At 35.4% G+C, this 144,179-nt stretch overlaps 1 protein-coding gene across 1 annotated transcript; it reads left to right on the forward strand.

The window, feature by feature from the left end:
* The first annotated feature begins 22,150 nt into the window (after nt 1-22,150).
* LOC114053961 (40S ribosomal protein S26-like) lies at nt 22,151-111,633 on the forward strand. The gene is made up of 2 exons (XM_027877087.1): nt 22,151-22,201; nt 111,253-111,633. Exons 1-2 carry the CDS (start codon nt 22,151-22,153, stop codon nt 111,598-111,600), a joined length of 399 nt encoding a protein of 132 aa, XP_027732888.1. The 3' UTR covers nt 111,601-111,633.
* Nucleotides 111,634-144,179: the final 32,546 nt, after the last annotated feature.

Genomic DNA, 144,179 nt, shown 5'->3' on the forward strand with positions numbered 1-144,179 from the left:
ATGCAAAATAAATAATGGGAGACAGTGTTGTATGGTGAACAGAGAAGTGGCCTTAGAATCAATAAGACCTAGGTCCAAACTTTGCCTCTGTCACATGTTGACTACAAGAGGCAATTGTGTGAGGTTAAGTTGTAGAACAAGTGCTGGTCTACATCATGTAAGAGAGTTCCTTATACCAATTAACCCAAATATATCTTAAAATGGCTTTAAGAAGAAAATTTTAGTAACAGTGGGGATCAGGAAAGGCTTCCTGTAGGAAGTGCCCTAAAGAAAGTCAAGAATTCTACATGGCATAAGTTAGAAGGGAGTGCATCCTAGATATTGGGGAAGACAGAAGGGGAACTAGTATCTATTAAGCCACTATATGGCAGGGACTGTGCTAAGTGCTTTAAAAAAATCTCATTTGATTCTCACAACAATGTGGAGGCAGGTGGTATTATAATTACCATTTTACAGTTGAAGAAACTGAGGCAGGGAGAGAGGTTGATGGTACCTAAGCCAAGATTTGAAGGAAACTAGGGAATCAATGAGGTATAGGAGAGGAGAGAATTCATTCTATTCCATCTCTTGCCTCTGCGCATCTGCTTGAGCTCTTCCCTATGTCCATTGCCTTTACAATTCTACCTTGAATAAACTTTGTAGCCCCTCTTATCTTCAATTTACCTTGTACAATATTAATTTGAGTATACACTATATTCTCACAATAGAAACTTCTTGAGTAGTGAGGCTGCTCCAATTTTTTCTTTGTTTCCCCATCATCTAGCTCAGTGGCTGGTAAGTAATTGGTGCTTAATAAATGTTTAATTGAATTTTCACAAATGATGTTGATTGGTTTCTATAGATGAGGAACTTCAGGGACAGAGACCTGGAGTGACTTGTACAAGGTAACACAGTTAATAAGTTACTAAGATCAGTCTCAAACCCAGCTCTTGTGACTTTAATTACAATCCTCTATTCTTTTTAACTACCCACACTGACAATGTCAGAGCCATATGTAATAAGAGAAGCTTCATTCATTCTAAATTAGTTGGAGGATGAGTAACTCAAGTTTTATTGCATATAAATTGAAATTCTAGATGAGTGTCCTGGAAGTTTTCCCTTATAGGCAACATATAAGTAATAACTAAAAAAGGTGAAGGGGAAATTTGAATTTTCTCAGTTGCATTAGCATGGCCAAGTTTATTAAATACTTTCCCAAGGAATAGAGAGTGGAATGACTGTAGTAATATAATATTATGTTGATTCAGGGGGCTCAAGTATGAACAAATTAGGAAAATTCAAAGCTGCTTATCAGGATGCAAAACAAGAATTTAAATTGGATGTGAACTGTTTTAAATCTGGTCACATGTTAAATAAACAAGACCAAGTAAATATGTATATCATCTGCAAACATGAGGACTATTTTTAAATATTCTTATCTTAAGCTAAATATTTGTACACTTTAATAGCTTCATATTTATTTAACATATTAAATAATTGTTCAACTCTTTCTAGCTCTGAAAAAAAAACTAGACAAAAGTTTTGTAAACAAACATGTGGTACCACCTAGGTTGTATATAATTCATTTAAAAATAATCACATGTATGTTTTTGCCTTGGTACAATGTTTGGCCTGTAACTCTTAGTTTAGAGTCAGAAGTTCTTAGATGACTTTATTTTAATGTTATTAGAGCCTTTTCTGAAAATTGGCTTACTCAAAATGCCTAGAGCAACAATAACAAAGCACACCTAAATTCTACTCTTTTATTATTCAAATCTTTTCTTCCTTTAATTAGGCCACCTATATTTGGTTTTATTTTGTAAAAATATGAAATTAGAGTCACTGGGGCAGGGTATGCTGAATTATGGAAAGAAAACATTCTTTGGATGACACTGATGGGGTAAAGAAGGCTCTGCCAGCTAATGCATCTGGCTCCCAGCTCCATCTCTGAAGTGCTACATTATCTTATTGCTTTGAAAATTATAACAAACCACATAAGTCACCAGTATCCTTAGTTTGGGGAGCTCAGGTGTGTTTTGGGGAGGAAACTGATATAATTGGCTCCATTTTTCCCTGTTTCTGAGTCACTCCCAGATATTGAAGCTGTGTCAATGCATTCCCAAAACACCTGCCTAGTTCAGTCTATTCAGTACCCAAATCAGTCATTTTTAGTTAAAAAAAAAACAGCCACTTTTGGACATTCATCCAAAAGTAAAATATATTAAAGTAAGACACACTCCCAATATAGGGTGATCTCTGAAAATGAAAACTTATTGACACACATACGTATATACGTATGTATGTGTATATATGAATATATGCATTATGAATGCATATACACATGCATGGGTATATGTGTATGTGTGTGAATTTATTGTATATGTGTCTAATCCTTCGGTGGTGCTCTTGGTTTCAGTTCTCTAACCATGTAGCCTATTATGCAGGGCATGAGTGACCACTCTCTCTGGGATGACTTGCTCACACTGATCTATGCTCACATGGACAGGTCTGAATTCTCAGAGAAGGAGCATCATCACAGTTACAATTCAGACTCTTTTAGGTGTGATTTTGAGGTGTGTTTGTGTGTGTGTGTGTGTGTGCGTGTGTGTGTGTGTGTATGTATGTTGAGATGGGAAGCAAGGAAAGTTTGTTCCTTTTACTTGATCGTATAGCTCATGAGCCCTGCTATGTAATTCTCATTTACATGATGTCAGTCATTCACTGTGATTCACAGTAATTCTTGGACATAAAATATTTAAAACAAAAACAAGAATAATGAGTACATCACAGACTATATATGAACATGAGTCCCACTCACCCTTAAAGTCATTCTGTATCTATGAGGGAGAGTGAGCAACAAGTATAGAAACCTATCAAAGAAACAGACAAGTGAAGGAAAATCATGTACATGAGACAACTCACAATTGTGGAGTGAAGATCTTGATGGTCTTGATATCTTCAGTAACATCTGAACCACCCAAAATCACTTCTCTGTTAACTAGAAGGATCCTTTTGGTCCTCATTGCTCTCCTGCTGGAAAAAATCTGCTCCTCTTTAACTCTAGAACTGGTGAAGTAATAACATATCTTTTAACTTTTACCATAATACATTGAAAAGGGAGCTGACAGAATGTTATGTTGTATTAATAACAAGCAGTTATTTCTAGCAAAAGGTAGAGAATTGCCAAACTCCTCATTGGTTTTCTGGACAATGCAAACAAAACCAGCCAGTTTTTCACTCATAGGATGTTGATTGTTCAAACAACTACAAACTGTATTTAAAATAAATAGTTCAAAACCCCTCTTTCTCCTCTCAAAAACGGGGAAGAAGAGAATGTCAGAGAGTAAACATGCACATCTGAAACATTTTACCTTTCTCAAACTTTAGATAGTATTAAAGGACAATAGGCAGAATTTGACTATTTTCAATGAGCTTCAGTCTTTCTTACACTAATCAGCAGCACCTGGACATACAGCATCTAGAGCCTTGGTGTCAACTGACTGCTCCGGCTAGCATTTTCTCATTCAGTTCCTGCTGTCTTCTCAACTTTTCTATCACCTGACTTACTAGTTTCATCAACTCACTCATTGGCTTAAATTAGACTTTCCTGTTTTAGTGATTTATCTTTCCTTTATGACTATCTTCCAATCCCAGCTAAATTTTCATATTATACAAAAAGCCTTTTTTGATCCCCCTTAATGTCTTTTCTCTGTTGATTATCTCCCATTTATCCTATATGTATATTTTGTCCATAGTAGTTTTCATTTGATTGTGAATTCCTTAAGATCAGGGACTGTCTTTTACCCTTCTTTATATTCTAAGTGCTTAGCACAGTGACTGACACATTGTAGACACTTATTAAATGCTTTTTGACTGACTGAATGATGTAAAATTCATAAAATTGACCGTAATCTACAAAAATTTGTTTAATTTATCATTTTGAGTTGTAACCTCTCTCAAACAAATAGTTATAAGCTAATGAACTGAAGGACCACAATGCACTGAAACCTCAGTCATTTTTTCTCCATCCCCAAATAAGTCTTTTTAGTTCTCTACTCAATCCTTCTAGCAATTTGTCCTTACATTTTATTAGAAAAAATTTGTACTTTTTGTTATTTTTGTTCACAAAAGTTCTTTTTTGGTTCCTTTTCACAATTGCACTCTTCAGTCAGAGAAAATGCCCAGAGCTAAGAGATGGAATATCTTACTTATGGAAGAGCAAGGAGGCTGATGTCACTAGACTGAAAAATACATGGTGGGGTGGGTAAAGTGTAAGAAGACTAGAAAGGTGGGAGTGTAGGTAGGTTATGGAGGGCTTTGAATGATAGAGGATTTTGAATTTTATTCTGTAAGTGATAGGGAGCTACTAGAGTTTATTGAGTTGGGTATACCATTGGACATGTGCTTTTGAAAATCACTTTTGTAGATGAATGGAAGATGAACTAGAGTGGGGAGGAAACTTGTGGCATGGTGGTTGGCCCAGGCATAAAGTAATAAGTATTCATACCAGGGTGGTGGCAGTATCAGAGGAGTGAAAGGGTCATATATGAGACATATTGCAAAGGCAAAAATACCAGGCCTTAATATCAGGTTGGATATGGAGAGTGAAAGTGAGGAGTTGAAAATGAAGCCTTGGTTGTGATCCTAAGGGAATGGAAACATTTTGGTGCCATTGATAGTTACAGGGAACTTTTGTAAGGGGGAACATGTAGGGGAAAAATAATTAGTTCAGTTTTGGACACATTGAGTTAGATATGTTTATAGGACATCCAGTTTAAGATGTCTGAAAGATAATTGAAGATGCCACATGGAAGATCAACAGAGAAGTTAGGGCTGAATGAGTAAATATGAGAATAATCAGTATAGAGAGGATAATTAAATCCAAGGGAGCTGATAAGATCATCCAGTGAGAAAAGATGGGGATTCTGGAAAAAGCCCTGTGGAATACTTATGATTAGTGGGTGTCACATACATCATGTTCTAAGATAGATAGGAAGGCAACTAGGAGACAGTGTTGTCCCAGAGACCTAAAAAGAAGAAAGTATCAGGGAGGAGGGGCTGATCGACAGTGTCAAAAACTGCAGAGAGATCAAGAAAAATGAAAATTGAGAAAATGCCACTGAACTTGGCAGATAAGAGATCAATATTAACTTTGAAGAGGTCAATTTTAGTGGAATGAGGAGCTCAAAAGCCAGATTGAGAGAAGTTTTGAAGAGAAAAAGAGAGGAGAGAGGGAGAGGAAAGGAAGTGAAGACACTTATTATAGATAGTCTTCTCAAGGAGTTTTGCCACAAAAGGATGAAGAGATATAGGATGATAGTAGGAATGGAAGAATCAAGTGAGAGTTTTTTGAGGATGGGGAGACATGAGCGTGTTTGTAGGCAATAGAGAAAGAGCCAACATGTAGGGAGAGATTGAAGATAAATGAGAAAGTGGTCATGACAGAGGAGACAATCTATTAGAGGAGAGAGGAGGGAATGTGAGCATTTATGCAGGTAGAGCTGTTTTCCTTGGAAAGGAGTAGGGCTGCCTCCTTTTGTGAGATAGGGGTGAAGGAGGAGATACTGGCAGAAAGAGTCTGAATGATATGAGATGAGAAAGAGAAGAGAGCAGGGAGCTCTTGGCAAATGTCCTCAATTTTTATTTTTTATTTTTTGGTAAAATATGAAGTTTGATTCTCAGATGAGAAGGTAGGGGAGAGGTAGTCATGGTAGATTTGAGGAAAGATGAAAAGATTTGGAAGATCTGCTGTGGAAAATGGCAGAGTGAGAGATAAGAGAAATGTAGAAGGATTGCTTAGCTACAGTGAGGGCCCAGTTGAGGTCGAACAACATTAATTTATATTGGATCTAGTCAGAATCATTGCATGATTTTCTCTTTCTTTGTTCAGCCACATACAAATAAGAGTGAACGTAGCAGATGGTGTGAGTGATTCAGGGCTAAAGCTTGTCAGAGTGCAATCAGTGATATGATAAGGTGACCAGAAACTCAAGAGAAAGTGTGGAGTTGAAATGGTTCACCAGAGGGTCAAAATGAGAGAAGAAAAAGGAAAGAGTTACTAGCATAAGGGTGGTAATCTATAAGAAAACTGAAGGGTGAAGGGATTGAAGATCCCAGTGTGGATGAAGAGTAGGGAGTAAGAGAAGGTAGAGGCAGAAGTAGAAAGTTAATATGTTTGATAATCTTGGATAAGGGGATTTCAGAATTCTTGAAGACAGAGGTGGTGAATTTGTTGGTGGTGACAAGGTCAAAGGTATGACCATTTTTGTGAGGGAAGCAGAAGATGGGACTCTAGTAGAGAAGGGGAGATTGAAGTTGTTCCTTGGCCATTAGGAAGGAGTGGAGACATAGTCTGAAATGAAAGATTATGCAAGTTTGCTAACTCTAAATAATCAGTTGTAGGCTAGTGTCCAGATGCTCCTTGCCTTCTAGGAGCTTAAGGGGGAAAAAGAAGTATCCATTTTGCAGACCAGATGCCTTCATGAATTAGGTTGAGTGAAATGAAATGATGAAAAGAAAATGGGGATATAAGAGGGAAGGTTTTGAAAATTCTACATGAGGGCCTGAAATTTTCACTTCTACCAGTGAATAGTAGCCAAATGAAAGCTGCATAAATGAAAATATTTTATGTCCCATTACCAAGAAGTGACTAATTGAAAGAGAACATGAGAACTCAATTTTTCTTCAGCATTTTCTAAAATAAACAGAGGAAAGTGTGCTGTCAACTACAGAGCATTTTATAAATATAAGGGAGAGAAGGCAGACAAATTATATTTTGTAGATAGAGAAGCCCAGGTTTCTCTAAATCATTTTTTGCTGTTTTCTTTTTGTACCTACATTATGCAAGAACATTGGTTGGGTTATTGATTGGCATTTTATTTGGGGGTAAGTAGAACACCACTTTTTAACATTACAATGTTGATGATAATCATGATAACGATGATCATGCTGCTGTTGATATTGGTAATGGTGATAGTAAGAATGATGATGATGAGGATGATGACTCATATTTGTATATACATCAACATGGGCTCCACCCAAATTTTTATGTCAGAGAGACCTAGTTAGTTGTCCTAGATGTAAACTGATCCTTCTTTCTTCATAGTGTATAGAATAACATCCAATCTATATTAAATTGGTATGATCAGATGAATGGATTAAATTCACATTCAGCATTCTGATTTGAATCATATAATAACTCTCTGTGGTAAGTAGTGTTAATGGTATTTTTATTTTAGATTTGAGATAACTGAAGTCAGAGACATTAGGTGACCTATCTTCAATATTGTAACCAATGATAGAGCTGGGATTTAGATCTAACTCAGTTTGATTAGTCAAATATTTATGAATTGTCACCTGTATTAATGTATTATGTTAGGTGTTGGGAATACAAACATAAAATTAGGTAGAGTTCCTTCCTCTAAGGAACCCATATGCTGGTAATAAGTTAAAACACATGTACAAATAATTTTATTACAAATTATAACATTTAAGAGAAGAGTGGTATAATGGACATATGGACAATCATGGAGATTGGATAACCTGCGATCAAGTACTGCCTCTGATGCATATTACCTATGCAATTATGGGTAAGTCACTGAGACTTTCTACATTCAGTATCTCTAGTCAACTTTCTAGAGCTATAAGTTACAAGTAAGTTGTACATCTGCATCAATGAAGAGAACTTTCACACTGAGTGCTTTCTACACAGATGACATAGTAAGCCCAGATCATTCTCTCTCTCTCTCTCTCTCTTTCTCCCCCCTCCATCTATCTCAAAACCTGTGGGCATAATGGAGAGCCAGACAAAGTACCATGAGAAATTTATGGAACTTTGAGTGAAGTGAGCGGAACCAGGAGGATGTTGTACACAGTAACAGCCATGTTGTGCAAAGACTGACTTTGATAGACTTAGCTCTTCTCAGCAATGCTAGGATCTAAGACATCTCCAAAAGTTTCATGCTGGAAAATGTTACCCACATCCAGAGAAAAAACTATGGAGTTTGAGTGCAGATCAAAGCATACTATTTGCTCTTTTTTTTCCTTCTGTTTTGTTTTGTTTCTTCTTTCTTGTGGTTCCTTCTATTGGTTCTAATTCTCTACAACATGACTAATGTGAAAATATGTTTAATAGGAATATATATATATATGTATATATATATACACACATATATATAAATATATATGTAGAGCCTATATTAGATTGCATGCTGTCTTGGTGAGTGAATGGGGAGAAAATTTAAAATTCAAGCTTATGGAAGTGAATGTTGAAAATTAAAAATAAATTAACAAAATTAAAAAAAATAAGAAAGACTATTTTGGAAGCAAAAAGAAAAAAAGAGAAATAAGAGCTAAGTCCACTCTAAGCTTCGAGAGGACGTAAGCAAACTCATAGAGTCAAGAGAGAACAGAATGTGATTGAGGATAATGAGAAATTTGTATTGATTTGAAATTTTTTAGTTGTTGTTTAGTTGTTTTTCAGTTGTGTCTGACTCTTTATGGTTCTGTTTGGGGTTTTCTTGGCAAAGATACTGGAGTGGTTTGCCATTTTCTTCTCCAGCCCATTTTACAGATGAGGAAAGTGAGGTAAACAGGGTTAAGTAACTTGCCCAGGGTCACACAGCTAGTAAGTAACAATAAATTTAATTTTATTTGAATATAGTTTGATCAAAGGACAAGCCTTCAAGCTATGGAGTCTATACTTAGGAACCTGACGAGGGGCATTTTGCTTTGCTTTTCAGATTTTGGAAGGATTTATTCTATCCTGTTATTCATAAAAGTCTCCACACCAAACTTTTAGGAAGACAGTTGCACAATATTGATGGTGTTCTGCATTGTTGGAAGGAACTCCTGAATCAATGAGACTGCAGATTCATTTCTATAGTCATAAGAGGGTTTAAACTTTTCCACCCAAACTTTCATGCCAGAGAGACCTAGTTAGTTGTTCTAGATGTAAGCTGATTCTTCCTTCTTAGTGCATAGAGGTAGCAATTTGTACTAGGGTGTTAATCTAAGTAGGGAAAATGGTATGGATCTGACAGACTTTGCAAAGACAATGCAAAAAAAATACTAGAAGTACAGAGTGGAGGAAGAGGGAAAAATAGATTTCACCAAGATACTGAGCTTGGATAACAAGGAAAATGGTAGAATAGTGGTGGGAAAATCAGGAATTCTGAATCTAAATCCAATAATATCTTTTCTATTATATCACATTTACTCTAAGTACATCTGTTTCCTCATTGCCAATGTAGATATCAATCTGCAGCTTTTCTTGTGTAGATGTTACAAACTTGAATGAGCTCATATAAGCTGATAGGCACTTTTATCCTCTTAGCCTTATGTGTAACATGGGTATGTAACCTCCTTGAGGGCAGGAACAGTTTCATTTTTTGTACTTGTATCCCTAGAGCCTCGCAAAGTTCTTGGCACATAATAGGCACCTAAGAATGCTTGTTAATTGATTGATTGATTCATTGTAATACTGATAATCATTTCCATTATGACTACTACTAGAGCAATATATTTTGATGATTTTCTGCCACCCAGAATGACATTTAACTTGACAAACATTTTATACTTCAATAAAAGTGAGGACATCTTTTTAGAGGTTTCTTTCTCTGTGGAGAAGGTTATTTTTAGCATGCTTTACTTCATGCAATTAAAGAATGCTCAAGAAGAAGTACTCCAAGCAATGAATGCTAACTGTTGTATTATAAAGAACTATCCATCAATCTTTGCATTCTTTACCCACCATTGAATTTTAAAGTCCAGTACCCTGTTAGTTCACTGCATAACAGTCTCAAGAAACCTATAAATGGAAGACTTGTCTGAATGATCATTTCAAAAGACTCACACTGGCCCAGGTGCAGCTGAGTAAAATGCTCCCTCTCAGCAGGCACATGTGAAAACCTGAATGCAAAGCTGCAAGAAGTGGTGAGAAGAAAGGCCTAGAAACATGAAGGATAAGGAATGTTAAGCTCCTGAACTTTTCTTTGAATATATTTTAATGTTCTCATTTAACCCAGTAAGGGGGTCTAGGTGAATCTCTTGAGCCAAGCTTTGTTCCCTGGATTTGTTGTCAGTGACATTATAAGACATTATATACTAGTTGTAGGTTTGTAAATCTGATATCCCATTAATTAGAGTTTCTTCTTTTATTTTGTCTATTCTTTCATCTTTCCTCCCTCCCTCCCTCCCTCCCTCCCTCCCTTCCTTCCTTCCTTCCTTCCTTTCTTTTAAAAATAGTATTGAAAGGGGCTATTGTTCATGACAAAAATTATCCTACTCTGGTAGCCTTTGTGAAATAAGTTACTTGTATCAATCAGTTCCTGAAGCCCTATTTCCTAGTTTTTCCTTGGGCACTCCCACTAGTATCTCTCAGCACAATGTAGAAAGTACCACTTGGAAAGTGAGGTTGTCCTTTGGTTTTGATGAGGTCAATCACATGTCACAATTTGAAAAGAACTCATATCATCTAGTCCAGAGATGTCAAACACATGGCCCACAACACTCCTCACAGTTGCCTAAACCAGATTAAAATGTAATTGGGTAATACTCAATAAAATAACTAAAAATACAATAAAACATAAATAACCCTACATTTATATCTAAAGCAATATGCAGCCCTTTGGCATCCTTACATATAGATTAGTAGCCCTTCTTTCTATTTGACTTTGACACCACTGGTCTAGTCCAACCTAAACCTAAACAGGGGCCACTTCTATGGTACCCTGAGCTTCTGCTTGGAGATTGTAGGTATGAAGAACCTGGTCATTTTGAGAAACTCATTTTACATTTGAAAAGGGCTTTAAGTTTTAGAAAAAAAAATCTCACCTCTGAGAGCCCAAATATGTTTCCCTGCAACTTCTACTTAATTGCTCCTAGTACAAGCTTCTTTTGTACCCGAGGAATGAAGTGGGAGTATATCTATATCTATACATACATATTTATACAATCTTTGAGAAACATATAATCTTAATATTCTATCTTATACATTACATATATTATTATGCACACATAAAGTATATGCAATAAGCATGTGATATATGTTATACTATATAAGATTATATATTTAAAAGTTTATATTTTGTATATAAATTGTGTATGTTATGTACATACATGTATACATACATATATACTCCATATCTGTATATATAAACATATATAAGTATAACACATTGTGTGCTTGTGCACACATATGTCTGCATAATACAGATTTATGTGTACTTATATGTACATATATGCACACATGTATGTGCATGTGTGTAGGTATATATGCACAATATACACGCATATATACATGTGTGTGTATGTTATATGAAATACCACCTCATAGTCCCCTCAATTCCAATGGCATGATTTGCTTGGGTTAGCATATTCAAACCTTATATTTTTCTCTTTGCCCCTCAACTTTGGATCCTGGAGTAAATTTCTCATTTGCCTCACCTTTGGGTCTCTGGGGCCCACCAGAATGAATGCAATCTCTCTGTATGTCACACTTGAAAGGGAGTTTTCCATGCATTCCTTTTTATCTCTCATCTTTCCTTCTCTAGTTTAACAACCCCAATCAACTTTGAATAAAAGTTCATTTGGCATGGCTTGTCTTCTAACCATCCTGATGACCCTCACAAAATCTAAGAGTTGAATAAGAGCTATGATAACATCTAGTCTCTACTATACCTGAATAAGAATACCTATTAGGTATTAGGCACTGTGCCAAGCACTGGGGATAAAAAGAAAAGCAAAAAGAAGATAGTCTCTATTCCCAAGAAGCTCAGAGTCTAATGGAGAAGACAGCACACAAAGAATTACATATGTATAAGACTTACGGATGATAAGTTGGGGATAATCAACATAGAAAGAGAAGAAATGTTAAGAGGGATGGGAAAATACTTCTTGTAGAAATTGAATTTTAACTGAAATGTAAAGGAAGCCAGGGATGATATGAAATGAAGATGAGAAAGGAGAGAATTGTAGGCAAGGGGGACAGTCAGTGAAAATGAAAAATTTGGAGATGGGGCAGCAAGAAGTCTAGTGTCGCAGAGTATGTGGAGGAGATTTAGGTCTAAAAAGACTGGAAAGGAGGATTCTGGGAAGATGGAGGAGTAGGTCAGAAAATTCCAAGCTTTCAAGATTTTCCACCACAAAAGAGATGAAATGGCACCCCAGGGAAAATATTGAGCAGTAAAAATAAATAAGAATAAGGGCAGAACAGAGGTCCTCCTGGGACAATCTAAGAAAATCAGAAGAAAAATCCCAGGATGAGATTTGGTCTGTGTGAAGAGTGAACACCTCCAGGCTGTGTCCTAGGTCCACTTAAACAACAAGTGGCAAGTCTTGGCGCCAGCTAGGTTGGGAGGCTGCCTCAGCCCCAGCTATACAAACTTTTACCCCTAGGACAGTGAGGGGTGTTGGGTGTCTGAGCCAGGGAAGATCAAGGGAACCTCTGCTGACAAGGAATGCCAGACCCAGCTGTGCTGCAGAGATGCAACAGAGGTGAGAAGGAACCAGCACACAACCAGAAAGTGCAAAAACAGTGGGGCATGAGATGCTGCTGATTGTGGGTACTTACAGGGGACTAGAAGTCTTGCTTCCAGTTCCAGGCCAGAGGGGAGAACTGAAGGAGGATCTGAGGCCAGAAGCACATCCCCCATGCTCCAGTACTAGAGGTGACTATAAAAACTAAGCTACTACAATTTTTTGTTTAAATGCACAAGCAAAGAAGAAAGAATCCAACCATAGAGAGTTTCTATCAGAATAGAGAAGACCAGGGTTCGTCTTCAGAGGAGGATACTGAAGGAAAAAAAAACCCTCTTCTATTCCAAACAATAACATTAAATGGTTACTTGTTCAAAAAGAATTCATAGAAGAACTTAAAAAAACTTTAAAAATCAAATGAGAGAGATTGAAGAAAAACTAAAATAAAAAAAAATAAGAACAATCCAAGAAAAAAAGATTATGAAAAGAAAACCAATTAGAAAAGGAGATCCAGAATCTTAAGGAAGAAAAGGACTCTTTGAAAATCAGAACTGGGCAAGGGGAAGGCAGCAAAGTTATGAGATAAAGAAATAATAAAACAAAATATTAAGAATGAAAAAATAGAAGAGAATGTAAAGCATCTCATAAGAAAAACAACTGATCTGGAGACCGGGTCAAGAAGAGAAAATATAAGAATAATTGGATTATGTAAAAGCTATGATAAAAAAAAAGAATCTTGATACAATAATACAAGAAATAATTAAAGAAAATATAGAAAAATATAGAAAAAAAGGGGAAAGTAGTAATAGGAAAAATTCACTGATCACCACCTGAAAGAGATCCAATGAGAAAAACTCATAGAAATGTTATAGTCAAATTCTGAAATGCCCAGCTCAAGAATAAAATATTACAAGCAACAACAACAAAAAATAAAATAACAAAAAAATTTAAATATGCAGTGACAATAAAAGACCTCGGGTTTTGGAACACTATTTATTAAAGAGTAAGAATACTGGGGTTCCAGACAAAAATATCATATCCAGTAGAGGTATATGTAAACCTGAATGAAAAAAATGGATATTTAATGAACTGTCAGACTTTCAGGACTTTGTTTAAAAAAATAACCTGAACTTAATAGAAGATTTGACATATAAGAGCTAAGAGTAATATAAGGTACATACCAAAGACTAACTACATGGGACTCAATAAGGACAGACTGTTTACCTTTTATGTATGTAAAATGTAAAATGTGTCTAAAATTATTATTAGTAATTGGATAGTTTGTAAGAAAGATTGGGGTAGACCTGAATATGATATGATTTTAAAAAGTAAAACCATTTAGGAACAGCTAAAAAGAGTAATTATTTTATACAAATGAAGTGCCAAGGGAAGATCAAGTACAAAGGAATGTGGGGGAGGAGAGCTATTAGTTCTGGAAACCTACTTTCATTGGGAATGAGTTCAAGAGGGAACAATACATATATATCTAGAAGAGTATAAAAGTACAAATGTATAAAAATTCAGAAAGAAATAAAACACTAAGGGAATAGGGAAGGGGGAGAGGATAAGAGAGTGATCTCTAGAGGGGAGGGTGAGGGAATAGGGTAAAGGGTGCTATAGAAGGGTGTTTAGATTTATGGGAATGGGAGGATAAGGAAGGGATCTTTGAGGGGGTAGGTTAAGTAAGAGGAGGGAAAGTTAGAGGGTAGAAGTAAAGTAAAGGAGTTAGGAGGGATAGGAAATAAAATATACATACAAACATAAAAACAAAGACCGGAAGTAGGATTTGTTAGGGAAAGTATATGTCCATATGTGTATGTATGTATGTATGTATGTATGTATATGTATATATGTACATGTGTATCTATATATCTGTATATAAATATATCCCTGCTTAATTGTAGTCTTTTTGGGGAGGGGTGAGGAAGGGGTAAAAAGAACTAAGTAAAAAGTGCATAGCAGAGAACAAAAGAAAACTAACAAGGACGCAAAGAAAAGATGGACAGCTCTCAACAAATTGGGTAGTATTTATTACATAGACTTTCTTGAAATGGAAATTTATTGCTATATTTTTCAGTCCTCTCTCTAATGTTCTGCTGTGTACATAACGTGCTTTTTTCATTTTCTTGTTTTGTATATAAGTTTAAATATTTAAGTTTATAATGTTTCTTTTTCTTTTTCTTTTCTTATTGTGTATTAAAATTTCAGTAATAAAAAATCAAAAAGTGAAGGAGAAAAAAAAAGAAGACTGGCAAGATAGGGAGAGTCCAAATTATGGAGGGGTTTTAAAATCAGAGAATTTTATATTTTATCCTAAGGTCGTAGGGAACCACTAAAGTTTATTATATGGAGAAGGATGTATCATGGTCGGATCTTTGCTTTAAGATCAGTCTGATAGCCGAATGGAAGATGAACTGAAATGGGTGAGAAAGATGATGCAGACAAACCAAACAGTAGGCTATTACAAGAGTCTGAGAATGAGGTAATAACTGCCACTATTGGTGGCAGTCTCAGAAGACAGACGAGTGTGTATATAAAAGATGTTATGAAGGTAGGATCTTTTTGTTTTTGCTAAAATGATTAGTGAAAAAGAGATGCTGTTGAGGATACAGACCCAGTATATGCTTGGAGAGGGTGTTTATATGTGTGAGTATGGGTTAATATAGACATTTTTTCCCTATTTAGCCTTTTAACACCTCAGATCATTTATCTTCAGTATGAAGTACTGTATGATCATTTGCTTCAACTTTTTTTTTGCTCATTTTTAGTCTAACAACATTCTGCTTTAATGTTCAGATTGCTATCAAAATGAAACTACATTTCTTTTCTTTTTTTGAAAACATTTTGATGTATTTGTTTTTACATTATTCTTTTTTTCTAAATTTTATTCTTTTTTTTTAAAATTTTGAACTTAAACATCAAATCAAGAGCTTTTTCATATATGTAGCAGAACACAAAATGAAGATTTGGTGGGAAACTATGAATCACTTTTTTAATATTTCTAGTTGTTCAAAAAGTACACAATGAATTCCACACATTACTTTCAAAATAGTCCTACTTGCCTATGCTTCCTTCTGGTCTTTTAAAATTTATTCTAAATATATTTTAAGGTTAATTTTAATAAAAATTACCTTCTCTCCCTTTTATCTTTCCCAACTCCAATTAGAAAAGAAAAATGAAACCTTTTTTAACAAAAAAATTGTAGTAAAGCAAAACAATTTCCACATTGGTCATATCCAAAAAATAGTTCTTAATCTGAAATCTCAGTGTGTCAGCTTTATTTATTAAGGGTCCTCTGGAATTGTGGTTGGTCATCATCTTGATTTTTTCCTAAATCTTTCAAATTTATTTCTTTGATTGCTTAGTTATTTTTTCCTGCCTACTTCCTGAACTTAGACTTTATGTTAGGGCTAGACTCTGCATCCTTCTGCAAGAAATATCTGTGCCAGTCCTGGAGGTACTTTTTGTTGGGTATTGAGTGTTGTGTTATTCCAATATCTCAAGTACAGCTCAGGCTAAGGAGTCTACAAATTTTTGGTGATCTATCCAGAGCAAAGTCTGATTTCTGCCTTCCTGTTCTAAATTCTGAAAGTTCCTGACCTGGTTTTAGGTCTGAACATCATACCTGTGGACTTGTCCCTGGTTAAAGTCTCAATAGACTGTTACTGGATTCAGATACTAACAGGCATTTGGAAAGCTCTGCCACTTCACTGTAATTGAACCGCAAGTTCCCCTGCTCCAGTTATTTTTCTATAGGCTTCATCTTGAACTAGAAGCTAGAACTAAAATATTTTAAATAATTTATTTATTTTTAGTTTTTAACATTCACTTCCATAAGATTTTTAATTTTCTCCCTTCCTCTTCTCCCTCCTCCCCAAGACAGCATTCAATCTAATACAGGTCCTACTTACACATTCACACTAAATATATTTTCACATTAGTCATGATGTAAAGAATAATTAGAACTAATAGGAGGAACCATGAGAAAGAAGAAACAAAACAAAACAACAAAAGAAAAGGAGAGCAAATAGTATGCTTCCATCTCCATTCAGACTCTAAAATTCTTTCTCTAGATGTGGATAGCATTTTCCTTTGTGAGTCTTTTGGAGTTATCTAAGATCCTTGAATTGCTGAGAAGAGCTAAGTGTATCAAAGTTAGTCATCACACAATGTGGCTGTTACTGTGTACAATGTTGTCCTGGTTCTGCTCATTTCACTCAGCATCAGTTCACATAAATCTTTCCAGGTTTTTAAACAACATATTGTAGGATTATGGTTCTTAATCCACTCTGCTTTCTGCTTCCATTTTATGGGAGAGTTCATCCCATTCACATTCACTGTTATGATTACTATTTGTGTCTTTTTCTCCATCCTGTTTCCCCTTCCCCCATTTACACTTTTCTCTCTCTTTTCTTCCTTTCCCTCCTCACTAGAGTAGAACTAAAATCTTTCGCTGCTTCTGGGATCATAACCCAACAAGTTACTGCTTGCTTCTGAATCTGATCATTGTTCAGGCCCTATGACTTCCTTATTCTGGAACACCAAAAAGGGACAGCTTCCTCAGTCTGCCCTGGATCTGTGACTTGGAACTAAATAGTGAGAGATAGAACAGTTGGCACCTGTTTCTGATCCCTACACAAATTTGGGTGACTCTGGTGCATTTGGGACCTCTTCTTGCCCTTGTTCATAGCTTCTTCCTATACTAGAGTACTCTGAGAGGACATATCTCATTAAATCTTGTTCTCAATCCTGTAGACCTCTCTTTCTATCTTCATATGCTGTCCTGGGCTGGAAAAAATGACTCACTATACTTTTTTGTTCTGTTTACTAGTCAGGTATGGTATGGTATGGTACATTTCTAAGATAATTTGTGGAGGAATGACAGTGGTGAGAGTAGCTGTCCTTTTTTTCTGCTACCCTGGCATTTGGAATCTCTCTCTAAAACTGGATTTTAGAAGGTTAAGAGGACTGTTATCTTTAACAAGTTCTAACAAACTGGAAAGATTTTCAGTATATGCCTAGCAACAAATGTATATCTTTTTTCTGAGGATGAGCTTGGTAACCTGTGAAGAGATTCATCACCAGGTTCTCTGTAGAATGAAGAAACTTTTTGATCACAACAACTTTCAAAGATCATGGAGTTAAATACAGAGAGTTTGCCACCTACATCAGTGAAAGGAACATCTATGCCAATGAAATAGAAAATCCTTAAGGTACTAAGGGACTGAAGCTAAGTCACCTGTGTTCTGTCCTTGAAAATGGAAGTAGGGATATGAAACCTTGTACATTCAAACACATGGGCTGACAGCAGTGATTTAAAATAGGAGAAGGGAAACCAGTCATGGAAACTTAAAGAAAGTAGATGAAAGTCAAGGCCTCTGGGACAGCAAAAACCAGGTAGCCCAGCCAATATCATGGAAGAAATGGACTGATGAAGAGTTCCACAGGGGTAGCTAGGTGGCACAATGGATAGAGCATTGGCCCTGAAGTCAGGAGGGGGACCTGAGTTCAAATCTGGCCTCAGACCAAACACTTGACACTTACTAGCTGTGTGATCCTGGGTAAGTCACTTAACCCCAATTGCCTAAACAACAAAAACAAAAACAAAAACAAAAAAGAGTTCCACAGCCTAAGCAGTTCCACAGTCTGAATTGTCTAAGGAAAGCTAAACAAATAGGACAAAGAATAAGAGAATCAAGCTTGTGGACTATGGTAGTGAATTTTCAACCAGGTAATCAGTCAATAAACATTTATTAGGTGCCTACTATGTGCCAGGTGCTGTGCTATGCAATAGGGATACAAAGAAAGGCACAAATTCCTGCTCTCAAGGAACTCAGTATAATGAGGAAGACAACAGGCAAAGAGCTATATACAAACATGCTACAAACAAGACAAATTGAAAGGGAAGGCACTAAATTTAAAAGGGAACAGGAAAGGCTTCATATAAAAAAGGTCAGATTTGAGATGGCACCTAAAGGAAGTGAGAAAGCAGAAATGAAGGAGAGAATTCCAGAAAAGGAAAAGAATGGAGAAAATTCCCAGAATCAGGAGATAGAGTATGTTATTGGAGGAACAACATGGAGGCCAGTGTCACTGGACTGAAGAGTACATGAAGGGGAGAGGGGAATGTGTAAGGTGCAAAAAGTTTGAAATGAATAACTACCTTTTCCCTAGAAGTTTATTTATTGCTAGAAAAAGTGTGTCATTCATAATCCTGACCCTATATTATTTGCTAACCATAATTATATCTCCAGTAATTTTTCTTTTTGGCTAGGCTATAGGGTTAAGTGACTTGCTCAAGGTTACACAGCTAGTAAGTGTCAAGTGTCTGAGGCTAGATTTGAACTCAAATCCTCCTGATTTTAGGGCTGGTGTGCTATCCCCTGTGCCATCTAGCTGCCTCTCTAGTAACTTTCAAAATTTGAATAGACAAGTTTGGTTTTCTGATATCTGAGACTGTCAGGCTCCTGAGGTCCAGTGTATTTGGCTTTTGGCAATTTAATTTTTTTTTAGGGCATAAATAAATCCACTAGAGGTAGAAGTAATTAGAGATCAAAATATGGAGGAGTACAGAAGCTAGGAGAAGGGACTCAAGAGTTGGCAAATATTCTTACTACTAATGGAAACTGAGCAGAAGACACAAGGTTCAGTGAGGGGCCTAACTATAGTAGTTATCTCACTCTGTCCTCCACAATCTGACTCAATATATCTTATCTCATACTACTCTCCTTTGCTCTGTATTGCTCTTTGTGAGTATATTATTCCATCCATTAGATTGTAAAGTCTCCGAGGTCAGGAGTCATACCGTAGAGAAAACTGTATTGACCACAAAGAGATTGCAGCATTTGTTAATGGTGTCAGAAATGGTATACTTTTTTTTAATCCAATAAATGTATGATTAAAAATAGAAGCTGGTCTGTCACTTAGAAAGTGTGAGGGGCAACAAATGGAGGTATAAAATGCTATGCTAGTACCTTTATTATGTTAAAAGACCTAGAATGTATGAGTGGATTCTTATGGCTGATATGTGATAGGAGATGGACAGGAGTTTCACAGGGTGAGCAGTGGTGGATATATTGCAATCTGTGTACATTGGAAAGAGCACTGAATCATAAGTCATAAGTCATATTCCACTCCCACTTTTGACATTGATCACCTGAGTAATTTTGAGCAAGTCTTTTCACTTCTCTGGGCTTCTGTCTCCTCAACAATGAAATGGGGGGAGTGTGGAAATTTGAGGTCTTTTACTGCTCTCAATCTGTAATTCCAGTGATCTTCAGAAATCATGGATCCATTCAAGCATCTCCCTGGTACCTAGGATGACTGAAAAGTGTACTAAATTCTTATTGAATAGAATTCATTTCAGCTGGGGAGTGAGGCAGGCTTTCTTTCTTTTTCTTTTTTTCTTTTTTCCTATTCTCAGTGTCTTTTATAGATGTGAAGAAATGCCAGCATAGATTCTTCCCATCCACATCAGCAGTGACGAGTTTGACACCCAACATTTGGGCATCAGAAGGTTAATTTTAAAATGAACAGAAAACAAAAGAACAGACCAATGAAAACAACAAAAACTAGCATTAATATCTGAGAAAGGCTTGGAAGAGTAAACAGCAAGTTGGGGATGCTCCATTTATCTTAGCTCTGACAGGGAACATAAAGTCTTTAGGAATTCCCTAGTGCCCATGATGACCACTGTACTCTGTTCCAAGCTTCCTGTAATTATAGGCTGCATTAGGTCTGGACGGCAGTGGCAAACATTTCTGCTCAAGCAGAGCAGTCCTATGCAATGCCTTAATTGAATGAAAAAAAATGCAGAGATCAATAAAAGGTAAGATTTGTTAGGATTAAGATGTTAAATGAGAGAATATCCAGGAACAGGTTGAAGGCCTCTTCAGCTCTGAGCTGGTGAGAAGTCAGGAGCTTTTGAAACCATATGCTAGATCTGATATTAGAAGTAGGTTGGGGAAAGAAAGCTCACTTTGAGTCCATGGAAAGCCTGTACAACTTTCCACCAGCTTGGTTGAACAGATGCTTTTAAAAGCTCTTCCCAGCTCAGCCTTCACTATGAGTAATTTCCAGCCAGGCAGGAGGTAGAAGCATTAATGCTGTTTTTCTCCCTTTGTCTGGGCACCCCTCAATGAGCCACTGCTAGAGAATGACCTGGAACATCCGCGAGAGGCCCCCGTGGAGTCTGCCTGGCAACGGCAGTTTTTAAACTAGGAGCTTGTTTCAGACTTGAGCTAAATTCTACTTGTTTCTTTCTCTTCTTTGCTTCTTGTTCACTACATTAAATAGAGCAACGACTTTGCATCCTGCAACAAAAGGCATGTTTTCTTTACTATCTAATCATGAGTCAGATATTTCCCACCTAGGTGAGAATCTGTATGTTTTGCTGACATTAGGCATAATTCAAAATAACATTAATAGTGATTGTACCATTTTTTCATCTAATCCTATTTCCTGAATGTTAGTTAACTCATTTTTAGTGTGTATTAGATAGTAGCTGCATATATGAGAAGCTTTTTTTTTCCCTTCCTAGCTTCTTGCTATGAATAACACATTAAAAGTTGTTCATGTATTGAGGGAAAAGGGAAATCCATAATGCTAGAACAGGGGAAATTTGAGATCATAAAGTATGTAAGCTAACTAGCTTACTGAAGGTTATGAATAGACAAAAAAGTTGAGACAATTAGAAAGCAGAGAAATGTGCCAGTCACTGTGCTCAATTTTTTATAAATATTATCTCATTTGTTCCTCACAACAACCCTGAGAGGTAGGTGCTGGTATTATGCTCATTTTACAGTTGAGGAAACTAAGGTAAACAGAGTTAAGTAGCTTGCCCAGGGTCACATAGCTAGCAAGGTCTGAAGATGGATATGAACTTAGATCTTCCTGACTTCAGACCTCTTGCTTTATTTGCTACACCACTCAGCTGAACCACAAGCTGATTTGTCTTTATAATTCACTGGACACCTAAAAGAACAGACAAAGTGTCAATTCACTTAATTCTATGCTTTGCAGTATATCCAAAAGCACCTATGGAGGCATATATTTAAGTTCCTATAACTCCTACCATAGACCATGGGCTGAGACTCTGGTTACCATTTCCAGATGTTTTTTTTTTTGTTTGTTTCATGTAACTTTGGACAGCTCTTTGTTCCCCTAGTTTTCGGAGTTTTATACCATGTTTACATCATTCCACTGATGCTAGACTCTTGCAAATGCACAGGTTTCCTTGATCTATGCTTTTACTCTTTTTTTCTTGGCATCCCCTCCGTCACAGCATGGGAGAGTATATTGCTGAAGTAGTAACATATTTTGATGACAGCTCCATATGATCAATGAAGATCTACCATGCTACAGCTCTCCTTTGTTCCACTAGATTAGAAATATTCAGGGGATAGATGGAACAACTAAATATTTGTTGTACGGTGGGCTGTATGATACATGTAAGCAGAGTGGGTAGGAAAAAACATAAGGCTTATCTAATTAATACGTTATAGCTATTGATTTCTGAGAATCATCTACACAGACAGGCATTAAAAGATAAATAGATAAAGAGATAGATGATAGAGCATTATTAAGTCCTTATATGTTAGGTACTGTATTAAGTACTGAGGGATAGAAATACAACAAGCAAGGCAGTTCCTATTCATATGGAGTTTACATTCTAACAGGGAAAGACAATACGTGAATGGCAGCTAGAAAATGTGGTGGACATACCTGCATGGAGACAAGGTGGCAGGTAAGGAGGAAGAGCAGCCTGGAGAGCTGGTATGAGTGAAAGGAAGCATTACCAGAGCCCCTCCTGAAATACTAGTCTGGGCAGCCTATCACCAATCATGAGAATAAGTCCTCAGGGTGGCATTACCTTCAGGGTATGAAAGAAGATTACAAGATAGAGGAGGAGGAGAAGTCATGACAGTCAGAATTTGAGTGAAGTGAAGCATGGCTGGAGTTATGACAAGCAGAAGTAGGAAAATGGTCCTCAAAGCAGAAAAATCTATGGTTATGGGATTAGCCAAGACTGAGCACAACTATTGACCATCAGTGGGGCTACATTTTGTAGTGAGAGTAAAATGATCTCTAGAATGCATCTCTGTTGCTTGCTTCCCCCTCCCCCCCTTACATGCTTGTATATCAAAGTAAGTGGCAACCAAACCAGAACTGTCACCTTCCTGCAGAGACTAACATTAAAATTCATTATTAATATTAGTGTACGGACAAGCAACTTAAAACACCCCAAATTTAAGCTCCAATCACTATAGGCAGTCACTGGTGGAGTGATGCTTCCATTAATCATTAAGTCAGCTTATGTAGGTATTTCAATTCATCCTAAGGCATGACACAGCACTGTGTACTGCCATATCTGCTAGCTGCACTTTTCATTGCCAATGTATTATCTTTAGCTCCACAAAGTTTGTGATTGTGGTGACACACAAATGGAATATGAGCAATGGAAAATAAGGTAATGTGTATGCCAGAGTTCCTTCTCCATACATATGTTGATTAAGCTATTCAGAACCTCTAATTTCAACCAAGGATTTAGTCACAAAATGGAAATGTTTGTTAGCATTTTAGTCAATGTAATCTCTGCTAGAGGTATGAGTAGGAAGCCTGTTCTAAACAGAAAAGCAAGGCAAAGTCAATCAGGAACATTTATCAAGCTTTTGCTGTGGGTAGCGAAGATAATACTAAGTGCTGAGACAGAAATGACCACAAATGCAGAAGGGCCCTATTTTATGAAAAAAAAAATCAAGCCACAATTGCTAGAAACTGGTACAACAATATTTGTGAAATAAATTTTGTTGGAAAAAGTTGAATTGTTTTTATCTCCAAAGAAAGTATAGAAGGCATACAAAAATACAAATATTTCACTTTTGTCAAATGTGAAGTTTTCTTTCTTTGTAGAAATATCTTCAGTATCCCTGGTTGTGGATACTAAGTCAACTAAAACAAAACAAAACAAAAACAAAAAGAAACCTAGTTTACTCATTTTTTTTTCAAAATACTGCTTTATTCTGTTATTTTCTAAAAAAAATGACACTTGTCATTTGATCTTAAGAAAAATGAAAAATTCTATTTCTCACAAGTCCCATTATATATATACACACATATCTTTATATATATATATATATATATATATATATATTTATATATATATCTTCATATAGGCTCTCTCTGAAGTTTAGGAGCACAAAACTTTAATCTAATTTCAGTTGAAAATGGGTATATTTAAGTAAAAAGAAAGAAGTATGTGATGTTGCTATGCAAATTATATTTTTATTGAATAAAATAGATATATTTATTCAAATTATAAGTCCAGGATTTAAAATGAATTTTTAATGTTTAAAGTAAAAATAAATTGCTAAAGTGAAAATTAAAACCAAAAGAATCAGAACTGACCACCAGTATACAATTTTCTAATGTTTCTCTGATTTTGGGGAAAGGATGAACTTTGTTGATAGCAACAAAGGCTATCAAATGTATCAAAGATACAATTTAAACTGCTTTAGGCTCAAGATCTTAGAGCTGTTTCCTTTAACGAAAAAAATATTTTGAATTATAGGAAAAGAACTATGGAGTCTGAATGCAGATTAAAGGATACTATTTGCTCTCTCTCTATCTCTTTTGGTTTTGTTTCTTCTTTCTCATGGTTCCTCCCCTTGGTTCTAATCCTTCTTTACAACATGATTAATATGAAAATATGTTTAATATGAATATATATGTAAAGCCTATATAAGATTGCATGCCATCGTGAAGAGAAGGGAGGGGAGGTAAGGGGAGAAAATTTAAAACTTAAAATTTTATAGAAGTGAATGTAGAAAACTAAAAATTAATTAATTAGAAACATAAACAAAAAACATCACCTTTACATTGGTGATTTGTTCCTCTTGTCTTTCACTGAATCTCTCTAGTGAGGTAAATCCAACCATCTTCCAAAGCAAATCATTTCACTTTTGCATACCTCTAATGTTTAGGAATTTTTTTTTCAATTAAACAAAACTTGTCTTCTCTGTACTTTCTGATTACTGATCTTACTTTGGCCTCTTGGGACAAGCTAATAAATTTAATCCCTCTTTCATATGATGATCCTTCAAATGCTTAGCTATTTATCATGTTTATGTATCATTATATCTTCTCTGCTATAGGCTGAATATCCTTGAACATTCCTTCTACCAGTCCCTATATAGCAGAATTTCTAATCCTCTTGCCATCAAAGATAACCTCCTCTAAACATTCTCCAGCTTATAAATGTCCAATACAATGCAATACAATAGATATTTATTGTAGTATCTGCTTTGTGCCAGATACTGCACTAAGTGCTGGAGATATAAATAATAATAAGAAAGATAATTCCTGAGGGAGTCATACCATCTTTTGTCTCTATCTTCTACCGAATGACCAAATTAATTTCTTTCTAAAACTATTTCAAGTTTTGGAATTCGTAGCATGGGAAACCACGTTGGTCTCCTCCAATAAAACTGAAGGCTTTCTGAGTTGGAATTGGAGTAAATCTGTTTGATTTTAAGATTGAATACAGGTGGGATTCAGCCAAAATGGGATCAAATCAGACACAAAGAGAACCTGGTGAGTTGACTAAGGCTCAGGATGAACACAGTCAAGGCCAACGATTAGGAGGGTTAGGACTGAGGACTCTGGGTGTCCAGAAAATTAAGGGGCAGTGTCTGGCACTTGTCCAGGGAAAGACTCCAGTGGAGTCAGAATGAAGCTTAGGCCTCTCTTGATCTACAAAATAAGCAATCCTCTTGACTTGATCACCAAAGGGCTTGGTAAGTAGCTGATGAAAAACTGATTAAAATTGGACTGATGATCATTTGGGAGAGTTTTTCCTCTCTCTTTTTCTTTTTCTTCCTATACTTTCCCTCAACCCTCTCATGATAAATGGTCTGTGACTGTCTAGTAGTTCTTCCAATATCTTGATGGATGTGGAGTTGTGATACAGTACTTGAAAGCAAGGGTCACCAGTTCAACCTCATTACCTACAGGGAAGGGATCAGACTATTTTATCAGATAACTGTCTTGTCCTGGTTAGATGATTGAGAAGACCATGGATTAGTGAGGGAAACTTGTGTTTGGCAGGCAGTGAAGTAGGCCTTGACTGACGCTTCCACTTCAGAAGTTCTATAGAGTTCATGAGGTCTGTACTCACTTTTGATTTTTGAAGGAGAATACACAAGCAGAAAGGGAGTTTAGAAGAGTGGGAAAGATTAATGAAGTCTTAATTAATGAAAGATTAATGAATTAAAATACCTCTCCTAGCTAAATTGAGCAGGGACTTACTCTCATTGACCTTTTGATTAGACTTTCAGTGAAAGATAAGGAGGAAAACTGGGAGATACTTTCTTTCTCTGCCTTCAAAACCCTGGCCAGATTGTAGATTGCAGAAATAAAAACAAGAAAGAAAGGAAATCTTCATGGTCTGTAGAAATTTATAGCATTATAAACTAGAGATGTATTTGAGGCTGGATTTGGACTCAGGTTCTCCTGACTCCAGTGCCTGCACTCTATCCCATCTCCTCATTGACAGAAAAAAAATTACCAATCAGGCTTATCTTACCCCTATATGGAAATTGTTTTACTCCTGTCTATAAAAGCAGCACAAAGTGGCAGGCCATATTCCAACTGCTTGTTGCTTTGCTGTGCTAATAAACTCCTTTTGTCTTATTTCCTGAGCTTGCCTTAAGTTGACCAGGAAAAGGCCCAAACCAAGATTTCCTTTAACACTTAGAAACTGAATGAATTGGGAAAACCTCAGTTAAAATTTGGTCTTAGAAGCTTACTAGTTATGTGACCCTAAGCAAAACATTTCATTTCTGTCTACTTCAGTTTCCTTGTCTGTACAATGGGATAATGATAGCAGCTACCTTGTTGAGTTGTTGTGACAATGAAATAAAAAAAATAGTTGTAAAGAACTTAGCACAGTGTCTGGCACATAGTAAGTGCTATTTAAGTTTTAGCTATTATGATTATTAAGTGTAATTACTCTATACTGGTTTTTGAGTCTGTTTTCTTTTTATTTTTGTTGGGTAATGGGTGTTAAGTGACTTGCCCAGGGTCACACAGATAGTAAGTGTTATGTGTCTGAGGACAGATTGGAACTCAGGTCCTCCTGAATCCAGGGCTGGTGCTCTATCCACCTAGTTGTCCCTAATACTGGTTTTTGAATGCAATTTGTATAGAATGCTAAATTGATAGTTGGATAAAGTTATTTTCTTTGTAATAAGACTCAGAAATACATTCAAATGAACTGATTTTTTTGACTGGCAAAATGCTTATGTTACATTTTGAAAACCACAATATTGTTTATATTATAGTAAGACTTCAAATTTTTCTCATATTGTGATTTTTGAAAATCATTCTAAATGCTGTTATTTTGAAAACTGATACCCAGTGGGTGATACAGTTGTATTATTAGAAAAGTAATTTCTCTTAATTTTGATGCCATTAGATTATGAATTGGTTATGAATAAAGAATGTGGTCACAAAAATAGTACTTCATTGGAACCTTGTGGATCCAGTGAGAATGAGGAAACTTTCTTAATGGACCATTTGGTTTACTAAGGGAAAAAATTATAGGAATAACTGGACCATCTGTATGTTCTTAGCAAAGCACATAGGGAGAAATTGTTACTAGTCAGGCCAAAATTAATCAGCCTCTGAAATATCCTACTCCTGATTTACTGAGGGAAAATGGTGATAGCCTTGTTGTACATGTGTGAAAGGCCTAGTCTATTTTTAGTGTCACTTGGAATTATAAGGTGGTGGGGCCAGGAGAGCTCACATAATATCATGGCATTGCCATTTGTGAATTCATAAAAGAACCATAAACCATATCATAAACCATAACCATAAACCAAGAACCATAAACCATATCACAAGAGTGACACTCTCATCCTCTCTCTCTCCTTGCCTATTCTTTAATCAATGATCATGTACCTTATTATGATACTCTGATTGGTTGGGACAATATTGCTATAAATTGTAATGGCTGACCAATGCAGTAAATGCATTTTGATAAATTATGAGTGGCTACATTTTGCCAGTGGTAGAAAATATTTGAAGTATCAGCTGAAGACAAGGCATGAAGATTCTCTGCAAAGCTGTGACAGCTGAAAGTTTAAAATGCAAGCAAATTTAAATTAAATTAAAATGTAATAACTATCCACTGCACTACCTAGCTGCATCTCTATTATCTAGCAAGGATGATGTATAGAAATTCAAGCTTCTAGGTTTTGCTGGGGGGGGCGAGTAGTGGAGGAGAGAGACATATAAAACCCTCTCAAACCTACCATAATAAAATTTGTAAGAGGTCTAAAAATGTCTTGCCTTGGAATAAAAAAAATCATGAATGGTATTCAATTCTGTTTTTAAATGAGATAATAGGCACAGTAGAAAAGCAAACACCAAAATAACCATGTAGTTATTACATTTTAATTTGATTTTTGATCCAGTAATATGACTATTGGGTCTGTATCTCAAAGAAAGAGGAAAAAGTCATATATGAATATGTGTGTGTGTGTACACAAAAATGTTTATAGCAGCTTTTTTGTGGTGATAAAGAATTAGACATGGAGGGTACCTGCATCAATTGGAGAATGTCTAAATAAATTATGGTATATGATTGTGATGGACTATTATTGTGCATAAAGTGAGATGAACTAGGAGAATCTTTCACAAAGTAACAGCAATATTTCAATAAAGATCAATTGTGAAAGACTTAGCCACTCTGATCAATATAATGATCCAAGTAAATTCTGAAGGACTCATGATGAAAAATGCTATCAATCTCCAGAGAGAGAAAACAGATGAACTCTGAGTGCAGATTGAAGCATATTGTTTTTCAGTCTTTTTGTGTGATATACCTAGTAAAGAAATATATTTTCTGTGAGTTAATGTATAAAATGAGTTATTGCTTACCTTTTCAATAGATGTGGAAGGTACTGGAGGGAGAAAGAAAATTTGGAATTCAAAATAAAAAAATAATGTTAAAATAAGAGCAAAAAAAAGAATTAAAGATAATCAAGCAAAGTAACTGTTAAAAAAAAGGAAAATTTGAGCAAAAAAAAAGAAAGAATCAACATAATGGGAAAAAAATACTTAGATAGCAAAGAAATCCTGGAGGAAAGGAAAAATAATAGAACTAATATTATGGGACCCCAGAAACTACAGCACAACAGCAAAACCTACAAAATGGTACAGAATCTAAAAGAAATAGGAGAAAAAAATTAAGACAACAATTTAAACTCTAAATATCAAAACAAGATAAGGTAAAGAATTTAGAACAATAATGGAAATCTTCAAAAATAGGAGATTGTTTAGAAAAGGAAGATGGCAGCTTAGAAAGATAAAAATGCAGAGGTAGAAGAAAAATTAACTAAATGATAATCAAAATGACAAGGCCTCTAATTTCTGTAAGCCAAAGTAATAGAGCTTGAAAAAAGTCTATGAAGAATTAATCTAGAAAAAAGAAAGGTTTGGGGGCAGAGCCAAGATGGTGAAGGGAAAGCAGTGACTTGCTTGAGCTCTCTCCCCAAACCCCTCCAAATACCTATAAAAAATGGCTCTAAACAAATTTTAAAGCAGCAGAATCCACAAAAAGCCTGGATGGTTAATCAGAAAGGTGTATCGCACCCGGCGGGGAGAGGAGTGCAGTTCGGCATGGGTGTGCAGGCCACAGCGACCCTGGAGCAGGCCTCAAAGGACTGAATCACAGGCAGCTGTGGTGGTTTCCACACTTCTCAATGCCAAAGACAACTTAGAAGGTCAGTGGGAAAAGTCTGTGACTGCGGTGAGAGAAGGAGCTAGGTCTCAGCCACAAGTCTCGAGTGCAGGCCAGGCCACGGCTGTTTCCTGAGCTTCTGGCCCACAGATTGAGGGGGAATCAAGTGGCTGATCAGAGGGGGATTGCAGGGATCTCTTCGCCAATGTTGAGGCAGGAATCTCTTGCTTTACCAGTGCTTGGATCTGGGTCACAGTTCTGAGGGGTGGTCCTGGGGTGAGGAGGAGCACTGGTGTGGTGGAGCTTGTTGTGGCAGTGGAGAGAAAACACCTCGCCACTTATCATAGCACCTTGGAAGAACTGAAAGTTTTCAAATCCCTAGAAGTATCTCTGAAAACAGCTGTACAAACCCCTAAAGCTTGGGACAGTACATTCTCCACATTGGAAGCAGACTTTTACCTTAACAAAGAGTTTAAAACTCAAGTAATTGGCTGGGATCATGAGTAAGCAGTGCAAAAAGAGTCAGACTATATTATCTTACTTTGGTGACAAAGAAGATCAAAACATAAAACCAGAAGAAGACAAAGAAGCCAAAGTTCCTATATCCAAAGCCTCCAACAAAAATATGAATCAGTCCCAAGCTTTGGAAGAGCTCAAAAAAGATTTTGAGAAGTAGAGGAAAAACTGGGAGTTTTGTAAGAAAATCATGAAAAACAAGTCAACAGCTTGCTAAAGGAGACCCAAAAAAATACTGAAGAAAATAACACCTTAAAAAATAGCCTAACCCAAATGGCAAAAGAGGTCCAAAAAGCCAATGAGGAGAAGAATGCCCTAAAAAGCAAAATTGGCCAAATGGAAAAGGAAGTCCAAAAGCTCACTGAAGAAAATACTTCCTTAAAAATTAGAATAGAGTAATTGGAAGCTAGTGACTTTATGAGAAATCAAGACACTGTTAAAACAAATCCAAAAGAATGAAAAATTAGAAAACAATGTGAAATATCTCATTGGAAAAACAACTGACCTGGAAAATAGATCCAGGGGAGAGAGTTTTAAATTATTGGACTATCTGAAAGCTATGATCAAAAAAAGAGCCTAGACATCATTTTTCAAGAAATTATCCAGGAAAACTGTCCTGATATTTTAGAACCAGAGGGCAAAATAGAAATTTAAAGAATCCACTGATCAAGGAGAAAATATTACAAGCAGTCAGAAAGAAACAATTCAAGTATTGTGGAAACACAATCAGGATAACACATGATTTAGCTGCTTCTACATTAAGGGACTATAGGGCATGGAATATAATATTCTGGAGGGCAAAGGAGATAAGATGACAACCAAGAATCACCTACCCAGCAAAATTGAGTATAATCCTTCAGGGGAAAAAATGGTCATTCAGTGAAATAGAGGACTTTCAAGCATTCTTGATGAAAAGAACAGAGCTGAATAGAAAATTTGACTTTGCAATATAAGACTCAAGTGGAACATGAAGAGGTAAACAGGAAAGAGAAAATCATAAGAGACTTATTAAGGTTGAACTGTTTAAATTCTTGCATGGAAAGATGATATTTATAATTCATGAGACCTTGTCAGTATTAGGGTAGTTGGAGGGGAAAAATTATGTGTACATATATATATATATATATATATATATATAGATAGATAGATAGATAGATAGATAGAGGGCACAGGGTGAGTTGAAAATGAAGGGGTCATATCTGGAGAATAAAATTAAGGGGTGAGAGAGGATTATACTAGGAGAAGGAGAAAGGGAGAGGTAGAATGGGGTAAATTATCTCACAAAAAAAAAACAGAAAAGAAAAGGCTCTTACAGTGGAGGGGAAATGGGGGAAGATAAGAGGGAATGAGTGAATCTTATTCTCATTGGATTTGACTTAAGGAGAGAATAACATACACACTCAATTGGGTATGGAAATCTGTCTTACTCTACAGGAAAATGGGGGGGTGAGGGGACAAGAGAGTAGGGAGTTGATAGAGAGTAGGGCAGATTGGGAAAGGGGGTAATCAGAAGCAAATACTTCTGAGGAGGGACAGGTCCAAAGAAAGAATAGAATAAATGGGGGGATGGGATAGGATTAAGGGAAATAGAGTTAGTTTTTCACAGCATGTCTACTATGGAAGTGTTTTGCATAACTGCACATATATAACCTGTATTTTGTTGCTTGACTTACCAATGAGGGTGGGTGGGGAGGGAGGAAGGGAGAAAATTTGGAACCCAAAGTTTTAAAAACACATGTTCAAAAAAAAAACATTTTCACATGCAACTGGGAAATAAGAAATACAGGAAATGGGGTACAGAAATACATCCCGCCCTACAGGAAAATTGAAGGAGAAGGGGATAAGAGAAGTGGGGGAGAGACAGAAGGGAAGGCAGACTAGGAGAAAGGGTATTCAGAATGCATGCCATCTTGGAGTGGGGGGAAGGGTGAGGTGGGGTGAAAATTTGGAATTCCAAACCTTGTGGAAGTAAATGTTGAAAACAAAAAAAAAAATAAAATTACCATTAAAAAAGGAATTAATCTAAGAATTATCCATCTTCCAGGGAATTTTCTAACAATAAGAAGTGTGAATGACTTACCTCATGAAGTCATAAAGGAAAATTTGTCTAAAAGTATTGGAATTGGAGAGCTTAATGGAACTCTGATGCAAAAAGGAGAAATCCTAAGTTTAATTTAGAAAACAAAATTTCAAGATAAAATTAAAAAAAATTTGGTAGCCTAAAGGAGAATGAACTTCATCTATAAAAGAGAATCAATCCAAATTATAGGTTATAACTTAGTTAAAAAAAATTCAAAGACAGGTTTGGAATATGATATTTTGAATATTTTGAAAAGCAAAGAAGAAAGTATTCCAACTCAAAAGAACATCCCTGAAAAAGATGAACTTAAAAATCAATGAAAAAAATATACTTTTGCCAAAGAGGGGATTGTGATACCTATTTTCAGAAAAAAAAATGTGGTGAGCAAAGTGTTTGTTAGGTAAATTCATCATATTAAGGGAATATAAATGTAAACAAATTAACTTAACAAAAGAAGAATAAATTATTACATGTTTTCATTTTTTAGGGAAAGACAGTATTTTTTTTCTTTAAGGTCATATTCTTTGAGAACCATACAAATAACAAAGAAAACATCTATTGACATGTTTCCATAGGGCTAAAAAAATTGGAAGGAAATTTAGAGACAGAAATGAATTAACATTCTGGGAACAAGAATCCAAAGTTTTTCATTAATGATGCACTAGTTGAGAGGGGAATGATTAAAAGAATATCTTTTATAGGAGAAACAGAGAAAAGGATAAAGTATGTATTGAGTCATATTGTTTTCTGGTCTTGGCTCAGTAGAATAGAGGGCTGAGGGTTTTTTATCTGTTATTTAGTCTGTGGTGTTTGAAGAAATATCAAATTTCCTGCCCTTCAGTGTATATATAAAAGTTGATATTATATACATCATTTTACCAATATTAAATTATGTTATAGATATTATATATGACATGTAATATATAAATATATTATAATTATTATTAAATTTATTTATTATATTCTAAAACTTCCAAGTAGAGTAAGGATCCCATGCAACACATAAACCTGAATGTGTACACACACACACACACACACACACACACACACACACACACACACACGAAAATTACTACAGAAACCAGGAAAAAATGTTAAGAACAAAATTCCATTAAAAACAACTACAAAATGCACAGTGGACACATATACCTATTTGTATACATATATTTTAAAGTTTTTCTAACTAAAATACTATAAATAAAGCATATATGTATACAAAAAGCTGTATAGAAAATTCATTGATACAATACTTGAGCAGTGAGTCTACTAATAGTACCTTTTAGTAAACTATGTTTCTAGGCAAAATAAACCATACATTTTCTTTCCCTCGTAATTCAATTTAAGTAGTTGAACAAAAATCAAAGTAATATTGCTTTACTAAGACAAAACAGTAACAATATATACAATTTGTTTGGGAAGACAAATACTACAAAAAGAAAAAAAAATAGTCTCTGCTATCAAGGACCTCATATCCTAATGGGAGAAGATAACACATAAAGGGAGCTAAAAGGTAGGTGTTAGAGGGAGGCACCCATGTAGAGAAAAGGTGGAAAAGTAGTCAGGAGGTCATGGAATGAACTGGGTTTGAAGAAAGTATAGGTGCTTCTTCAAATGGAGGTTCTAGGGAAGAAGTCAACAATCAGAGGAGGAAGCTGGTTGCCATCTTTTTTTGCTGGCTTGAGAACGTTTCTGGAGAAGAGATAGAAAAGTAACTAGGGAGTAGGAGCCTGTACTTTCCATTCATCTATATCATTTGATTCTTTTTTATCATGATTGTTTAAGTGGCTACTAGTCTGAAAACAAAATGATAAAATGTCACTTATCAACAGCAATTTGATAAAAGTGAATGATGTTTTTTCTTTGAAAAAATAATCCCATCTTTTTTTTTTGAATGTAGAAATCACTCAATGGTAGATTCAAGTAAAGTGGCAAAAAGTAAGGACCTACTGAAACATAAGAACCTTATTTTCTTGACTTCCCCATCAAGGAAGTAGTTCAAATGAAGACAAGAGGAATTTCTACTGTCAATTGGTTGAGACAAATTATTGACTTTGTCAAATAACCTGGCTGTGTGAGTATTCTTTGTGTTGCTAGGAATTTTTTGGAAACTTCATTATGCCCCTTTAATTCCCATAGTTGATTGAGCAGAAAATAGAAAAGAATATTTCAATCAATATCTTTTTCCTTCTTAGTAGCTTTAGTTATTACACTTGCAGAGAGATACAGGTAAGGATGAAACTTTATGTATTCTTAGAATTTATATATGGAATTTACCATTCCAGATTATCTTTTCTTTTTTCACTATCAAGTGCTGTACAAAACCGTTGTTGCTAACAATTTCTCAAGGAATAGTTATAGAAAGATTCACAAAAGTTAATAAATCACAACATACACAAAAATTTGAGCTCATCTTTCTGTTACATTGGCCACTGATCTTTTTCTTTCTAAAGCACATGTACTCAAAGTTATGTCCAGTTTTCCATGGTTTGGGGCAAAGGGGATTCACTCTGAGGAAATAAGATATGCTATACCCTATTGATAACTTAATGCAGTGATGAGATGAAATTAAAACAATAGCCCTCCTCTATTTAATCAAAGACCACATGAAAACTGCATGCAAATCTGCTCTGTAATTTAGTTTGCAGGTGTTGAAATCTTTATTTCATAAGCTACAAATCGGCTTAGACATATTTAGTAATTACTGTGTTAATACAGAGTAATTGCACAGCTAGTTCTTTCTTACAAATTATATGGTAGTTACACTTGGAATTACCATAAAAATGAAGAACTTATAGTTGCAAGTAAATGATTGCCTTATAATTACAAAATAATTGCATAGTTATTTGGTCCCGGAGAGATAAAGCATTGCACAAAATTTGTATATTTGGCCATCAGAGTCGCCAAGGTTCAGAGTATCAGGCCTTTGAAATATTTCCCTGAGGACTTTTGAAAATTCTCAAAAACTTTCACTTCTGGGAATTGAAAAAAAAATTGACCTTCAGGCAATAGCCTTTCTCATTAAATAACCATTTGTAGTGACCCCAAGTTATTCCTCTGTGAAAATTAAGCAGGTAATTGCAACAGAATTGTTTTGCCTACTCACCCTGTTGAGACCTGCTTGGCAATGCAACTCAAGGAGAAACTGCTATTAAAAAAGGATATTTTTCCATTCCCATGGTTCATGTTCATTTTGGCATATAGGAATTAGACCAATGCAATAATAATTCGTATAATGTTTCCAGAGATTTGGAAGACTTGTCCTCAGGATTTTAGCTTAATATATTATTATGTGTAAAATATCATTCCAAAGTAATTTTGATTTTGTCAAAAAGGGAATCAAATCCATTGGGATCATATATTAAAATACAATCTTTGAATAAGATTTTAGTATTTATTTTCCCATTTTTTCTCTGGATATTTGAAATCAAATTTATAGGGAATGGAAATGAAGTTCCTATTGAGAAACTTTCTTTCATTTCTTCTATTGAAACTACTAAAGAAACCATTTCTATTTTATAGTCTGGCATTTTTTCCAATGAAATTTCTAACTATTATTTTTACATTCAGTAGTCATTTAAAGTGACATTTCATTAAAAAAAGAATTTTTTTATTTTAATTTTATACATGCCTTTGATCTTTAATTGAGATAAATGGTGCAATTATGGAATACATTGTGCATTGAGATTTTACAAATTGAAATATCCAAAGGGAAAATAAATGCTTATTCTATTATAATCTTTATCTGTAATTTTCTAAAAAATCTTCCTTCTATTAAAAAAAATCCAACCCATTTTATTTATTTATTTATTGGCTAGGCAATGGGATTAAGTGACTTGCCCAGGGTCACATGGCTAGTAAATGTCAAGTGTCTGAGGCTGGATTTGAACTCAGGTTCTCCTGACTCCAGGACTCTATCCACTGTACCACCTAGCTGCCCCCTACTGTGCCACCTAGCTGCCCCTCCCCCATTTATTTTTATTGACAATGGGAATTTTTGTGTTTGACTCACATATTTCTGCCATTCATTTCATCAGACAAGGATTGGATTCACACCATAACACATTAGTTAGAAATTTGTTATAGAATCTTTAGATTCATCTGTATTATAAGTTCCCTTTGAGATAGTTTTAAACTCATTTGGGAGAAACAATAAAGTGCAGAATGTCCTAAACAAAAAGACAAAAAATGTGCTTCTTTGTTAATATCTAAAAATGTGATCTGGGGTAAGAACTTTTTTTTTATAGATATGACAACTAATATTTATGAGATATCAGCTCTTTATTTTCTAATCCTTGCCATGGATATTGCAATTTATTTTTTGAAACTGATTTTTATTGTAGGGAAAAAAGGACATAGGACTCAGAGGTATTACATATAATTCAAAAGAAAATGTATTGCTTGAAGAGGGCTATTTGCTAGTTGTCAGAGCAGAATCAGTGTTTTGTATAAAGAAAAGCAAATTTATAGTTCAGATTCCCCAGCAATAGACATCTTGCTGAAATGCTAGAATAGGATTCAAATGTAGATGTAAGCATATGAAAGACAGACCATGCTCCAAGAAGACATTATTGGAGAAGCTGTGAAATTGTTTACATTGTTATCCTTCACTTTCAAAGATGTCACTATTGGCTGGTGGATTATTCTCTGTGTGCACAGAGCTGGCTGAAAAAAAAAATGCAAGACTGACTTCTCCTTTCACAAAGAGCATGAGTGCAGAATGTTCTTTGATTAAGGACTATAGTGGCTATTTGAAGTGCCCATTGCTACATGTGACTGGGCCTAGGGACTTTGCTCTAAAATTTTACTTCCCTCCTGAGCTCATATAACATAGATCAAAGCAAATTTAAGCTAGAAGAAGCCTTGGAGATTGTCTAATCCCACTTTGTCTATTTAACAGACATAGAAACTGAGGTCTAAAGGGGTAGAATGACTTTCCTCAGATCACACAGAGTTCAGTGCCACACCAGGTTCTGCATAGTGTGTTCCAGTGTTGCAGACTGCTGTACACATGTACTTCTCCTTTTCCACTAATTCCAATCACATGCAGAGTCTGAAGAGATGAAAAGAAGAAAAGAAACAATTATTAAGCATTTATTATGTACTCATAATTTATGATACTAGATACACTTGTGTTGTATGTGTGTATTGTATGAAGAAATGTAAATGATGCACAGGATGAGGTTGGCAAGGATATCTGAATTTGACCAGCTATATATACACAAACATCAACACATATACACAAATGCAAACAAACAGAAGGCATGTATGCACATAAACATATTCATACAAGTTATGTTGGAGACATCACGGTTTTGAAGATACTCAGACCAATTGTCAAGAAATATTAGAGAGAAAGATATCAAAATACTGAGGAAATAGAAAATTATTACTAGGCAAGGAATTATGACACAGAGATGGAAAACAAATTGTGAAAACAAAGAGATAATCTAGATTTGGTTCAAGCTCAGATTGCATGAAGGGCTATAGAAATTATGAGGTTGGAAATATTAGGTTCTGGTTGAGAAGGGATTTAAAAAGCATAGGAGTTTATATTTTAGCCTACAGGAAGTGGTTGATCACTAGAGTAGTGAGATGTGGTCAGATCTGAATTTAAGAAAAATAACTTTGGTAGCTGTGTAGAATATGCGCTGGAGTAGGAAAGAGACATGAGGAGGAAAGACTAGTTAAGAGACCATTGCCTTACCGAAAGCATCATATGTGTAGTGCCAAAGGATGCAGATACTGGTAAATTCTTCAAATTGATATTAATTTTAACATACTTTAGACAGATAATTTACATATTAGATTGCTAAAAAAATCTATAAACATAGGAAGACTATACATTAACTGTGGAACATCAACAGTGTGCCAAAAACTCTCAGGAACTGTAACTTACAATTGATTGAGCAAGTGCTGTGCAAACTCCCTTAAAAGGTCATAATAATTGCATTGCCTTTGTGGAATGTTGTAAAACTTTTGAATAATTTCTACACTCATTTATTTATGTGCTATAAATATAAAAAATAGAGCTGAGTATAGTAAGAATGCTAGACCATTTGATGTCCATATAGAAAACTATTCACACACACACACACACACACACACACACACTCACACAGCTCCATAGGCACACTGATATCAAGAACAATTCATATAAAGGAATGGTGGGAAGATGGTGTTTAGGACATAATTAAGTCTAGATCTGCCACAAACACCCCACTGAAGCTCCAAAATTCTTCTAGCAGGAACATTGTGAAGGAAACGGGAGAGAATCAGTTATAAATTTTTCCACCCAGTCCAACACTACACAAAAATTCTTCCAGAATTTTGTGGAAGCATGGAGTTGAAACAAAGTTAGGGTAAATAAAAGGAAAAATTCAATGAAACCCCAGGGTCATAATAAGATACAGGAACAGAACAGCACCCAGGGATTCCATATACCTCTGTCAGAAGATAGGGCTAGAATAGCACTCACGCATAGAGGAATGTGTCACAAGTTTTCCATCTGATAGAAGAAAAAGACAAGTCCAGATTATGATGAAATGAAGACCCCATTCATGGCATGGAAAAAAGCCAGAGCAGTGCCTGATGCAGGGCAACCCAAGGAAGGACTCCATCACTAGCAGGAGATAGGGCCAGATCAGCATTAAGATAGTCTGTGGGAGGTAGAGCCAAGATAGCAGAGTAAAAGCAGGGACCTGCCTAAGCTCTCCCCCATACCTTTCCAAATACCTTTAAATAATGACTCTAAGAAAATTCTATACTGGCAGAACCCACAAAAAGAATGAAACAATTTTCCAGCTGAAGATAACTTAGAAGGGCCGCAGGAAAGCTCTGTCCCACTTGGGTGAGAGTGGAGAACAATCCAGTGCAGACTGTGCCAGCACAACACTGGCCCCAGCAAACCAGGAGCAAGCCTTGGGAGCCACTGAATCAGCAGTGGCAGCAGCTGTTTATGGAGCTTTCAGCTCATAGACAATAAGGGGGTTTAACAACTGGTCAGAAGGAGACTACAGCACTGAGGCAGGACTCAGTTGTTTTGTCTATACTTGGTTCTGGGTTGCAATTGTGGGTGGCAGTTCCAGGGTGAGGAAGAGCACTAGCACAGCAGAGCTTGTGGCAGCAGTGGAGGGGAACTCTCCTCCCAGGTCCAGGGCAGAAAAGAGTGCTTGTGGTTGCTCACAGACCATGCTGTAGTCCAGGAGAGTAGTAAACACCTCTCCTTAGATCATACCACCTTGGAAGAACTGAAAACTTACAGGTTCCTAGAAGTATCTTTGAATCACAAAACCCCTGAAGCTTGAGATAGTGCACCCCCCCATCCTGGAAGCAGATCCATACTGTAGAAAAAAGTTAAAAGTCAACTAATAGGCTGGGAAATGAGCAAACATTAGAAAAAAATTTTGATCATAGAAAGTTACTATGGTGACAAGGAAGATCAAAACACACATTCAGAAGATAACAAAGTCAAAGCTCCCATATAGAAAGCTTCCCAGAAAAATATAAATTGGTCTCAGGCCACGGAAGGGAATCAAGTAAAAGAGATGAAAAATTGGGAAGAGAAATGAGAGTGATGCAAGAAAATCATAAAAAAACAAGTCAACACCTTAGTAAAGGAGACACAAAAAATTTTGAAGAAAAGAACACCTTAAAAATAGACTAGGCCAAATGGTAAAAAAGATACAAAAAGCCAAATGAGGAGAAGAATTTCTTAAAAAGCAGAAATGGCCAAATGGTAAAAGAGGCACAAAAACTCACTGAAGATAAAAACTCCTTAAAAAGTAGAACTGGCCAAATGAAAAAGGAGGTACTAAAACTCACTGAAGAAAATCATTTCTTAAAAATTAGTATGGAGCAAATGGAAGCAAATGACTGTGAGAAATCAAGAAACAATAAAACGAAACTAAAAGAATGAAAAAATAGAAGACAATGTGAAATATCTCATCGGTAAAACAACTGACCTAGAAAATAGATGCAGCAGAAGCAATTTAAAAATTATTGGACTACCTGAAAGTTATGATTAAAAAAAGTGCCTGGACATAATCTCTCAAGAAATTATCAAGAACAACTGTCTTGATATTCTAGAACCAGAGGGTAAAATAGAAATTGAAAGAATTTACCAACCCCTTCCTGAAAGAGATCCCAAAATGAAAATGCTCAGGAATTTTATATCCAAATTCCAGAGTTCTCAGGAAAAGGAGAAAATATTGCAAGTAGCCAGGCAGAAACAATTCAAATTTGGCTTTCAAATACAAGACTCAAGAGAAGCATTAAAAGGTAAACAGAAAAGGAAAATAATAAGGGACTTAATAATGTTAAATTGTTTACATTCCTACATGGGAAGATGATACTTGTAACTCATAAGAATAGAAGGAGTATATACAGACAGAGGGCACTGGTGTGAGTTGAATATGTAGGGTTGATATCTAAAAAATAAAATTAAAGGGTGAGAGAGAAATGTACTGGGAAAAAAGAAAGGGGAGAGGTAGAATGGGCTAAATTATCTCATATAAAAGAGGAAAGAAAAAGCTTTTACAAAGGAAGGAAAGAGGGGGAAGGTGAGAGGGAGTGAGTGAACCTTACTCTCATCATAATTGACTCAAAGAGGAATAACATACACACTCAATTGGATATACAAATCTGTCTCATCCTAATGGAAAGTAGGAGGGGAAGGGACTAAGAGAAGTAGAGTGGTGATAGAAGAGAGGGAAGATTGGGGAGGGGGTAGTCAGAAGCAAAACACTTTTGAGGAGGAACAGGATAAAAGGAGAGAGAGAATAAAATGAATGGGTGGGGAATAGGATGGAGTGAAATACAGTTAGCAATAGTAACTGTATAAAATTTTTTTGAAGCAAGTTTCTCTGATATCTCATATCCCAAACATGTAAAGGACTAATTCATATTTGTAAAACTAAGAGTCATTCCCAGAATTGATAAATGATCAAAAGACATAAACAGTTTTCAGATGAAATAAGCAAAGCTATCTATAGTCATATGAAAAAATCCTCTAACTCACTATTGATCAGAGAAATGCACATTAAAACAATTCTGAGGTTCTACCTCATACCTATTAGATTGGATAATAGGAAAGAAAAGGAAAATGACAAATGGTTGAAGAAATGTGGAAAAAATGGGACATTAATGCATTGTTGGTGGAGTTGTGACCTGATTCAACCATTCTGTAGAGCAATTTGGAACTATGCCCAAAGGGCTATAAAACCATGCATACCCTTTGATCTACCAATACCGCTACTAGGTCTGTATCCCAAAAGAGATAAAAAAAAAAAAAGGAAAAGGACCTATATGTACAAAAATGTTAATAGCAGTTCTTTTCTGGGGCAAAGACTTGGAAATTGACCAGAGGCCCATCAATTGGGGAATGGCTGAACAAATTGTAGCATGTGATTATGATAGAATATTATCATGCTATAAGAAATGATGAGCAGGGTGCTCTCAAAAAAAAAAAAACCTGGAAAGAAAAACCTGTGTACAAAGTAACAGCATTATTAAAAGATGATTGGCTGTGAATGGTTCAGCTATTTTCAGCAATACAATGATCCAAGACAACTCTGAAGGACTCATGATGAAAAATGCTATTCACCCCCAGAGAAAGAACTGATGGTATCTGACTACAGATTGAAGCATACTTTTAAAAAATTCTTTATTTTTTGAGGGTTTTGTTTGTTTGTTTTGGTTTATGTTTTCTTTCACAGCATGACTATTATGGAAATGTTTTTCATAACTACAAATGTATGACCTATATTGAATTGCTTGCCTTCTCAATGAAGGAGTTTAAGACGGAGGAAGCAGAGAATTTGAAACTCAAAGTTTTAAAAACAAATGTTAAAAATTGTTTTACATGAAACTGGGGAAAATAGAATACTAAATAAAACAACAAAAAAGAGCTCCCCCCTCAAAAAAAAGACAGCCTGTGCCCAAACTACAGCAGAAAACAAGACTAGGGATTCCTGCAGAATTTGGGGCTAAAACTTAACCACTGTGCCATGAATTAAGCAAGTCCTGTCCATACTATTCAGGTATATAGGAGTAGAGTTTGCCTCAAGTGTAAGCCCCAAATCCAGGAGCTGAGGCTCAAGATATGAAACAACAGAATGACATGCCTAACATAATTAAGAAATATCTTGGACTGAAATGAGGCTAAGGGGTAAAACTGAAGAAGAAAATAAATACACAAGTCCAAATAGAGCCACAGAATAGAGACTATCTTGGCTACAAGCTTTACAAAAGTACACAGAAGTGCCTCAAGCAAGAAATCCATAAATACCTAGGGAGGTAAAAATGGCCAGTAGAATGAATACTTTACACTATTGTAAACATTAAATGAGAATTGAATTCCTGAAATTTAGAATGGGCCAAATAGAGAACCACTTCCTCAGAAAACAAGAAATGTTGATCCAAAATCAAATTATTTTTTTAAAAAATATAGAAAAATAAAAATAGGAGACATATATTAGGAAAACAACTGACTAAAAAAATGAGGGAAGGAGAATTAATCCAATCACAATTAGATTAACTTAAAATTATGACCAACAAACAAACAAAAGCTTAGATAACATATCAAAAATCATGGAATTGTCAATATTTCCTAGAACCAAAGGGCAGAGGGACAACAGAAAGAATCCTTCATTCACCTCCTGAAAGAAACTACCAAGATGAAAACTCCCAGGAGTGTTACAGATAAAAATCTAGAACTTCCAGGTCAAAAAAAAAAATCTATAAGCAACTAAAAAGCAAGAATTCAAGTACCAAGAAATCACAGTCAGGATCACAGAAGACTTGGAAGCTGCTTTCTTTAGTCAATCAGTTACTCAATAAGCACTTATTAAGCACCTTCTATGTGTCAGATATTGTGCTAAACATTGGAAATACAAAGAAAGGCAGAAAACACACACACACACAAAACCCTTTCATTGACAAACTCATGGTCTATTTAGAGAGATGCACACAACTATGTACAAACAAGTTTTATATGGGACAAACAGATACATCTTGTCTCCATTAAGAGGCTCAGATTCTTAAGATCTGGCCTGCTTGCATTAGTGATACAGATGTTCAGATTTCTTAAGAAACTAGCCAATGCTGAGATTTTTAAAATCTAGCCAATGCTCAGATTCTTATAATCTAGCCAAATAGCTCACAAATGTGAGCTCAAGAGTCTGGCCAATATGGAGGATGTTCTACTAAACCTTGTCTTTGGCTGAAAGAAGGTTTGGGTTGAAATCATTCAGGCAGGACTTGTGTGTTGTGATTTTAAGGTCCCAGCACACCTAAACCTCTAAACCTCAACAAGAGGAGAAGAGTATTTGACACCTGTTGGAAAAGTGAAATTGACAGGTCTTGGCAATTTATTGGAAATGAGGGCATGGGTCACAGTGGTCAAGCCATGAGAGAGCTGAAGCATTGTGCATTGTGTGTGGTATTGCATGATATTTTGACAGAGATGCACTTATTTGTACATCAAGTTGACTTTCCACCTCTAGTTCGTATACATTTGCTCATCAAAATGTCAGACTTGCTATAGTCACAAGTGAGAAAATTCAGCTAAATTCCTTCATTGCTACTTTTCAAGTCATCAGAGATTTAATTGTAGGAGAAGCCTGACTCCCAGGTCTTTTAATAAAAGCAATTTCCAAGCCTCCAGCAATGATTAGGTGAAAAAAAAAGAAAAGAAAAGACTCCTACTTCTGACTCTTGGGGTGAATCAGTGGCCCCAGGGCCATTTCTAGGACAAGAAGTCATGGAAATGTTAAGTTTTCACATTTGAGTCTTAAGGAATTAAAAAAAAAACATTTAGGTGTTATATTTGCTGTACTATTTGGAGCAGGAATATATATTTAAAAATATTTCATGGACTGACTGTAATATGCCCAGTTTAGTGAAGGCATTTTTGCCTTTCTGCTGCTCTAATGGAGGGTAAATGGTGCCCAAGTGTCTCTTGTAACTGTCCTAGATAAAAATATTTGTCTCAAGCGTAATCTGTGCTAATGTATTTATCTGCTTATTTTTATTGGATTTATGGTTGAAAATAAATTTTGTGTTTTAAAAATGAAGAAAAAGGAAATAGAGGCATGAGAGGTTGTGAAGAATTAAGGATGAAACCTTCCTTGGCAAACCTGGGTGACTGGAGGGTGGTGGTTGGGGTTAGAAGGAAAGCATTTGGCATTGGGACATGATGGAGAATTCCAAAGGAGTATAAGAAAACAAGTGGGATAGGAATACGCAATTGGCAATTAAAACTATGAATGTGAAATAGATGAACTCATAAAAAAAGAGGATTTCAGAATGCATTAAAAAGCAGGGTAGAACAATATGTTGTTTACAAGAAATTCACTGGAAACATAAATATTCACAGAATCAAAATGAAGGCCTGGAGCAGAATTTATTATGCTTCAGGTAAATTGCCCCCAAGCAGGATGAAAAATTATTATTTCAGATAAGAACACAGTTAAAAAATAGATGTAATAAAAAGGGATAAGTAGGGAAACTGAATTATGGTTAAAGGAATCATAGAAAATGGATAATAATATTGATATTTGCACAGAACAGCAGAGCACAGTTTTTTATCTTCAGCAATTGTTTCATATTTGTTCTGTATATAATTAGATTGTATATAGTTGTTAGCATGTTGTCTCCCCCATTAGACTATGAACTCTTAGAGATTAGGGACTACCTTTTGCCTTTCTATGTAATTTGCAGTATTTAGTACAGTGCCTGGTACATCTTAGGCACTTAATAGGTTTTTATTGAGTATTATACTTTATTGGGTGATTGATATAAATACATTAAAAAAGTTAATCAAAACTCAGGGAGAAATGGATGATTAAACAAGAATAGCAAGATATCTCAATATACTCCTTTCAGGCTTAGACAACTGAAACAAAAATATAAGCAAGAAAGAAGACAAGAACTTGAATAAAACTTTAGAAAAATTAGAGATTATTGATCTATAGTAATTATTGAATGCAAATAGAAAGGAATGTATGTATATATATGTATATGTGTATATATAAATATATGTATAAATAAATCATCCTTTCATAACAATTTTACTAAAAATATAATATATGCTTTTTATGTAGATATACACATTTATATACACATATACCTACATATGTAGGTATACACAATATAAAGATTATATATATATATATGTATATGTGTAGTACAGAAAAATAAAAATACATACAAATGTATTATATGTCTCTCTATAGACAAACATACACATGTATATATTTATATATTTATAATTATTTTATGTGTATACCTATGTATTTTATGTACACATGCAGTATGCTTATATATACATATACATTTAATGTGTATGCATGTGTATATAGAAATCTTTGTAAAGACACATTCATACACATACGTATATGTCTTTATATGTGAACATATGTATACATATATACAGAGAGTGTTTTGAAGATATAATTAAAATTAATTGGACATTAAATAACCTAATGGATGAATAATATTCTTACTCTCCCTACCTACTTTCTAGCACAACCATAGTCAAAGAAATGGACTTGGTAAAATCATCAGAAAAGATGAATTAGTGGCTTAAAGAATGATGAAGGGAAAAATTTCATACAAAAATATAAACTATTGTACAAAAATGACAAGGGTGACACAATGTACTAAAACTCATAGGATGCACATAAAACAGTTCTCAGGGAAAAAAATTATATACAAATATTTTCACCAACAAAAGGGAGAGAGAACAAATGATGTGAGTAAGTGGGCACACAATTAAAAGAACATAAAAATATTAAAAGAATAATATTGAATGCAGAAAATTGAATTGAGAAAAGTAGGAGGTGGATTTGAAAAAAAAACTTTAAAAATAGCTAATTTGATTTTTTCTAAAGACCGGGGAATTGGGAAAATGACCTATTTGTATGAAAATATTTATAGTAGCACTTTTTGTAGTGGCAAAGAATTGGAAACTGATGGGATGCCCATTTAATTGGAGAATGGCTGAACAAGTTGTGGTACATGATTGTAATGGAATACTTTTGTGCCATAAGAAATGACAAGCAGGCTGATTTCAGAATAAAATGTGGACATGAGCTGATACAAAGTGAAGTGAGCAAAACCAGGAGAACCTTGGAAAAAGTAGCAGCAATACTGTACAATGATCAACTGTGAACGATTTAGCTATTCTTGGAAATAAAATGATAAAAGACAATTCCAAAAGACTAATGATGAAAAATGCTATCCACATCCAGAGAAAAAAAATTGATGGAGTCTGAATGCAGATTGAAACATGTTATTTTTCACTTTTTTTCATATTTCTCCCCTCTTTAGTTTTCTGTCTTCTTTAACAATGTTACTAATATGGAAATATGCTTTGCATGATTTAATATGTATAAAACTTATATAAAATTGCTTACCATTTAAGGGAGGAAAAAGTTGAGGGAGGGAGGAAGAAAATTTTTAATTCAAAATTTTAAAAAATGAATGCTAAAATTTTGTACTTGTAATTGCGGAAAAACAAAATATTAAAAAAACAAAAAGAGGGAAATAAAATTGTTCCTATCAAAATGAAAAAAAAAATTCTTGAAGAATTCTAAATGAAGAAGAAATAAAGAAGTTAAAATTTATTTTGCCCAGTTATATGACAAAATTGATAATTTATATTAAATTGATCCATGCTTACCAAGATATAAAATGCTCAAGTTAACACAAGAGAGCATATAATATTTAAATACTTCAATTAAAAAGTTGTTATCCTAATAGTATGAGGAAAGTTCCAAATGAATTCTACCAAATTTTCCAAAATGATGAATTCCAATATTGCATACATTATTTACAAAAATAGAAAAAGGAATTATTCTCCACTTACTTTTATTATACAGATATGGCTCTGATATCTAAATCAGTCAGAGAAAAACCTTAGAAAATGATGGACCAATATCCTTTATGAATTTTTATGCAAAAGTGTTAATGAAAATATTAGCAAATCAGCTACAAAAACATATTTTAAAAAGAGTATACATTATGATCAGGTGGAATTTATATGAGGAATACATGTTTAATATGATATGTTGTTGTTGTTTGTCTATCATTCTAGAAGAGGACCATGACATCAGGAAACTGTAACCATGACTTGTAAGTGAATTGGATTTAAGACAGGGAGAGCTGTGCAAAGTTACCAGCCTTACTTTCCCCTCTGGAGCCATCTGAGTCCAATGGTAAGATATAGATCAGGATAACTGGAGATGGTCCCAGATGCAGTGGGAGAACTTGGCCTTTTTAAACTAAAGTCTTTCCCTGGTCTCAGTTTGACTGAGGCAACACCCATTCAGTGATTAAGGCTAGGTGTTGTTCTTCATTCTCCAAGACATCAGGAAGTTGATACCATGACTTGCAAGTGAATTGAATTTAAATGAAGGATTGCTGTGCAAGGTAAGCAGCCTCACTTTCTCCTCCTGAGCTGTGTGGGTCCAGTGGCAAGATATCGATATAGTATGAGAAGATGATAAACATAATAGATTATGTAAATAACAGAAATAAAATTTGCATGATTATATCAATAGAAGCTTTTTGAGAAAGCTTTTTACAAAATACATCTATAATTGCTCAAACAATAGAATAACATTAGAAAACAAAAACAGTAGAAAGCATAGGAATAAATATACATTTCTTTAACTTGGCATTTGCTGTTTAAACTCAAGGACAAGCATTATAAATAATAGAGAAAAGCTCAAGGTTTTTCAAATAATAATGGTGTGAAGCAAAGGTTACCATTATCACCAATAATGTATAACATAGTGCTAGAAATGCTAGCAATAGCATAAGATAAGAAAAATAAATCAATTGAAAAACCATAAGCAAAGAGGAAACAATATTATCATTTTATGGAGATATGATTGACATATAGGAAATAACCTAAAGAATGCACTAAAATTATTTGAAACAATAAATTTAACCAAGTTGTAGGATAAAATAATGTAAAGCACTGGTTTTTAAAAATATTATTAACAAAACCTAACAGAAAGAGATAGAAAGAAAATTTTTATTTAAAAATAACTATAAAATTAAAAAATCTACTTGGGTGTTTGTCTATCAAGACACACATGGGAACTATTTGAATACAAATATAAAACACTTCACAGAAATAAAGACAGACTTAAAAAGAGAAATATGAGTTTCTCAAGGGTAGGTTGTGCTGATATAAGAAAAATAACAGTATTAAATTAATTTACTAACTCTGTGCTGTACCAATTTAAATATTAAGAAATTATTTTATGGAGCTAGAAAGATTGGTAACAAAATTCATCTAAAAGAACAATAATCTCAAGGGAAATAATGGGTAGAGTGAAAAAGGACGACGCCTAGCAAATATCAGATCTCAAACCATATTAAAAAGCATTAACCACCCAAATTATTTAATACTCCTTAAAAATAAAAAAAGAATTTATCTGTGTCACAGATTAGTTTTATAACATACAGAACCAAATGAACACAGTAGCATAGTGTTCAGTAAGCCACACATATGACAAAAATAGCTAGGAAAATTGGAAAGCAGTCTGGCAGTAATTAGGCATAGACCAACATTTTGTACCAAATAACAAGATAAGCTGCAAAATGATATATGCATTACGCATAAAGAGTAAAATCATAAACAAATTAGAGGGTCAAGCTAGAAATTACCTTTCAGAGCCATGCATAGGGAAAGATTTTATGACCAAACCAGAGAAAAAAAGATCATAGAAGATAAAATGAACAATTTTGATTATATAAAATGAAAATGACCTGCACAAATAAGAAAAATGTATATAAATTAGGAGAGAAACAGGTAACTGGGTGGAAAATTCTGCAGCAAATTTCTATGAAAAATTTTCATTTCCAAAGTGTATGTTAAACTGATTAAAATTTATTAGATTAAGAGTAATTACCCAATTGTCACAGAATCTATTTCATCCTTGAAGTTCATCCACCCATTGAGTTCTCACATCATCAGCATACACACACATACACACACACACATATCACATCACATCATCATCATTATTCATCAGTCTATCTATCTATCTATCTATCTATCTATCTATCTATCTATCTATCTATCTATCTATCTATCTGTGTGTTGGTGTATGCTAATGATTTACATAGATTTCTTTTATATCTTACAGCTTTGCTGAAGTTGTTACTTGTTTTGACTAGTTTATTAGTTGACTTAGGTACTCTAACTATACTATCATGTCATCTGCAAAAAGAGAGTTTTGTTTCCTCATTACCTATTGCTATTTCTTTAATTTGTTTTTCTCATCTTATTGCTATAGCTAGAATTTCTAAAACAATGTTGAATAATAATAGTGATATTTAATATCTTTGTTTTACCCCAATTTCTTTGGAAAAGCTTCAAGTTTATCCTTGTTATAGATAATGTTTACTCTTGGTTTCAAATAGAGACTAGTTATCATTTTAAGAAAAGCACTTATCCATGTTTTCTAAAGTGTTTTTCAGATAGAAATTTATGTTCTATTTTGTCAAAAGCTTTTTCTTCACCTACATGTGTGTGTGTGTGTGTGTGTGTGTGTCTGGAGAGAGAGAGAGAGAGAGAGAGAGAGAGAGACAGAGACAGAGAGAGAGACAGAGACAGAGAGACAGAGATCAATTTTGCTTATAGGTTTTCTGATATTGAATCAACCCCGTATTCTAGATATAACTCTAACCTGATCATGGTGTATAGTCTTTGTGATATATTGCTTTCATCTCATTGTTAGTATTTTAACTTTTTGATTGAATATTCATTAGAGGAATTGGGCAATAATTTTCCTTCTCTGTTTTTGCTCTCCCTAGTTTAAGCATACAAATAATTTTTTGTCATAAAAGTCATTTGATAGGACTCCTTCTTTACCTATTTTCCCAAATAGTTTATATATCATTGGCATTGATTGTTCTTTAAATGGTTCATAGAATTACCTTGTAAACCCATGTAGTCCAGGGGATTTTTTCTTAGGGAGCTCATGTATGGTTTGTTTGACTTCTTTTTCTAAGATAGAGTTATTTAAGTATTCTATTTCTTCTTCTGTCAATCTGGGAAATATATATTTTTGTAAATATTAATCCATTTCCTTTAAATTTCCAGTTCTATTGAAAAATAATTGAGTAAGATATCTTCTAATGAATGCTTAAATTGGATCTTTATTGTGCATTCACTCTTCTAAATTTTGATGCTGATAATTTGCTGGTTTTTTTAGATTAAGCAATGGTTTACCTATTTTAATAAAGTTAACTCTTATTTTGTTAGTTCTTTTTATTTCCAATTTTATAAATCTCTCCTTTGATTTTCAGGATTACCATTTTGGTGTTTATTTGGGATTTTTTCACTTGTTCTTTTCCTAGTTTTTTTTTAGTTGTATATCCAATTTATTGGCCTCCTCCTTCTTTATTGATGTAAATATTTAGATGGACAATGGAGGCATCCTTGAACTCCTGGGGGGTAACCTCCTCTTGCCATACAACCTGGAAATTTTCAATCAGCTTTTATATAAGCAATGGAATCCCTACCTTGTAAATCTCATCTGGCATAGAATCAGCACCAGGTGCTTTGTCACACAAAAGGAGCCTACTGGCTTTCAAAACCTCTTCTTCATTTGGAACTTCAACTAGGGAGGGACTGACTTCAACCTGAGACCTCAGCATTAATTGATGATGGTCTATTGAGAACTCTATGGAAGCATTCAGCCCATCTGTCTAGGATCATATCCTTATCACTAATCAAAATGGCTCCATTAGCACTGAGTAGTTGAGATGCACCATAGGTCTTTGGCCCATATATAGCCTTCAGGGTATCCTAAAAGCACTTAGATTGTTACTATCACCATAAAACTGAATTTCATCTGCCTTCCTACTGAACCAAGAATCCTGCATCTCTCTAAGCTTTGCTTGTACTTTACTTCTGATGGAATAGCAAATTCTGAATTTCCCCATCATTTTTATCAAACCAATCTTGATGTTTGTGAGTGTTCTGATCCAGATGAGCAAATGTAGTGCTATACATCAAATCTCTGAAAGCTGCCCACACCTTTTCTGCTTCACGGTTGCCAGTTGTATGTTGGCTCAACTTTTCCTCCAAAGCAACAAACTATTCTCGCTCAGAGAAGAGCTCTAATCTGTTGACACTAATTCTTCTGGTAGTCATTGTGCCTTGGTGATGCTGCTTTTGTTGAATGCAAATATTTAGCTTGGAGAGGATAAGTCTATGATAGGTCTAGCACTCTGCACCACACATTGTTGTCATCATTCTCATATCCTGTCTGTCTCTTCTCCTTACAATCACATAGTTTATTAAATGCCAGTGTTTGCTGCTAGGGTGCATCCAAGAAGTTTTATTGCATTTAGGTAAAAGGAAGACAGTGTTGGTAATGAGGAGGTCATGAGATACACAAGTCTTCAGTAATAAGTGAACATTGTTGTTGCTGTTTCCAACTCCATTCCTCCCTAGGACTCCCTGCCAAGTCTGGTATTCTGAGCTTACTCTAGCATTAAAGTCACCCAGAATGATAAGCTTGTCCTCTTTGGGCACATTGATGATAAGGGTCTCCAGGTCTTTATAAAATTTTTCTTCAACCTCATCAGGGTGTATCATGGTGGGAGCATAGGCACTGATGATGGTGGCATGGCATTTTCCTGCAAGTCGCAATCACATTGTCATGAGCCTATCGTTCACTACTTTTGGTAGGTAAACCAGCTTCACGGTGCTCCACTTCACTGTGTCAACTCTAGAAAAACATGTATCCAGCTCCAACCTCAGTAAGTTGACCTTCATTTGCCAGTCTTGTTTCACTCAAGTCTGCTATTTGGATGTGATAACTGCTGAGTTTTCTTGCAACAAGAGCTATTCATCTTTCAGGTCTAATGGATTTTGTGTTGTCTATAAGTGTGTGCACATTCCATGTGCCAATGGTAAGTGGAATCATCTTTGCAGATGTTTTTGTACATTGTTTTATGTTTTGACCACAGAATTGTTTTCCTCACTTACCATGGTAATCAGGCCAGAGTTGGATAAGCAGACAATTTTTAGGACACCTTTTCCAGACCCTTCCTCACACCAGGAGGTGAGCAGTGTGATTTTTTAAAAGACTGCTCAGACACCCAGGGGCTGTCAAATCCCACTGCTGCTTCCAGTGAGAAAGGACCCTATGGCCTGTGTTGTCTATGTGCAGGATTGTGATTGCAGCTCCCAGTATATCTGTACCTGCTGCTTTGTCACTTGCCTGTTGCCACAGGCCTTTAAGATAGGTAAAATGGTATGGGTGATGTCCTTTGATTCTTACCTAAATTGGATTTAAGTGAGGCAGAGTTGCACAAAATTGTGGGCTTCACTCTCTCCTCCAAGGTCATCACAGTCCTGTGGCAGGACAGAATCAAGATGACTGGTGATGGCTCAAGATGCAGTGGATGACCTTGGCATCTTCAATGTCTAACCAAGCTCTAAGCGCTCCATAGCACCTGCTTCAGTTGCCTTCATGACTTTTGGAACAAATTGTTCCATTCACCCATTCTACCAAGGGAAGTCTTCATATGCTTGAGGTAGACACCCAACTAACTACCAACAGGTTTGAGACCCCTTGGTTACCTTTGACCTGGTTTAGCCCATCTGCTGAAACAGTTTACCTGGATGTGGCCACTGTGCATATTACAGCTTCTTGGAGCCACAGAAGGAGCCATTGTCCATCTCTATAAAGGTAAAGGAAATAGATTGTCCTGTGACAATCACAGGGGGCCTCTCTCTTAGTCATTACTGACAAGATTCTTGCCAGAGTCCTCTTTAATAGGTTGATCTTTCATCTGGAAGATGGTCATTTACCTGAGAGCCAGTGTGGCTTCAGAAAGGGCTAAAGAATGGTTGATATGGTGTTTGCTGCCCGACAACTCCAGGATAAATGGCAGGAGGAGAACAGAGGTTTGTATACTATGTTTGTAGATCTGACCAAGGCTTTTGATACTATCAGTCATGAGGGCTTATGGAAAATTATGTCAAAATTTCTATGTTAAGTAAGATCAATTTCTATAAATTACTCTGTGTGTGTGTGTGTATTCTTCCCTCTTTGAACCAATACTGATGAGGAGACTCAAGCATTATCTTATCTTCTCTCTTTCCCACTCCATTTTAATACCTCTTCCTTACATGACTCTTTTACATGAGATGTTTTCCTCATTCTTCCTCTCTCCCTCTTTCCTCATGCATACTTCCCTCACTCTTACATTTTTTTTCTTTTGAGATTATCCCAACATAATAGACTCACACCCATTCCCTTTAAGTAGGTGGTTGTACTCCTGAAAGCTGCTCCAATAATAATAAAATTTGTTGGGGTTACATGAATCACCTTCCCATTTGGGAATATAAATCATTTAACTTTATTATGTTCATTATGATTTCTCACTCATTTACCTTTTTATGCTTCTCTTCAGTCTTGTGTTTAAATGCCAGATTTTTTGTTCAGCTCTAGTCTTTTCATCAAAAATTCTTAAAAGTCTTCAATTTTGTTAAATTTCCATTTCCCCCTGCAGTACTCAGCTTATATAAAACTGTACACACAGTTTTGCTGAATGTATTGTTCTTATTTATAATCCTAGAAACTTTGTCTTCCAGAATATCATATTCTAAGTCCTCTACTCCTATATTGTGGTCACTACTAAATTTTATATGATCCTGACTATGGCTCCATGGTATTTGAGTATTTTTTGCTTCTTACAGGATTTTCTCCATGATCTGGGATCTTGGGAATTTGATTCTTCTATTCCTTGGAGTTTTCATTTTGTGATCTCATCCTGAAGGTGATTGATAGATTCTTTAAATGTCTATTTTGCCCTCTGGCTCTTAGTTATTGGGCCAGTTTTCCTTTATAATTTATTGAAACATGGTATTTAGGCTCTTTTTTTACTATGTCTTTCAGGGAGTCCAATGAGTCTTAAATTATTTTTCCTTGATATATTTTCCAGCTCAGTTGTTTTTCCTATGATACATTCCATATTTTCTTCTATTTTTTATTCTTTTGATTTTGTTTTATTATTTCTTGATGTCTCATGAAATCATTAGCTTCCATTTGACCAAATCTGCTTTTAAGAAAGTGTTTTCTTCAGGATTTTGGAGGGGGGGTTTACAAACTCTTAATTTTCTTTTCATAGTTTTCTTATATTGCTCTCATTTCTTTTCCCAATTTTTATTCTATTGATCTTATTTGATTTTTTTTGCTCTTTTAAAAATTTCTTTCTTAAGTCTTTTTTTTTGGAATTCTTGTTGAGTTTGTATCTGATATACATTTTTCCTTTTAGGTTTTGCTTGTAGATGTTTTAAGTCATTATATTCTTCCAAGTTTGTGTCTTGAGCTGTAATCACAGTAGCTTTAATGGTCAGGTTCTTTTTTGTTGTTTCTGTTTTGTCATTTTCCAGCTTTTTTTCTGACTTAGGACTTTATGTTAGAATTGGGCTCTAATTACTTCTGGGAGGCAGGTGACTATCCTGAACTTCAGGTTTTTATGTACTGCTATTTTCACAGATAATTCTGGGGTTCTGTAAGTTTTGGGTGTTTCCAAGTTGATATGACTTAGAGAGATTTGTGGTCACTGCTGTCCTGGTTTGTCCTCTGATCCTTACCTAGGTAGGGCCAATACTACCTTCTGACTTCAAGTACTCCTTTATATCCTGGAAATGTGACTTGAGACTGAGTAATGGGCAAGAGGGTGACCAGATGGCACCTAGTCTTGCTTCCAGTGTTAGCACAGGGGTTATCAATAATCTTTTTCAGAGTAGGTATTTAATCCCCTTATAATCCTTTGGTACTGAGCACTCATGACACCACTGCCTCTAAGGCTCATGACTGGTATCACTACTATCATGCTACACTCCTAGCCAGCTACTCTCCCAATATTATAGACCTCTTTTTCTGTCCTAACCTGTCCAAGGATGGAAAGTCACTTACTCTGACCTTTTTGTTGGTTATGCTGCTTAGGGTGATGCATTTTTAAAAAATTCTTGGGAAAAATGCTCCTAAAACTCTACTATCTTGACTGCACACCCCACTTTCTATCCTGAAGTCATTAATCATTTCTCTTAAATAATAGTGAGTATGGAGGAGGTAGAGCCAAGATGGTGAAGTAAAGGCAGGGACTCGGCTGAGCTTTCCTGCAAACATATCAAAATACCTTTTAGAAATGTCTCTAAATCAATCACTAAGTGGCATGGAGAAATGATAAAACAGTGATCAGGGACTTAGATTATTTGTTGGAATTCCTTCTCTGCCAAAGCAGAGTAGTTAATTAAACCTTGGATTACTTTAGTGATAATTTCATTCATTTAGAGATGGACAGGCCAATACTTTTTAAAGCCATGTCTTGCAGAAGAATCTTTTTAAAAGCATTTCAATTGTTCAGTCATGTTTAGCCATTTCTGACTCTTCATAACTCTATTTGGAGATTTCTTGGCAAAGATACTGGAGTGATTTGCCATTCCCTTCTCCAGCTCATTATACAGATAAGGAAACTGAGGCACAGAGAGTTAAGTGACTTTCTCAGGTTCACATAACTAATAAGTGTCTGAAACCAGATTTGAAGTCAGAAAAATGAGTCTTCTTGATTCCAAGATCAATGCTTTATCCACTATACTAAATATACATCACATGATTTCCCCAAAGCAAAAGCTTTAGTCATGATATCAGACAAAAACAAACATTCAAAATATAAAAAGGAATAAAAAAGGAAATTGCAGACATTATGTTGAAATTCACCATCAATGAGAAACCAACATTATTATTAAACTTATGTATTCTAAAACCATTTGCATATGAATTCATAAAGAAAAAAAATAAGAGGGCATAGCCAGTAATAAACAAAAAGGATAATATAGAACTGAATAAATTGCTAGAGAAACTAGAGGTTTAAAAATCATGGCACTTTAAAAATGGGACTATTAAAGAATATATATGTTTCTCAGCACCAAATGAAACTTTTAGAAAAATTAACCATGTATTAGGGCATAGAGATATTGTTCTAAATATGATACTTGCTTTTGGTTTTGGATAGAAACATATTGTTCTAAAGCTCCCTTTACACTCATACATTGTAGGGTTTTATGAAGCTTGGTAGAACAGTGCTAGAGCTGAAGTCAAGACGTTCTGAGTTCCAATCTGGTAACAAACACATACCAATTCTGAGACCATGGGTAAATAAAATAAGATACTATTTGCAAAATACTTAGCAAAAAGTTCTATGTAAATGAAAATTATTAAATGCTAGCTATAGTGCAAATGAGTATTGTATTTTGTCAAAGGGGTTTTCTACATCTACTGAAATATTCATGTGATTTTGCAAGTTCTTTATAAAAAATATGATTATATAATTTTCCTAATATTGGAACATTCTTGATTCTCTGGCATAAATCCAACACCTGATTATTTTGTGTATTAATTTATGTAATCTGAAAGAATTTTATTTTAATATTTTGAGTCAATATTCATTTTTAATATTGATTCATAGTTCTTCTTTAAATAGTATCTTATTTTATTCTCACAGCAATCCTAGAAGGTGGGTATAATTATTATCCTTATTTTATAAATGAGGAAACTAAACCAGCCAGAGGTTAAATGATTTGCCCAGGGTCTCAGAGTTGGTATGTGTTTGTTGTCACATTTGAACTCAGGACTTCCCGACTTCAACCCTTGCACTGTGATACCAAGCTTCATAAAACCCTATAATGTATGAGTGTAATAGCAACTTTTAAACAATATGTTTCTATTCAAAACCAAAAGCAAATATCATATTATGTGAGAACCTTTCCCAATAATTATGGAGATAAAGCAAGGATATCCACTTTCTCCATTTTATTTGATAGATTTCTAGAAATGTTAGCAATCCCAATTAAGCAAGAAAAATAAATTAAAGGCATAAATAAAGCTAAAGAGGAGAGAAGACTATCTCTATTTGCTGATGATATGATGATGTATTTAGAAAATCCTAAAGCACCAAGTAAACATACTAATTGATACAACTTCAGCAAAGTTGCAGGATACAAAACAAACCTTTAAATATCAATTATATGTTTATATAATAATAACAAGATCCATGAGACAATAATAAGGAAATCTCTTTCCAAATAACCAAGGTATAAAAAAAAAAGGATCTGGGGTTTAATCCACCGAAGAACAAAAAAGATTTGCATTGATTCAATTTCAAAGAACTGCTTAGGTACATAAAGAACAATTTATAGAGATGGAAGAACATTTAGTCCTTAAGACTGGACAATCCCAATATAACAAAAATGGCAATACTATCCAAGTTAATTTACAATTTTGATGCTATAGTAATCAAATTATGAAAAGGATAATTTTTAGAACTTGATAATAAAATTCATTTAGAAAAATAAAAGATCTAGTGTATCAATGGGCATGATTAAAAATTTAAAGATGAGTATGTAATGAGTATGATTATGGAGCACTTTTGTGTGATATAGCTATCATAAAGGAGGAGTCAGCCCAATCATCTGATATTGATCAAAAAATAGAGAGGCAGATAAATGGAATAGATTAATAAAAGGAGAATCAGGAAAAAAAATTTGAACTCTAAAACTGAGCATCAAATAAAGTAGAAAAAACACAAATTACTTTATTAAAGTACTCTCTAGTTTAAAAAAAGGCTGCTGGAAAAACTGGAAAGCAGTCTGGCAGAAATTAGGCATAGACCAACATCTTACATAATATTGCACAATATAGGCTATTTGGATATATGACCTCAATATTAAAGACCATACTTTAAAAAAAAAAATTGAAGAGGCACACTCTTGGCTATGAGATGTATTCTTAACCAAAATGAAAAAAAGAAAAAAGAAAAAAAGGATAAAGCAATTACAAAAGATAAAATAGATAGTTTTGATTATATGAAAGTGAAAAGTTTCTTCATAAAATGATTTAATAATTCAATAAAAGAATTTAATGCAAATCAAAACAACCACAATATTTCAACTCACACCATGAAAATTCACAAAGATGACCAAATTTGTGAATAGTCAGCACTGGAGTTATAGTGAAAATATAAGCAGTTTAGTGCATTGTTGATGGAACTATGAATCAGTATAACCATTTTGGTGAGCAATTTGGAATTAGGCAAATAAAGTGACTAAAATGATTATATCCTCTAATCTAGAGATTTCATTACTAGACTTGTAGCCAAAGGAAGCCATTGATAAGAAGAAAGCTGTCATACACAACCAAATATATACAGTAGCACTTGTGATAGCAAAGACTTGGAAACAAAGTAGATGCCCACTAATTAGGGAATGACTAATTAATTGAGCATATAAATATAATGCTGTATTACTGTGCTATGAGAAATGACTAATGTAACAAATATAATGTCGGGGCAGCTAGGTGGCACAGTGGATAGAGCACTGACCCTGATGTCAGGAGGACCTGAGTTCAAATCCAGCCTCAGAACAAACACTTGACACTTACTAGTTGTGTGACCCTGGGCAAGTCACTTAACCCCAATTGCCAAAAAACAAACAAAACAAAACAAAACAAAAAAAACAACAAAAAATGTAATGTAGCTTCAAAAGATCTAGTGAATTGATGCAGAGTAAAGTAAACACTCAGGAAACGAATGTTCACAGTGACTACAACAACATAAATAGACAACCAGAAAAAAAGAATTTTATAAAACTGTAAAGAACAAAGTGTGACTTGAAAGAAGAGATATAAGAAAATACCTCCACCCCACTTCTTTGCAGAGGTTAGAGGTTCAAAATTGGTACATTTGTGTGTATTTTCAGCCTTTTCCCAATGTATTGATGAGGGATATTTTTTCTTGTTTTTTTTTCTTTTTCTTTTTAAAAATAAAATTTTTATATATGATGACTTTCTATGAGAGGTAGGGTATGATGTAGTGGGAGAAACTGGGAAATTCAAAATTAATACAAACTTATCTTTAAAAAAGTAAAAATAGGAAACCTGGAAAGTAGTGATTTCTCCATCTTTAGAATTCATCCAGAGAAGATTTTGATACAGTACATCCCCAAAGGATTTGAAGAAGTATAGGCTTAAAATTCTGTAGTAGTCAGATCCACAGGGATACAAAGTTCTCAAGAATGATGTAAATAGAAAAAATATCATTGAAGAGTAAAAGGAAAACATTTAAATAGGTAGAGGTGCAAAGGGATCTCAATGACCAATGTAGGCTTAATAAAGATCTGGTATCCCTTTCTGTATTACTCACACTTAAGCATCAGGTGCTTACATTGTAATTGCTATTGCCAGTTTCAGGAGATTCCAATGGTTCCACATTCCAAAAAACTCTATCCTTAGTGGTGTGTTTCCTGTTAATTCACCAAATAAACACAATTAGCTTAGATTAAAAAAAATTTACTAATATATCACAGTAAGAAAAGTAGCTACAAAATATTCCACACATTAATCTGGGAATACTCATAAAAATTCATGCAAAGTCAGTAAGAAGAGTGGACATAAAATATAGCAATGGTGAAGCACACATTAGAGGAATGTATATGGCCAAGGCAACTCACACGTCTAGAACTACAGAATCTCAGTGAGCTTTCTTTTCTGGGGAATCCTCACACAGCTATCCTCTGGGTGTAGTGTTATTGTTAGGTGATTTAATCAGCTGAACTCCCAAGGTTTCTTCTAGGCATCTCCACTCTCAATTGCCAGGGCTGGTTGAATGCACATCAGTGTCTTGTCTATGCTTGAAATAACCACATTCTAAGCATGCCTGAGGCCAAGCTTATTGAAATTACTTCCTTCCTTCAGTTACTGCCTCTCTGTGTCCAAGTTTTATTAGAAGGTATGTCTCTACTCCCTCAACTGGGCCTTGCACTGTCTCAAATTGACTCCTCAGTTGCTGCGTACAATGTCTCCTATTGGGTGACTAGTTCTACTTTTAGATTCCATAGCTTGTTGAGCGAGAGAGAAAAAGCTCTTGTCTCTACCTCCCCACTGCCCTGTGGGATAGTCAAGGGAAAACATTTTACAAAGCTACTTCTATTCTGGACTTCCCTGAACTCTCAAACTGCATCAATTGTCTCTAGGACTAGCAGACTACGTTATTTAAAGGCCTCTAGGGATATGGTCAATCTTCTTTAGTCAATCCCAATCTCCTTTGTAATTCAATCAGATGTTTTTTTTTAAAATATTTTTTGTAAGAGAACATAAGGTATAGATACATCTTTACAGTTAATTTGATTCCTTATTAAAATATTGATACCTTCTTACCTCTGTTATTTTCCTTTTGCTTTTGGTAACTATATCAACTATAGATGTATTTGGAAGGGATGGAGAAAGAACAAGTGATCAGAGACTATCTTTTTACAAATACAAGTAAAGAATATGAAATTTTAAAAAATAGAAGGTGGATAGAACAGAATTGTATGGTCCTGTAAAGAGCTAAGGCTGATAATGAATATGAACAAAAATGTATTTTGGTTATATTAAATGAAGGAAAAAAACTCAAAGAATAAATGGATTTACCACTACGTTTGGATGGGATAAGGCTAACTCATAAATGAGAGAAAGCAGAACTATTCAACTTTTCATTTATTTCTATTTTGCCTGCCAAGGAGAATGAACTTTGGGGTGAAACAAATAGAAAAAAAATTACTAAGAGCTGAAACTCAAGATAAGGGAGGGCCATAGGATCATCAATTAAAATATTGAAGGCTCTTTACAGGTGAATCTAGTCCATTTACTTCATTTTTAAGATGAGTTCTAATGATGTTAAGTCAAACAGTAAGACTTTTCCTAAACATATATGCAATGCATGCAATGATGGCTAGCTATTATTATCGTAATTCTTATCATTATACTAAAGCTAAGATTCTATGATTCTGGTAGTTCTCAGGGCCTCAAGTGTGATTACTTCCTTGATGGACAAACAACATATCAGAGTTCATTACTGAAATTAAAAGAGTTCATTCAATCTTGAAAGGAGTGAGCTCTTTTAATTGGTAAGTTTAAGGGAAGGCCCCAGAGAAAGCTAAATTGCTTAACTGGAGACCCCTAAGAAAGTGGGAGAAATGGACAGTCCAGTGAGCCAGAACTAAGTTTGCCAAAACCAGAGTAGCTCTTCAAAAACTTTATCACAATGATGCTGGAGTCAGCATCTTCAAAGGTCCCTCCCCCATCCCCATCTCTATTATTTGAAAAATGATTAACCCTACAATGGAACTGGCAGAGGATACAACATGGTATATCACCAGAGCCTTAGGCACAAGAGTCTTTAGGGCATAGTAGAAAGGGAGAATCCATGATGGTATAGTATTGGGGGTTACTGCTTTAGGGATCTTAGGCAATTCTAAGATCAGTATAGTTTCTAGGTCAGCTCAAGTATCATGAACATTCTCTGATTAAAGTCAGAAGGAATTTAATAGGGAAGGGAGGGTTCCTGCTTAGGAAAGTCTGGTTGATTTCTCACCCCCAAGGTTATTAGGAATAGAGATACTAATGAGCTAGGAAATTTTGGAGAATATAATACAATAGCCAGAAGTGTAATTTTGCTTTCACTTTATAGGTTTAGATCTGCAAGGCCAACATTCAAGAGGTAGTTCATTTATTTCTGGGTATTTTGACATATGTCATATTTCATGCTATTAAGTCTAAAAGTTATAGGGTAATTGCATCTTATCTGTATAGTATGAATCCTAAAATAGCAAAATTTATCCAAATCAAGAAAAACATGATGGAAATAATTATTGAATAGCATAGAATAATAGTAGTCATTTTGCCTGATCTCATGTGAACTATTCTACTCAAATAGAGACTTTCTGATAATTAAGAATAAGTGTTGCATGCTTCTTTTTTTTTCAGTTCCCTGGGATGGTTATTCTGTCTCATAAAAAAAAAAACTATTTCAAGTGTCAATTTAACAAACTAAGCAGTGATGTTTTTTAAACATCCTCAAGTAGCCTGTAGTGATTTTCTGATTTCCCCAAGTCTATTTAGAATATAAAAGAAGTATAGTGGATAATGATCAGCTCCTAATGTTAGGAAGACCACCAGGATTCAAGTTCTGCAAACTGACTGTGTGATCCAGGGCAAATCACTTGACCTCTTAGTTCTCCAGGCAACTCTGCAAAACTATAAAGTGAAGCTCAGAACTTGACCTACATTGGGATATGGAGTTCCCAACACAATAAAATGACAGATACAGTTCCTCAAATCTTTAATACAAAATGTGTTTATTACTAACAAAGTTAAGAATCCACAAGATATAAAAATAAATATTAAGCTGAGATCTTGATAAATATATCAATTCTGTGACAATGTCTAGTTAGCTGATCACAGCAAGCCATTTTATTTCAAGATGTGATTAAGATATCTAATTCATTATTATGTTTTATGGGTTTTTTCCCTAAAAATCACTGGGTAAATTTATCTATTTGATCTAAGAATGTTGATTATTAATGAATTACTGATATGATATTTATATCTGAGAAAATAAAGTCATGACCTTTTCTCTGTCACATTTTATGTCTGGTGATCTTAATGCTAGACAATTCTGTAATGGAATCAGCATGAATAAGACAAATGAGAAAGATTTGTTTCCTTAAAAGACCATTAAATAATTCAGTTTATGAGGAAATGAATTTTGTTGTAATTTGGATAAGTATTTGTTAGTAGCAGTGAGTCATTCTTAATAATTCTTTTCTCATTTACATGGCTATTTTTATCTTGTGTCTTTTTTGGGTATAATAAATACATGATCTGAATGGCGTGAAAATCACACAATATATATCCCATGAATCATCACAAACTTTTCTGCTCTATATACTCAATACTCTAGACAAATTTTATTATCCCTCATGAATGCCTCATCTTTTCCCATATCTACGTCTTTGTTCATACTTGTACTTCAGGGTTCAAGCCTGAATAATTTGCCTAAAACTGTATTTGGGGGGAAGATTATGCTGCTTGCCTGTGTGAGGGGCAGAGTTGGCAGGAGGATAAAGAAGAAAAGAAACCTTTTTTCTTCTTGCCTTGAGAAAGGAAGCACATACTTCCAGACCCTGTTTTGGGAGAAATCCAGAGAGAAAAATATTTGGGAAATTGCTGCTATGTCGAGAAACTGATACCTCAACACGTTTCTAATTTCCAGCTTGTCTTCCTAGAGTCATGGAACTTCCTCTTGATGATACTGGGGACTCTGTTGAGATCAGAAATCTCACTTCCAGTGGGAGAGCTCATTCACTCTGTGTGTTGCCTGGGATATTATAATCTGTATAATGTATCTGATTTCTGTTTGCTATCTGTTTGCATGTATGTGTTTGAATGCTACTCATTCTTTGTGATGATATTTTCTGTAACTAGCATTTGATGAAAAGGAACCAAGCCTTTGGGGATAAGTTACACTCCTTCATCTTTAAATCACATGAATATCGAAGCAGTTGAGGTTACAATTCATTTCTCCTAAACTAATCGTACTTGAGGAGCAGATAATTGGAATTCTTATCTGATATCCCGTCTCTGAGGAGAACAGAGTAGTCAGATAAGCAACTTCTTCTCCAGCTCCCCACCAGGTAGGAAAGAAAGACTCTCTTGGAGAGGACTGAGTGAGATTCCAGGTATACCTACTTATGCCTCCCAGTGTGATGCATTTCAGGGGTGGGGAACCTGCAGCCTTGAGGCCACATGTAGCCATCTAGGTTCTCAAGTGCAGCCCTTTGACTGAATCCAAACTTCTCAGAACAAATCCCCTTAAACGGATTTTTTTCTGTAAAACTTAGACTCAGTTAAAAGGTTGCACCTGAGGACCTAGAAGGTCACATGTGGCCTCAAGGCTGCAGGTTCCCGTCCCCTTGTTTAGACAAAATGGTGTGGACATACATCATTACCTGGGCACACATATATTTTACATAGTATTCTCCATATCTACAATGTTTTTCCTGTCCATTATCCATCTCTAACTCCTGCTGTTATCATGCTAGCTTTTCTTTAAAGTAGCATATTCCTCACATATCTGTCTCATTTTTGGTGCATATTGCCAGTAATGAATATTGTGATTGGTACACATTAGGTGCCAAATAAATATTTGTTGATAAATTATCACATATTGTTTTGTATTGTAATTATTTGTGCATTCTACCAAAATGTTATCTGAATGAGAGCAGATACCGTGACTTATCTCAGCTCTGTAATTCCTCCATTACCCACCACAATTATAGTACACACAGTAGATCTTAATAAATGCTTATGAATTTGTTTAAATTTTTAAATTTGGACCTATCTCAAGTTTTCCTCTGGCAACATGCCTTTGTTATTATTAAAAATAGATCACTGACCATTGTAGTCTTGGTCATAAAGTTGGGTTTAAAATTTTGACAGATCCTAAAAACAGTGAAAATAAATTCTTGCAGTGGTAGCATATCACTACTTTATCAATATATTCTAGAAATAAACTATGGTAGGCAATGTGGTAAGTGGTGGTTTCTGTATAGGTTGCTAATGTCGTAGAATCATAGAATTTAAGATTGTAATGGGCTTTACGGATTATTTAGAGGTATCAAACTCCCAGCTCACAGCCTGTAGCCTACAAAGTGACCTGAACCAGAATAAAATGAAATTGGGAAATGTTTAACAAAATAAATAAAAATATAATCCAACATAGATAATGTTAATTTGTGGTTTTCTAATTCACACGAGGAATGCAAGGATACATTTCTATTTGAGTTTGACACTACTGAAAGCAACCTTGTCATTTTTCATGTGATGAAACTCAATCTCTCAGGACTTTATTCAAATAAAGCTTATGCAGTGTTACTAGAAGATACCAATTCACTGGTTTTAACTAAGTACTTATACATTCATTACCAGGGCAGTTTGAACTTTGCATGTATTTAAAAATCTACAGTAATCAGAATTGATGAGGGGAAAAAATGATAAAGAATATGCTCTAGGCTTAGAAAAAAAAATGGACTTAGATCCAGAAAGTCAGCTCTTTGTGACTAATATAAGGCCATTGGGTCAGGAGTCAATAATTATTAGTAAATGGGGAAGTATTTCTATGATGATAAAGTAATGAGACCATTTCTTCTGTGTGGCTTATGGAAATCAGTTTCATTACTATGTACTTTGTAAGCCTATCTGTAGCTTAGGCCCAGATTCATTTCAGAACTGAGTTAACTTCTCTGAATACCCTTTCAACATGTACATAATAGAGATGATAAAGCTTACCCCATGATATGTCATCAGGTTTATTTGGAGTTAGAGCTAGCAAAAGGCTTTGCGATCTTTTCACTAAAAGAGTTCTATGATTTCCCTCCCCTATTTCAATGGTCTTCTTTGGAAAGTAGTATCCAATCAGCCTGGATCCAATCAATCTTACATGCAACAGAAATTGAAAATTGCTTTCTGTTAGACATATTTGCCTGGGATTCTGAGGAAAGGCAGTCCAGATTAATCAAACAATTCACCAAATGGAGCACTTCTAGTTGTTGGGGTTTCTTAGATAACGTGAGTGAGAGAAAGAAAACTCTCTATCTCTGCCAGAACCCTTTAACTAAACAGTAGATATAGTGCCTCTGGTTTGACTAGGGGCAGGGATCCTAATAATTGACCTGACCAATCAGAAAATCATAATGTATCCAAGGTACTATGAAACAAGGTCAGTATTTTTTTAATGTAAATTAACAATTGATTTAGCTAAATGATTTCCACATCTTCTAGTTTCTTTGTACATGTCCTTGAGAAGCATTAGTGTGGAAAAAGGAGGGGAAAAAAGACTTTGTCAAGCCAGTCACTTTGTATGGGCATCAAAGGATATGGACCTGTTTTTAAGTGCTTACTAGGTCAGGTCAGCCTATTCTTCTTGACTGTTCTTCCATGCCTCATCCTTGGGGCTCTTTTTAATACTCTTTTTCATGCTGTAAACCCAGTAAAGGACTGCCTATTTTGGGAAAAAAAGACTTCTCTTCAGGGGCAAAATAGGAATTTATATTTATTTGGATTAAGGTCAGTTTCTCAGGAGTGTGCAAAACACACATACACACACACCAATTGTGTAACATTTAGAAAAGATCCTACTATAGAAAAGAATTTTGATTAACCAGGATCCTTAATAAACTATTTCTCTCTGTGTTTTAGGCAGAAAAAAAGCAAAAATCACAAGAAAACAAACTAACATATATCCACTGTTTATTTTCAAAGCATAAAATAAATCAATACACAATAGTTTTAAAAGATAATTAGCCATTAGCATATTCTCCTACATTGTTCACATCTGCAGTGAGAAATTACGTTGTGAAGATCAACTGAGTAAACAAGGAAGTGCTTGAAAAGAGCTATCCATGGTGCTTGATGATGGTTGTTCATCACCATGGATGGGAGTAAAATGAGATTCAACATGATAACTCATAACTGGAAAGATATCATATGTACTGTTAAAAGATTATCAATAAGGGTTGAAACAAATTCAATTTTTTAAATTAAGCAATATTAACTAGAAATTCAGTTCAATAGACCACCCTGTTCCCTAACAAGTGAGGTAACTCTGCAATATGGAAATCCATTCAAATGAGAATTCAGTTAACTAGAAATTAAAATTTTCTTCCAATGGGTTTAGCAAGGAGTGAAAGCTTTTCTGTCATCTAAATTCTACCAAATGAATAAATATTTATTATCCACCATGTGCAAGATCTAATACTTATTAGCTTACGTAGCATTCATTGTATTCATGATTCAGTTGACATCATACGTACCCTTATGGGGTGAGATTATGAAGATATTTGTCTATTCTTCTCACATGAATTTTAGACTCCTTAAAGGGCAGCAACTCTGGCTTACATACATTTCTATTTATTCCCTGATATAGCACCATTCATAGCAGGCATGCAAGACCTATTTGTTGGGTGATAGTATTCATGATTAAAAAAATCCTTTCACCTTTTATGTTAGCCCCTTTTATCTCCTCCCAAAGACTTCTTAGAATTGGGAAGCAGTAAAAGAATGCAGGGCTTAAATTCAATTCAATTTAACAAACTTTATTGAGGATGTTCTGAGTGTAAATCACTATGCTACAGTTAAATAAAGGGGATAAAATATGTATAAATAGGTGGGATACAAATCACATGTGAGTTATGAAAACAAAAGTGTGCTAGCAAAAATGTAAGTGTACTACAAAAATATGAAGAAGGAAAAATTATTTTCACTTGGAGGATTTAGCGAAGGCTTTATGAAAGAGGAAGCAACTAAGCTGGACCTTGAAGGAAGATAAGATTCTAAAAAGCAAAGATGCCTTTCACTAATGAGTTTCAGGTATAGAGGACAGTCTTCACAAAAGCAGATAGTTAGATGAGTACAGGATAAAATCTAAGAGTAGCCACTCTTCCAATTTGATTAGAATATAGCTTGTAAAGAGAAATAATATGAACTGAAGCTGGTAAGAGAATTCCTTCTTTCAGTCTGACTGTATCTTCTCAGTCTTCTTTGCCAATTCATCATCCATGTCATAGTAAATGACAATGGCTTTACCTTAAATGTAAGTCCTGGCCCCTCTTGTGCTTTCTCATACTCTCTCACTTAGATACTTCTTCAGCTCTCATGGATTTTTATTATGATCTTCATTCATATGACTCCAAGATCTAGAAATTTAGTTTTTTTTTTTGCTTCCTGCTTTGTATTACCAACTGTTTTTTGGACATTTTAAATTGTATTTCTAATGGGCATCTGAAGATCAACGTGTCCAAAAGAGGATCTATACTTCTCTTAGACCCACCCATCTTTCAGACTTCCCTATTATTCTCAAGGGAATTATGATCTTTTCAATTACCCAGGATTATAGTCTCAAGATCATCCTTGACTTCTCACTTGTAAAGTCTTGTTTCTATTTCCACAATATCTCTCACAGATGTCCCTTCCTTTAAACTCAAACAATCATTGGCCTAGTTTAGGTCTTCATCACCTTTGACATGGACTATTTATTGTAGGAACCTCCTATTTGTTCTCCCTGACTCAAGACTCTCTGATCCAAGTCCATTTTCCATATAAATGCCAAAGTGATTTTCCTGAAGCACATATCTATGTCACACATCCTTCCAACTAAATTGATTTCAGTGACTTCCTATTTCCAAGTTCAAATATAAACTCTTCTGTTTGACTTTTAGAACTCTTTACCACCTGACAACTTCCTGCTTTTTATGTCTTCTTTCACATCATATCCCTTCAAAGAATCTGCAATCCAGTCACACTGCTATACTTGATACTGTAAACACACTATACCTGATCTCCTATCTTTGTACCTTTGTACTAGCTATGATTCATACCAAGGAATCAGTGGCTCCTCACCTCTGCCTTATCCCTTACTTCCTTCAAGACTCAACCAAAGCTCTACCTTCTACATTAAGTTTTTCTGATTTCACCAGCTGCAAGTGCTATCCCTTTCCAAACTTCCTTTATTTTGCATGTTTACACACACATACACACATATATATATGTACACACATGCATATACACAAAATTCATGCATGCACATTTATGTACACATATATGTGTGCAGATATGCATGCAGATATATTATTTCATCATATATGTATCGTATATTATATCTATTTCTATTATCTTTCCCCATTAAAAATAAGCTCCTTGAGGACAGGGACTAGGTCACTTATATCTTTGTATACATAGTGCACACATTAGACACTTAATAAATGTTTCTTGATTGATTCATTGATTGGTGGGAGTAATACCATAGAGGACAAGAATGCTAGTCAAAGTAGTTAATTTTTTTTTCTATAATCAAGGTTTGAGGGCAAAATGATAACATATCCAACTGTTACATTATAATATTATTGGTATAGATTGATGAGAGGACAACCTGGTGAAAGGGAAGTAACTTTGGGACTTCATAATAATCCATTCAAGCAGTATTTGAGGACATAAACAAAAGTTGTGATAAGGTGAGTTGAGGTCTGAGTTCCTTTTCTGGTTCAATGATTAGCTAGTTGCTTTACCTAATATAAGTCATTTAATCCTCCTAGGTGCTGGTTTCCTTTTCTACAAAATGATCACATTGGGCTAGATAATCTCTACTGTCTATAACTCTTTTTTTCTGAAATTCCTGGGAAATAAACATGTTGGCTTGACCAGAAATTGATCAGTATTCTTTTTTATTAGGAAGATTAAATGAAAGCCTTTCCTTAACTTAAACACTATGCTTGGGTAGGTGGGGGGAAGTATCACTGATTTTATATAAATATTCATCTTTACTAATGATTTTTCATGGGTAGGTCAGCCAATGTTAACATCCTAGGAAAGTGTAGAAATACTCTGAACTTGGCCCTTTTAAAAACTAAGATGCTCATCATTAATGGGTTTTATGCTCTTAATTCAAGACGATTAACTACTCTGGATAAAAATTGGGATATGGCAGTATACTATCATTCAAGCTGGCTGCTTGGCAGTATCATTTGTTTTATTTTAATGGCAATAATGCAACAAAAGAGATTTTATTAAAAGTTAATATTTTGAGTAAGTGGACATAGGTAGGTAGAAGAATAATTTTCTCTCAGCAAATCATTTTTATATTATTGAAATCAAAATCTTCACATTGAATGTATGTAAATCACTAACTTTCAGAGCACCAAGGGGAATGTACTTCATGCTATAACTTAAATACTAATGAAATCAACTGAAAATGATAGTCATTAGTCAGCTGTGCCTTGATAGGGTTCCCTGTGGACTGATACAAATTCACCATTAGAAATGGATTCCCTCACAGTCCACAGTGAGTGTTTAATCCTTGTGCAAAGCAGATTCAAATTTGATGTTTAATGTGTGGGTTTTTTTTCTCTTATGTTTCTGTATTTGCAGTTTGCATTTAATCTTCCTTTAAATCATTTTAAATTCTAACAGGAGCCTATTCATTTTCTGTGTTTGATATGAGCCTTTGTGGGCTCCATAGCATAGGCATCTCTAATCACCTGTGAACATATACTAATTAATAAATGACTTAAAACATGGGAGAGGAATATTTATCTATTTATCTGGCAGCTTCTTACCTATTTATCTATTTATCTTCATTCATCATAAGTAGTAGAAATTGAAATTAGAAGGTGTGAATACAAATTCAGCATAATGTTGAGTTTGGGGGATTATCAAGATATCTTATTAGGTTAAGAAATCGTAAGCTTTTTATGAATAGGGATTGTTTCATTCATTACATTTGTATCCCCGGTACCTAGTACTGACTTGGCTATGTAGAAGAGACTTAAAATATTATTTTATTGATTAATTGATTCTAGTGGCTCATATCAATAAACATTTTAGCATTCATGAATACTACCCAAACCGAACTTTAAATATTGCTACAACACAAAACAGGAGGCAGCTGGGTGGCTCAGTAGATAGAGAGCTGGGCCTGGAGTCAGGAAGACCTGAGTTCAAATCTAGCCTTAGACACTAGTTTGTGTGACCCTGAGCAAGTCACTTAACCTCTGTTTGCCTCAATCCACTGAAGAAGGAAATGGCAAACCACTACAGTATCTTTGCCAAGAAAATCCCACAAACAGTATGTTCCATGAGGTCACAAAGAGTCAGACATGACCGAACAACTGAACAACAATATAGAACAGTATATATACACTATACATATATAGATAATCACATGAATAAATGATTGTGTTTATTTTTACATGTGTATTTGGGGAAATTGTATAAAGTTCATGTTTTAGGGTTATCTTTTCATGTCCAATTGGGAGCTAGTATGTCAGGAATGGAAGAAAAAAAATCTGTTTTCCCATTTGGTTTTCAGTTGCACAGAAACCCATCACATACAAAAAGAAAGAATTTAATAAATAAAGCACATTACACATATATTGGTCACTGAGGCAGTCAGGTGGAGTAGATAGAGGATTGGGCCTGGAATCAAGATATGATTTCTTAGGAAGTCCTGAATTCAAATCTGACTTCAGACATTTATTAGCTGTGTGACCCTGGGCAAGTCAAAGGTTATCTGTTGTTCTTAGTTTACTCAACTGTAAAATGGAGATAATAATAGCACCTACCTCATGGGATTGTGGTGAGGCTCACATGAGATAATATTTGTAAAGCACTTAGAACAGTATCTGGCACATAATAGGCTCTATATAAATGCTTATTTCCTCCTTTCCTTCCCTTCCCCTTTAATGTGAGCAGCCACTGAATAGAATTTAGCAGAAGTTCATTCTGCCTTTGACTCTATCTGACAGAACTTAGTTGTTGAAAGAACAGAAAGATGTCATTATAACATTGTTCTACCACTCATGGTCTTATAATGGAGTTTTGTGGCATGGTGTATGACATTTGTTTTTTATGGTCCCAAGGAATCCACAATTATATACAATAGTTTTCATGTTCTTAATACCTTGGTTACTTGCTGGATCTTACTCAATGGCTTATTAAGTCATGCAAACCAGTGAAGTACCATCACTTTCCTCCTCATGACTCCATCCATCTTCCATCATGACTCCCTTTCTCCTATACCCCACCTTTAGCCTTGTTTCTAGGCTATCATGAACTCATGTAGGCTGATTTATTGTTCACAATATTTGGATAAGATATGAGTCATGATCTCTATTCCTTCCAATGAGATGGAGGTCCATCAGGCCTTATGATTTTCCTTGCTTTTACATTTTACAGATATCCATCCTCATTGTCAGAATTATTGATGCAACCTAATGATAGCTTTGCCATCCACTCTGCCATGGTACCCTTAAACCTTCAAGGCCTTCCCATCTGCCCTGTAGTTGAAGGATTTTAAAAATGTGTTATCTCTACCAATTAGAGTACAAACTCCTGGGGGAGAGATTGATTCACCTTTTACATTTGTGTCCTTAACAATTGGCACACTGCTTGGTACATTGTCTGAGTTTGATAAATGCCCATTCATTCATTCAATAAAGTAGTAACACCTTTTTTGGGCTCTTAAGAGTGAACTTTTATATATCAGTAATATCTATCTTATAGAATGGACTTGGTAAGAATTTTGAAATTGGAAACTCATACTCAATAGTATATTTCCACTTTTCCCCCAGTCCATTTGTAAATGGAGCTAGAGGAACAAAACATTATATTTTCACAAGTTGATGTAGCATTCCTCCTGAGCCCCTAGAATAGATGAAATCATGTTGTCTTAAGTTCTCTGTCAGTTAGACTGCTGATTCTTTCCTCAGGCTGTATGTACAGAATGCCAACACAACTTTTTGGATTGGCCTCATAAAGCTAGATGCAGTGAGAAACAGTGGGGGATATCCCCTTCATTGATGGAAGGAATCAAATAAACTGAACCTAAAGAATACTTTCTGCCTCAACATTGTCAACCTCTTCTCAGGTGATAAGAAGGAAAGAAGAAAGTGTTCTGGAATATGGATGACTTTTTGACCACAGTGAGCCTGGGAATGATAGTGTTGGAAGCAGGAAAATCAATCTTGACATTTGCTTTGGATCGGATTTACCTACTCCTATGCTCCCTATGTCCTGTCTTCCCCTTGGCTCCACAAAAAACTACTTGGAGTCATTCAGAGATCTATCTCAAAAAAAGGACATGTCTAGATGTAAAGAAGAAGAGATTAAAATATTTTAGCAATATTGGAACTCATTCTATTTAGGTTTGCTCAAAACAACACATACTGAGGTGTCAGCCAAGGTGGCAGAATAAAAGCAATGACTTGCTTGAGCTCTCCCCCAAACTCCTTCAAATACCTATAAAATGGCTCTAAACAAATTCTATAGCAGCAGAACCCACAAAAAGATAGAGTGAAACAACTTTCCAGGCCAAGACAACCTGGATGGTTGATTAGAAATGTTTATTGTGCCAGGCTGGGAGTTCAGTGTGGCACGCATGCAAAGACCAGGCCTCAGTGGACCTAGAGCAGGCCTCAGGGGACTGAATCACAGGCAACTGTGGCAGGTTCCATACTTCTCAACTCACAAATGCCAAAGACAACTTAGAAGGTCAGTAGGAAAAGCCTGTGACCACGGTGAGAGAGAAACTCAGTCCCAGGCCCAGTCCTGGCGCAGCCCTGGGGCGGCGGCTGCTTCTGCAGCTTCTGGCCCACAGAATGAGGGGGAATCAAGTGGCTGATCAGAGGGGGATTGCATGGCTCTCTTTGATGATACTGAGGCAGGATTCTCTTGCTTTGACCATGCTTGGATCTGGGTTGCAGTTCCGGGTGGCAATCCTAGGGCAAGGAGGAATGCTGGCATGGTGGAGCTTGTGGTGGTGGTGGAGAAGGAATCCTTCTCACAGTTCCAAGGCAGAAAAGCATGCTTGTGGTCACTTATGAACCACAGCATAGTCCAGGAAAGGAGTAAACATCTCATCTTTGATCATACCACCTCAGAAGAACTGAAAACTTACAGGTCCCTAGAAATATCTCTGAAAACAGCTGCACAAAGCCCCTGAAGCTTGGGATAGTACATTCTCCACACAGGAAGCAGACTCCTACCTTAACAAAGAGTTTAATAGTCAAGTAATTCCCTGGGAACATGAGCAAATGGTGCAAAAAAATTCAGACCATAGAATGTTACTTTGGTGACAAAGAAGATCAAAACATACAACGAGAAGAAGACACCAAAGTCAAAGCTCCAACATCCCCTCCAAGAAAAATATGAATCAGTCCCAGACCATGGAAGAGCTCAAAAAGAATTTTGAGAAGCAAGTAAGAGAAGTAGAGGAAAAACTGGGAAGAGAAATGAGAGTGACTAAAGGAGAACCAAAAAAATACTGAAGAAAATAGCACCTTAACAAATAGCCTAACCCAAATGGCAAAAGAGATCCAAAAAACCAATGAAGAGAAGAATGCCTTAAAAAGCAGAATTGGCCAAATGGAAAAGGAAGTCTAAAAGCTCACTGAAGAAAATACTTCCTTGAAAATTAGAATGGAGCAATTGGAAGCTAGTGACTTTATGAGAAATCAAGACATTGTAAAACAAAACCAAAAGAATGAAAAAATAGAAGATAATGGGAAATATTTCATTGGAAAAACAACTGAGCCAGAAAATAGATCCGGGAGAGATAATTTAAAACTTATTGGACTATCTGAAAGCCATGATCAAAAAAAGAGCCTAGACATCATTTTTCAAGAAATTATCCAGGAAAACTGCCCTGATATTCTAGAACCAGAGGGCAAAATAGAAATTGAAAGAATCCACCAATCACCTCCTGAAAGATCTTCAAAGGAAAACTCCTAGGAATATTGTAGCCAAATTCCAGAGTTCCCAGGTCAAAGAGAAAATATTGCAAGCAGCCAGGAAGAAACAATTCTAGTATTGTGGAAACACAATCAGGATAACACAGGATTTAGCAGCTTCTACATGAAGAGACTTGAGGGCTTGGAATATGATACTCTTTTTTTCTTTGTTTAATCTTAAAATCTACTTTTTGACTTTGGACTGTATGTTAGAGTTTGACTCACCTCTAGGGCAATATGTGGTATGAGCTTATGTCATTTATATTCTTCTGTTACTTTCACAGTTTAGTTTGGGGATCTCTAAGTTTTCAGTGCTTCTAATTTGGTGTGATCTGAGTCTTTAAATAACCCATACCCCCTTCCCCCTTCCCCCTCTTTCAGCTGAGAAAACTGCCTCGGGAAAAAATTGAGGTCATTCACATAAATTCCTCCTCTTCTTCATCTTCTACCAATCACATACCTTCGTTCTCTTCCTTCACCCTTGTCTCACATGATGAAGAAACCTTACTCCTTAACAAGGTTAACTCCTCTGCTTAATCAAGCAATCATATTCTATCCTGTCCCCTACAGATTGCTCTCTGTGTCATCCCTCCTTTTTCACTTATTTTCAGCCTCTCTCACTCTACTGCCTCATTTTATACTGTCTACAACATGCCTATCCCACATCCTGAAAAAAACTTCACTTGATCCTTCCATCCCCACTATTGTTTTATATCTTTTCTGTCAAGGGGCTTTTTATATTTTCTCTTTCAAAGAGTTTCTAGCTAAACTCTTTGAGAAGACAATCTCCAATAAATACTTCCACTTTCTGTCCCTTCTCTCTCTTTTTAACACTTTATAATTTGACTCTTGATTTTATTATTCCATCAAAACTGCTCTCTCCAAAGTTACTAGCTATCTCTTCATTGCCAAATCCAGTGGCTTTTTCTCAGTCCTCATTATCTTTGACCTCTTTCTAGCCTTTGACACTATTGATCACTCTCTCTCCTTGATATTCTCTTCTCTCTAGGTTTTCAGAACATCACTCTCTCCTGATTTACCTCCCACCTATCTAACTTCTCCTTCTTTGTCTTCTTTGATGGATCCTTATGTACATCAAGTCCAAGTATTCCTCAGAGTCCTGTTTTGGGTCATCTTCTCTTCTCCCTCTATACTATTTCACTTGGTAATTTAATCAGCTGTTATGGATTTAATTATCATGTCTATGCTGATGATTCTCAAGTTTATGAATCCTGCTGCAACTGCTCTGCTGACCTCCAATCTTGAATCTCTAACTGCCTTTTAGAATCTGTAGCTAGACATATTAAACTCAATATGTCAAAATAGAACTCACTACCTTTCCTTCTAAACCCTCCCACACCTCCTATCATTTCTATTTATATAGAGGGCAACACCATTTTCCCAATCCCTCAGGCTAAAAACCTAGGAGTAATCCTGGTTTCTTCACTATCTCTCACCTATCATATCTAATCTGTTGTGAAGGCCTATCAATTTTAGCTTTGCAATATCTCTCCTATATGCCCCCTTTCCACCTCTGACACTGCCACCACTCTAGTGCAGGCCTTCATCACTTCATGCCTGGATTATTACAATAGCCTACTGATAGGTCTCCCTGTGTCAAGTTTTTCCACATTCCAATTCATCCTCCATTTAGTCACTAAAGTTATTGTTCCTAAAGTATAGGTCAGATAATGTCACTTCCTTACCCAATAAACCCCAATGGCTTCCTATCATATCCAGAATCAAATACAAAATCATTTGGCATTCAAAACCCTTTATACCCTAACTCCTTTCCTACCTTTTCAGTCTTCTTATACTTTACTCCCCTTCACATACGTTTTAACTTGGTGACACTGGCCTCCTGTCTGTTCCATGAACAAGAAAGTATCTCTCTATTCTGGGCATTTTTTTAACCTGTTCCCCCTATCAATAATGTTCTCCATTATCTTCTCTGATTACTGACCTCCTGGCTTCCTTTCAGTCCCGACTAAAATCCCACTTTCTACAGGAAGCCTTCTCATAATTCAAGTGTCTTACTTTTGTTAATTACTTCCTATTTATCCTCTAGTAGCTTGCTTTGTGTATATTCATATACATATTGTCTCCCCCCATTTGGTCATAAGCTCCTTGAATACAGAGACTGTCTTTTGCATCTTTTTTGTTTTGCATTCCCTGTGCTTAACACAGTGCTTGGCACATAATCAGCACTTAATAAATGTTTATTGATTGGTTTCACTCCTGTACTGTACCCTGAAAATTCCTCATCTGCTTTGGATCTGTTGGCTTGTATATGGTTGAGTTTCCATAAACTGCTGCTGAACTTAGAAGAACTACAGAAGAAAATGCAAAGTACTAGCAGACTGAACCTCCCACTGGAAGGTTCTTCAGGTTCAAGGAAATTAAACTGCTGGCTCCCCCTTGTTTTTGATCTCCTTCCTTGATTTATTTCACTGAATGGCTCATGTGTGGAACTAAAGTTTAGAAATTAGTTTTTTTTCTACATTTTTGATTTGTTTTCTTTTTTTTTTAAGGCAATTGGGGTTAAGTGACTTGCCCAGGGTCACACAGCTATTAAGTATCAAGTGTTTGGTCTGAGGCTGGATTTGAACTCAGGTCATCCTGATTTCAGGGCTGGTGCTCTATCCATGTGCCACCTAGCTGCCCTGAGGTGTCTTTTCTAACAACCCAGCAGATACTAATTCTGGCTGTCCAATAGAGGGAGAGAGGGAGAGAGAGACAGAGAGAGAGAGAGAGAGAGAGAGAGAGAGAGAGAGAGAGAGAGAGAGAGAGAGAGAGAGAGAGGAGAAGGACGAGGAGGGGGAGGAAGAGGAAGAAAGAAGGGTCCGAGAGAGAAAGAGAAACAGTACTGCCCTTTCATTTGGACATAATGTGCTTCATTGTTCTTTTGCATCCTGTGGCCATACCTCAACACATTGAGGGTATAGGATGTAAACATTTGTATCACACTCTATTAGTTCTGTGACGTAAGAGAATTGAAAATATGGAGTTCTCAGTTGTAATGGGCCATTCTGATGAACTTTATAAGTTCTCTGAATAGGTCCTAGTCAATCAGTCTGCTAGTACTTTGCATTTTCTTCTGTAGTAAATTGTTCAGCTTCAGTGTGAGAAAGAAATCATGTCATATTTTATTAATAATCTTGGAAACTCAAATCAAAGATCAATGAGACTTTTAAAAAGTGTACTTCTAAACCATGACAGCAGCCGACCAACAAGGCTTCAAAAACATTTTGTAACCTATTTCATTTTTTGCTAACTTCATCGTTTCAGATTTTTCTCATCCTAATGCTTCCTTGTATATTGAGGAAAACAGTTACTAAACCCAGATTCTGGCATCAAGTCAACTTAAATTTTTCATAATGGCAAATAACTTTTGGTTAGACCTGCTTAAGCACTCTACTCTGTCCATGTTATCTTTGCACAGTGCCACTGGAGTGACAAAAATTACTTCCAAGATGTAATTAGGACAAGCAATATAAATTGCGTTTAATATAATAACATTCATATAAATAGAATTTTAATACTGCAGGAGTCATCTGAAGAGGGTCATCTTATAGACTCGGTTTTATCCTAGTTCGTATCCTGACCATAGATGTTGACTGTAATGCTTAGTGAAAGAATGGCACCATCCCTTCCGCTGCCAAAGTTGTTTTCTCCTGATATACTAAGGCAAAGGTACTTTTGGGGGTCCAGTGTGCATGGACATATGGAGGACAATGAACTTGGTTTATATGTGGGAGAAAAATACATTTAGCATTTCTTTCAATTATGCATGTAGATAACAAACCATAGCTATATTGAGCTTAGTAGATTGTTGAAGCATTACATACACACACATACACACACACACACATTTCAAGAACCTCTGTTATAAAGGTTTAGGTTTTTTAGGGTTAAAATTTTAGAGAAGCAATACTTATGCATTAAATGAAGTTTCTTAGGAAAGGCAACCAATAGTCTCTATTAACCAATCTCTAAACCAGTCTGTAACAAACAGTAACCTCTATTAAGGTTGGTTTTCTTCAATTAAAGGGAGAAAAAAAAAAGCTATGAATAAAATCAGAGAGTGTTTTTTTTTCCCCAAAAACAACCTGCCTGATTTCCTCCATGTTCTCCTAGACATGCACAGGTATATGTGCACAAAGACACAAATGAACATGTAACCAGGTAGACTCACATCACAACCCTGGCCAAGGCACAGAAAGGCCTGTTTCTCATATTTTCTTATGAATTGCACTGCAATAGAGGGGTGTCAAATACCATCAGTTAAATTAGCAAGGACATTTTCAGTGAAATTGATTTCTTGAATCTAGAATCCTTGAAATCACTCAAAGTCCTTGTTGCTTTTCAGGTGCCCCATTAATCTTTATAGGGCTCTATTGACATTGCTGCCTGCTGCCTGCTGCCTTCTTTCACAGGGCTTAGGGCAAATGTGAGCAGACCACAAAAGGTACAGGAATTTCAGTTCTAATTCAACAGAATTCACATTAGGCCTTTAAACTGAACAGAAAATGATTTTGAAAGGATTTATAAAGACAGGGGTGTAAATTACACCAAAGGTGCTGAACACTTCCCTGATGAAGCTGGTGGCAGGGAAGATATTATTGCTTCAATTACCTCTACTTGCCTGTAAGTGTGGTTTGAAATCTAATAAGTATGGGCTTCAAGGCTGAGTAAGCTATTCTTAGCCACATGCTGCCTCCTCTGGTGATCATAGAAGTCTAGTAAAAAAGAAAGTTAGCCTAGACTGGAATTGTGAGTAGGGGGAGGGAAAGGAAGTGGACCCAAATCCTAAGACCCCATTTAAAGGGAGACAAAGAGCAATCAATGTAATAGCAGCATAAAGCAGTCAGAAAAGGACAAAAGCTGCAGTCTGACAGCCTTTCTTCCCCAGCCCAGGTGGAGTTATAATTGGCAGTCCCAGCTTAGTGATGAATACAGTGTAAAAGAGCCCTTCTTTTCAGAAACGAAGACAAAGAAAAGCCTTGGGTTTTCAACAGAGTAGTCAAAGTTCTTTCAGGGGTGAAAAGATTGATAATCAAAATATTCAGGATGAAAGAAGTTGCAGGTTGCAGGAATTATTATTGGATAAAATAACTCAGTGATTAGACAGTTTCCAGGACTGTCTGAAACACTACTTTTTAGCCTTCTTCACCTGGACAACAGACTCTTATATATATAGCAATATGCAGTCAGGTAAACATGCTAAGAAATCCAATAAAATTTCAGTTGACAATTTTTGTTTTGTGCAAAAAATCTGACCCTGTTATTCAGAAATAACAGTGTACAAAAATATCTATTTTAAAATATAATTTTATTATAAAATCAATTACAACTTAATAAAGGTTGAACTATCAAACAAAAAAGAAATACATCCACAAATCACAGCATAAATTTAACATTTTAATATTTCAATAAAGTAAAAAAAATACATAAATTTCAATATATTTTGATGAAGACATTTTGTTAAAGTATTTTGTTCTGCATACCCTTTTGTACTCTTCTGCCTGTGCCAAGACAGGGTTTTGTTGCAGTCTTTCAAATGTAGCCTGGATCATAGTGTATACCCTTATGATTCTGCTTTCTTGTTTCTGCATCACTTTAGAATGACAGGGACTGGACCTGTGATTTCATTGGTCTCAGGAGCTCTTGAGCAAGAAGTCATCCTTTATCAATGAAAGTTCAGAACCTTCTCTATAATTTAGGGTGTTTGAGATTTTCCTGTAGAATTGAGAGTTTGAATTACTTGCCAGGGTCATACAGCCAGTAGTGTCAGAGAAGAGACTTCAATCTTGCTGGCATCCAGTTCACTATGTCATACTTTCTCTCAGTATGACTTTATAATCCTTTCCATATTTCGATTTATTCTTCATATTAGTTATTTTTTATGGAAATGGTATTTAAATATGTTAGTATGGTAGCTAGGTCAAAAAGGGGATAAATTACTGGGCCTGAGTTCAAAATCCAGCCTCAGACACTTATGTGACCTTGGGTAAAACTTTATTTTTTTAATTCTAAATACTTCTAAAATAGATTTTTAATTCTTAATAATTTTTATTGATGTTTTCAGTTTCTTACATAATCATAGTATTGGATGTATCCCTTACACCCCCCTCTCTGAGAGTCATCTCATATGACAAGTTGTGTTTTATTTTGCTTTTTCAGAGAGGATAAAAACGTCAGCATAGCTGATTGATAAATTGAGAAATTCTGAAAATGTGTAAAATAGATAACACTTGTAGAACTCTTACTTCCACAAAGGGATAAGTTGGAGGTGTTTTCTCATATCTTTTCATTCAAATCATAATGGATTTTTATTACATTTACTTTGATTTTTTCTATGTTATTATTCTTTCTGTTCATATTGTTGCAGTTACTGGGTATATTGTTTTCTTCCCTCTCTTTCCTTCACTGTGCCTTAGTTAATATAGAGCTTTCCATGCTTCTTTGCATCTATCACACACATAATTTCTTACAGTACCATAGTATTACATTGCATTCACGTAACACAATTTGTTCAGCCATTCCCCAGCTGATAGTCAGGATCTATATTGTTTTCAATTTTTATCTATGACAAAAACTGTTGCTAAATATTTTGGAGTATATGGGGATATTTTTCTTATCTATAGCTTCCTTGGGATATAGACACAGTAACGTAGTCTCTAGTTAAAAGGGTATGGATATTTGGGTCACTTTATTTGCAAAATTCCAACTTGCTTTTCAAAATGGTTGTGCCATTTCACATCTACATGAACAATGTATTAGTGTGCCCATTTTCCCACAATACTTTTAACATTGATTGTTGCTATTTTTTAATAACTTTTGCCGGTTTACAAATTTACAGTGTGCGTGATGAAACTTCAGAGTTGTTTTGATACACATTTCTCTTAATAGTGATTTGGAACTTTTTTTTCATGTGGCTGTGAATACTTTTCATTTCCTCTTTTGGTAATTGTTTTTTCATATTATCTTTTGATCATTTATCTGTCGGGGAATGGCTATTAGTTTGTCTACTCTGCCCCCCTCTCTCCACCCTCCCCTCTCTCCCTCCCTCTCTCTCTCCCTCTCTCCCTTTCTCATAAACACACACACACACACACACACACACTGTGTTGTGTCTATAAGTATGTGCATACACACACAGTGTTGTGTCTATAAGTATGTGCATACACACATATACATGTATGCACTTATATATAAGTATATATGTATGCACACATGTATAAATTGAAATGGCTATTAGTTACACATTATATATATATATACAAATATATGTATACATATATATGTACATCGGTGTGTTTATGATGGTAGCTGATGACTCAGTGTGTAAAGCATTGGGCTTCAAGTCAGGAAGACCTGAGTTGAAATCCATCCTCAGACTTACTAGCTGTGTGACATTGGGCAAATCACTTAAAGTCTATGTGCCTTAATCCACTGGAGCAAGAAATGGCAAGCCATTCTAATATCTTTGGCAAAACAAAACAAAACAAGCAAATCCAAAACCATAGACAGTACTGGTGTACTATGGTTCATGGGATCACAAAGAGTTATCACACACACACACACACACACGCACACACACACACACATGCATACACACACTGTTTATATATCTTGGATCACAAACCTTTATTAGAGAAATTTGATACAAAATTTTTTTTTCATATTTGGCTGCTTCCTTTCTTACATTAATGTTATCTGTACACAAGTTTTCAGTTTCAGTTAATCAAAGTTATCTATTTTATCTTTTATAATTGCTTCTATCTCTTGCTTGGTTACGATTACATTTCTTACACATAGCTATAAGAGCTACATGATCTGTTTCTCTTCTAATTTTTTAACAGTATGATATGTATGTATTCATTTAGAACGTATTGTGGAATGTGGCATAAGAAGTTGGTCTAAGCTTTACTTCTGTTGCACTTCTTTTCAGTTTTTCCAGAACTATTTTTTTTTATCAAACAGGGAGTTTTTCTGTAGGTAATTTATGTTTTCCCCATCATCAAATACTTATTTATTGAGTTCTATTGTTTTTTAATCTCCCTTGACTAGCCCGCTCCAACTGATGTTTCTATTTTTTAACGTAATACCAGATGGTTTTGATGACTGTTACTTTATAAAATAGCTTGAGGTCCTGAAGTGCTATTCCCCCTTTGTCCTTAATTATTTTCATCATTTCCCTTGATATTTTAGATCTTTGGTTTTTTCAAACAATTTTTATTATTACTTTTACCAAGCTTTGTGGTAATTTGATTGGCATAACATTAAAAGTATTAATTAATTGTATAGTATTGTCATTTTTATTATATTGGCATGGCTTAGCAATGAACACTGATTATTCCTATACCTATTTATATTGTTCTTTAACAACTTTTTGCACATATTGATCTTATCCAGCCACAACTCTATATAATAATATTTGAAAGATTAATTTTATAATTGTTAATATCTCACCAAATGGAAATGAGCACTTAAATGTAATTATGGCAGAATTAGTGACTTCTGTGTTCAATAATAATAACTGGCATTTATTTTGTGCTTTCCCATTTTCAAATATCTTAATATGCATTGTTCCTTTTCAACCTCCTGATAGCCTTAAAATGTCTGTTTTACTGACCCCGTTTACAGATAAGGAAATTGAAGCTCAGAGATACTAAATGCTTCTCCAAGTTCACACGATAGACTAGTGAAGGAATTGTATTTGAATTCAGATTTGCTGTCTCTGAGGCCAATGTTTTTACTTCTATACCACAATATACTCAAAATTAAGAGTGGAAAAAAAAACAGCAAAAGAAAAGTTTTTTTTTAATGTCCTTATCCTTTGCTTTGGGACTGAAAAAAAGGTATGTAAAATCTTCAGATACAAGTATTTTCTCCAAAGAACCTCCTTTCATGTTAGAATGAGAGAAATTAAATATAGACAGATAGATAAAAAGGATTTATGCCATTTTCAAGGTAATTTACTTTCAGTGCTTACTTTTTTACTTTATTTTCTGTATTAAACCCTGTAAAAGCTCTCCTGATTAAGTTCCCCCAGAATTTCTGAGTGAGGTAGTCCAAAGCACACATGGATTTGGTCATAAAGTGCACTTTATTCCTCTTTTCAAAACAAAAAAAAGTCAAGAAATATCTGGAAATGCATAAAATAGGCTTGCTGGTGAGAAGAAGCTTTTTACAACATCTTGTAATAACCCAGTTTCATAAGGAATAACTACAGGGGAATGAATCAGACACCTACACTGCAAATTAAGCAGAAGAAAATATTCATTTTCTGTTTTAAGAAGTGCATAAGAGCTGTAACAATCATGCTGTCAGTGAGGACATGGATGAAAGAGATGTATTATAGTGAAATCATGAAATAGTTTCATTTGCTCTTCAGCTTGCTAGTATCAAGGGAAAATAGGGAGGGCAAGAGGGGAGGGAGTTTGTACAGCCTAGTTCTATGAATGCTTATGCGACCTGAAGTCACTTTAAATTAAAACGTTTGAAAGGAACATTTTTATAGACCTTAAAAAAGGTGTTTAAATGTGATCACCTATCATCATGTGAACATACGAAAGAAATTCTTTTAAACATATTACCCATTCTTTCTCTTGGATTTCCTTGGATGGCTTTACCCATGGGCAGAGTAAATGGGTTCCTTTATTGTATAATTTGAAGGAGATGTTGGATGATTCCCTGACCAAGAATGCCTCTGGCATCTAACAACCATGTGACCTGAAATTTTATCATTACTTATTTATTCCTTCACATGAACAACTTCTCCATTTTAAAGTGCACATACTATAGCAGAGATCTGTCATGTTTATCTGTCTCTTAGGTCATATGTAGCTTTAGATCAATGATTTTACTTTAGTGTGGAATATATTAGATTGTTTTCTTTTCTGACAACTGGCTGTGAATCGAGTGCCAAGGATATGGGAATTATAGTCCTAGAATTTGGGGTTATAAAGCATTGCCTGTGTGTGAAACTGGGGACAGGTAGCTGAAAAAACAATGTGAGAGGAGGAGAGAAGGATAGCCCACGGAGCAGTATGATTGCATGTGAGAGTTAACCATTTTTCTTAGGTCTGTCATCATTGTCTATTAAATTATAAAGTATCAATAATCAGTGCCAAAACATTCATCTTTTCATGGCTTAAAGTAACATGAACATTGCTCTAAACCATGGTTTCTTTTTCTATATAGGAATAATGACTTGGTCTGTGATATTATTGGTAAAGGGAAGTCCCAGATGAGTTAACTCCCTTTAACAATTCAGGTTGATATTTTCTCTGGAACTAAAAGTTCCAGAACTTTTCCAGAATAGTTTTAGAGCAGTGGGGTCAAACACCCACTAGCCAGACACATGAGACCCACAACATTCCTGAGTGCTGCCTGAATCAGATTTAAATGTAACTGGGAAATAATTAACAAAATAAATAAAATACCATAAAACATAGATAACACTAATGTGTGGTTTTCTAAGTCAATATGTGACCCACAAGGATCTTCATGTATGTTTTAATGACCTCCATTTCTATTTGAGTTTGACACTGCTCTAGAACACTGAGAGATTATTTATTTGCTTAGAGTCACACAGCCAGCATTTGTCAGCAGCAGTATTTCAATTCATGCAGGTCTTTCTAGTTTCCTGATTGGCTCAGCTGTTTCCCTTTCCACTATACCACATGGCTTTTCTATGTAATTGAAGTAAATAATACCCTTATTATCTACTTCACAGAGTTGTATCAGATATGGTAATGCATACAGAGTGCTTTCCAAACTTTAAGGCATGTTTGGACTCAATCTGCTTAGTTATTCTTTGCAATATATACATTGTTATTAATATCGTCTAGCTACTTGAAGCTGGGGGTGTGATAATAAGACACAGGTCTTCTGAAATTACATCCACTCCCTCTCCTCCCTGATTGGTTTAGTAATATTGCTTCTCTCCTTGTTGGTAGGCAGAAGGTTCATTTGATCTAATTCTCTTTCTCTCCCTAAAGAGCAAAAGAGCAAAGGCCTCTTTACCTACTCTCTTCTTCCTATTGGATGACAGTTAGAAAGATCTTTTCTTTTCTTTTTTTTTTTTTTTTGGGTAGGCAAAGGAACACTTACTCTGAAATAGGAAGAACTGAGCTCAAATCTTGTCTGTTACATTTACTCAGTGCATGACCTTAGGCAAATCATTTAATTTCCCTGGGCTTCAGTTTCCACATCTCTAAGATGAAGAGTTTGGACAAGAGGGCCTCGGAGCTCATTTATACCTCTGGATCTATGACACTCTGATCCCATGAGTCTTAGATCTTCCGTCTTCTTCTGGTGGCTGCATGGGAAGTTCCCTTGAACAGATATGATTGGTAATCCATTTTCACCCTTTATTCAGGGAGCCTTGTATGTCTTATATCACTAAGAATACTGTTAAAAATAAAATTTTATATTTATGGAAGTCATTTTAATGGGCATGTATGTTTGTATTTAATAAGAGAATTCCTTGGGGAAATCCATCCCTTTTTCCCATCTGTGTCATTCTCCATTGCTCTATTTCTCTTTTATTTTCTTCCTTCCACTCCTCTTTCCTCCTTCTGTTTTTGTTCCTTCTCCTTTTCCTCCTGATCTTTTTTTCCTCCTCCTCCTGCTCCTCCTCTTCCTCCTCCTTCTGCTTCTTTTCTGCCCTCTTCCTCCTGTTCTCTCTCTCTCTTTGTCTCTCAACATGGCCTTTTTTCCATTGGGGCTCACACTTCCAAATATCCTATTGCCTATTACTGAGCACTGATTGTTTTTTTTTTTGGTGGGAAGTCTTTTAAAATAAATATTCTCCACTTATTATCAATACCAGTAATAAGAGTAGCTTTCAACTGAATTTTTTGATAGCAAAATGATTTAATATATTTTCATCATTCCTCTTTGGAAGTGAGTTTTAGTGTCTGACTTTTAATTCAGATCAACACCACTGCACAGTAATAAAACATATTAAAATAAATATGGCGTATTATAACAGAAATGTTTTTTATTTCTTTTTTAGTCTATCTTTCATATTTCCCCCTCCCAATAATAAAATAAAAATGAAATAATATAAAGCCCTTAATACCTAACTGCATTGTCCTGAGAGAAAAATTTCCATTTTGGTTATTTCCAAACATATGTGTAGTTTTCTGCATTTTAACTTTATTATTTTTCTATAACAAGGTGGACTGCATGTTTCATCTTCATTCTTTTGAATCTGTGGTTTTGGACTAAACAGAGTTCTAAAGTCAATAATAATAATAATGTTGTAAAAATCAGGAGGCAGAAACTATTTCAAGTTAATGAGAAATTTGTTAATAATCACATACAGTAGCCTGAATACATACATGGATACAGACATGCAGGTATATTGTGAGAAATGACAAAGTCTTCTAAATCATCCCAATTTTTATACCCTTTAACAAATAACTCTGTCCTCAGTAGACATAATAATGCTGCAATTCCTTTTCCTTATCCTGTTTTTGAGAACACCCTGATGTCACCTCTCATGCAATCCTACAGTTTATCAGCAGCTCAATTGCTCTTTTTTCTGTTTTGTTATCTTGTGGGTAGACAAGAATTATTTTCCCTTATTTCAGCATTCTGTAATACTCATATACAAAATTTAACCTTTCAATAATAGGTAGAATTTATATAGTACCTACTATGTGCCAGGCTCCAAGATAAGCACATATATTTACACATATTATTTCATAGCAACCCTAGGAAGTAAGTGCCATTTTATCCCCCTCCCTTTTTTTCTTAAAGTTGAGGAAACTTTGGAAAACAGAGGTTAAGTAACTTGCCCAAGGTTGCACAGCTAGTAAGTATTTGAGGCCAGATTTGAACACAGGTTTTCTTGATTCCAGGCTCAGTGCTTTATCCACTATGCCACCTAAATAATTTTATTACTATATAAATCATATAAATTGTTCTCATAGTTTTGCTCAGTTCTACCTGTATCAGTTCATAAATGTCTTTCCAATTTCCTCAGAAACTGTCCATTTTCTATGGAACAGTAATATTCCATTCCATTATATTCACTTGCCACAATTTAATCAAACATTATCCTATAGAAAGATACCCTCTTAGTTTCCAATTTTGGGCTGCCACAAAGAGAATTGTTTTAATGTTTTTGTTATTGCACATAGCTCCTTTTTCTCTTTGATTACTTGGGTAATAGGTCTAGTAGAAGTATAGCTGGGTCAAAGTGTATACAAATTTTAGTAGTATGGGAGAGAATAGTTCCAACATGGTTGGCAGAATGGCTGGACCATTTCCCAGTTTCTATACTATTAAGCTATTCTTCAAATACTTTATATACATTACCTCAATCAATCCCCTCATCAGCCATATGATGTAGGAGCTACAGATATATTAGCCCTATTTTAAGGATGAGTAATTGAAATACAGGGAAATAAGAGTGACTTGATCAAGGGCACACAGTCAGTGGGAGACACAGGATTAGAGCTCAGGCATTTTTTTTTCCCAGACCAGGGCTTTTCCCACTACACCATACTAGTTTTCATGCTATGAGCTGATTTTTTATAACATTTTTGAGTTTACAAAGCAATTAACTTTTATTATTTTGCTTTGGTCACCACAAAATTCCTATAAGGAAAGTAAGACATTTTTTTTCTCCGACTGTATAGATGAAGAAACTGAGATACAAAGGGGTTTGGCAACTAGGCCCAGATCACATAGCTAGCAATGAACAAAGGCAGGATTTGGGCTCCAGGTCATTTGCTTCCAGATCCAATTTTTTATTTGTTTTGTTATTCACTGCATCACAGCTGGCACAATGGTCATATGCCTTATCTTTCTCATCTGTGAAGTGGGGATGATTCTTAAACTCATTAAATTATTAGGAGAAAAATTCTTTGTAAATCATAAAGTTATGTAAAGCTGAGTTACAATTATAATAACCTCTCTTCTCCACTCCTAGGGTGTTGACGCTCTTCAGAGTTGAGAAAAATATTAGGCACACTAATTTTACAGTGCTTATTTTTCCTCTAATAATAATAATTGCTAGCATTTATATTTGTTGCTTTTCAGTCATTTTCAACTCTTTCTGACCCCATTTGGACTTTTTTTTCACAAAGATACTAGAGTAGTTTGCCAATTACTTCTCCAGCTTATTTTACAGATGAGGAAACTGAGACAAATAGAATTAGGTGGCTTGCCCAGGATCACACAGCTAGTGTCTGAGGCCAGATTTGAATTCAGGAACATGAGTCTTCCTGACTCCAGGCCAGCGCTCTATCCACTGTGCCACCTCGCTGCTGTTGCATTTATATAGCACTTACTATGTGCCAGGTACTGTGCTAAGTGCTTTACAAATATTATCTCATTTCAACCTCACAACAATCCTGAGATGTAGGTGTTATCATTATCTTCATATTATAGATGGAGAAACTGAAGCATTACTAGTTAAGTGACTTGCTTAGGATCACATAACTAGTAAATGAGGCCAGATGTGAACTCAGATTTTTTAGACTCCAGAAAGATCCAGTTTTCTATCCACCACACCAATCTGGCAGCCTGCAGTTTCTAAAGAAATAGTAATATAATAATTCATAGTTATTTATTATTTCATATTTTGTAAAATGCATTTCACACAAAAACCCTGTGAGGTAAAGATCAAGTATCTGGGGGTAATTTGGGGGACATCTTACTCTACAATGAGAAAACAGAGAATCTGACAATTTACAGGATAAGTAACTTAAAGAAACCAGATTGTTTTCCTTTAACCTCAGCATTCTTTTTTATTTTTATTTTTTTGCCACAGAACTTCCTTATAATCACAAATCGTTCTTTTTTATTCGTTTCTCGATTTGTTTATCTTAAGGGCTGATGATAAATTGGACCCATGGCATCATACGGGCAGTATATCTTTTGCCAAGTAGACATTTGTTTCAGTGCTGTAAAGATAACAGGTTAAGAACTATGAAAGAATGGGATGGTGAGATCTTCTGCTAAAAAATAGAACACTTTTTCTTGAGCTAGAGGAAGGTGAATAAGGGTATTGCTAGATGTTTGAAAGTAGAGGTTTAAAGTCATATTTGAGTAATTATAACTCTTTTGCAGCCTATGGGACCTGAATTTGTTTCAGTGAGCTGCCTATATCACCACCACCTCACATGTTGTCAAGTGTCTACTTGGCAAAAGATATATTGCCAGTAAGACAACTTGGGTCTAATTTTTCATTGGTGCTTAAAGTAAGCAAATTGAGAAATGCATAAAAAAGGGACAATCTGTGATTATAAGGAGACATTGTGGGGCAAAGAAAACACTTTGTTTTGGTACTATCACAATCATAGACAAGATCTAATAGTTATAATTTCTTTAATTTGTTATTTACTTCATATTTTGCTCTAAAAAATAAAGTATTTATTCATACAGACAGCCTATTCTGAAACTACTACTATTCCTATTACTTTAGGCTTCAATCCATTACAGTATTGTCAATTTCTATTTTTTTATGATAGTTAGATGCTCATATTCAATGCCTTCTGAAACTTTTCTTAAGAGCAATATGTGTTTATCACTGGCCTCCACCTTCAGATGGGGCATTTTTGTTTGTCTTCCCTCAGACCTGGAATTCTCTCTTTCTCCTCATCTCTGCCTCTTGGCTTCCCTGGCTTCCTTCAAATCTTGGCTACAGTCCCACCATCCTTCTGCAAAAAAAAACATTTATTAATCCCATTAATAATAGTTTGTTTTTTTCCAATTTATTCTATTTATAGCTTATTTATACATAGTTGTTTGAATATTGTCTTCCCCGTTTGACTGTAAGGTGCTTGGGAGCAAGGACTATCTTTTGCCTTTCCTTGTATCTCTAGCACTTCACACTGTGCCTGCCATATAGTAGGCATTTAATAATTGTTAACTGATTTACTAACTGAATTGGTACAATTTCTTCAGTAGGACTGGTTATCGGGCAAAAATCAAATGTTTAGAATTGTTGAATAATCTTGGCATCCAGCACACTGTCTAACACCTAGTAGATACTTAGAAAATGCTTATTGAATTAATTATCTGAAATATATGCAATTCTTAGTGTCATTTGCACCACTTTATGACATTTATCCTTTGTTATTATAAAGGCAAAAGGATACTAACTACATAGGATTAAGAGTTGGTTTGCAGTATTATATGTTTCATGGATCCCTGTTGCCAAACAATTTCATTATCTTGTAGCAAACCTATTAACAATAATTTTCTCTGTACTCCCTTAGAAATAAAACAGTATATCATTAGGCTTGCAAACAAGCACTTTCCAGTTTGATAAAACTAAGCAGTGTGAATTGCCCAACTTTATTTTCAATGAATTATATAGATAAGAGTCAATGTGACATAGTAGAGAGCTGACCTCAGAATTAAGAAGACCTTAGTTCAAGTACTGTCTCTGACTACTGGATGTGTGACCCTGGGCAAGTAACTCATCCTCAGGCAACTCTAAAATACAAAGTTCTGAGAAGTTACCTATCTTCATTAATAGAAGATAGTCTTTATCAGGACCTCCCCATACCTGTGATTCCCAGATCCAATAAAAAGTAAGTGGACACAAAAATATAATTACTTCTTTATATCTATACAAATATATATATATATAATGATATTTTATCATTTAATTAAGAGACAATTTGTCTTTTAACTTTAAATGATTTAATGACCTTTTATGGTTACAGATAGATGAAATCCAATTAAACTTAAAATAGACAGCAGAACAAAATACAAATGAAGGATCCTGGAATACTAGATCAATTAGTTAAGTCATCAGTAATGTATGGAAAATACGTCATAGGTAAGGTAACATCTGTGCTTATTGACTTTGTGTGTTTGATTTTGCAACCCATATGTGGAGGAACTAGACAGTATTATGTTTAATTGGGCATTTCCTTCCCTAGGATGTGATCCTTTCATGCAGATGGTGATGATGTGTCAAGACCATAAAGGAAAAAAAAAGTCCAGCTGGAATAACAACTCTACAGGAAAAAAAATGATATTTTCCCATTCATCAGGTTACTCTTAAAATTATATCTAAATTTCTTTGGGAGACAGCTATGACATTTGCAATAGGGGATAGATGGAGAAGGATAAAAGAATAGAAGGGTTAACAGTCAATGACTAAATAATGGAGAAGTGAGTGGGAAAGATTTTCTCAGGTGGATGAGTTGATCTGCATGTTCTATCTATCTCTACAAAATACAAAAATATTTTAAATATGCATATATATGGAAATATATATGTACATATATCACATATTTATGCAAAATGACAAAATATGAAATTGGAGAGAGAAAAAGCATCCCTTGGATCTTTACTAATCTTCAGTGTATCTCTCCCTCTTTTTAGAGTTCTTCAAATCAAGTCTAGATGGGCACATATGGGTATATTGTAAAGGGTTTCATAGTTAGGTATGAATTAACTCTCAGGATTCTGAGATTCTTTATACCTTTGAGGTTTTATGATTCTTTTTGAAAATACTTGTAGACCTCTATTGGTAAGAGGACTGATGGGAATTTTTGGTTTGGAAGAGGTGGGGATGAAGGTTTATAGAAGGCAGTCATTTGAGATAGTTGGAAGCTTGGGAGCTTTTGAGTCCCTAGGAGAGGAGGGGGGTCCAGGGAGGTGAATGCATGCCTGTACCAATATCCAGCTGATTTCAAGTGAGGGTTGCAGGTATCCTGAACTGAATATAATTCTGATGAATGGGAGATTTATTTGGCCTACTGACATGCTTAAAGATGCAATTTTATGATTTTTCTTTCTGTTGCTGCTGGTGGGGCCTAATGGATTTTTCCTTTCTCTTCCTTTTTCTCCTCTGCCCCATTCTTGTATGGTGAACTGCCATCACTGTATCCTAATTAATTTCCTGCTCTTTTTAAATGTATTTACTATATACTCTATTATAATGAATCTCTTTTCTAGATAAAGATAACCTGATTTTTGTTGTGTTCCGAGTGACTGTTTGCTATAAAGAAGAAGACACATAATAGGCAAGACCAAAAAGGAGCTCATGGACCAATAGCTCTATATTTAACCAGAAATCTATTTTAAAGCTTTCTCCCCTTTTGTGACAAAAAGAGAGGTTTCATACTATTAAGTCATCTTTTGGAATGTTGTATTTTAATTTCATATTCTCTTTTAACCTTGGATTTGTAACTAGAAAGAGATACTTTAATAGTTTAATTCGTCAATGACAGTATGATATTATGAATAGAGTTTTGCATTTGGAGTAGAGAAAACCTAAATTCCAATCCTCTATTTCACTTACTAGTTCTGTGACCATGACCAAGTCACTTAACTCCTCTAAGGTTAATGTCTCAGTTTTTTTTTTTCATGTATAATATGGGATAAGTAATACCTATAGTAGTTGTGTTGGTGTAGCCAGATGGTGCAGTGGATAGAGTACCAGCCCTGTAGTCAGGAAGGCCTTAGTTGAAATCTGGCCTCAGACACTTACTAGCTGTCTGACTCTGGCCAAGTCACTTATCCCTGTTTGTCTCAATTCTTCATCTATAAAATGAACTCAAAAAGGAAATAACAAATCATTTTAGTATCTTTGCCAAGAAAATCTCAAATGGAGTGATAGGGAGTTGGACATGACTGAAATGACTCAAAAACAGTTGTTTTGATATTTAAATGAGGTAAAACTTGTTAAAACTTTAAAATTCTACATAAATGTAAATTACTATCATTTCATTGGTAGTTCCTCCAATGTCATGGATAACAAATCCTCAGTGACTTAGTAAAAGGTCTTAGAGAGTTACAATGGATAAAAATTAATTATCTATGTCCAACCTGGTGATGAATGTATACAAAGGTACCTGGTACTAGGAGGATAGACATATAGTCTATCATGTGGCATGTATCTGAAACCTTTCCAGCTTAGTAAGAACCACCAGAATTAGCATTCTGATGGCATACTCTCCTAGAACCCAAGGTAACCTCCATTCCATGATGAGACACTTGACCACCTTTTGTCAAGGTTAAAGTGGAGGTATTATTAGAAGACTCTCCACTTTAAAAAAAAATCAGTTGGTAGGTAAAGCTTCATTTCTGTTGGTTGTAGGATGATTGTATATTAATTTCAAGTAAATATCTAATATATGGAAGCAAGAGTATAATCCTGGATGTAGAAAGAGGAGGGAGATGAGTATGAGGGGGTAAACAAAGAGAAGAGAAAAATAGGTAAGTGTAGATTTGATGTCAGATAAAGTGAGCTGTCTTTCAGATGAGATATTGGTAAAATGCTTAGCACAGTACTTTGAACATAATCAATACCATATAAATACTAGTTATAATTGTTATTATTATTAATATTATTGTAGTAATTTTATGGTCTAATATGCAGAAATACAAGGTGGAGGGAATCATGTTTAAATGGCAGTTCTGAAAAAAAATCTAGTGGTCTTAGGGTACTTTAAGTTCAATATGAGTCTAATGTATTTTGGATAAGGAAATGATTATCCCAGTGTATTTTCATCTCTATAATACAATGAAGTATGATGTAATACAATACATATTTATTAATCACCTACAATGTGCCAGGCTGAGATACAAATAAGAAAAAGAAAGACAATCTCTGCCCTCAAGAAACTTACAATTAAATGAAGGAAGACAACACACAAACAAAAACTAAAATGTAGGGGGTATATGGAGGAGAAGGCAATTGATAAGGGAGTATGGTGATTATGCAATGGGATATGAAGAGTGCATCTGATGGGAAATGAAAGGTCACCAGGCTTCTGAGCTCTCTTTATAAGGAGGTTTTGGGAGGAGTTATTTTTTTCTTCTTTCCTTCCTAAAAGCCTTCCAATCAGAAAGCCAGAGGCTTCTGAGGATTCCAATGAGGTGTGAGAACCAGAGTTGAAGCAATGCCCATGATGATGAATCTTTATCCGAAGTATTGGGTCCAGCTCTGGGGATCATAGTATAACATGGACATCAGTAAGTTGATAAATGTCCCCAAGATGTTGAAGAGACTTGAGACAATGACAAATGAGAATCAGCTGAGGGAATTAGGCATATTTAGTCTGGAGAAGAGAATACTCATAGGGGATACATGAGAGCTATCTATAATGATTTGTAGAGGATGGAATAGACTGTTCTGTTTGGCCTTGAAATACAGAACCAGGAATAATAAGAGAAGTTGGAAAGATTGCAATTTAGGTTTGATCTCAGGAAAAACCCATAACAACTATAGTTAACCAAAAATGGAATGGGATGCCTCAAGACAGTGGATTCTCTATGCTTGGGGGTTTCAATCAGAAGAGGGATGACCTCTTGTCAAGTATGTTGCTTTAATGGAAATTCCTTTCATGTATAGATTGGACTTGATGACCACTGATATTTCTTCTAATTCACAAATTCTATGTTTTTTTAAAATAAAAACAAAAAAATGATAAAATCCTTCTTCAAATTTGTCACCACAAAATTTTTTTTATTTTATTGGGCTCATCTAAAACCCCCCAGTTGAATACTTTAGACATAATTTGAAGCAAATCTATCCCACAGCAGGTAACATACATGGAAAAATTGCATAATGGAATATTTTATGTTCTAAATTAATGATTTCTACAAAGTAGTTTTATTACATAATGGATTTCCCATTGTTTTCTTGATTAAGTTTAAAAAATCTACCAATTCCAGGTACATATAAACATTTTGTCCATTTGTTTTGTATGGTAGTCAGCCACTATAAATGTCATTGCACATAGCACGAACTTCTTTTACCTGATCAAACATTAAATCTAGCAAAGTACTTGTCCCAGAAATCTAGGCTAATTCAATCCATTTTACATCTTCTCAAATAGACCAAAGAAGAATAAAGCATAAATTAAACAAATGTACTTGTATCATTCCTGCATAAGAAAATTACAGACCTGCAACCCTTAAAAAACAGAAAAAAAATCTATTTGATAGAACTCAACACTTTTCTTTCAATTTTTATGTAACTTTGGAAAGAAAACCATATTTATTCATAGTATGATTCATATATTTGATAAGAAACAAAGTAATTAAAACACTAATTCATTTGAGATGCTGAAAGATAGTAATAATGTTGCTTGGGGAGGGGGTCAGTATTCCATGTGGTATCATAGAATGATTCAGTCTAAATCTAAACAAAGCATACAATAGCTATATGGGTAGTCCAACTTTGAAGAAGTTCTCTGGGTGGAAAAAGCACTGCAATGTGGGAATAACATCATGACATACAAGAAAAAGAAATGAATTTAGAACTAGGAGAGATTTTGATTTGAATTCTGCTTCAAACTTACTAGTTATCTAAACAATGGGCAAGCCATGGATCTCAACTTACTCACCCATGAAATATCATAGATAGGTAATAGAAAGAGAGAGGTAGATAGATCATTGTATAAATATGTATGCACATGTACATGTGCATTGTGCATATGTATACACACAGACCATATCTTAAGGCATACACTACATTATGTACTTTTAGTCTAATACTGCTCTATCTAGTGAAGTGTGCTTCATTACAGTTTCTCTGATATATAGATTGGTCAGTGGTTTGATCTGAGTTCAAATGTGTTTCAGTGGTGTCATTGCTGTTATGTTGTCCTTTGTACTCCTTCAGTTTACTGCATGTTGCATCAGTTCACACAGGTCTTACATTTCTATATATTCTTCATGTTTATTGTTTCTTATAATTAATAGTACTCTATAATGGTACATCCATAAACTTTTGCTACCATAAAATGCTATTCTAAATTTTTTGGTATACATCAAACTTTTCCACCTGTTTATCTGAGATAAGTGTCCGGCAGTGGTATCCCTAGGGCAAAGGATATGAAGAATTTAGCACTTTTCTAGCATAGCACTAAATTGTTTCCCAGAAGGTTGGACCATTTACAACTCTATCACTAGTGAATTAATGTGCCTATCTTCTCACAGTCATTCTGTCATTGACTATTTTCCATTCTGTATTTGAAATTTGCTGGTAGTGAAGTGAAACCTTAGTTGTTTCAATTTTCATCTACCTAATAATTGTGTTTGGAGCATTTTATTGGTTGTTGATACATTATCTTCTTTTCAAAACTGTTCATATCCTTTGACCAATTATTTTGGGGTTATGTGGTAATAAAGTGATGCTTTTAAAGTATATTTGTGGGATCAGCCAATTGAAAAGTACAAATAAATTTAATTGAAATAAGAAATTGTAATAAGAAAAACAGTGTATTGCCTACTTTTCCAATCCAATCTATTCTGCTGATGTAACAATCTATATAAAGAACTTATAGCCATTGCACTAGGGAGCTCAACAAAGGTAATGAAAACTATCAGAAGAATGGATTGAAAACAGTGGTTAAATACAGCACATTCATCTAAAATTATCTTATTCCACAATCTAAAGAAATTTTATATAGATATTGTACAAATCTTTCTCTTTTATTTTTGTTCTATTCGTTTTCCCCCTGAAACAATAACTGTGATTGAGCATAATGGCTGATAGATGGTGTTTTTTTCTGGGTATTTATGATTGTTTCATTTCTTACTCAATTTTTAACTTGAGTTCAGTATACATTTGCTATAGTATACATTTGTGATTAAAAAAAAAGTTAACAAAAATGTCTTTCCTTTTGATTAGTGACTAAAAGTATCTCCACCAAAACCTAACACCAATTTCTCATTATGGTCTGGAAATGATCTCGACATCTTAGAAGTTATACCAGTAGACTTGTATCTGGAAAAACTTTGCATATGACTCCAGCAATAGTTGTCTGCTCTTTGGGCACTATCCTAGCTAAATATAGAAGGGATCACTACCAGCCAGTTAGCTACTAGATAAATATATTATGTGGCCATGGTTGTCCATGAATAATGACTACCTGCAGTGAAACAGCTTTTTTTTTTAGAATTCTCTTTTTAGATTTATTTTTAGTTTTCAACAGGCACTTCCACAAGATTTTGAGTTCCAAAATTTCTTCCCATCCCCCTCCCAACCCTATGATGGCATGCATTCTGTTTCTACCTTCATCCAATCTGTTCTCCCTTCTATTGCTGCCCCCTCCCCTTCTCTTATCTCCTTCCCCTTCTATTTTCCTGTAGGGTAAGACAGATTTCTATACCCCTTTGCCTGTGTATCTTATTTCCCAGTTGCATGTAAAAACAATTTCTAACATTTGTTCCTAGAACTTTGAGTTCCAAATTTTCTCCCCTTCTCCCTCCCCATTCACCCTCATTGAGAAGGCAAACAATTCGACATAGGCTATACATGTGCAGTCATACAAAATACTTCCATAATAGCCATGTTGTTAGAGACTAACTATATTTCCCTCCATCCTACCCCAGCCCCCATTTATTCTATTCTGTCTTTTGTCCCTGTCACTCTTCAAAGTATTTGCTTCTGATTACTCACTCCCCCAATCTACCCTTTCTTCTATCACCCCTCCTTCTCTTATCCCCTTCCTCCCTACTTTCCTGTGGGGTAAGATGGATTTCCATACCCAATTGGGTATATGTACGTTATTCCCTCCTTAAGCCAAATCTGATGAGAGTCAAGTTCACTCATTCCTTCTCACCTCCCCCCTCTTCTCCTCCACTGTTAAATCTTTTCTTGCCTCTTTTATGAAAGATAATTTACCCCATTCTACTTCTTCCTTTCTCCTTCTCCCAGTACATTCCTCTCTCACCCCTTAATTTTCTTTTTTTATTCATATTCAACTCACCCTGTGCCCTCTGTCTATATATATATATATAGATAGATAGATAGATAGATAGATAGATAGATAGACAGATAGATAGATATAGATATGGATATAGATAGATAGATAGATAGATTAGATAGATAGATAGATAGATAGATAGATAGATAGATAGATAGATAGATAGATATTCCCTCTAACACCCTAATAATAAGAAAGGTCTCATGAGTTACAAATATCATCTTTCCATATAGGAATGTAAATAGTTCAATTTTAATAAGACACTTTTATGATTTCTCTTTCCTGTTTACCTCTTCAGGCTTCTCTTCAGTCTTGTATTTGAAAGTCAATTTTTCTATTTAGTTCTGACTTCTCAAGAATGCATTCAATTCTTTTACATCATTGAATGGCAATTTTTCCCTCATTGATTACACTCAGTTTTGTTGGATGGGTGGTTCTTGGTTTTAATCCTAGCTCCTTTGACCTCCAGAATATCATATTCTAAGTCTTCTGTTCACTTAAATGTAGAAGCTGCTAAACCTTGTGTTATCCTGATTATGTTTCCACAATACTTGAATTGTTCCTTTCTGAATACTTGCAGTATTTTCTCCTTGACCTGGGAACTCTGGAATTTGGCTACGATATTCATAGGAGTTTTACTTTGGGGATCTCTTTCAGGAGGATATTGGTGGATTCTTTCAATTTCTATTTTACCTTCTGGTTCTAGAATATCAGAGCAGTTTTCCTTGATAATTTCTTGAAAGCTGATGTTGGCTCTTTTTTTGATCATGGCTTTCAGGTAGTTCAATAATTTTTAAGTTATCTCTCCTGGATCTATTTTCCAGGTCAGTTGCTTTTTCCAATGAGATATTTCACATGGTCTTCTCTTTTTTCATTCTTTTGGTTTTGCTTTATAATTTCTCAATTTCTCAGAGTCATTAGCTTCCATTTGCTCCAGTCTAATTTTTAAGGAAGTATTTCCTTCAGTGAGCTTTTGGACTTACTTTCCATTTGACCAATTCTGCTTTTCAAGGCATTCTTCTCCTCATTTTTGGATTTCTTTTGCCATTTGGTTTAGTCTATTTTTAAGGTGTTATTTTCCTCAGCATTTTTTGGGTCTCCTTTAGCAAGTTGTTGACTCATTTTTCATGATTTTCTTACATTACTCTCATTTCTTTTTCCAATTTCTCCTCTACTTCTCTTACTTGGTTTTTGAAATGCTTTTTGAGCTCTTCCATGGCCTGAGACCAATTCATATATTTTCTTGTGGGCTTTGGATGTAGGAGCCCTGACTTTATTGTCCTCTTCTGGTTGTATGCCCTGATCTTCCTTGTCACCAAAGTGAGATTCTATAGTCTTTTTTTTTTTAAACTCTGCTCATCTTCCCAGTCAGTCACTTGACTTTTTAACTCTTTGTTAAGGTAGGGGTTTGCTTCCTGTGTGAGGGTGTATTGTCCCAAGCTTTAGGGGTTTTGTGCAGCTGTTTTCAGAGATACTTCTAAGGACCTGTAAGTTTTCAGTTCTTCCAAGGTGGCACAATCTAAGGAGAGGTGTTTACTCCTCTCCTGGCCTGTGCTCTGGTCTGTGAGTGACCACAAACACTCTTTTCTGCCCTGGAAATGAGAAGAGGGTTCCCTCTTCACTGCTGCCACAAGTTCTACTATGCCACTGCTCTTCCTTGCCCCAGTACTGCCACCCAGGAGTGGGACCCAGATCCAAGCAGGGGCAAAGCAATAGAATCCTGCCTCAGCACCAGCAAAGAGATCCTTGCAATCCTCCTCTGACCAGTCATTTGATCCCCCCACTGCCTGTGTGCCGGCCTGGGCTAGGGCCAGGCCTGGACTGTGCTCCTCTCTCACCCAGCTCTGACAGACCTTTTCCACTGGCCTTCTCAGTTGTCTTTAGCGTTTGTGGGTTGAGAAGTCTGGAAACTGCCACTGCAGCCCTTGATTCAGTCCCTTGAGGCCTGCTCCAGGTTTTCTGGGTCCCGGTCTTTGCCAGCAGCCCAGCACACACTGAACTATGCCCCTCTCCCAGCCTGGGACAACAGACCCTTCCTGTCTACCATCCAGGTTGTCTTGGGCTGGAAATTTCTTTCACTCTGTCTTTTTGTTAGTTCTGCTGCTCCTGAATTTCTTTAGAGTCATTTTTACAAGTATTTGGAGGGGTTTGGGGGACAGCTCAAGCAAGTCCCAGCTTTTACTTCACCATCTTGGCTCTGCCCCCCGAAACAGCTGTTTATGATTTGCAAATTTTTTCCTAATAATTCTATATGGTAGGTGCCACAAGCATTATTTTTCCTATTTTATGAATGAGAAAACTGATATTTTGAGAGATGTCTTGTTCAAGAATACCCAGTCAAGTAAGTGAAGCCTTATTTGACCCCTGGTGTCCTGACTCTTAATCTCTATATTCTATACATTCTATGCATTATGCCACATGATTCTCATGAAGCAGACATTTTTGTTTGTTTGTTTGTTTGTTCAAACTCCTCAATCCTCTTTATCAATCTTTTTCCACAATGATGGTGTTGTAATGATAGGTAAATGGGAAAGGCTACTATGAATAACTATTTTCGTGCCAACATAAGCATTTATTGCTGTTACTCAAAACTTGAGATGTTCTTTAATATATTGGGACTAGACCTGTGATTTCAGTGACACAAGTAACTTCTGGTGAGAAACATCCTTTGCTATTATGCATCAGAGCATTCTCTCCAACTTAAATTTCCTTAAATAGTACAGGTCAAGTGACTTACCCAGGGTCACACATATAGTATGCATTTGAGGCAGGTCTTGAGTACAGGTCTTTCCAACAGGCTAGAATTCAGTCCACTGTTCTGTGCATTCTCTCATTAATTAACACATTCCTAAAAGAGCTGAACAATTTATTATTGACTATTTATGTATTTTTTTCACTATAATTGAACACAAAAGAATTAAAGATATGGGGAAGGAAAGAATGATTCCTAAGTTCTCCACAGAAAGGCAATGTGAGAGGTAATGAGTTAGTTAGGTTTCAACTTCCACCAAAATGAAAGACTAAGCATAAACTTTCTGGACTATTTGATCACATTATTTATATTTTTCATGGTGATCAGAGGAAAGGGGATCTCTATCACCAGAGATGTAGCTAATGTACTGAGCTCATCTGTTGCAACTGACAAAGTAAAGAAATTCTATGAAGAATTTTATAAAACCCTGTAAAATAAAGGTACTTAACCTTTCTTAGTATTACAGACCCCTTGAGCAGTTTGGTGAAGCCTATGTACCCCTCAGAATAATATTTTTAATCCATTGATTCCTAAGGAAATTAAATTGAAATATAGTTATCAAAAACAAAAACAAGTTTATAGACAACAGGATAAGAACCCCAGCTTTAAAGCAACCATCATATACTTCAATATGCAGAGATTGTTACGTAACAGTAGGCACTGAGGAAGATAGCAAAAATATTGGACAATATATATCAGAATTAAGAAACAAAGGAGACCAAAGGTTTGCTGATTACTCAAAAGCCACACCCTCCCACATCCATATATATATATATATATATAATGCATATATACATATATTTATGTATATGTACATGCATGGGTGTACACACATATATGGATATATAATACAAGGATTATATGTGTATATATATTTGTATGTATGCATGTGTGTGTGTGTATATATATATATACACACACACACATATATACACTTCCTTCAAAAATGGACTCAGTATCCACCAGCTGTGTTGTGTCAAATGGTATTTTTAAATGATGAAATGGACTATATATTAGCAGAAAGTTAAAGGCTGGTTACAAACTTTATAATAATATTAGAATCGTCTCTCTGTGTACAGTCTGTATATGCAGACAGATGATTGACTGGTTAGAGAAAAGGTCAAAATTAATAACAAAAATATAAAGGATGATAAAGATGAAAAGATACTGCATGCAATCAAATACCTTCAGCTGGACTTTTTAATGCAATTGGCTAAGAAAAATGGGAAATGGATAAAAAGAAGATAATTAATCAATGACAAAATGAATGAAACATTTAAGTTTCACATTCTAAACTCTGTGCTATGTGATAAGGATTCAAATATGAAATACAAGCAAGTCTCTGACCTTTAGGAACTTACATTTTAGTTGGGGGAAGCAACTCTTATGCAGCTGCCCTGAAAGGGTGTTTTGGTCTGTGTGGTGAGTAGAACCACATGGCAATTGACTTTCATGTCCTTTCCAGGAATAGTAGAGTCAATTTGATTACTGTTCCCAGAGCTAGATATGGAAAGCAAGAGGCGCAAAGTTAGATGTGTAGCAGTATGGAATGAGAAAATTGGTAGAATAGTGTGCTGATCCTGATTATCACTGTTTCTTTGAAAAGTTTAATTGATATAATACATTTACCATAAAGAAAGGGCAAAGAGACATCAGAAACAGCCTTAGTCAACAAACACTTGATCTTCTTGTCATGGAAACCTTGTTTTATAATACAAATTTATTGGAAAAACACTAGAGATGAATAGGGCATTATTGACTTACAAAACAATTGAGAGCATTCATAACATTTTTATTAATAAAGGAAAATATCAAATAGATAGGAAATGGAGTAGATCTGCCAGCATTTCTATATTGACTTGTTCTCATTACTCATAATTATAGGACAACCATATTTTTACTCTTATAAGTGACTATCTGGTACATATTAAAAGAAGTACAAACGTCACTCAAGAAAATAAAATTGGAAAAAGTGACTGGATGCATTTCTCTACTTTTTCTTAAGAACAAAGTATGAGGTACCCTTTCCAGCAATTACAATGATTGTATATACCCTTTTTTCAAAGTTTCAGTTCAAAGAAATTCAACCCCTTTGCTTATTTTTGACACAAAGCTGTCAACAGGGCCCCTAAGGAACAAGATGTACAAGGCAATCAGTAATTTATTTAGGCAGCAGCTAATCTTCTCCCAATTTATTAATCATATCTTGAAAGATAACTACTCTGAGTGTATCCGTTCCTTACCCAAGGCTCTTATTTCAGACCTTTTACCATGATCATTTACCATGTGCTTCCTAAAGATGTCTCTGAAACTGCCTTCAAAGGTCTCTGCTTAGAGAAAGGGAGGCCTACACTAACCCAAATACCATTCAGTGAAGATACTGTATTATTGTAACTATAGCAAACCAAATTAGCACCCTTCTTGCCTTCATATCAATGGCCATTTTTTTTTTCTGCCAAGTTATTGGAATGGCTCCATATCTCACTAGATGCCCTTCCCTCCCTGTCCAAAGCCTCCTTCTTGTAGCTCTCTTACATTTTTGGGAAGGAACCCTTTATTTTCTCATCAAAGCCAGGGCAATATAGCTCCTTGAATCTAACAGAAATTTACTTTTTCTAGTTCAGCCTTCTCATAGATCCTGAAATATATCTCCTGAAAGTCAAGCATGACAGGAAAGTTGTTGTTTTCTCCTTATTTCTGATAACGCAGAACATTTGAGATGAGAATCCCTACCATCTTCTCCTACATGAATAGCCTTTGTAGTGTTGAGATAGTCAATCGACTTCACCTCAAATAAAGCAAAGTCTGAGTCATGGTAACTACTTTCTCAGTCCTAGGGAATGAGACTTTTGGCTGGTCCTCATTTGCATTAGTCTGACCTACTCTTTCCAGTCAATCTTCTGTACTGTTTGGCAAAAAGCAATCCTTTCCATGTTCCACCAATCAATCCATTAATTGCCTTGTCAGGACTATTAGCACTATTAAATCTTGTAGCCCCATAAGACTGTGCCCTTGTGGCTTATGCTTATCTAATTGATCTTTGAGATCATCACTTATACCTCTCTTCAAAGTCTCAATCAGCAATGGCCATTTCAAAGTTAGTGCAGATCATAGTAACTAATACTTGTTAACATATCCAATTAACAGCCTTACCTTAATCCCACCATCAAAATTTCTGTGATCCTTTTCTACTCTGCATGTCACCAAAGCAAAAGGAATCTGAACTTTAGCTTTCAGTGAATAGTCGATTGATGAAAGGCTTCCATATTCCCTTATTTAGACTATTCATTCAAGGCTTCCTTATGTCCCTAAAGACACAGCTACTTTTGTTTTGTTTTGTTTTATATTTTTGCAAATGTATGAGGCTGCACCTTAAAATCTAATGCACACTGACCAAGAATACTCAGTTGTCTTTTTCCTTTCTCCCTTGGTGAATCAAGTTATAGCAAAGGGGAGCCACTATGACTAGAGGTACAAGACAACTCTTTCCAAATGCGAGATTTTGTGGGAGGGGACAGAAGATAGACCATGGCAGTCAGCTGCCATGATTGTTTTTAATGAGCCACCATAATGGATAGTTATTTCAAACATCCCCTATAATTCTTACTCCTTCTTTCTCTTCAACTCTAGTACATCTTCCTGGATACTGAGTGAAATGATGGTTCCATGAAGGCTATTGTATTCAGCAGTCTTGCCAAAGCACTGAACTGAAGGCCTAAAGATGGATAAGTTGAAGAAACCTCAGGAAACTCAGAGATCTTGACTGTCTCCTTTATAGTTATCAGCCTAAACCTCACAAAACCAAGAAAGAAATCAGAAGAATACCGTTGTAGTCCTGAGAAACTTTTTCTCTGACCTAATCGTTCTCTGCCCAACAGGTAATTTATTTTCTATTGTCTTTTTTCCTTATAGATTCCACTTATTCTTACATTTTTCTTTTTCCAGAATAAATAAAAAATATTCATTTATGCATTTTCTATATGCTAAGAACTGTTCTAATTACTGGGGATACAAAAAGGAAAAGAAGAAAGCTCCTATTCTTAAGGTCCTCACATTCTGTTAAGGAAAGTTCAACAACAGAGTAGATGAAAAGAAAGAGAAATTTAAAAATCTCAGTGACAAGGCAAAGGCAACATAAGAGTCATTATCTGGATCTCTTATATCTAGAAATTTTTTGACCAAAACTTCTTGATTTCTTGTGGATTGTTATCACACTGCCTGTGACGCCATAGGTTGGAAACCAAGTAAACGAACCTGAGTTTTTCTCCTATTCTTATGAAATATCTGAGCAGATGTGAGTTAGCAGTTGCTGTGACCCATCACCATGATGTTTTTTTTTTTTTCTTACAGAATGGGCTCAGGACAAAATCATGCAACATTCCATTGGAGCCCTCCGTTCCCTCCATTTTTCTAGGTTAATAATGACCCATCATCATTGGCTAGTCACTCAAGCTATGATGTTCCCCTCACCTTATACCCATATATACACAACTGTATCTAGCCTACATCTCTTCATCTTGTCCACAAAATAGTGCGAGAGATTCTGTCAAATACTTTCTTGGAATTCTGATATGTTTTGCATGCCTATGGAATTCACTTGGTCAATAGAAATCGACCCTGTCAAAATGAGATGAAGTTAGTCTGGATGTCTTTTAGTAAATCCCTTCTAGTCTGTAGTGATAATCACTACCCTAAGGCATCATAAACCACCTCTTTAGTAATCTCTTCTAAATTTTTTTAACCAGAAATTGGAAGAAAGTTTATCCACGATAGACTGAAGTATCAATCTTCTCCTTTGTGAAAACTGGGACATTTGCTTACCTCTAGACTTTTGGAACCTTTCTTGTTCACTATCACTCCTTAAAGATAATTTACAATCACATCTGCAATTTCTTTCAATATCCTGAGACATAGCTTGCCTGGACTGGTGACTTGAAGTAATTTAGGGCACTTGATGATCTTCTACCATCTCCTCAGTTACTTGGGTTTCAATTTGCTTTGAACAATTTTTGTTTCATCTTTCCCAGTCTAAAGTTCACTCTCCTTTATACTTCTCTTGCCTTCTTTGCAGCTAAAAATTCCCCTTTTTCTATCTCTTCTTGCTAAAAACATGTGGTATTTCTAAGGAAAGCACTTGATGTTAAGTTCTGAAGGGAGAAGCTATGTGTGACAAGGCACATGTTAATTGCAAAATGCTATATATAATGGAAATTGCATCCAAAAGGAGAGATAGGAAAAATTGAATATTATTTTTCTAGTTAATGGTTAGGATAGTCTGCTGGGTGAAGAGCCATGATGTTAGTACTCTTTCACATGTTTTTTGTCCACTTCATAGACAGGGCTGATAGCTGAAATCAGAGAGCAGCAAATTATCAATGATCATAAAAGGAAATGACAAAGGTTGTCATGGAAATAGTAGAATGCAGATAAAAGATTCTTGATTTTTTTTTTTTTAAGGTTGAGCACTGCTGGCATAGATAAGAGGGCTAAGCATGGCCTGGAAAATGCTGAGATTTATCGTCGACGTTAAAATTAGTCAGCCCTTTCTGCCTTATAGTAAGGCAGAACTGATAGGTGAATTAATTGCATTGTTAAAGGATAAGGACTTTTGAAGAAATAGAGAAAAAATGAATAGTCTAGTCTGCTGATATATCTATCTATATTGCTTTCAAGAAACCTGAATGCTACTAAGGAAGCAGCAGCAGGGATATGGTTAAATAAATACACAAAAATTTGAAGAGGGACAAAGCAATTAGAACTGGGGAACTCAGAGAAGGACCCATATAGACAGTGGAACCTAAGCTGAACTTTAAAGTTTGACAAGAATTTTGAGAGGTGCAAGTTAGAAGGAAGTGTATTTCATGCATGCCAATGACTAGTGAAGATGCAATCAGGTGGGAGATGTAACCTGCAGGCCTCTGAGAATACCCAGTAGTCAAATTCAACTAGAACCCAGAGAGAATTGCTAAGAGTACTAAACAATAAGAAGGTTGGTTTTTGTTTGTTTGTTTTTTTTAGTTTTAGGTAGTTTAAGAGGGTTTTATAAAGAAAACATTTTTATCTCTAGTGTCTTTCCAGGTCTCTCAGCTGCTATTGCCTTCACTTTTCCCAACCTTAATTTTTCCTTAATATCTTTTGTTGTGACATCATCTAAGTTTCTCCTGGTATTCCTGTTGTCCCACTCCCAGAGAACCATCCCTTAAAACAAATAATATTTTAAAGGAAAAAAAAATAAGTAAAAAAGAGGAAGAAGAGAACCCCACCCCCATCAAATCAAAGAAGATGGAAAATATATGCATTGTTCCATATGTGAATGTCGCACCTCTGCAAAGAAAAAATATTTTGTTTATAGGGCCTGCTTGTTCTTTGTTATTTTACAACATTCATTCTCTTTTTTTGTTGTTTTAATTTTATTGATGTTTTATTTTTATATTTAATTTACAAGTTACTCTTATTCCCTGAGAGATGTCTTGTATCAAAATAAAACAATTAAGCAAAACATCTGAAAGTGCATGCTACATTCCACATCTGTAGCAACCCCCACCTCTCTATTTATTTTTACAGTTTTTGAACTCACAGAAATGTATTTTATTTCCCTCTCATTCCATCCACTAAAAAAAAGAAAAACCAAAAATAAAATTCCTCATAATAAATATATAGTCAAGCAAAACAAATTCCCTCATTGTTTGTATATAAATATGTGTGTGTATGTGTATATGCACATATGTACATACACACATAAGTTCATAAAACTCCTAATTTTAAGTCTATAATTGGCAATTAATTTAGAAAAAGGTTTAGCAATCATGCATGCATGCATGCATATATATGCATCCTATATACATATATACATGTGTGTCTATTGTTGTTTAGTTATTTTCAGTTGTGTCTGACTCTTCATGACCCCGTTTGGGGTTTTCTTGGCAAAGATACTGGGATGATTTACCATTTCCTTCTCCAGCTCAATTTACAAATGAAGAACTGAGGCAAATAGAGTTAAGTGACTTGCCCAAGGTCAGGAAGACTCATCTTCCTGACTCCAGGCTTGGCACTCTGTCCACTATGCCAGTTAGCTGCCCCATATATGTTTATATATATATATGTATATATGTATATATGTATATATATGTGTGTGTGTGTGTGTATGTGTATATATATATATGTAACACACACATACATAGAGGGATATATACATGTATAAGCATGTGTGTACAAATACATATATGTATGTGTATATGCAAAATAGATACATGTGTGTGTCACACCTTAAATGTATAACTATTACCATTTTTAGGAAGTGGATAGTATGTTTCATCTTCAGTTCTCTGGAATAATGGATGATCATTTTATTGATCATAGGTCTTATACTTTTTAAAGTTGTTTGTCTTTATAATATTGCTGTTATATACATTGTTCTCCTGTTTTTTTTCATTCTTCATCAGTTTATAAATGTCTTTCCCTATTTCTTTGAAATCCTCTACCTCCTCATTTCTTAGAGCACAATAATATTTCATCACATTCACATACCATGACTTATTTAGCTTTTCCTCAATTAATGTGCATCCCTGTAGTTTTTTGTTTATTTGCCATTAAAAAAAACAGCTACTATAAATATTTTTGTATATATGGGATTTTTTCCTCTGTCTTTGATCCTTTTTGGATATAAGCCTAACAGTAGAATAGCTGGGAATGCACTGTCTAGTAACTTTTTTTTTATAACTCCAAATTGCTTTCCAGATTGGCTGTAACTGTATTCGCATGTCCATGTTATTCCCACAGGTACTTTTCCCCTCACCCTTAACCTCAACACCCCCCATTTGTCAACCATTTTCTCTGGTTTTGGAGTTTTACTTATTTTTATCCTTTCTGTTTGCTAATTATTTCCCTCTTTTTTTTTGTTCTTTCATTAAAAAAAAAGCTGCCTTTATTTCTTTTCCTTAAATGGTTTGTAAGTTTTTTTCTATTTACTGTAACTTTTTTTTTCTGAAAAGAATTTCTTTATCTTACTCTCCATTATTTCTCTTCTCTTTTTTTTCTATTCTAGACTTCTATTCTTGATTTGTGGTTCTCAGTCTTATTTATTTCTTCTGTAGTCTCTGTGTTCTTCATGCAAATATAGATTCTAACATTAACTATTTTGAGTTCCTTCTTTTAAACCATTTCAATTTTATTGCTCTCCTATCTTACTTTCCCCTCCCTTTTTGTGGTTGTTGCTTCACAGGGGTGGCATTTTTTATGATTTGTTTCAATTAGTGTTTTGTTTTGATTTTTGCTATTCAGGAATTCTGGAGATTTTGTATTATTTCTTGCATTATGATATTCAGCTTTTTGGGGGTAGTGAGGGCTTATAATGCTGTTCTGGAGGATCTATGATCCTTAAGTTGTCTCTAATCTGTCTGTGAGATGAATATATTTTGCTTGTGTAAAGATCAGAAGATCTTTTAATGTTACTTTTTGCTTCACCCCCCCCACAAATTTTCCTTCAGTCTCCATATTTGTATTCCAATTTGTTGCTCTCCCTTTTGCTTTGACTCTCCACCATGGAGTCAAGATTTTTTTTCTTTTATTATTCCAAATATTTCTGCTGTGCAGAGCAAAAATTCTGCTTCAGTGATTTTTATTGCTTTCTTGAACGATATGGGAAAATACTGCTAAAGTTCTTGCTCTCCTGGGAATGTATAGGTTCCTTTGGCACATCACATATTGGTTCACTATCCTTTACCTTGCAATGTTTATTTGGACTTTTTTAGAAGGCTTAGTGACCATCTTCTATTTTATTTTAATATATTTCCTATTGATTTATCTGTTTGAGGTTGAAATTTTTAAAAGTTTTCTTCTTCCTGAGAACTTTGGTAAATTCAATCTTTTTTCCTCATATCACAATATTGCTTACCTTCTGATTCTTCTCACTTTGAAAGTAGGTACCCTGTTGGCTGGACCTCAGATTTGTCTCAGTTTCTTTATATGTTGGTATATTCACCAGCACAAGTGATTCCCCCCCACAGGCATACTTGCACTCTGCCCCAGTTCACTCTGCTCTTTATAACTCTGGCTGAGGTTTGATATAGTACATGGTTGTCATAGGCACAGCACCTGTCAGGTTTCCTGTATCTCTCCCTTCTCTGCAGCAGTTGTGGGTAGATTTGAAGCTTGCTGGGTTTTTTGTTTTTATTTGTGTTTTCATTTATTTATTTGTTTGTTTGTTTATTGACACAGAATGGTGGAGTGACAGCAGGAGCAGAGTATGGTGGCAGAGATTGCAGTATCAGAAAGGAATTTGCTAATTCATTCCAGACCACAACCCTGTGAATCATGTTGGGGAGTAAGGACTGACTGTGACAGGGATTAAGGACTCACTATATCTGCTGCTAATTCATGGGAATTGTTAGACTTAACAGTGTCCAGTCCTGTGGAAAAAACTACAGTTACTTTACCTCCTGTATATTACTCTTATTTTGAGGAGGTTTGAGAATTCATGAGGATTAGAGAAAATGTTTAGTCCTCCAGCTTGTTGATCACATTGCCCAAACGTCTCACTTTATGTCTGTTTTGTATATGTGGTTCACATAAAAGAGGTCTCCTATAACACTCAATTAATGTAATTGAAAATATTCTCTATCGACTGATAACTTTAACATTAGTAACAATAATTGTATCTAGCATGATTAAAGTACTTTCAAGGTTTGCAAAGTACTTTATCACACATTTGGTCCTCACAGTCCTGGAAGGTAGGTGCTATTATTATACCCATTTTACAGATAAGGAAGTTAATGCAAATAGAGGATAAGTGACTTGCCTAGAGTCATATAGCTTATAAGTATCTGAAGCTGGTTTTGAACTCAGATCTTCCTGACTCCAGACCTAGTGAGCTATCCACTGAGCCACCTAGCTGCCTCCCATTCTAGAATAAACCAACTAATTACAGTGTAAATCAACTAATCAAAAATAAAAGAAAGCACTACTAAGACCTCAAAATCTATAGAATAATAAATCAATAATGGGGGTAATGAAAGTATAAACTTGTCATTAATAAGTTGTGAAAGATTGATGTGCTTTTGAACCCTTGGATGAAATCAGATGGCTACAAACAGGACTTATTGAAGGAATCTTTGCCTTTGTATATTAGAGTAGGGACGCAAGGAGGAAGAGAATCAAGATATAGGAGCACTTTGAGGAGAGAGATCATTATGCCTGTACTAAAAAGCAACAGAAGTGGATGGAGGGTAGTGGTAGGAGGTGAAACATGACCAAAGGGAGAGTTCATATACCTCTCTCTCTCTCTCTTCCCTGCCTCCATCTTCTCATTGGTCATTCCAGTTGAGAGAAAGGGCCACAACACTATAACAAAATGATGCACAAACACAGGAACTGAAGGAGGAGAGCAAACTGGACACATTGAGAAAAGAAAGCTTCAGATAGAGTTATCATTTCTGGGCAGAGAGAAGTGTAACTTAGGATTCTACAAGGGCATCGACCCTCAGAACGTTATTATAGAGCCATACTTCAGGGAAACTTGGTATGAATTCACAAAGAGTTTATTGTTTTGACACATGTTCCTTCTGGGTGGTCTCATTCTCTCAGGAACCTTGTGTGTGCATGTAAAATGTATGCCCTCTGTCGAGAGAGATTGTTTTGTACTTGTGCACATTCTCATTATACCATCTTAGTAATGTATGTTTCTAAAAGCTAATTAACTCTGACTAATTTATCATTGCTGCACATCAGATGGGGGCTTACAAGTGGTAGTAGTAGAATACCTTAAGAATTTCCTGTAGCCTTTTTCGGGTCCTGGCTTCCAAGACGACCAAGAAAAGGAGGAACAACGCGTGCGCCAAGAAGGGCCGCGACCACGTGCAGCCCAGCCGCTGCACCAACTGCGCCCGCTGCGTGTCCAAGAACAAGGCCATCAAGAAGTTCGTCATTCGCAACATGGTGGAAGCCGCGGCCGTCAGGGACATCTCCGAGGTCAGCGTCTTCGACTCCTATGTGCTGCCCAAACTGTATGTGAAACTGCATTACTGTGTGAGCTGCGCGATCCACAGCAAGGTAGTGAGAAATCGGTCCCAGGAGGCACGAAAGGATCACAGAGCCCCAACCCGCTTCAGACCTGCCGGTGCTGCCCCCAGACACCCTCCAAAGCCTATGTAAAGAGCTATCTGCCCATCAACATTCCTGAACTGATCAGAGAAAAATAAAATGGTTGGTCAACCTTAAAAAAAAAAAAGAATTTCCTTTAAAACACTGAGGAAAGGAGGGATCAGCTGGCCTTTGGGGATCTGGCCCTCCAATGCAAGTGAGATTTGGGGAAAAAAGCTCCAGAAGGGTTATTACACCTCTCTATGTGCATATAAATTATCATTACCCTGTAAGCTCCTTGAAGGTAGGGAATGTTTCATCTTCTTTTCCTTTGTATCACCATGCTTACAATTCTTTAGGCTTGTAGTAGGTCCTTATAAAATGCTTGTTTAGAGATTGATTAGATCTTTCTTTTCCAGAACTCTCCTTACCGAGGGCTATATAGTGCAAATATTATTACCCTCAATTTATAGGTATAGAAATGAAAGTTCAGATAAAGTTATATAATTTGTCTAGAATAAGTATTAAACTCAGTTGGTCTTGCTCCAAGACCAGTGATATTTACATCATACCATATTACCACCCTGTAAAAGTCATTTGTCAGATAGGAAGGAAAATTCATTTAATATCAAAAAAACATTGATAGTACATATTTTATAATTTTTATCTCACATGATACTTTTCAGTACTTAAAGTGTTTTCTGGGCTTTACCATTTTCTCATCTTAATCAAGTCAACCTTGACTTTTAGGCAGAAACAAGACCTAGACACCTGCTCTACTATGTCTGTCACTCCATTCTAGCAACCAGTTCAAGAACAGTGACCTCCTGTGTACTTTCTCTCTCCCATCACCACCTGGGGGAGATAATCTATTCAACACTGCAGTGAGTCCAGGTGCAGAACTGACTTAACTGAGGTAAATCAAACATTTCTGAACCCTTTATACCTCATCTTTCTCCATGACTCCATCTACTGCTACCTTGAGCATCTGGCAGGACAAGAAACACATGTTCTTGCATGCCTCTCTCCCCCAGAATTCCATCTATTTCTCAAACATTAATAATCACATCAACATTACCTTTCTTACAGTTAAATTGGTAATGATTTACTCTATTGTGGCTCTATTTGGAATCCTTGTCATTCTGAGTGGTATAGTAATTGCTTAATAAATCCTTGCTGTTATTGCTTAGACTGAAGGTTCATTTACTGACCATCATGCACCATCCATGCACCATCAAACCCTTTCATGTTAATCCAATATATTAATATCCCTATCCCACTCTTCTTTCCTTTCCATTATGCCTTCTAGAAACCCTGTTACTTTGCTAATAAATTCTCCTTCATATAACATGTGTGCTCTCTTACTCAGAAATTGCTTTCTATGTAGTTTCTCATTTCTTTATATGTGTACATGTGTCCCTCTGATAGGACACAAGTTCCTTAAGGGGAGAGACTATTTCTTTTGTCTTTGTGTGTCCTATCACAGGACCTGGCACATTTTAGATAATAAATATTGAATTGAAGTGCACTGAATGAATATCATGAGTTCAGTTATTATTATTATCGCTATTTTCAAATTATGAAACTGAGATTCAGAGAGATTAACTCACATAGCCAAGATCATATAATATTATACTTCTGAGATCTCTTGTGTGGAATACTTCTAAGGGATGAGAGAGTAGTCTCAGACAATACATTCAGGTAGATATACAGCTCTAAGTTGGACCTGTGAGTTATCTGTCATCTCTTCCTCTCATGGACTCTTCCTCAGAATATCAACATAGGCAAGCACTCAAAATAACACTTGTGCCCTTGGCTATCCACATATGAGGACTGGCAATCAGCTATGTACTCTTGCAGAGACAAGGAGGAAATACCCAAGAACCCCAGAACTCCATGTATTGTTCCCATCAATCAACATGGGTGTGGCTACTGCTTTTCATGCTCTCTTCCTAAATCTCTGCGGTCCACAGCTACAACATATAGGTCAATTCAAATTCAAAGGCAATAAAAGACCAACTCCTTCTAGTTTTTAATATGCTTTTCTAGGGTGGATAAGAATTTGGTGCAGTTCCCAATGCTATCATGCATAACTAAATCCTATCTTTTGATATGTGCAGGACCATTCTTATTTGACTAGGATCATACGATTTTCATTCTAGAGATGACTCAGACCTCAGAGTTCATCTAATCTAGTGTCCTATCATCTACATATGAGGAAACAGAGGCCAAGGAGATTAAATGACTTGTTCAAGGTCACATAAATACTAAGTAGCAAAGCTACAATATGAATTCAGCTCCTCTGATTCCAAATGAAGATCTTTTTCTGTTGCACCAAATCTCAGGTCAACAGCTATATAGAGAAGGTGTTAATAACCTGGAATAGGTAAACTTTAAAAATTTGAATACTGTTTTTCAATGTAATTTATTTCTTTTGTAATAGTATGAAGTTTTTTTTTTTATGTTTTAAAAACATTATGCTGAGAAGGTGTCCATATGCTTTACCAACCTGCTAAAAGTGGTCCACATCAAAAATAAAAAGTTAAGAACCATTACTGATCTAGTCAGGAAAGCATGCTCTCATTGAAGTCAGAAGGTCTGTGTTCAAATTTCGGGTTTGATGCTTCTTTCAGTATGACTACAAGCAAATCACTTAGCCTTTCTATGCCTTAGGGTAACCAGTCAATTGAAGCTATAAATTTACTACCTAGGTTGGTATATGAGTGTTTGTAAGCCTTAAAGCATCAAACAAATATGAGATATTTAATGTTACTTTCATTCTTTGGTGATTGGCATGTCTATACATTTTTTTCATTTACATCTGTTTCAATGAAAAGTTCTGATCCATATATTTTATGGGCTAGCAGTACAAATAATCCTTCATCTAAAACAACATCATGTATGTAGGATATGAGGATTGAATCAAATCAGACTTTTAAAATTCATTCCAGTAGCTTCATTAGAAATCAAAATAACCAACCTAAAGTCATCTAGGCAAAAGGAGCTGTCTTGGGTATGTAATTCAGTTCTTCATGGTTAGAATTGCCATGGTTATTTCTGCTGCCTTCCTTACCTCTTCCAACCTTACAGAACGTGAGGAAAAAGAGGAGAAGCTGGTAACATCAATTATTAAAGATCACATATCTCTCCAAATTGGAAAGCTCTTTGAAATACTCTAAAAGACAGAATACTCTGCCAACACCCAGGCCTGCTTTTCCCAACTTCTCCCAAAGGAGTTGCAGAGGGTGTGGGAGATAGATGAGATGAAGGAGTAGCGGGGAAGTTGCAAGGAACTACATTAGCTATAAACTTAATGATATGCCTGAAAGTATTGACATTGTGACTCCTGAAGGGAAAAATCTCAACCATCTTACACAATGGCATGTTGTCATTACAAGGAAGCATCAAAGACAATATGTACTTCAGGAGATCTTTGATATTATTGCTTACATAAATTTTCAGGCTTAAAAGGCAAAGACAAAAAACATGTAATTATCATATCAACAAAGAAGGAAATGGATGGATAACTAATTCCTGGGAAGTTTAAAGTAGTTTTTAAAGATCATTACAATGGCAAATATACATAGTTTTCTTCTTTCATCCTTGATCCTGGGACATAACTAGAAATGGCACTTATCAGGTACTAAAGACAACAGATTTCCATGACACTGGTTGAAGCTTCCCTTGCCATATAACAAAATTGGTTGTGCTGAGAAAACTCTACAGGAGTGGGACTGAACCAGAATTATTCACACCTGGGATCATGGCCAGAGAGAATAAGGCTAAACAGGGAGGCCAGAGGCAAAAGACAGTGCCCCTCTTAGAAATGGGAAGTTGGTACCTGGGATATGCAGAACAGCATTAGCAGTGAAGTAACATCATCTGGAGGTCAGGCTGAATGGTTTAATATTAGAATGGGTCTCCAATTCATAAAAAAGTTCACATAATTTGCTCCATTACATTTCCTGCATGTGTGTGGGTATTCTTATATAGAGCTGCATGAGGCTTATCCTGTATTCTACATTCCTCAAAATAATCTGGCATTAGCTAAGTAGGAAGCATTGTGGTAGTCTGGAAAGAACACTCAGTCCACAGGGTTCTAATCCCGCTTCTGACATTAACTACAGACAGTTCTTGCTTTATGTAAGTGGACCATGCTTCAGACCTGTATTTAAAGCAATGTTTATGTAATACAAATTTCTCCATGGACATGGGGAATGGAGGGATAAAGAGAGGGAGCAAGGGAACCAAGCACTCAAGGACAGAGGGGGCCATCATGTGGTTCACGGACACATCAGGTCCAGGGACCGAGAAGAGAGAGGAGGAGAAGAAACATATGGAACCAGGCCAGCCATGTGGTGGCTTGGCCAGAACTGAGAAGAATGTGTCAGGGGCAGACAAGTAGGGGCCAGACACAGACAGAAGAAGACACTTGACAGGCAAGCCAGGGATTGAAATGCAGTACCCAAGCAGACAGAGAGAAGGCAGATATGTGGGGACTGGACCCAAGGATGGGTGAGTGGAGTGGGCAAAGATCTTCTCTTTCAGTGCTGGAAGCCTGAAGTTAGTGGTAGCAGTCTCTCTGCCTATCTGTTCTGTTTTCATTTGGAGTTCTTTTTCTGTTTTGTGGGAGTATGGGAAGCCAAGGAGTTCCAAGCCTAGGGGCAGGAGGTTTAGACAGAGAGCACAGTAATATAAAATAAAGTTAACATAGGGTTCTTTTTTTTTTTTTGGAATGCAGATTTCTTGCAGAATTTTTTTTATGTAAAGTTGAATTTGCATACTTGTATGACCTCTGGCAAGTCATTTGACCTCCCTGAACCTCAGTTTCCTCAACTGTAAAATGAGGGGGACTAGGATGATGGCTTTGGATATGCCTTGCAGACCTAGGTCTAAGATCCTATGAACTGCAATACTCTAAGGTAGAATAAAGGTAACATATATCTCTAAGTAGCATGTACCAAACTGGCACAGAACTGAAACAGCCTAGTGCCCCTGGGTGCCTAGGAAGAGGGAGACATCCTTGCCATGAATCAGAAATCTTTGCCTTTAGTTGATCTTATGCATTCTCAAGGTCAGTAAAATATTCTTGTCAGCATGAACTTGTTAGACAGCTGACAAGTAACATAGGGGCCTTCTTTTCTCTGAAAACAAAACAAAACAAAACAAAACAAAACAAAACTTCTGTTCTTGCCTGAGGCATAGGAGAGGTTTTATGTATATTCTTCCCTAAATATGGGCTATTGATGATCTGCCTTGTACCATCTTGGCCACCAGCTTTCATATTTATGTCATATGACTTCTGGGAAGGGGCCAAAGTCCTATATTTACTTTGAAATAGTAATGATAATGATAACACTACTACTAACCAATGATAATAAATAGATTTTCTATAGTTTTATGGTTTGCAAAGCATTTTATAAACTATCTTATTTGAGTACAACTAAATAAAATGACATTCTTAAAGATTATCATAGAAGACTCACCAACATCTGTAGGATAGCCAGTTTTCTCTGTTTTTTTTTTTTTCCTTTTTGTTGGGCTGTATTCATTGTAGGCCCTGAATTGTCCAGGATACTTATGTTCTCTCAATAGAATTGAACCATTTGAACAGCTGCTATAACCATTGCTTACATTCAATTTCTTTTCTCACCAATAATTCACATTCTTACTGAAAGCAGAATGAAGACTTACAATTTTATGCTCAAATATTATAGTGAGATGTATCCTGAAAATGTGTCTAAAGTTTTTGACTGCTCTTTTTCAATAGCTGGACATATTTTCTATCCACTGCAGATATCCTAATGAATACTCAGCAGGATATGCATAAATATTGGTGCAGCAGTCTGACATAGTGTACCTGTTTCACAGGTTGGCATAATGGCCTATGGATGAAGACCTTCATGGAGAGGGAAGCTATCACTTTTTGAGGCAGGCTATTACACATTGGGATAGCTATAATTGTTAGAAAACTTTCCATGACATCAAGTCTCAATCTGTTTCTAAGCAAGCTAGAACCATTATGACTAGTTCTGCCCTCTGGTGCCAAGGTGATAAAGTCTAACCCCTCTTCCATGGGATAGATTTTCAAACACCCAAAGACAGTTATCAAATGGTAAGTGTGTATTTAAAATATTTTCTCTAGTTGGACACATGTATTTAATTCTTAAAAACAAATCTAACACCACAAATTCCCTAACTTCCCTCTTCAACAATCTATTTTATTAATTGGGTCTATCATCCTACTGTGCAAAATGTATGAGAGTTAGATCATATATTCCCAGTTTTTATAGGAGATAAATCTATATTTGCTATACAGACTCAGTAATTCTGGGCTGCTTATTTTGGCTTTAGTACATAGGCCTGCAGAGAAGGTTAAATTAGAGGGAGATTAGAAGTGGTGGAGGGAGGAGGTTGGGGAAGCTAATGAGGATGATTTCTATGGTGGAAGCAGCTCTGGGAAATATAGAATTAGTGTTTGTTTGTTTTTTTTTTAAAGATCTTATGAAGTCCTAGGAGCTCAACCACACAACATATTTTTTACAAAAGTATGACTTGTAAGAGGCTAGATTTATAGGAATGTTCTTTTTAATAAAATATTTTCCTTTAATACCTGGAGTAGCCTAGAGAATAAAAAGATCCGTGGACTATGTGACAAAAACCAAATAAATCCTTAAGCATGACATCATGCTACTTAACATTCTTCATGGGGATATCTGGGTAGAGGCAGACATATACTTCAAGGTTGATAAATCTTCAGATACGTGTAAACATTATAAAGGTTTGTGTTGTGGGGATGTGTGTCATATACTCGTGTATGAATATACAAAATAAATTACCACCAAGTAGTGTTGCGTGTGTGTGTGTGTGTGTGTGTGTGTGTGTGTGTGTTGATCATTTAAAAAATCCTAATATCTCCAAGGATGGGAGCTACAATGGCATTCAGTCTGACTTGTCTGTGAACAAGAACAATTCCCTCTCTAAAATATATAGCAGTGGTAGGGAAATCCATCAATCTGCTAGGTATCTCATTGGATTCTTTTTCTTCTAAATTCAGGGTAAATGATACATTCTAGTCTTTAGTTTATGATTCAAGTTAACTATTATTCACATATGTATACATATGGATATACATGTATATATGATTTCTGTAAGTTATGGGTTCTTACATATGCATGTGTATATATTTATACACATATACACATGTATATATGCATAGAATGGGTATATATGTACACATATACACTTAGGAATTACATGTCCAAACAAAACAAAAGATGCTTATATTACAAAGATGTGCTAGATTCAGCTAGAAGGGAATCAGGAGAGCCAGTTGTTAAATTATCAGTGTAAGTGTTTACAACTTGGAAATCATCAAAAACTACAAATCAGGGGTCAATTTATTGTTTTGTTGATTGTTTCACCTTAAGAAAGTAATAGAGAAAATGTTAATAATGAAGATTAAACTTAAAAGTTTTTTGTGCATACATTTTTAGGAGAGCTGTTTTTAGACCTTTACCAGCACACTCCTGTTTATATACAACTTTTAATATAGTATCTCTTTTAATCTTAACAACACAATGAAACAAATTCTAAGACAATATTATCACCATATTACAAATAGAGGAAGTAAGGATAAGATGGGCTATGGGCTCACTGCTAGTAAATGGCATAGATAGGGTATGAGCCAAATTTTTCCTAATTCTTTATCCAGCCCACTTTCAACTACACCGCACTATGCAGGGACAAATGCAAACTCTTAGATCTATGTTCCTGAAAACCAATTCCACAACTGTAATATAAGGGAAGCATAACTTGAAATATTTGTGTGAAAAATGTAGTGATATTTTAATAAACTTAAAATTCAATATTCAAGGATGTGACATGGAAGTGAAGCAGCTAATCTGATGTCAGATTGCATAGAAAAGGCAGAATCTAGAAAAAGGGGAACAAGGCAGTGAATTCTGCCTTGGACTCCTGGGATATTGCATCTGGCCTAGGTTCTATATGTTAGGAAGTTTGACAAAGATATATAGGTGCAATTTGTTGTTGTTTATTCCTTTTCAGTCATGCCTGAATCTTCATGACCTCTTTAGGGGTTTTCTTGGAAAAAATATTGGAATGGTTTGGAATTTCCCTTTCCAGCTCATTTTACAGATGAGGAAACTGAGGCAAACAGCATTAAGTGACTTGCCCAGGGTCATACAACTAGTAAGCATCTGAGGCTGGATTTGAACCCAGGTCTTTCTGACTCCAGACCCAGCATTCTATCTGCTATGCCACCTAGCTGCCCCACATAGGTGTATAAGGACCCAGATATTAACAGCACTGGACACTGTACCATATGGGTTTAGCCTATATGCTAAACAAAGCATTGTTTAGAACAAGCATGATATAGTTGGGACCTCAAAGATGTGTTTAAATAGTGAAGGGTTCACAATTGCAAGTAGGATTAGACTTGTTCTATCTAACCAGGATGCAGTTGAAAAGAGATTTTGGCTGGATGTAAGGAAAATTTAATTATAGTTTTCCAAAAGTGTAATGGATTTGCCTTGAAGGATAGTTGGTAAAACATTGTGAGAGGTTTTCAAGTGAGACTGGAAGTTCCTTCCAATTTTAAGATTCTATAATTCAAAGGGAAGTTTTATAAGTGTTTCCTTCATTATATGTTCAGGTTCATTTTAATCTTTGGATTTCAAACTGTTGAAGTGTTGAAATTTTTATCTGAACATTTTAGAGATATGATTGTATCATATAAGTTTGCCTTGAGAGAATCATAAAATATCTGCAGTTAAAGAGGAAAAAAAAAGAAATGATTTGGGTAGGTTTAAAATAAAAAAAAATACAGGTAACTACATTGTTCTTTCTGGCTCTGTCTACTTCTGGGGTAGTGGTCATGGCCTGTCATAGTCTGGGCTGAAGAATCTCTGACAAACAGGCCTTCTTTGAAGAGTTGGGAAAGGCCTTAATCAGTTGTTGAAGACAAAGGTGTTGAGCAGAGCACCCTAGAATCAGGTAATAGGACCCCAATAGAACACTCTCTTAGTACCAGGATCAACTATGTTTTGGAAAGTTCTAACTTTTTAAATTTCCATCAAGGATACCTGAAGAGAAAGTGATCATTTGGGTTAGTAGTTATTGTTGTCTTTTCCATTGCTTTTTTTGGGTAATAATACCATCTGTAATTTTTCCTAATCATTTAGTATTTTCAGCTCTTTCAGATATCCTGAAAATGTATATCTGAAGTCTTTCTAAAAATTTCACTTCAGTGAATTAATCATTCAATAAAGATTTACTAAGCCTCTACTATATTCCAAGTATTCTGGAAGGCTCTGGGGGGAAAAATTAAAAAAACAAAACAAAAATGAAAACAAAACAAAACAGTTCCTACTTGATATATATACACATACATATATATGTGTGTGTGTATATATATGTGTATGTATATATATATATCAAGGGAGACAACAGACATAACACATGCATATATTTCATGTAACTTATACATATCTATGCATATATTTGTGCTTATATTGCAAACCTACATATATACATATATATTTGTATACCTATGTAACTGGCACATAGTAAGTACTTAATAAAAGTTTATTGGTTGAGATTGTAAATTTACAATATCATTTAATCAATCAACGAACATATATCAAGCACCTACTTACATCTTTCCAAAGTCTTTTCCTTCAACAACCTGTAGAGCCAGGCATTGTACTAAGTACTGCAGATGCAAACAAAAGGCATAACAGAGTTATTGCCCTCAAAAAGCACACAATCTAATTGGAGGAGCTTACAATATATGCATACCTCTGCTGTAGATCTCTTTTTACAGTCTTTTCTCAAGATCAAAAGTAGACATTCTCAAAAACAAAGCCCTTATTCTACAGATTTAACTCCATTCTCCATCCACGTGCCAATTGTCATGAGGTTATGTAGGCCAGCCTAAGGTGCTTAAACTATTAGGAGAAGAGTGATTTTCCCTCCTGTCTAGGTGCCAAACAACATGGAGCAAGCCAGAAGAGCACACTCCAAACCTTGTTCAGCCAATGACTCATTGTATTCTTTCTGGAACTTGCCATGAGTGCATACCTCTCACTTCTCCTTCCAACCTTTTTAGTTCCTTTTTATTCAGTAGAATGAAATTTTTTTGAGAGAAGAAGCAGTCTTGCTTTTTGCTTGGATTTGTATTCCCAGCATGCACTGGCACATGGTAAGTGCTTTAATACTTTGTCTGCCTCTGTCGTTGTCTCCCTCTGTTTCCCTTTGTCTCTGACTCTCTGTCTCTGTCTCTTACTCTGTCTTCCTGTGTCTCTGTTTCTGTCTGTCTCTGTCTGTCTCTGTGTCTCTGTCTCTCTGTCTCTCTCCCCCCCCAATCCTCCCTCCCCCCAGTGCCTAGAGCATTAGACCTGGAGTCAGGAAAACCTGAGTTCTGTCCAGCCTCAGACACTTATTAGCTCTGTGGTCCTAGGCAAGGCAAGACACTTAAGCTATCTTTGTTTCAATTTTTTCATCTGTAAAATGAGGATAATAGCACCTTACTCCTAGAGTTGTTGTGAGGATGAAATGAAATAATAATTGTAAAGTGCTTAATACAGTGTGTCTGACACCACACAGTTAGCATTAGTTATGTAAATATTGATTATTATTTGCCTTCCTTCCTTTTCTCTCCTCTCTCTCTCTCTCTCTCTCTCTCTCTCTCTCTCTCTCTCTCTTTCTTTCTTTCTTTCCTCCATGAGATAAATTTGCCACAACATGATTTTTGGTTCAAAGAATATGAACAATTGAGTGACTTCTCTTACATAATTCCATTTTTTTTTCTAAAATAGTTGATCCATTTCACAGATCTAATAACACTTCTATAGTGGGCTGTCATCCCATAGTTCACTATTAACTCTTTCTATTTCTACCTTTTGTCATCTTTGCCAATATGCAGGGTTTGAGGGGAAACCTCATTGCAGTTTTAATTGGTGTTTCTCCCTTGTAAAGACAAGGGAAAATTTAATTAATGATTAATTTTCCAAAAAAATCAAAAGACATAAGCATATTATTAACCCTGAGACTCAGTCTCATGATTGTCTATTATTAGCTACTAGCTAATACTAGCGAGGTAACTACAAATTGAATGGGACTCTCAGGAGCTACTACTTCCTGTAAGTGTCCTGGCAAGGTTTGGACTACCTAATTGTGACTGGGACTAAGCAACTAGGGAACATGAAATTTATATTCTTTCCCAGCAAAGGAAGAGAGGAAGCTATCTCAGGATCAGAATTGGTAGGGGGAGTTTTCCACTAGTGTATCAGTTTTTACATCTGTTTGAAAAGGAATGTGAGAGAAGGGAGCTGGAGAGAAAGAGAATGATTATAGGAACAACAGAAGCAGCAGAAGCATATAGAGAACTCTTTTCAGGAGACTGACTGAGTTTTACAGCATTTGGTGCCCTTTCCTTTCCTTGGCTCATTGATTCTCAAAATGTGTTCAAATTAAGCCTTGATTTGTAGCTTTTGCCAATTTCCTAGGTGTGAATACTACCATTGAAAATTTAGCAACTGGCTCTCTTGAGCCAGTTCATACTGGTTCCAGTATACCCCTGGTTAGAATCAGCCCTTATCTAAGCTATCAATATAAAATATCTTCCTCTATGAGTAACTTCATAATTCCTTTGGGGCTCCTGGGGACTTGAAATTAAGGTGAATTCACTAAACCCATGATGTGGTAGTTTTCCAAGGCTCTGTAGACAAAGCAGCTTCCCATGTTGGGGACAACAGAGGTGAGTGATCTATAGAAGTGACTCATCTGAAAGATGGGGGAAGGGGCAGTGATACTCTGTCATTCCCATATATCTTGGCTTTAAAGCCTAGAGGATTGCTCTTCTCATTGAATGTGATGTGTGATGAGTTTGTTCAACTCAGACTTTTCCTTTACACTAATCACTGTCTTGTTTTGCTGACTCTTGCTTTGGCTTCAAACTCTTTATTCTGCCAACGAGAATATTACAGTAGTTATGTAGCTGTGCTGGCAAGCCATTTGGCTGTAGCTATTCTCTTCATCTAGTGTTGTCTGGGATGGAGAGGAATCATCATACAAATGTAGGGCAACCTGACCTTTCACTAAGCTTAGCAGGGTATATGACTGGTGCATTGCTATGATAGAGAAAATGATACAATAAAAATGCTACTTTTAATGTTGATGCTAGGGTGTTATCTTTCATGGAGGGGAGTGGGCCGATATGTAGGGAGAGGATAAAAAAAAACTCTATAATAAATATACTTAAACGCCATTGAACTAAAGAAATTGTGAAATTAGAAACTAATTATTCTCTATCTTGAAGGTTTTTTCCTCTGGAAGCTAGCAGATAAAATAAAATCTAAATAACACTGAAAATGCCCACTTTTGCCCTGGAGAATGATTCTAATACAAAAATGATGGTGAAATGGACAGAAACTAATTTCAAATTTCACTGAACAGAAATGATATGAAGCTGAATGAAGTTAGCACTGGGGTTGTTAGTAGGCAATACTTTAATTCAGATTCTCATCATTTGCATAAATTTATGTGTTTAATGGTAATGAAATGTTTTACCAACTAATTCTTTTCAAAAACATCATTTTCTACACATTACAAAAATTCTGAGCTAGACTATTATGCAATGTTGAGAATTTTCATGAAGATACATTGTCTTATGAAGAATAGCCATTTAAGAAATACAGGATTTTCCAAAAAAAAACTAGTGTAGCTTTAAGATCTTAAGGTATAAAACTACATTAAGACTTTTGGAACACCCCGTATTTGTTGAATGAATGAATGTCTAGTATCATATTTAAAAATACAATATAAAATGAGCCATTCCTAGAAGAAAACCTTTAGACTTAAGAAATCTTTAAAATAGATTCTACACATATCCTAGAAGCCATCCCTCTGCTTTTCCAATCAACTTATTTCCTCCTTAAAAGTAAAATCTTTTATTTTCTTTGCTTGTTAAACATACTCCCTAGTTGAGTTTGACTTCTTCAACTAAGTCATTGCAACAGCTTGTCTGTGAGCCAATAATCCTTCTCTGTGTCCCAGAGATATTTTAGGAATGTCTTCATGCCCTATATATAGGCTGTTCTTTTGAAAATTGAGATGAGTGGTAACCTTATTAATATTTAATGCTCTCAATCCAACTTGAATTGATAATGTTGCACTAATTTTAGTGAGAAATAATGTAGTGCAGTATCCATGGAGGGTATAGTAGTTCTGTCAAAGCTTCAAATAAATTTCATTTGTAAGTGAAAGAAAAAAGTTCTTAAAAAAATAAAACTTTCACAAAACTTTTATTCCCACAGATTTAACTCTATTCTCTGCCCATGTGCCAATTTTCATGAGTATATGTGGGCCATTATAAAGCACCTGTACTATAAAGGAAAAAAGTGACCTTCCTCCCTGTCTGGATGCTGAACAAGGTGGAGCAAGATTGGTGGGCTTTGAAACAATGGCTAGTTCTTATTTCTGAGTCAAATGCGGATGTGTGGTCTGACAAAAAGTTATCCCTTTTTGCTAAGTCTTTTAAAAGTACATTGCTTTTGGTTGAAGTCAGGAATATCCCTCAAAAGCTGAGCTTTTTTGTTAGCATATTTGCACCTCACCAAAAAAAAAAAAATAAAGTCTGTGGAGACTTGAGAAGATAGAGCTTCCACAAAAGCATGCAGTCTTACAGCTATAGAGAGCTCGGTGCCTCCAGTCAGGCAATAAACATTTTTAAATCACCTCTTATGTGCTTAGTGCTAGGGATACAAATGAAAGCCAAAAAAAAAATTCTGTTCTCAAAATCATGATTTAATTGGGGAGACAGCATGCAAACAATTATTTATAAATAAGATATATGCTGGATAAATTGGAGATAATAAAAAGAAGAAAGGAACCAGCATTAAGGAGTCTTCTTTGAAGAAGAATCAAGTTTTTCTTTGTCATCACTTCTAACACTGTCAAACAATGATGACAATGGTTGCCAGTATTAGAGACTTTAATTTCAAAAAGTGCACAGTGGTCAAATTTCTTCATACAGGGAGAAATAGATATAATATTTTGCTTTTTTAAAATGTTCAATTTAGTAGATGCATTTTAAAGGATTGATAAGCAATTAAAGGCTTCTTAGTTTACTTCTATAAAATTCTTATTGCCTATATAAAGTTCCTCTCCCTTGTGCCCTTCCCTCCACTCCCAAAGAATATTATAAAGGCACAGGAGAGAACAATTGTTGTTCCCAAGCTACATTAAGCATCAAATACCTGGATTAGCAGCGCCTAGTAATTCAGAAACTTGAAGAGCTGAAGATGTACTTGCATTCAATACTGTAGGCAATTTTAAACTTGGATAAAACTAGTCAAGTGGAAGCCACAGATAAGATCATTGCTCCTCAGTAAATTAAAGCTTCATTCCAAAAGGCATTGCTTCTGTAAAATCACATTTCCAGCAATCACATGATAATTCTGAGACTCTCTATAGGTATGACAAATCAATGCACATTCAATCAACAGTGAAACCAGTTGTGCATAATAAATGTAGCCTGAGATGTTATATACAAGAAAGGGCATTAGATTTGGAGTAAGAGTACCTGGGTTCAAATCTTTCTTCTGTTTAAAATCTCTATACATGGTGGTGGTAGTGGTGGGAGAGATTAACCCTTTTCACCTGAATACAGAAGACCTAAATTTCAGTATTGAATCAATCAATCATAGGTATGAAACAAATACAAACAATTTCTAGACACCTTTATTGAATTAATCGTGTAAGAAAAGGTATAAACTCAGATATGAAAAAAAGTCTTTAATCAATTTAAAAGCTGTGAAATGCTTTGAGCTTTGGATGAAGTGAGATAGTATTATCAGGAAGTATATTAGAAATAGCTGAAAAGAATGAGTCATAGGCCTATATGGGGTCCTACATGGAGACAACAAATTAAATAGAATCTAGTATTCCAATAGCAGGCCTGCCTACTGATAGAAGAGTGTCAGTCAAGCCCCTGAGAAAGAATTATATGGGGCAGGCAGTGAAGAGAAAATCTATATCCTCCTTCCCACCCTTAAATAGAGTATTACCTTGTAAACATGGAAAGTTCATAAGGTCTGGACTTCCTATTAGCATCCTTAACAGTGCCCCTGGAACATTAGTGGTTGATGATATTGTCCACATCTGGAGCCAACTAGACAAATGAGAAAAGATAGTCTCAGAGCTTCATAAGGAGCCCAGTAGAAAGCTGTGCCTAAGAGAATTTCATGAAGACTACATGAAGGGTGAAAAGGACTTCGAATAATAAGAAGTTATAAGTTTATCCCTTCATCATATAAGAGGTTTTTTGTTATTGAGGCCACTCCTCTGGATTTGCATGTATTTGTAGGATAGTGTTGCCTAGGTCTTTTTTTGGGGGGGGGGAATTGATGTTTTATACAGATTTTATCATATGACTTTAGTAAATACCTATTTATAAAAGCTAATTAAGCCTGAGTGGTTAATTGACATCATATGATAATTAATGAGCAGCAAACTGGTGGGGGCTAATGAGTGATAGTATGAGATAGACTTGCCACAATCCCTCAGAATTACTCCTAATACCCTAAAGGAAACAAACTAACTGCCAATATGAATGGAACTAGTCAGGGGCAAGGGAGGTGTGAGCACTAAGGGAGTGATGCATCTATATGACCTTGAATCCTGTACTTCATTTAAAAAAAATATTAGTTATCTTATTTATAAAGTGAGAGGTTTTCTTTCACTACCTGCTTTTAAAGGTCTCTTTCAGTTTTAAGTCTTATAATCATTAGAAAATAATGTTTTAAAATCCTAATGTGACTTTTATCATAGTAACAGGACTTCATTATCTTTGAGTTTCAATTAAACAAATATTCATTAAGCATCAACTACATGTGAAGCAGTGGGTGGATCCTCTATAGAGGATTATGGAAATAAAGGAAAGAAGTAAACAGAATAAGTCTGTCTCAGTCTATGACAGTAGAGAGAATATTCTTGCTGGTAGAAATATGTGCAAGATACTGTGGTAGTCACTGAAATTAAAAATAGAGATAACAGTTCCCGCTCTCACTCAGTTTTCAATATAACAGGGAAAAACAGAATAGAAACATATATGTATCAGAAATTTTATATAAAAATCTCTATATTGGTAAGAAGGGTTTAAGTCCCTTTGGGAATCACTCATTTCCTCTAATTTATCTGCCTCAACCCACTTAAACACTTGCTAATCTTTTTATGCGACTTGTTCTGCCTAGGTTGAAACTTGGATCATCAAAATTTGACATTCCCCTAAAAGGTAGCCAACAACTCCCCTAGAAGCACTCAGAAAAAGCAAGGTTTCAAGCACATGGCAGATATTATTATTAGCATTATATTTGATATATATTTTAAAATTTATTATCATTAACATGATAAAAAACACACACCCAGAGAACCCAGTAAGACTCAAGAGGGTTCTAGCCCCCTTTTACTCTAATACATTCCCCAAAGTCTTGTATAGTTTATGTGATCTAAAGTACTGCACTTAGTAAGGGGTCCAGAAAATTGGAAGGTTAGAGTTCATGCCTCTACTGTCTCCACTTTACTCCATCCTTGGTTCATGTAGCTACACCTGCATTGGGTGACCAGTACTTCATGACTCTCCAACATTTTGTTTTCCTGCACTGTGCCTCTTTAGCATTCATTTTATCTGTCTATAGCTCATTCTAAGTCATAGCTTCTTATGACTTTTGCCGTCTCTTTTACCCCATAAATCTAAACATAATTCTTTCCTAGTTCATATATAAGAGATTACCCATGAATGGGTAATTATGGATGGAATGAATAGAAAAAGGTCACTCTTCTCCAGTTTGCCAAGGGAATTCCACTGCAATATGATATATGCAAGAGTGAAATAAACATAAAAAGAAAGGATCAGGGAAACTGCTTTGAGAATTTTGGGAAAGGATAAACCACGTTCAGCTGGGGCACAAAGGAAGACTTTATGGAGCAAGCAGTAACTGAGTTGGACCTTGAAGAAAAGGAGATATTTTGTCAGATAGATATGATGGGGGGCGGGGGTGGGATGGGATAGTCCATTCCATGATGGAGAAATAGAATAACCATGTGGTCTCCAACCACTTCCCCTTCCAGTCTGTCCTTAATTCTGCTGCCATAATAATTTTTCCTAATCAAATATATGGTATTCTCATTCACTCACTCAAAAATCCTTAAAGTCTTCCTATTGTATTTATGGAGTAAAGTTCAGATTCCTTTGCCTTGCTTTCATGTCTCTCTACACTTTAGTGTCATCTTACTTTTCCAGAATTATTTATTATTAGCTGCACATGCCCTCCATATTCTAACCAAACATGTCCTTTTGACTTTCCATGAAATTGCTACATGCCTTCTAATTTCTATGCCTTTGTTTAGCCTATTTCTTATTTCTGGAATGATTTCTCTTCTACTTTCTGCTATTCAAATTTCCAGTGCCCAATTTAGATGCAACGTCTTTCATGAAACCTTTCTCTTTCCCCTGCATTAGTACTGACATCCCCACTAAGACCCCACATAGCATTTTGTTTCACAACAAATGCATTTATTATATGATGCTGCATAGCATGACTATTCGAATTTGTGCCATATTTCTTTCCTAGACTATTGTAAGTTATATGCAGTCTGGAACCATGATTCTTAGATAGATTCTTAGATTAGATTCTTAGGTAAGAATCTAAATATATCTTCTCTGTCTCCATTCTGATCATGGTATTTTGTAAATAGTACTTAATACATGCTTGAAAAATAAATGTTTAATAAACTGCTTGATGCATGTTTGATGAATAAATGAAGTAATGATTTTTTAGAAAGTAGAAGTTGTAAATATGGTGAGTGTTTTGAAAAATTTGGCAGTGAAGTTGAGGGAAAGAAGGAAGGAAGGGTGGGAGGGAGGGAGGGAGGAAAGAAGTATTTATTAAGTATGTAGTATTTACCAGGCACTATACTAAACACTTTGTTAATGTTATCTCATTTGATCCCACCAACTATCTTGTGAGGTAGGTACTGTGGGAGAGAGAGGGAGAGGGAGAAAGAGAAGGAGAAGGAGAGGGAGAAGAAGGACAGGGAAAGGGAGATGGAGGATGATGGAGAGGGGGAGAGGGAAAGGAAGGAGAGGGAGAGGGGGAGAGGGAAAGAGAAAGGGATAGGGAGAGGGAGAGAGAGAAGGACAGGAAGAGGGAGAGGGATGGGGAGAGGGAGAGGAAGAAGGAGATGGAGAGAGAGAGAGCAGAGGAGGGAGAGAGAGAACAGTGTGGTATGAACAAGGGAAGACTTTTTTGGGGGCATTTGAATACTTTATTTTGTAGGCATAAACCAATAGAAAGGGAGAACTTGCAGATGCACAGGATGAGAGTGGGGCAGGGAATAGTACCCTCTATCTCTCTTGATTGAGCCTCAGTTACCTCACTCCCGATGGGAGAGCTCCTTTAATCTATATTATCTGGTATATATTCTGATATATATATATATACTTTCTTTAATGTCTGTTTTGCTATCAACTTGGTTAAATAGGTTTCTTTGCTAAAAAACAAACAAGGAAACAACAATAACAGAAACAGCACTGAAGTTACCAACAGAGGACTGAGAGTGTAAATGGAAGGGTTATCATTAACTACTGGTGGGGACCATCTTTTCCTCTAAGACTGCAGGGAAGGCGCAAAAGGTAGATCTATGAAAAGAGAAAAGATTAGATACATGAAAGTGATGAATTGAGATTATTATTATCAGATAGCCTCAATCATTTTAGTAAATCAGGAGATGAGATTATCTGCTAGAGTGACAGTGGAAGGGATTGTGTTGACTTCTTGAGGTTAGAAGAATTTGGAATAGCCTTTGTGTGCTTGGGAGAGGGGAAAGGGGGTATTTATTCAGCATGAATTAGTAATGGCCCAAAACAATACAAACACAGCAGTTTGGCTGTGGAGGAAGAAGAAAATAATCTGAGTTTCTTAGGATGAGAGTTAGTTAGCTAGAAAAGCAGATTCGGGGAGGGGGGGTGGTGGTAAGAGGTTCTAGTGGGTTAGCCGAGGGCATTGGAAAAGGAATTGACTATAGAAGTAAGACTGGGCAGAGAAGAAAATGAGGACAGATCAGGTTAACTAAGTCAGGAAATTAGGTTGAGGTTGAAGGTCACAGTGAGGGTAAAATGTACTTTTTCTGTCTGGTACATTTTATAACATTTGTCATTACTGAACTTAATCAGATAGGAAAAAAGACTATCTCTTCACTCCTTGATGACCAAAAAATTTTCTTGTAACTTCTCTCTATGCATTTTAAAACAAATTGATTTAATGAAACTCCACCCTATTTAAGGTCTCAATGTAGCTAAGTTTTTTTGTTTGTTTTTTACGTCGAACTATTTAGCTATAAGCAAAACTTCCTGGGAATTTTGCTAGTATTCCAAATATCATTTTCATGGTCTCATACTTGGAATAAATTAAATATTTTCACCCTTTTATTTTCTTGAAAGAGTTATGCTGGTTGTTACTTGTATCTGAATGCAATGAATGCCGTTTCCATCTGTTTTGTTTTCTCATTTGTGGATAAAATATTATGTGCTTGAATAATCTATGAGTTGACCTTGTCCTTTGCCAAGAAAATGTAATACTAAACATCAGTCCTATAATAATTTACTATTACCTTTAGTCCAATTAGTCTTCATAAGGGGGAGGACAAGAAATTCCACAACTGTCCCACAAATTCTTGGGCCCCATTGTGGGGCCAAAAGCAACAATATCATCCTACGCCTCTTTTCTTTAAAAAAACAAATAACTTAGAATTGTACTAGAAATATTTATTAATATAAATTAGGAAGGGTACAAAGTACAAGCATTAAATTTAACCCAGCAAATATTTATTAAGTGTCTTCTATGAATAAAGTATGAACATGACTACGGAAGACATCTGTTGTATTATTTAGCTAACTTTATTAACTACCCATATGTGAGTCATATACATATTTTTTGAGTTTTTGCTTTTCTCTTTAAGTTATGATTTTGCACAGCTCTACTTCCCTTAAATCCAATTCACTTGCAAGTCAAGACATCACCCTCCTGATGTCATTGGTCCCCTTCAAGGATGAAGGACAAACCACAACAATACTGTTTAACAGAATTTAGCTTCCTTTGTCTCCTATTGCCCTTTCTTAGAAGTAAGAGAAGTCATGTCCCTCTTCTCAAAAAATCCTGATATACATCTGCTTCTCCTTGAAGTAATATTACTAAAGAAGAACTTCTGTAGAATCAGTGAATCATTGGATCCTAGAGGTAGAGGTGGAAAAAATTTCAGAGACCTTATAGTCCAACTCCATGATGTTAAAAGTAAGAAAACTGGAGACTATGGAGATTAAGTTAGTTGCTCAAAGTCATACAGGTAGTAATTATAAAGGGTGGAATTTGACCCTAGCCCCTCATTTTCCAGGGCCCATTTCATGACATTGTTAGTATTTTTCTATCTAACCCTCCTTCAGGGTATGATGGCCTCTTTACCTTAAGAATCATTGAGACACATACCTGTAAAGCATGGATCCTAAGTGCCATGTATTCTCTAGTCATTTTACTGACATAGCTCATACCATGTCTCCAATAATCAGGAATCTAAGGTCCATGGTAATGCTCATCTAATTGGGCTGCCAATTTCCTGTTTTTTTTCCTATTGCTGCATCTATTAGTAAGATGGGATACTGAGTCATATCTGCTCCTGTGTGTCTTTCCAATAAACTTTGCTTCAGTTCATAATTGTTGTCTATTACGTATTCACTTTCTGTACTTCTTAATCTTAATATACCATTATCATCATCAGCACCATAATCAATCATAATTTTCTTCCTTCTCCATTTTCTCTAAGAGTGAGAGCTGTCTAAGAAATGACTTTCCTACTAAATCTAGTCCATTTTTTTCCCCAGATTATTGAATTACTGGGTATAGAAAAGGAATACAGTTCAGTTTGCATATGAAGGTGTGGCATAAAGCCTTAAGGCAAGAGCTTCTGATCAGTTTTGTGCTCTTTGAACCTGCTTTCTTTCCAAATGAAAAGACACAGTTCTAGCTTCTGTCCTCATCTCTTACTGGTTTTTAACTTGCATCCAAAAGCTTTTCTTTTTAACTCTTCTTTTACGGCTCTCAAGATCACCAATGCACAGTTCAATTGGAGGTAGGATGGGGGAGGTGTTATGATTGGGGTAGAAAGAGAGGAAGTAAGAGGATTTCAAGTTCAAAATTCCCACTCTGCCAATTCAGGAGCATAGCTATAATTTGGAATAAAAAAAGGCACAGCTAGTGTGGAGGGTTGAAAAGGGCAGAAAAGAATTGACACTTAGGCAAGCAGAACGCTAGGATTCAAAGGGTGACATTAACATTTAGAAATCTAACACAAAAGCAGACTTGATATAACAGCTCCAAAAGAGTTACATTTTTTGTTGTTCCACCCTTTAAATATTAATTTTCAGATCACTTCGAAGAATTTAGAGTGGTGCCAATTACAACAAGGACTTGGGTGGCACTGATTCATGCATTGAGTCAAATGGTAAAGACTAATTCTCTTTGAGAGAAAGGGGGGAAATCAAGGTGAGGTTCTGACATTTCATTTAAAATGTGAGAGAAAGGACCATATATATTATCACTTTTTCATGTAAATGTATTGCAATCATATTCTATTTTGTGATAGGTGGCCCACTGTGACAGGAACGAGGGTATTCAATATTTCTTTTGCACCAAAGGGGGGAAAATGTTTGCAGAAATTGGAGAAATTAATTAGTGTAGGATTTAGCAATGTAGAGTATTTATGAAATACAACAGTTTAAAATTTGAGGTATGATCTCTCCTAATTTCCTGCTCTGGGAATGCAAAGCCTTGGCAAGCTTCCATGTTGCCGTGACTACAGAAGTCTACTCTGTAACTCGTTGAGTTTTTCTTTCAGAGGTTGTTGTTTCTTTTATAAGCCTACCAAAGGCAGTGAAAGCCCATTGTGGTGTGATTGGCAAGGGCTAAGATGTCCATTGGAGTTTGAGGTTATAGGAAGAGTCCACGTATGGTGGACTTCACATGAAAGTATATGTAGTTATAATAATTGTTGCTGATATTTCTATTAGTCTCCACATTGATTCTCATTACCTCACTAGAGTGCAGCTTCAGAAGGTATTAGAGAGTGTCCTCAGAAGATCCTATACTTGATAATGTGACAGGCAGGATGATTGCTATCTTCAATTCACTAACTGGAAGACTGTTATGGGTTATCCCCAGCTCCCTACTTTTCTTCATAATTCATAACTGATAGCTAGCTCTCATTTGATACCATCATATTTGGCAATTGAAAATTTCTGGCTCTTTAAATGGGGAGATGACCAACATAACTATATTTTCCTCTACCCAACTTTTGTCAGTTCTGAAACATTCCCCAATTGGCCACATGATTGAAGGGGCAACTTCTCACTTATTGAATGGAGTAGAAAATTCATGATTTCATGGGGTTGGGACTGAGGGAGATGACTTTAAGTTCACTCACTGCATCCCATTGTTCCAAAGAGACTCCTTGCTGACAGAATTTCCAATGTAAACAAATGAAAGAAACAGAACAACAACAATAAACAAAACAAAAAAATTGACTCTATAGACTCTATAGTCTATAAACTCTAAGAGCCATTATGATCAGTTACGTTAATTACTTCATTTGACTCAAAGCAACATTTAGAGTTTCAGAAATTTGGGGAATTGGCTTCTTGACTTTTTCTTCCCTGCTTATTGACAATAAGAAATTAGCCTCTGGGTTTCGCTCAGGGCCTTGTCCCTTCTAAGTGAATGGCCCAGGAAAACTCTGGGTCTCTTTCCCTCCTAGGTTTGTACTGGCCTGGAGCTAAGCCAAGTGATAAAGGCCTAATATTACATCACCACGCCCCTTTTCTCTGCTCTTCTGTCCTGAGACTTTCCTTTTCTCTTTCTTTTGTTTTCCCCTTTCCTCTTCTCCTTCCCTCATTATCTTTCATACCCTCTGTTTTCCCTTTGACCATTTATAATTTATCATTTTTTAACAAAGAAGAAAATGCACATGAGATATCTGGAACCAATTTTTTCATCATCAATTTCTCCACTGGTACAATATGGTTGTGAAGCATGGAATGCCACAATCTTAAAAAAAAAGTGGTTCATCTAAAAGATAAAGAAAAGTCATTTTAAAGTGCATGGTCTATAACACATTACTAATGAAGAATCACAAAAGAGAAATATCATAAAATGCTATCAAAGAAATATATGTCTAAGGGAAAAAAGGTGGCATGATCATGAAGCATCAATTCAAATCACAAAAGATTGCTCAGGGAGGATGAGGAAAGACAGGAAAGACTGAAATGCAAAATACAAAAAAAGGGGGGAGGGATTAGCTTTCACCCTAAAAATTGCCTATGCTGCAAAGTTTAGCTTCAAAAAAAGACTGTTCTGAAATGACTTCAGAAAATTTCAATTTTTACTAAATAATTCCAAACTGAGTGAGAAAGAAATCAGAAATGAAAATTGACCAAGACTGAGGAAGCAAATAATTAAGTAAATAATGACTCAATGAGCATATGAGTTATAAAGAAGTAATAAGATTATTGTAGCTTTGAAGTCCTGGCTTATGTAGGGATCACTGAGAACATAAAGGCTAGGAATTTGAGGGAAGAATCTCCAAGAATGGAAACAAACTCAACTAAGACACATGAAACATGAATGTGTGAGCGTGTGTATAAATATATAGAGGGGGTAGGTAGAGGTAAATGATTATATCATGAAATGGGTGCCACAAATGAAATAACGAAAAGAGGTAAGGGGCAGAATATGGGAGAAAGATAGATAATGATCCCTAAATCACACTCATCTGGCATGGAAGAGGAAATTTTAAAAAATCTGTTAAAGTAGAACACAATTCTAATTCACTTTGCTACAAGTCACCCTAATCTTGCTGGGTGAATCTCTTTTTTCTATAACCTTTTTTGTCTTAGTATTTCTTGATAGTCATATTCCCCAAATACAGAATATATATTTAGTTCTATAACATAACCCATTGTGCAATTTTTATTGATATTGAATAAACTTTATAAATTACTTTTGGAAATATTGAAATTTGAGCATATTACCTCTGCTTAATCATTTTGGGAGATATTATTCAAATTCTTCAGTTTGTTCTTTAGAGTAGCACCCAGATCTTTTTTTTAGAGATTTTGTGTATCTCTTAATAGGTTAAAAAGTGATCATTTTGTAGATATAACAAATGACATTTCTCTTCCTTAATTCTTTTCTCTCTTTTTCTGCTCATATTACATAGAAATGCAGATGATTTTATGACTGGTTGAGGTATCCCACTGAAGTTATTTTTAAATCTTAATTTTATTAAATTTCTTAGATATTTTAATATCTGTAAGATTGTTATCTTTAAATAGAGATGTTTTCTCTTCTTCATTTTATTACCATTGATTATTGTCTTCATTTGTTTTTCAAACTTTATCTCCAAGAAACCTTTTAAAAATTATGTCAAAGAGAAGTAATGAAAGCCGCCTCTTAAATCTGGTTCTTGGCAAGCATTTCCCATGTATGTGCATCTCATTGTATATATTAGTTCCTGTTTTTGAGTACATTCTTGGTATAGTATTAAAAAAAATTCACTCTATTCTATTTTTCAATGTAATTAGATCATCCATGAATACTTTATTTTATGAAAGGTATTTTTATTAGTTCAGTGAATATTAATGGCATTGATGTGTAGTTTTCATGTTTTCCTTGACTTTGAGGAAAATGACCATTTTTGCTACATTAAAAAAAAAACAATGGGTAGCATACTATTTTTAATGTTTTAAAGTTTTTCTAATTGCTCCAACCTTACCTGATATAGATATTCTTTCCATTGATACAAATTACAATATAAGTTTTCTCAATTTGTGTGAATCTCCCATATTTCCTGATTGGTGCTCAAAGCCTTCATCTAGATCTTTTAACTGGGATTCATAAATCAACAAAATTTATTAAGCACCTACTAGTTGTCACATCCTATACTAGTCATTGGCATTGCTAGTACTTTTAAATTTTGCAAAAAAAATTACTTTAAATCCCTAGTTATTATAAAGACAGTGGCAATCCATCAAAGGTCTGCATGATTGATTTCCCCTAAAAGGGATTTGTAGTAGTTATCTAGTTTTAGCTAATTTTGTTGTATGTACAACTCTTCATCGATTTCTTTTAAAGTCTCAATTTTAAATAAAACTGTATGTTTAAGTATACAGTTGATAATTTTTTAAAATTTTCCTTTGTAGTAATCTTGGAGAAAGAAGTAGCTATTATCTTGCTAATGACAAACCCTCTACTTGTACCTTTGATTCCTTTTCTCATTTTTATCTTAGATAATTTGTTTTTTTTTCTTTTGATTAAATTAGCTATTTTCTTATCAATTTCATGGGTCTTTAAAAAAGCTTAATTTTATTTGTCATTATTTTCTGTTTTCAATTTTGAAAATTTATTCCCTCTACTTATAAGTAATCATCTCCCTTCTGATTTCTTTCTTTTAATTACTTTGTTCTTCTTCCAGTGTTTTAAATTGCAGATTCAACTCATTTAATTTCCTTTTTCTCTCATAAATAGAACATTCAGACTATAAATATACCTTTGACTATTGTTTGCTTATATCCTATCAGTCTTGATATTTAGTATTGTTGTTTGAGGGAATCTCTCTTTTAAAAAAATTATTTAATTTGAGAGGTGGTCTTCTGTATTAACAACAATAACAATAACTAACATTTATATTGCACTTACTAGGTGCTAGGAACTAAGCATTTTGTAATTTTTATTTCATTTGCTCTAACAACCACAGGAGGTAGGTGCTATTAATTATTCCTGTTTTACAGCTGACAAGACTGAGACGAAAAGAGGTTAAGTGGCTTGACCAGGGTAACACAACTAGTAAGTATCTGAGGCAGAATTTGAATTCAGGTCTTCCTGACTCCAGATCTGTCATTGGTTTCAATAAAAGTACTTCCTTGGAGTTAGGAAAATCTAGTTTGAATTCCACCTTTGACACTTAGTAGCTGTTACTCTCAGCAAATCATTTAATCTATATAAGATATAAGAAACCCATACAATTTTTTCCCTTATATATTGGGGAACTGTGATCTGAATTTGTAGAGGGAATTTCCATACCAGGTATTTCCTATGCTAACAAAATTACATAATATTTACATATTCTTGTATCTTGTTGTAACTATAAGTATACATAAATTAAATTAGTTTTATCTATAAACTTATCACACTTGCTCCACTGCCCAGACTAAAATGATATGAACCTTCCTAGAAATTATGTTTCTTTACCATTCAGAAAGAACATAAGATGCTGAAAGACTTTAAATAGACATTTTCAATGATTAGTGTTTAATTTTACATGTAAACAATGATGCAAAAGCTATACCAAATTCTGTTTGGTTCTGCTTTTTTTCAAATCAAATCATGTATTTACCTTAGCCAGGTACCATGTTATAATAGTTTCTGGACAATTCTAATCATTTTTTGTTGTTCCAAGTAATTTATTTTTAGGAGACAGTGAAGAATGAAGTTTGGAGAGTCACGATTGAAGCTCAGAGAAGAATGAAGGAGTGAACATAGAAAAGACCAGAGGACTGACCGGTGGGGGGGTGGGGATCTCCCAGTGTGAGGAGCTTTCAGTGGCTGAGGGATCTTCTAGGATGAAAAGGCTGCTGGAGTATACTAGAATATTTCTACCACAAAAAATATTGCTATTAATATGTTGATGTATATGGAGATTTTATGTCTTTTACTTTCTTAGGGTACATTATGAATTATCTTATCTGTCTTATGGAAGTTCAACTGCTTCAAATCAATCTATTAATTCTCTCCTGATTACTTCTTTATCTCATTCATTCCAAACCTACTTTCCCGAAACTACCTACTTACACTTCTGCTCTCCCTCTCCTCCCTCTCCTTAGTAGAGTATTTTATTTCATACTTGACTGTAAATATTAAAGTTATCTATCATAGGTTTCTTATTCTTCTCAATTCTACACTTTAAATTACTTTAACATTACATTATCATCTCTGCTCCTTTGTAGTGGTTTTGGGAGAAGAAATCAACTGTATCACCCTGTCACTTCTATTTGAACCCTTTGATCCCATTTCCTCCAGTTTCTTTTTTTTTAATCTCTCTATCCACTATCCCTACCACCTGCAAACACACTCAAACCTACCTCATTCTTAAAAACAAAATGAACAAAACAACAAAAATCATTTCCATCAAGCCATGTTAAAACATCTCTCCTTTCATTCTAAGCCAAACTCTAGAAAAAGCTGACTACATTAATTATCTCCAATTTCTCAATTCTCACAAAAGTCTCAATCTCTTGTAATATTATTTTTGACCTTGCCTTTCAACTGTAACTGGGGGCACAGTTCACCCCAGTGATCTCTTTATTGTTAAATACAATGTCAGTTTTTAAGCCTTTGTCCTTCTATCCATATTAGAAACATTTGACACCTTGAACATGCCCTATTCCTCCATATTTCCTTGCCCTTGGGGTTTTGAGACACTACTCTCTCCTGGCTCTCTTTCTACCTCTCTGGTCACCTATTCTCAGTCTCTTTTCATGGACCATCATGCATGTTCTAATTCTTATGCATAAGTATACCTCAGGGTTTTGTCTTGGCCCCATTTCTCATCTTTTTCCATACTATCTCTCTTGGATATGTCATCAAATCTCATGACTTTAATTATCTTTTTAAGTACCTTTTCTTTTGCTCCAATTCCTGATTCTAGATATCCTCTTGATGCCTGGCACAAAGTTGTTTCTTAATAATTGCTTGTCAATTGAATCAAAGTGCATAGGGGTCAGGTTTTCTACCCACAGTAACTGGGCAGAATAACAGAACTGATAACAGTTAGGTTTCTAGTCTCCTTCCACTGGAGCATTTCACTGGAACCCCTTTCAATCTAATGGTTGCTGTAATAGCTGCTAGTCCAATAGAGAACACAGAGAAGTTTCTTGGAAGAAGCTTAGTTAAAGTTAGGATTGAAAAAAAAAACAGAAATGAGTTAAACAGACACAGATATGGAGAAAGCACTTAATAGGTTTTAGATCAATGTGAGTAAAGTTGACATCAAGGGCGTACAAGGCATATCGTGAGGGAAAAGTTATTCAATTTGAGTGAAATGTGGATAGTATGTAGGGGACCAAGATTGAAGTTGTGGAGGAAAGATAAGACAGTACCAGTTGTTGGAATAATGAATTTACCTTACTCCTTATTAAGGCTAACCTCTACCTGCTCAAGTAATCCCATATTTTCTAACAAATTGCCCCCTCTGATGCCCCCCCCATTTCACAACTTATTTTCAGGCTCTTCCTATTGACTAGGTAATTTACTACTACTTATTAACATGCCTGTGTCTCCCATCCTTAAAAATACCCTTCATTTTGATCTTCCATCCACGCTATCATCCTCTATCTCTTCTGCCCTTTGTAACTAAACTTCTTGAAAAGGCCATCTAAAAAAGATGCCTCCACTTTCTCTCCTCTTTATGATTTTTTTAATCCTTTATGATTTAACTTCTGACCTCATCATTCCATTGAAACTACTCTCTCTTCAAAGTTACCAATGATCTCCTAATTGCCAAATCCAATAAACTTTTCTCAATCCTCATTCTCTTCAATCTCACTGCAGCCTTTGACACTATCAATCATTTACTACTCTTCCTTGATTCTCTCTTCTCTCTAGGTTTCCTAGTTCTTCTCCTATTTATCTCACTTCTCCTTCTCAGTGTCCTTTGCTAAATCCTGATCTAGATCACTCCTTCTAACCCTAAGTGCCCCTCAGGGTTCTGTTATGGGCCCTCTTCTTCCTCCCAGAGCTTCTTAAACTGTGGGTCATGATCCCAATGAATGATAAGTAATTCTCATTAGTTCTGTGGATTTAGCGCCTTTATCATTTTCAAAACTCTTTTTCATATATTCTTTCATTTGAATAGCTAGCATTTGTATAGTACTTTAAGGCCTGCAGATTAATTTATATATATATATATATGTGTATGCATGCGTGTATGTATATGCACACACATGTGTATATACATGTATGTGTATATATACACATGCACATATATGTATATTGTTATGTGTATATATAATATATATTTACTCATATATATATGTGTTATGTGTGTGTGTATGTGTGTGTGTGTGTGTGTGTGTGTGTGTGTAATCTCATTTGATGCTAACAACAACCCCTGTCTGTTAGACATTGTTATTAATCCTACTTTATGGATGAGGAAACAGACTGAGATTTTGTTACTTCCATTTTATCCTCAGAATAACTTTGATGGGGGTTCTGCAGATATTATTCTCATTTTACAAATAAGAAAATCCAGAAAAGTTAAGGACACAGTTAGGGTCACCCTGATAATAACAAAGCTGTGTTTTAGAACCCAGAAATATGTATTAGTGATAAACAGACAAGAGTTATTTATGCCATACCTTCCTGATTCCTTACTCCACTTTCTACTTCCACCCTTCTTCCTTGCAGTACTTCTCAGATAACTCTCTCATGTATATCTGATTTCAGTGAATTATAAGAGAAATTGTCACATTTTTGATGTGACAGGAATATTCCAAACAACCAAGCAAGTAAGTAAGCACTTAGTAAGTGCCAGCTATGTGCTAGGTATTCCAATGTTCTTGGTTAGTAGGTAAGAAATCAGATTTATTTCCTTAAGTATATAATATATTTCATGCATACAATAATAAAACTAAGATTATAGAATCTAGTCATCTGTTTGCCCACTTCCTTTTTCTTTCTCCTTCCTAACATTCTTAATTAAAATCATAATAATAAAGTATTGAGAAGAGAGGGAAGAATTCCATGGCTCTTAAGAATTTTTCATTTCACTGATAGGGCCCTAAAAAGTTTTCAGGACTCTCAATCTACACCTTCTCTTGGGCATAGTCCAGGAACCTTGCTAAATCCCAAAGTGGTTCAGATATTTTCTTACTGAGAAGGTTACTTTATTCTGTGACATCAATTTCTCCTATGTGTCAAATGGTAGTATTACCTGAAATTAGGAATAACACTCTTGAACACTATTATGAATATTAAATATCTGTTTTTAAAACATTTGAGGGGCAGCTAGGTGGCACAATGGATAGAGCACTGGCCCTGGATTCAGGAGGACCTGATTTCAAATCTGGCCTCAGACACATAACACTTACTAGCTGTGTGACCCTGGGCAAGTCACTTAGCCCCTTTGCCTAGCCAAAAAAAAACAAACAAAAAAAAAAACATTTGAAAGAAAAGCCATTGCTTTATAGAGGATGTGTTTTTGGAACATTTTTGAAATTTTTGTGATACTACCCCATGAAACTTGAGACACAGGCTTTTTTTTTCCCCTTAAGCTGTCCATTACTTATGTGAATTCAAAAGACCCTTGCCCTCTTCTTCTCAGTGCCATGTCACTGCTTATATGATGACTCATCTCAGGCCACTTGGCAAATATATTTGAGAGACTCTCACTTCCAGTCTATAGGTAAGAATCTGGGGCATTTATTTTAAATACAGAACTTCACTATCATATCAGAATTTATTGTAAGAGGATGGGTCTGGTATGTCAGAGAAAGCTGTGTTGTTGTTGTTATTATTGTTGTTTTCCTTGAATAGTCTGTAAGTACTTCCGTGGTGATGTCAGCTTCTCTGCAAATGAGTTCAGGCTGTTAGTGTAACCTACAACTATTCTATCCTTTTAATCACCAATTCCAAGTCAGCAAGTAGATAATAAACCTAGGGAAAGCAAACACTTAACTCTTGTGTAATTTATTTCCAATATCAATATTGGAGTTTAATCAAGTTATTCACAAATTATTTAGCCACCTAGGCAACATAGGGCAGGAGCTGCAGACAATATCCTTTGATTTCAATCAATTTATCATTTGAGTTGGAAAAACTGCCAAACCATCGCACACTCAAGACATGCCTGGGGAGGGCTAAGTCATCTTGTGAATAGAACATATGGCCCTTCTAACAGCACTTACTCAGTAATCAAGTCTCAACTTGACAGAATGATATCTCTTCCATGCATTAGCTATAGCACATTGATTCAATAATGCCTGTGTGTGTTTTTCATATGCTAGAGTTTTAAGGACTGAGAAAGATTTTCACTTTAATAAGAAAAATGCAAATCCCTTAAACTGCAATGATTTGAAATCCAGACCATAGATTTCATTTCTGTCTATCAGGAAGTTGAAAAATATTTTTGTATAAGAGATACTTCTTAAGCTTGGAAAACAGTGTGGAGCAATTGTGATTATTATGATAATTCCCAGTAGTTAAAAATAAATCCTTGAAGAAAAAGAAACAATTATGACTAGCCATGTGGCGACATAAATTCTATCATCATCATCATCATCATCATCACTAGCATCTATACAGCACTTTAAAGTTTGCAAGGGGCTTTACTAACATGTTATTTTATACTCACAACAATACTGGTGCTATTACTCTCCCCATTTCACAGATAAGGGAACTGAGAAGACAGAGGTTATGTGATTTGCCCAGGGTCACAAAGCTTATACATGTCTGAAACTACATTTGAACTCAGATCTTCCTGATTTGAAATCCCACACTCCATCCATTCTACCACTTAGTTGCCTCTTAATGAAATAAAACTTTAAATTTTTGTGTTTATAATATAAATCCTAACAATTTTTGGTTTTCTTTGTTGTAGAATATTGTATTTGAACTTGGGTTATCTTTACTCCAGTTCTTAACCTCTACCTATTGTGACACCAAGCTGCCTGTGTCATAGCTAGATTCCAACCACAGTCTCTGCTGTCTCACCCAATGCTCTTTCACACTGTACTACCTGAGCCATCCCAGCATTGTTGTTGTTCATCTTTCATTCTAGAAGAGGATCAATGAAATCATAGGGTGATGCCTTGACTTGCTAATGAATTGAATTTAAGTGAGGCAAAGATATAAAGAATTTTCAGCCTCACGCTCTCCTCCCAAGACATTGAAATCTAGTGGCAAGATAAAAAATGAAGATGACTGGCGATAGTCTGGGATGCAATGGGTGACCTTGGCCTTTCTCAATTAAGGTCTTTCTAGGTCTCAGTTCGTCTGAAAAAATGCCCATTCAATGACTAAGGACTAGGTAAGAACCGACACAAAATATGGCCTAATTTACCATCACAAATATATGAATCTGGGAGTGGAAGATCATCAAACTTTCTGGCCAGATCAGAAAACAATTGATATTTATTGTGGTGGTTAAGTCATTTCATGACCCCTTTTTGGGTTTCCTTGGCAAAGATACTGGAGTAGTTTACCATTTCCTTCTCTATCTCATTCTGCAGATGAGGAAACTGAGGCAAAGCAGGTTAAATAACTTCTCTAGGGTTACACAGCTTGTAAGTGTCTGAGGCCAGATTTGAACTCAGGTTTTCCAGATTCAAGGCTGGACACTTTATCCCCTGTGCCACTTACCACCTAGCTGCCTTCAATTGCTTTTTACACTCATTCTAAGACATTGAAAACTAAACAATGAGCCATAGAGGTTTGGAATGGGGGCTACTATTGGCCATTCAATGAAAACCA

Source organism: Vombatus ursinus, unplaced genomic scaffold (assembly GCF_900497805.2).
Source record: "Vombatus ursinus unplaced genomic scaffold, bare-nosed wombat genome assembly UNPS02014812.1, whole genome shotgun sequence".
NCBI lineage: Eukaryota > Metazoa > Chordata > Mammalia > Diprotodontia > Vombatidae > Vombatus > Vombatus ursinus.

Bases quoted from the DNA above. Each gene is read 5' to 3' on its own strand.
- LOC114053961 (XM_027877087.1), top strand. From the start codon at position 22,151: ATGGCAGCTAGAAAATGTGGTGGACATACCTGCATGGAGACAAGGTGG. The intron at 22,202-111,252 runs GTAAGGAGGAAG...CTGGCTTCCAAG, and splicing joins GCATGGAGACAAGGTGGCAG to ACGACCAAGAAAAGGAGGAA.